Here is a 144,179-nt window from a genome sequence, read left to right on the forward strand (position 1 = left end):
GGGTTTTTTGGAACCGGGATGACCGTGGAGCGTTTGAAGCAGGAGGGAACTTCACACAGCTCCAGTGATCTGTTGAATATCTGAGTGAAGATGGGGGCCAGCTGGTCTGCACAGATTTTCAGGCACGATGGAGAGACATCGTCAGGTCCAGGAGCCTTCCTTATCTTCTGCCTTTGGAAGAGGTGGCTCACGTCCTCTTCACAGATCTTGAGTGCAGGTGAGATGTCAGAGGGGGAAGGTGACTGTTTGAAGATGGTGTTGGAGTGGGGGAGAGGTGTGACTCTGGGCTTTTCAAACCTACAGTAGAAACCATTCAGCTCGTCTGCCAGTTGTTGAGTACCAGCAGTGTTGGGGGATGATCTCTTGTAGTTTGTGAGTGTCCGCAAGCCACTCCACACTGACACGTTGGCTGCAAAGCTGTTATTTAGATTTTCAGCATAGCACCTCTTTGCAGCTTTGATCTCTTTAGTCATTGTGTTCCTGGCCTGGTTGTACAAGACTCTGTCCCCACTTCGGAAGGCCTCCTCTTTGGTTTGACGAAGCTGCCTGAGAACCAGGGTTTTTGGTTATTGTATGTGCGGAAGGTTTTAGTCGGTTTTCTTCAACACTGTGACGTCTGTTCACCAACCTTCGTTTATATAGAAACAGAGTCCACCTCCCCGTGTTTTTCCCGTTAGCTCCCTTTCGCAATCCGCGCGGTTGAGATTAAATCCCGGTAGGTGAAGTGCGCTGTCCGTAATGCACTCAGTGAACCAGGATTCGGTGAAACAGAGGGCAGCAGATCTGCAGAAGTCCGAGTTAGTTCTGTTGAGGAGCAGCAGTTCGTCCATTTTGTTTGCCAGAGAGCGGACATTCGCCAGGTGGAATGAAGGGAGCGCAGTGCGAAATCCCCGCTGTCTTAGTTTAACCAGCGCACCTGCACGTTTTCCCCTGTGACGTTTCCGGAGGATCCCAAACAGAGCTGCTGCTTCTTCAACTAATATCTCCGGGAAAGTTCCAGGGTCAATAAAGAGCGGTGGAATAGTATGAGCAGTTGAAAGTCCAATGTTTAAGAGCTCTTCTCTGGTAAAGGTTACCAGAGATGGACGGCAGAAAACAGCGTTAATTAACAAAAACACAAAAAGCACTACGGAGCGTAATCCCGAGGCGGCTGTCTGCGGCGCCATCTTGGTTATCAATAGTGCACCAACAGCATCAGATCTTTGTGAAGTCACATTGTGTGAATTAGTCACATATAATGCTGAAGCAACCACTTCAGAACGCTGCTGGACAGGAAATAGTATTTAACACATTAGCATGCTAATGACAACACGCTAACTGTGACATACTGATATTTACTACATAGTAAAAAATTCTCAATACCTCCGATTCAGAATTACAACCAGGAGGCTTGTACAGTTTGTAAGCTGTTTACAATGGTCTGGATCCCCTAAACATGGCCTACTTTATAACATGTGTGTGGAAATATGTCACTAGACAAAGTGTTGGACTAGGGGTAGCCAAACAATGGAGAACAAACAGTCAGCTTGTTTTCACTCCAACCTGCAGACTGTTGGCTCTAATCATACATGGTTGCCACCCCATGGTTGGAGCAACGGACTACGATAAAAATTATATTGAAATTACACCCGGAGAACGGAAACTTTGGCTTGAGCTTTTATATGAAACATATTCTCATCTTGACCGCAAACACGAGTAATAATATAAGTTCTGATCCATTGCTTGTAGTTTCTTTCCAACGCTGTTTTTTCTGTGTGCATAGCTGCCTTGGGTGCTGAGGTGGAGGAGCGGCTGGTGAGTCACCTGTTGTCAGCAGAGCGCTACAACAAGCTGATCAGACCAGCTGTCAACAACAGCCAGCAGGTCACCATTTACATCCAGGTGTCTCTAGCCCAGTTGATCAACGTGGTGAGGAAACACACAAACAAATCCAAATTCACATATGCTGCTATCACAGAGGCATATCCTACTAATTTAAGATCATTCAAGAGCACAGATGGTGGAGATTGTACCTATTAGGAGTGAGTTCAGTCACAAAAACAGCAGCCATACTTTCAGTCATCCACAAACCTTCTGCCTGTCTGTGTTTCAGAATGAGCGGGAGCAGATCATGACAACCAACTGTTGGCTCAGTCAGGTTTGTGTCCCCAATCGTCCTTTTGTTCTCCTTTGTCTGTAAGTGTGTGCATGGGGCTCATGCTATGCCCAAACTCTAGCTCTTAGCGGCACAAAAAATGTCTGACTCATATTAGTCATTAACACACACACACACACACACACACACACACACACACACACACACAGAGAGATAGGGGCTGACTGAACCAATGTGTGTCATGAACTGATATGTTTCTGGTTGCATGGCTTTTGAATTAATGTATTTCCTTGTCTGTGTGTGCGTGTGCACTTCTTCATCAGGTATGGAATGACTACAGATTAATGTGGGACCCTGAAGAGTACGAGGGAATCAAGAAAATCCGGCTCCCGTCACAACACATCTGGCTCCCAGACATCGTACTCTACAACAAGTACGTCTGATTTGTGAAAGACAGCGTGTGTGTGTGTGTGTGTGTATGTGTGTGTGTGTCTGTAAAACTAAGTGATTAAAAGAGAAACAAACAATGAGCAACTTTATTCAAAAGCATAATTTTCCTAAAATGATTTCTCATATCCTCTTATTCCTGATATCTCTCCTTTTTTATCCCACTTTCCACCTTTTTTAGAATAATGAATCCAACCAAAATGTTTTGTTTAGCATTGTCTAGACTGCGTGCAGACAAGTGTGATCTTTTAAGGGATGACTGACAGGTACATATTAAAATGAATAAATCTACAGGCAAGACAGCGGTGCATTTAGTCACTCCTTTGATGGACGAGGCCCACATCAAGTGATCATGTCTTACATTCACATTTGAGCAAAACATGTAGGCTTTTCAACAGCAGTTGTCTTACACCTTGCATTTGAGAGTGTATTTCAACACAATCCAGCTGCATTTCACAATATAGATTATGAATATTGCATCAATACAATCAAATCATAGCCTTTAAAATCAAAGTGTCAATAGAAATGTACTATAACAACATCCCTGTGCATTATCGTGTGTTTTTGCATATTGAGAAGGAATGCACAAACAGTAATCTGAGAATATTTTGACTTTGTGTGCAAAATCTAAAAATCAGCTGTACAAAACAGCTGCAAGGGAAAATGGATACTGGGGGAAAAAAAGCCACCAAAGGAAACTTATGGGTGGAAATACCTTAAAAAAAAAAAAAAAAAAATAAAATAAAATAATATATATATATACACATACTGTATATATATTTTATCTTTCACATTTAGTCCATTCGTTCTTGACGATTATGCCACAGGTTCTCATCAAGATCGCATTGAATGTTTTCCCTTGCAATGCACCGAGGGAAATACCTCCTTGCATGGCATATCCAACCCTGGCAGCCCTCTGCACCTATTGCCAGGTAACCATCATTCATTGCCTCCAGGAGGGGCATCTGCTCATATGGCCGGTGATCATACACCTTCCACCTCCAAGCAGAGAAGAACTCTTCGATTGGGTTCAGAAAAGGCGAGTATGCAGGGAGGAATTGCATCATAATAGGAGGCTGTGCTGCAAACCATTCATTCACAAGGCGAGAGTGGTGGAAAGCCACATTGTCCCAAATTATGACATACGGAGTCATGCCAGGCCTCAACAGCCCTCTCTCTTCGGGTGGAATCAATATTTATTTCAATGCATCAAGAAATGTGTTGAGGTGTTCTGTATTGTATGGGCCAATAGTTGGTATGTGGCAAAGGACTCCATCATTGGAGATGGCAACACGAATGGTGATATTGGCACCCCTCTGACCTGGCACGGTGACAGTGGCCCTCTTCCCAATGAAGTTCCTGGACATTACTGTATGACAGTCACTTAAATGGGATTGATAAAACATCTGCATTACTGTAGACAGTTTGTTCTGCTAACAGGGCAATACAGTAAAACTGAAAAACACAGTGGTATATATGACAGTAACACTGTGAATTACCTGTTCTCATTCCAAAAAAGCCTGACAATACTTGCCACAGTGCTCCGACTCAGAAGGGGCTGGACCCTTTGTCCAGCCTCTCTAAAGGGACAAGCCATGATTGATGACATGGTCAATAATTGTTGCCTGAATTTCATTTGAAACTTGAGCTCGATTTCGTCCTCTTGCTGCTGCAGCTCCTCCACCACGCATACAAACTCCTCTTCATCGGACCCCTCTGCCATGGCCTCTTGCTCTCCTTCCGTGCCTATGGCCTCTTTGATCCATGCTTGCAAATAGCAACACAGAGTGGCATCTTTTATAGATGGATGAGGACTGATTGCTGATCGAAGAGTTGTGCAAATGAGTTTCACACAGGTGCATAGAGATTTATAATTATGCAAGTGCTTTCAATCAGCTGTGATTAGATGTTTTCCTTTTGTTCAACACAGTGAATGCAATAGAGTTTGGGGTGTTTCAATGAGATCTGTGGTAACTGTTTTGACAAAGGGTGTGAAAAATGTGTGAAACAAATGAAAAAGTGTTGAAACATTTGCAATAGAAGACTTTTGCTGTGCTAATGATGTGATGATGAAGATCAAGCGGATCCCAGTTTCATTTAGTGTGTCTTAGCAAATGAGAAAAACTGTAATCTGACCTCCAGAAGTCACTCAAACAACTCAAAATAGACTCGTTCAACCAAAACACTGGCAACAATTCTCATTTAGAAAGCATACAGTCTCACTCATAACACACTGACCTACAAAGCACTAACAACAGGAAGCATTATCTAAATTTGATTAACTTTATCTTCAAAATGTGACAGATCTTTCATATAAATCAGTATTTCATATACAATTGTTCTCAGACACTTTGGTACATTTCTCAGATCAGAATCAGTGTGAAGAGTTTTGACAATGTGACTTCAGTTTTGACCAGCGCAGGTTAGCAATTGAAAAAAACTGTAATTAGTCTGCATAATCATAGCAGCCCCAAAGCATTAGAGACCAAGTGTGATGGTTGGATTCTTGACCTACTTCATAATTGATAGGCCACTTATTTATAATGCATCACCTGCAGTACTGGTGAGATGAAGAAAAAAGTCAGTCTCAGCAGATTTTAGATGGGGGCGGGGGGCAGTTGTTGCCATGTTGGGATGTGTCCCAGGCTAAGCTCCTCCCCTGGGATGATAAACACATCCTTTAACCTTTAACACACATAACAGTTGCATGTGTCACCTATGCAGACACACGGTTACCATCATGAAATCATTTTCTCAACACGCCATCAGTCAGCACAGTAAATGGATTTTACAGGCGAGGAAGTAGTTCTTGATACTGTTTTTCTCTCTGTCAGTAAACCCAACAGCTGCACTGATAGCAATGCTGACTGATATTACATAGGAGCCGAGGCTAAAAGAAATGAGATGTTTGGGGTACGCCTTCATGCTTAGATATTTACAGACTGACTGTCTCCGCTTAGAATGCAATACATGTGACCTCAAATCCCAATGGGACTTAGGTAATGCATTTGAGTCTAAATATCCAGCATATTGACTTTATGCCAATTAAAGATGTCCTTATAGGGAAAGACCATACACAGTATGGGATAACAGATGGATCAAGAAGCCTTCTTCAGATTTGGTTTGGTACTACATTGTGTCTGCACTCTGTGTAAACATTGCTCTGTAAGACATCTTGAGTTTTCCTGCGATCTTCTGAAATAAGGGTTGACCTGCTGCAAGAACTTCACTAACAATTGCTTCACAGGCTCTTTCACAATTACTGGCTTGACTACCAGCTTCCTCCACCATCCCAAACTCTTCCCTGAAAGAACCTGTTGGTGTTGTTGGTTTAACTACAATTTAATATCCATCTATGTGCATGTTAAGGGAGGATTAGTTTCACTCAGTGTTGGAAGAAGTGTCAAGATTCTTTACCCAAGTTAAACTATCAATCCAACAATCTAAAAATAACGAGTTAAAGTCCTGCAAAGAATTATCAGCAATGTGTACTTAAAGTATAAAATACATCCATCCATTTTCTGACCTTTATGTCCAGGTTTTGATTTAACTTAGACTTCCTTCACTTGCCATTTCCTCCAGTTACCTCTTGGTAACCAAAGAATTTCCCAGCGTAGATTGGATATATAATCCCTTCATGTGTTTTGGGTTTGCCTCAGGGTGTCCCTTCACGTATCAGTAAGACCACGTGTGGAGATGATAGAGCTATGTGTTTAAATGAGTGACAGATAGTCCATGAACACGATTTGCCCTGATCCTTCCAGTAATCAGTTTCTCATTGAGTGTGTTGACTTTGTTCTTTTGTTTTTGTCCTACCTTTTCCTCTTCTCAGTGCTGATGGGACGTATGAAGTCTCCTTTTACTCCAATGCCGTGGTCTCCAACAACGGCGAAGTGGCCTGGCTCCCACCAGCTATCTACAAGTCGGCCTGCAAAATCGAAGTCCGTGATTTCCCATTTGACCAGCAGAACTGCACCCTCAAGTTTCGCTCCTGGACCTACGACCACACTGAGATTGATCTCATCCTCCTTAGTGATTTTGCCTCACGTGATGACTTTAAACCCAGCGGTGAGTGGGATATAGTTTCACTGCCTGGACGCAAGAATGAAGACCCTAATGACATCAAGTACCTGGATATCACCTATGACTTTATTATCAAAAGAAAGCCTCTGTTCTATACCATTAACCTGATCATTCCCTGCATCCTGATCACGTCACTGGCTATTCTGGTTTTCTACCTCCCGTCAGACTGTGGTGAGAAGATGACTCTCTGTATCTCTGTCCTCTTGGCGCTGACTGTGTTTTTACTCCTTATCTCAAAGATTGTGCCACCTACGTCTTTAGCTGTGCCTCTGATTGGGAAGTACTTGATGTTTACGATGGTGCTCGTCACCTTCTCCATCGTCACCAGCGTTTGTGTGCTCAATGTGCACCATCGGTCCCCCAGCACGCACACCATGCCTCCTTGGGTCAAGCGCGTCTTCCTGTACCGGCTCCCCTCTTACCTCTTCATGCGGAGACCCGGTAGCTCCAACATCCGAGAGAGGTTCCGGAAAAAACACCAGCAGCGATCATACTCTGACCAGAAGCTGCGTGGAGCAGACGGAGGGACTGGAGGTGCTGCACGAATGCCAGATTCCTCCTCATCCTTCTTTGTGAACGAGGAGTCAGCCAAACACTACGGCTATAAGATCAGAGACTTGTCAGAGAACACAGACTTCAGGAAGAGGATGACGCTCAAGAGCAACATTGACGTGGAGGATGCAGTGGATGGAGTACGCTACATCGCTGAGAAGATGAAGAGTGAGGATGATGATGAAGGGGTAGGTGAATCTGTAATGTGCATGTGTGTCATGAGTCTAAATATGTGCAACATGCTTCGAAGGCTTTTCCATCGTATGCTTGCTTTTTTGTCACACAATTCATTTTTCCATTCTGACATAGGTTGCTTTTTTTTATTTCTCAAAATTTACATGATGGATTGGCTCAGCATTTGGTACAGACATTCATGCCTCCCAGATGATTTATCTAATGACCCTTGTGATCTCCTAACATTTCCCGTAGCGCCAACATGTGGTTTACATTTATATAAAATGCAACAGCAACTATTGGATGTATTGCCATAAAATGTTGTACTGGCATTCAGGTCGCCTTTGGGTGAAATGTAACAACGTTGGTGGTCCTCTGACTTTTTATCTAGCTGCATCATCAGGTGACTATTTAAATTCACCCAATACTTTTGTTTATGACCAAACACTTGCAACTAATGACATCTCTGTCAGCTTCAGCTGTACTTTGTGTTTAGTGCAAATTACCAAATGTTAGCATGCTAACATGATAAACTAAGATGGTAAACATGGTAAACATTATACCTGCTAAACATCAACATGTTAGTATTGTCATTGTTAGGATGTTAGCATGTTGACATTAGCATTTAGCTCAAAGCACCACCTGTTAGCCTTTAGGTCTTGTAGAAGTTAAATAATCATTTGTTTTGCAGATTAATAGTGACAGAGCGATTCATTTGGTAAAATAAATACTGTACATTCTTAACTATTTTATAACTGCAAGGACACAATCTGAACAATCTTTCGGGTCTGAAAATGTTGATTTTCTTGGCTGTACCATGTATGATATGTGATAAATTACTTTATATTGTCCATTATATGTGTTTTACACATAATTCCATTTGGAGTGAGTGCCATAAGCTCAATTAAGGACCTAGTTATTGTGTATTTCTATAGGAATTACACCAAAGTGTTGTCAGTGGTGATTCATTTGAAGTTTGGCATTAGGAAATTAACCATGACATTTGCAACGTCCTTAGAAGCTATGACATAAAGTGCCTACCCTCAAAGTAAATCCATCAATAGCTTTAATTCAATGATTTGTGAATTTGCACCACTTAATATTATGTCACAGCAATCACTAGTGTTTTAGCCAATAAATAATTGGCTCTAGAGACAGAAATGTATGCAAAATGATTTAATCCAATTTCATTTCATTTAGTTCCGGACAGGCAATATTTAATATCCAACCTCTCTCTGCAGATCATTGAGGACTGGAAGTACGTGGCCATGGTGATCGACCGTCTCTTCCTGTGGATCTTTGTGCTGGTGTGTGTGGTCGGGACTTTGGGCCTCTTCATGCAGCCTCTGTTCCAGAGTTACAACACGCCCATTCTTGATGACATGGATCATAAATGAAAACTGAAACCAGAACTTTGATCTCAACATGACCCAGACATGAACTCTGAGTCCCCCCAGAAACAGAGCTCTGACAACATTTTAATACATTTACTCACACTTGTGCCCTGCACCACATTATCACTGGGAAATGATAATTATGAACTTTAGCCCTCTTCCACATCCTGCTCCTTCCTTACTTCCACCCCTTGCCCTCTTCATTCTCTATCCTCTGATCCACTCATCTGTCATTCACAGAGGAACTTGGCTTTATTTATTTCAGTTAACTTAATGGATTTAATGATGGTCTGTAACAACTTGTGTTTTGGCCATCATTAAACAGGCAGATGAAGAATCATAGAGATCATTATGTTAAACGAGGAGACCTAGATACGTGGCAACATTGCTGGTCAACTGAATAGGGGATGCTACACGCTATGTGCCCCAGCCACTCGGTTACCAGGACACCCCCAGATTAGCCAAACTTTGGAAGATAAAACAAAGCCATTTATTCCAAAAATGTCTGATGTAAAATGTAGACTTTGGTGTGTTCAATGATATCATAATCAAAATAATTAATGGCCAAAACTACAAAAACAAGAGCCAAGTTATAATAAACCAGAATTACCTTTCAGTTCAAAATGTGAAGTGGAACCACTTGTCAGCCATGATGCTCTTTCTTGATGATCCATATAGATCTGCAGTTCTCCAAGGATTGCAATGTAGTTTTATTTTAACAAGAAATCCCATATGCAAAATGGTCATGTTTAAAGTATGTTGACCCCCCATCACTGTTCACAAAGGTTTACCTGGCCAACAGCATCTCAGGACTAGAACAGACTTGGTTTTGCTCTTTTCTACAGTACTTTCTGTATGTATGTAAATCAAATTCTAATGGCCCTAACATGACATTATGGGGGCTAGCATGTACACAACAAGGCACTATTATTTGATATTAAATATTTTTATTTTTGTTAACTCAAAGAGAGAAAGAGCCCAAAGATGTACAAAGCCACAGAAACTCACATTTTGCAGAAATGGGCTTCACATTGACAACACATCCCCTGAAGAGATGAAGATGAATCCCTTCTGTGTAGAAACATAGAAGAAGATCACCTCTCTGTGTCCTTTTGCCAATAGCACACATACGACATTAATTTATAATATTTGCCTTGAAAAAGAGAGCGAGAAGGGACACAAATCAGCTAACTGTTGGACTGCTCAAATAGTAATTGATGGGTGTGTAAGGGGGTGCCCAGCCTGTTTTTACCCTCACACACACACCTTACTGTGTGGACCTGAAAAAATCGTTGATCAAATCTATGACAAGCTGCTGCTGTGATGTTCAAAAGCAGCTGTTTTTAAATAAAGGAGGGGTGTTACAATAGTGCTAAAAAATATCAATTCAACACCATGCTTCTTTTAAAGGTACAGTACCCTGGTTTCATCAAAGCAGTGCTCATCAGCATCCATCACCAAGGAAACCAGCAGCAATAAATATTGTACTGTATTTTATACACACTGACCTGAAGGAAAATTAGCCAAACTGTCTGGCTCTTCAATTGCGAGACGTTACTTGAATCTGTGTCCAGCAATTATTTCTAAGAGATATTATAACTCGTCACTGTCATAACTCACTCATCTGTCACTGCTACCAATGTTAGCCAAGGAAAAGGTGTGCTGTACTAATTCAGCTGTATTGATTTCTTTCATCTTTGTTTTTTCAGTGGATGGCATGAAACATAATTTTTCTTTTTCTGAGTTCTGTCTGTCTAGACGATAAATGCTGCGAATTACAGGTTGAGATGGGAGCTGATGTCTTGCTAACCGGATCAATAAAGGAAAATGACAACAAGCTGACCTGATGAATCACATGAACAACATTTTAAACCTGTCTCAGTTTCTATATACAGCTAACTAACTCTTCTCCAGTTCATCTATTACTTGGTGTGTGCATCACCTTGTTAAGGATGTGACAAGCATCCTCCGGGCTCTTGTCTCTCCCCTCACACATTTTCACGTTGAGATGATTAAAACTAAGCACAGTCTCCAGGCAGTTTGTATTTTGGACAGAAGTTTCTGGAGTGCATGTGTATGTGCTCTTTGTGTATGTGTGTGAACTGTCCAGGGCTAAATGTTAGTCAGCTGACTAAAGCCTCGTTAGACAGTCTAATGTCCCCGGGGGATCATAAGTTCGCCTTCTGTTAGCTTAAGATGGCAGTGAGGCGGTATGACTGCTAAAGGGACACAGCATGTGAATGAATACACAGATGTAAATAATCAAAAATCTGGAAAGTCTTATGTGTTATGAAGGTTTTCCCTCTTTATCAGATAGCAGCTGCTTCCTGAACAGTGGATCTGGACGTAAAAAGGAGCCAGAGGCGTTGTTGATTACATGCCACTGATAATCACATTTCACACATTCTAACTTTAACGTTAAAGTTGCAGCTACTAAGTTGATGTAGTCGTAGTTTCCATTAGTGTCTGCATGGATCTTTACGGCCCTTGATTATTTGTTTTTCCAGAGCACAAACGTACATGAGCTGCTGTTTTCCAGCAACTGCTGATACTTCCAGCAAAGATACTACTGCATCATAATTTTCCAGCTGACATCATATCAGTCACACACACACGCGCGCACACACACACACACACACACACACACACACACACACACACACACACACACACATGCTCAGAATCAGTGACTACAGTGACATAATCCTACAGATGTAGTGACAGCCACTGAATTGGAGTTTGGTTCAGCAATTAAAGCTCATAGTTGTACCCCCATCCTCCCCTCCTATGACTCATAAATTAGATGCTTGACATCTGCATCAATTTCCATTAAGAAAGGGGCCACATGAGGGTGGAGAGGGTTAGAGGGGCAGATGGGTGAGGTGATGTTGTTGTGGAGGGTTTCTAAACATAATGCAATTTTTATTTCCATTACTTTCTATTGCATTATTTTCTCTTTTCTGTTAATTACAAGTCAGAATCAGAGTTTACACCACTTTTTTTCTGAATCTCCTAGAAGCTAATAAGTCATTAAAAGCTTATATAGAATATTTATTTTCTGCCATTATCCATTCTTTTGTTATGGCTGTTTCTGCTAACTCTGTGTCTGGAAGCAAGGAACTTCACCAGGATGACATGTGCTCACAAGAGAATTTGCACCCGCAGTAGGAGTGAGCTTTGAAGAGAAAGCAAGAGTGGTAATTCTTACCTACCTCTGTCCTCAAAAAACTGTAGGTTTAAAGAATCTTGATTTTAGCTGTGGACACACACTGTAGATTTACATCTATTTAACAGTGCACCAGTTCCTTTGAAGATGACCACCAGGCCCATTCTTAAAGAATAAAATATTGAGGAAAGAAATTGAAAAGTCAGCCAGAGAGAGTTGGTGTTATGGTCTCCAGGTCTGATCATGAAGCGTGACGGAGGAGATGAAACTGGTGGGAGAAGGTTTCAAGCAGGGTGAGAGGGAAAGCGAGAGAGAGAGGTATGAAAGAGGGAGACAGGGATGATAAAGGTCGGCCATAAACAAGAGACACAAGACGTTTGCAGTCTGTTAGGCCGGCAGAGGAGCCGACGTTAAAGACGGGTGGACACTGTGGTCAGAGATCAATAAGCATTTATTCTTTTCTGCAAGATAAACCCAAATACATGAAGACATATATAATATGCAGACATGCAAACATATACACACATGAAGGCACAGGAGGCAGTCAAGCAGTCATATTCAATTGAAATATGTATTTAATGTATGTTTAAATTTTTTTAATAGGATTTTATGGAAAGCAAATTTGTAAGGTTTTGTAACTCCCAGCCACAAAAGTTAAACTCTTATGTTGCTGTTTTGATTGGGTTTATGACCTCAAACTGGGATGGAATTATGGAATTATTTTTATTATATTATTTTTAGATTATGGATGGAAATGTTTGAGAAGTTTAATTGCATGTAATGTATTCCAAACAGTAGCTATTTAAAAAGAGGTAGAAATTAGGGAGCAATCAGTAGGTCAAATGCCATTCACACACACATGCACTAACACACACAAGCTACAACTCTCTGTCTGCACTGACATGTTTCTATTAGTCTATTCTCTCTGTTAACCTGCTGTAATCAAACCTGCGAAGCTGCATGGTGAATGTCAGCAGTATGATCTGTTTCCTCTACTCATCCGTTGCACTCCATCTCTCCCATTATCATCCACAGGACATTCCTTTAGGATTTATAACTGCCATTTCAGCTCTGTGATCAATACTTATGAACTACATTACTGCATTACAGAATGTGTATCTGCAGTGCAGTTGAATCAGGGCCATTGATTCTGCCCTCTGAGCCACTGAGTTTAGGAGATAGTCACGGAGCTTTGGTCCAAACATTTCGTAGGGTTTGGGCTAAGAGTTCATTCTGTAATGTCCCAGTCAGAGTAATACATATCTCCTCAAGTCTGCTACCTGCCCACATATCATGATGTCTGCTGCTGCTCACTAGTGGTCAAAAGAGACACTGCAGACTTCTATGTTTTTGAAAGCAGGGAATGATCAGTTATTGTGTAAAAGTTACAGATTATTTGTCACATATATATGAATTATGTACATCAAGGTATTATGAGATTTGAATGCTGTCAGATGTTTGTTAAATAAGAATTTAACAAACATGTTAGAATTTTAAGAACAACTGAATACCTAACTTTAAATTTAACCACTACTGATTAATTAACACTGAAGTTTAAATACCACTGAATTTTAAAACTATCAATTTGAATTTACATGGTTTGAATTTCCCTCTGAAACTGCAAATTCAGAAACTTTTTGGGAGTCACAATTCAGGGTTGAGAATTTCCAGTCACTCATCTGAACTTCTATGTCTGGGATCGAATGACAAAACATAGCCTGTTTGGACAAATGTTTGATCAGTCTGATCAATTCCATTCAAGCTGAATTGATTATCCTCTCTAGGTCTTATGTTCAGAGTTTGTATCGAGTTTCAACAATCCAATTTTAGCAACCTGATCTTTTGACTTAACTTGAATTTGAGCAAATTATATATTTATTATTTAAATATTGAACATTTTTAATTTTGGACAATTCAACACTTGAAATTTGTTTCTGGAACTGTAAAAGGTTTTTTAAATTGCACCACTTGAAATGACTTCACAGATGGTAATTCAAACCACATAAAATCAGACAAATTCAGGTTTTCAAAGTAAAATATTTCAATGCTGTAAATACACTGGTATTTCATTTCAACATTAAATATTTAGGTACTCAGGTGCTTGCAAGATTCAAATTAGTTTGGCTTTACTTTGCTTCCATATTGTGCATAGCCACATGGCCACAGAAAAGTATGTAGAAAATGACAGCCACAAAAACACATCTACAGCTTGTCCACTATCAACAATATCAGTGTGATTCTAATGCATGTCAGTTTGTGGCAGAAAAAATTAACCAGATATCTTGCAATATGACAAGAGTCATAATATGAAAAGGATGAAATATTCCAGTTTGACAGTTGCCCCAAGGCCACCAAAGAGGATTGCAAGGGCTGTTAATGAAATGATACTAACACATTTGTCCACACAAACACACAAACGAATTAAAAATAACTTGAAAGTATGATGAACAGATCGTATGTGATGGGAAAAAGAGGCTCAGACAATCATTCTGATTTCATCTGAGCGCAAACATGAGTGGACCACATGATGAGTAAGCTTTGTGTGACTCACTGCTGGTCAATCAGAGAACAACACAGACTGAGAGAATAAAAACATAAAGCAAAATGGAGTTGTAAGCATGATGGTAAAGAAATTGTCGCAAATGATTGTATGCAAGTTGTTGCTCTGCATTTGTATGTGCGTGTATGTGAGAGAACGGGAGAGGGAGTGTTGACTGTATATAAAGATGGATGACATGACAACTCCCAAAAAGTGAAGCCAAAACACAAGATAGGACGCTGGTGGCTGGCAAACACCGCCCCGTCCTTGTTAGCGGATGGGAACAAGATGGTGGAGCCCATATCCGGGACATTTGGGCTTTATTATGGTACTGTAGGAGGAAGTGGAGATGTGTCGTCCATCTTTATATGCGGCCTATGAGAGGGAGAGTGATGGAGGGTTTGTGGGAAAAACACAGCGCAGAGAAATGGCAGTTTAATTAGCAGCAAAGGGCTTTAATTAGATACTAATACGAGCAGTGAAGGGACTTTAATTAGTTGCTGGTGGCTGCAATAGACCGAGCAGATTGCACATAGTGGACACTAGACTAATGGAGAATAGGAAGTGAACTGGTGTTAATGGGTCTAGAGTGAGAGAGGGGAAGGAGATGAAGCAGGGGTGGAGGGGAAATGGGTAGGGTTGGAGGATGTGAATGCCAGAGGGTTGAGCAGGGTCACAGAGTGTAGCGTGACAGGACGAGCTGTGAGAGGAAAGGGGATGTTGAGAGCTTTTAAAAAGGGGTTGACAGAGGTTGGAGACGGAGTTGCGTTGGGATTAGTCGGAGCAGAAGGAAGGCGGGGATCATGGAAAAAAGGGTAAACCGTTAAGATGGGGTTAAAGAAAGGAAGATGGCGAGAGGTCAGAAGCGCACATCCCCACAGTTATGAAATTTAAGTTTTACATTTTGGTTATTGGACCAAAAATTAAATGCCAGTAAATTGTTTTTAATTGTTCTTTTTCTAATTACAAATGGATCAATTGTAACCGAAATAGATTTAGGTTAAATAAAATAAAAAATTCAAGTTAAAGCAGAATTTTTCTGTGTTGAACCCAACCATGAGCTTTCCCTAACCTTACCAAGTGCTATGAGTGCCTAGAATTTGAACAATCCAATTTCAGCAACCTGATCTTTTGACTTGAATTTGAGCAAATTGAATATATAAATTTATTGTATATTTATAATTTATATATTACATATTTTTAATGTTGGACAGTTCAACACTAGAATTTTGTATCTGGAACTGTAAAAGGTTTTTAAAATTGCACCTTTTGAAATGACCTTCTGGAAATTTCACAGATGGGAATTCTAACCACATAAATTCATACAAATTCACGTTTTCAATATAAAATATTTCAATGCTGTAAATACACTGGTTTTTAATTTCAACATTAAGTATTTAGGTTCTCAGTTGCCCGCAAGATTCAAATTATTTTGGCTTTACATTGCTTCCATAGTGTAAATATGGCCTGGTTCAACACAGGCCATGAGCTTTCCCCAACCTTACCAAGTGCTGTGACTGTCTGTAGTCACTCTGATATTGTTAAGATTAGATATTTTGGTGGGAAACACATTAACTACATTGTCAGTCAACACTTTTTGTATTTTTGTGACTTCACTTTCCAGATATTTTAATTAGCAGCATTTCCTCATGTTAAGAGAGAAAGTAATCTGCTCAGGATTGTTGCATGCATTTGCTGTTGCAAATTAGTTGTATAAACACAATTTATAGAAGACAGGAATGTGCCAGCTAATTGCTAACTTTGTCTGTTTATTTTACCGCATATTGATTGTGGCAGCTTAAATTTTTACTTCTGGAGCGTTAAGCTTATGCTAAATTTCCACCAGACACAACCTGTTCAATAATACAAGTTACTTATCAGACTTGCTGCAACATCACACCACATCACTACAGGTCATTTAAAAGGCAGACATCTGATCAGTGTGAGTGACAAGTAATGAGGTGAGACTGTCACCAGTTGAGAGGAAGAAGAAAAGAACTTAAAAATGCACTTAATTAGCTAAGGAATGATCAAACCTACTTACTCTTCACTTCATACTCTCATTCTTGTGGTTTCAGTCATGTTCTCCCATTATAGACCTTTTTTCACTGCAGACATTTTGATTAATGCAGCAATCTGTGATGCCATTAGTAACACCTGTATTTGACAAGTTGAATCGCCTGCTGTGATGAAGATCCATTATAGAAAGCAAGACATTGCATTTGAATGACAACCGAGGTGGGATGTTCCCAAACTTTTAGCCAGAGGGGGAATGTGGGGGAAATAAACGTTGGCCAGGAAAATGAGTGAATTAGAGAGAAAGGCATTAACATGAAAGTGATAGAGGAAGGTGGAAAGAAATAAAATACCCAAATAGATTCAGCTAAGGAGAGAGAAACAGTGTACAAGGTTGATGTGGATGAGCCGGGACAGTCCTGTCTGACACACGCTGCTGCAACTACACGTGCCCTTTTCCTTTTCCTTTTCCTTCGCCGTCTCCATCAGGCCCTCCAGGTCCTTCTGCTTTGTCTGAGCTGTCTGACCAGATGCCTGCTGTTTGTTTAACAGTGCGTCTGGCTGTGTGGTTGTACAGGGAGATAGAGACTGGACAAAAAGACAAGAAAGAGAGAGACAAGTAGCAGAGCGCTAGAGAAAAAGGGTGGTATTGAGTAGGAGGGTAAGAGAGTGTTTTCCTCTTTTCGCTTACCCTGTTGGAGAGCAAGCAGTGCTGGGATGTCACCTCGGCTGGAGACGGTTCAGAAACACCAGCCGACTGATTGTGACACTGTGGGGAAATGGTCTCCTCCTGTGAACCTGAGTTATTCCTGCATCACTGCAGATGCTTCTTTCATAAGCCTTTAACTTCACAAAGTAGAAATTGTAGAATTATGTGACTTTATACAATAATGTGGCATTTTATTAGCATTTTATTTATATGTACTTTATTATCTCACAACATATTTGATGTGATCAATTAATCTTTTTTCAATGTGCTCTATGTATCATATCTGATTTAAATTATATGACTTAAATACTCAAGAGAGAAACTTTGGTGAAATCTACTGTTTTACAGACACATGTTTGCCTTTTGTCTGCTGCATTAAAGCTGCTGTGACCAAAATTATTATTTGTTTAAAATATAATTGTTACAATGCATACAGTGGCACAATCACATGCTCACTCATAGTGACTGAAAAGTTTACTGATGACTGTATTTAACATGAGCGTACAAAATATTAGTGACACTTGCTTTTTACCTTGATGAGGTTTGTGATTCCAGGTGAAGCTATTTTCCCTACTTCCCTAATTAAATTGAAACTAATCTCAAAGAAAGACAAGTATTGGGACTCCGTTCAAACATACAGGTAGGTAATTACAGGGGGAAATATTCAATAAACAACAAAGGTCAGAGGTTTTTGTTGTTGTTTTTGAATGTGAAAAAAGGCTAGATAAATCTCCACCATGGATTTACTATTGTTAAGGTTGATGGTAAAAAAGGAGGATGGTACAACAGGAAAAGATACAGAAAACACTTGTTAAAAAAGATCATTGTAAGATTGGTGGTGGAAAAATAATAAGTGTGAAAGAAAGAGTAAAAAAATTGAAGAAATCTCCTGTTCTTCCCCAGTCCAGGCCGTTGGGTGGAGACTCCTCCTCAGCTTTTCTCTGCATCTCGCTGAATCAAAAAATACATTTAAATAGATTCACTGGCTCTGTCACACTGAAGCACATCAAGCAGCCAAATTACATCCGTGTTTCTCTTCTCTTCTCTTCTCTTGTCCTTTCTCCTCTTCTCTTCTCTTCTGGTGACACTCCCTCATATCATGTCTGAAGCTTTTAAACATTTCATGCTGAGCTGTCTCTCTCTCTCTCTCTCTCTCTCTCTCTCTCTTAGTGGTCCATATCTCTTTAATTTCACCCATCACACACTCTCTACATTGTTCTCTCCTATAAAACCTACATTTATACTCTACATACCCTACATTTATATACTATACATTATTTCTTCTTTCTTTTCTCTCTTTTTTGTGCTTTTGGAGGCTCCTACTGGCCCGTGAAAGGCATTTTATCACCACAGTCAACCTCGGCAGACTTCACTTACCCAATGACAAAACTAAACAAAACCTCTTGGCTCCTGACCTGCTAGCTGCTATCATACAAGGCACTTTTCTACATTTATAATCAGCAGCAGTGTTGCAGCACACATTACATCAGACACACTGACACATTTGTCCACTCTGACATCACATTTCCAAAATAGGCTGAAACTAAAGCTCTAATACACAACAACAACATTTAAAACATCACACAACACAACTTGTGGTCAAATTAATATATTCTTCAACCATTACACAGTAGACCACAAAATACAACTATCAATATGAACCAGTTCAACCTTCCAGTAACAAAACAACAAAGCATTTGGTGCTCACTCTAAGGTGAACTAGACAGCCTACCAGGTTGTTTTCTATAAAAGGAAATAAGAAAACTGTCTTTGTTTCTTTCTGTTTTGTCTCCCACCATCTTCCTTGGTGTGCATGTATGCCAATGCATATCCACACAGCTATAAGTGTGTACGTGTGTGTGTATAAACATGTTAGAAGCAGATATAATAGTAGTTTATAATATAAGATATATAGTAGTAGGCAGGTAAGTGGGTAAGAGGAGTGGATATGTTGCAGAGTAGATACAAATACATATTATGCTGCTGAATACTAAAACATGTATGCGGTCACATTCACTCATGTAGGTGAATGCGTTCCATGCATGCATGCATGCACTCATTTCTGCCCATCCTGTCATTTGTTACATTATAAAATGTCACTATGTTTCATATCTGACAGGGTTTTACAAAAGGTGAATTTAAGGAATTTGGACAAACAAAAAGAAGATCCTTCGGATGCATATCTGTATGTTGTTTTCAGTGATCGGGTAAAAACAAAATTAGGCCTACCTAGGAATTGAAGGTTATGAGATGTTCCCCCCCTAAACTAAAATAACATTAAAAATCAGATTAAAGATGTTTCAGTAAAGGTAAATGCATTGCCATGTTTACTTCAGTGTATGATATCTAAAATCCACTACCACTGCAATTTTTCTTTCAAAGATGATGTAGTAGTCACTCTGGACTTGCATGCTCAACAGTGCCATTCCATGAAGTGCTGCTGTGCATTAATCGCTTTCCATTATTTGAATTGGGCAGACTCTGCAGCCTTCAAGACTCTATTATAGAGCGGCTAATGCTTTAAGCTGCCTGCACATTGTTATGCGTACAAAATCAATTAAGTGACTAAATAGGTCATTTATAGCTCAGTGAAAATTTGTGATCTTATTGTGTGTGCATGTGTATATGTATAGGTGCGTGTGCTGCATCTTTTCCCCTAGACCTTGAGCAGATAATATGGATATAACTCTTTGAGTTAGAGATATTGAGTGTTTCGTTCCTTTTTTTCTCCAGCAAAATGTTGCCACATTTTCACAAATCCACATTATTACACAACTGTGTTTACACAGACAAATACAGTGGATAGATAGATAGATAGATAGATAGATAGATAGATAGATAGATAGATAGATAGATAGATAGATAGGTTTCTAGGAATGTTTAAAACTTCAGACAATTAAAAGTACAGTTGCAACTTGGACTTATACAATTGCAAGACTGAATATGAGAATACACGTTAAAATAGACAGACTAGAGCCATAGAGCCAAACTTATCACCGGTGACTCACTGTGAGTCAGGTCGCCAGGTTTGGCCCTTGGGTGAGCTGGGGGTGAGTGGGTGGGTGTGCAAGACGCGGGGACGGAGGGAGGGGAAAGGCGGGACATGCAGAAGTTGTTCATGCCGGGAGAGCGCACCGCGAGTCCAACCTCTCCACGCACGGGAGCGCAAGGGAAAATGTCGCTCTAATCTTAAGGCTTCACAGACGTCTGTTGTAGGCTACTGTCAAGACTTAACTGACAAGACGATCTTTTATCCGCAGAAAGCGTCTTCAAGCGCCGATGTATCGATGAATTTCTCCGGGAAACTGACAAGCGCCGTCCTGCTGGTGCTCCTCGCAGCGCAAGGTAAGACACCGCGCGCCGTGGGTCGGTGCTGGGCTCGCGAAAAGTAGCATTATACTCGTTACTTACAGAATACCATCACCACCATTGAGGACTCAAGTGAGTGTTGACGAGTTACCTTGCTCGGTACATTACTTTTAAGTTATCTTTAGCCACCTCCACCTCAAGTTACCTCCCATGTGCGCTTCAGGGTGAAAGATCAGTAAAAAAACAAACATCAAAAGCCTTATGAGAGCAGTAAGAATAATTCCATCCGGACAAAGAAGGCAAACTTTACTTCTGTCATTAACCAAGAAGGATGACAGCGACACTTAATGGCAATCACGTTGTTTGTTTCATTGCTGCAACTATTGTTATAGTTTTGCTAAATTGTTTATTGTCTGCTTTCTAGCAGAAGGGACCTACAAACTGCATTTCATTTTACAACCCATGTGGTAATATCACGATTAAATTTACCTTATTAGTGCAAATATTCAACATTCAACAAAGTAAGCTGTGCTTCCTTTTTTGCACCCTACTTGCTGGTCCATCAATAAACTATGCTCTTTATCTTAGAATGAAGGAGACAACATTGTTTTTTTTAGTTACATTGAAGGGATAGGTATTATGGGGCCTGGGTGCAGGGTTCAAACAAGGTATTTTAAAATGCACACATGGTTTAGTTTTCTTTACACATTATAATCTGCAATCGCGAGGTGACATACTATATGGCTGATACCTCAGCCCCTGGAGCTACTGTGAAGCAGCCATCCATGTACAAAACGAGCAAACGTTTAGGCATACGTTTCTCCAATGACTGTGAATGTTGATTTCATCCCTGGATGCTCCAGATGTGGAAAGGCTGTGGGCTCTCTCCAACAACAGAGGTCAGAGGTCAGGGTAGGCTACTTGAATGACATTCTAGATCCTGATATTAGCAGAAAGAATAAGTGCAAATTAAAAGGGAAACTCTCATTTTCCCCTGTGGTTTGATTTAATGTTTGTGACATTAAATCACAACTCCAGCACTCTGTCTGGTTGTCTGTATTTTGTTTTGCTCTCTGTGTGATCCATTTCTTTCTTTTCTCTTGTTGCCAAAATCACCTTTATCCATATTTTCTATTTAATTCTGTCTCCTAGTGTGCTTTAAAGTGGCGTATTTTGAAGTGGGGTCCTTGAGTGGCTCCCAGGGGACCCGAAGCAGAACAAAGAATAGATAAATGGTTTAAAGCAAAACTTTGCGCTGCATTCACATATAACTGAATGGTTATTTTAATCCTGATTTTCATCTCATTCACAAAGAGTAAACAGATGCAGGTTTCTCGGGAGAGCGTCTTTGTGGAGGATAAAATAACTTACTTTAAAGTGATAATATAACTCATGGTAGCAAGTGATCACTGATGTTTTTTTCAAGACCTGTCAGTCCAACAGAGTGATATGTAGGCCTACCGTAAAGTCTTTTTATGATGATTTTCTGCTTCTGAAATTTGAGTTTCTAAACTGCCAGAGCAGATTTAGTTAGAAATTATTTAAACTCCCCACAAAAAATCATTGCCATAGAATCAACATAATAAATCCCAGATACGGGAACTGCATCTAAGCTACTAACAATTTTAGCTTTCTTGAACCTTTTAACTAGTTTCAGAAAATAACCTTTATTTTAATTAATTAAAATTCATTGTTCATGGGAATTAAATGTAGCATATCTCTGTTTCGCAACAGCTACCTGCCTGTCCTTCTGTAAATAAATCAATTTATAATTTAACTCATTTTAATATGTTATCTAAAGAAAACCAAGCCTCACCAAATGAATTTCACCAGAGTCAACAGCTGGGATGGCAGATAGGCTACTTCTGCTAAGTTAGTTACCATTAGCATACGTTTAGCTGGGGTTTTGTTCTTCAATATTACTGCCTCATTTAACTAGCTGTTATGTGGGATAACAAACTGAATAACCAAGGTGTCTGTTCATTGAATTCATAATTCTCAATTACAGATGGCAAGAAAGCAAAAAATCAGGATACTTTAGTTTATTTTGGCTAAGGCTAGCCGCGGCTATCTCACCAGCTAACTTTCACTTGCTTTAGCTGCCCATTGGCTGTTTCTCTGGACATTTTTAAAGCTGTTTGCACAAGTTTATAATGTGATATATAGTAAAACAGTTGTCATAAAGTCGGACTCGGATCTTAACATAATTTTGACCAAATCTGTAGTTACTGCATTTTTCAGAGCGGTATTGGTGACACTCTTGATTTAATTCTTCTTTAGTTTATCTCATAGAAAGCAGACATTTTTCCTGTGAATGACACCGTGTGCTTTGAACAGGAGGAGTAATTATTCTGGCTGTAGGTTGAATCACTGCCATGCTATATGGAAGGTTTGTGATTTTGTTTTACTTTAAAGCCCAGAGTGCAGCACTGAGTTTGTCTCAGATGTAGTACCTGGAGGCCCCCCTTCGGGAGCAGCACTAAGTGCCTTCATACGGTCACGCTCCAGTCGTCATGTAAAAGACACTGGCTTCACACATCCTGTAGCCTGACACTGACTCAGAGTCAAGGGAAAGGGATGCGTCTCCGTAGGATGGACTTTCTCACGCTCTCTTTCATTCTCTTCAGCTGGAGAGATTTGGTCCAGCTGACTGCTTTTTTTCGCTTTGCCCTTGAACTGGGCAAATTTCAAAAGGAACAAGAAAGCGGTGCTGTGAAGGGATGACAGTGTCAGTGCTCTCCACAGCAGAACAGATTTTGCTCAAGTGAGAGGAAATCTACTTCTGTGTCCTTGCTAGTTAAAGGTGGTTAACTTGGCTATTAGGGGGATAAAAAACCCTGAAAAAGCCCTCACACTTTTCATACTGTCCTCCACCTCTCCTCTCCACCCTCATTTGGCTTGCATGATTCTATGCAGGTGCTTATATTCAGATAACTGCCTGAAAAATACACACACACACACACACACACACACACACACACACACTCCCAGTGGGGGTCCGATTAGTGGGCTACAGAAGGTATTGTCTCTTGCCATCCAGGATCGGGTGATTTGTCCCCATAACAGAGGGATTGCTGATTCTGCTATTCCATGGGATTGGAGTATTTTAGACAAAAATAGAATCTGGTCGGAGTAGCTTGGAGGTGAGGAGTGAGAGATCGGTATAAGTCACAAGTCGGTAAAAGTCTCAGCCTGTGTGATAGATTGTAGTGCACATCAACATATTTCAGGACGGGATAGATTGAGTGATTAAAATAAGTGAACTTGCGTGAAGCATTTTCCCAGTGGCATCTTCCCTGCGAGAGATGTTTAGCTGCTCCTGCATTATACTGATCTGATCCCCATTGTGTTTCAGGCTTGACCCTTTATCTCACTAGCTGCAGCCGCGTATTGACAGTACAAAGAGAATCTTCATTTTCAAACAAGTTCTGCTCAAGAGAGCAGCAAGTGCAACCTGCTAATTATTTAAAAAAAAAATAAAACAACTGACTGTGAAAGTCTTCACAAGTGAATGTCTTAAAACAGTGGAGGCTGCTGTGTGGCCAACTAAAGGAAACAATCAAACATTCTTTATTCCACCAGCATTGGAAAATGGTTTATATTAAGCCCCTGTAGCTTTTATCTAAGTCTGCTTGTATGGCGCTGTCTGCTTGCATTGCAGCACTATTTGCTCCTCTGCCAGACTTAAATGCTCTTCTGAGCTGAGGGACTACAAAGCAGCTCTCTGGTTTCTCTTCCAGAAGCAATATTGTTGCATAAAAGTCTGACAGGCAGTCAGTGTGTATGTGTGTGTTACCGTGCGTGTGGCTTAAGGACTGTGTGGTGGCTTGAAGATCCTCTTAACACGATTGTCATGTGATTATTGCAACCGAACCCCTCCGCTTCTTCCCTCGCACACACATGGTGTATCCACCACAGGCAGATGCAGAGGCCTTATTCAACCCCCCCCTCCCTATGGATTGGCTTAAACCATAACACTCACATCCAAGCACGACACCACAGACACACACACACACACACACACACACACACATGCAGACATCGTCTTCCAGACAGCTCTGCTGCCTGATTCCTCTGGGACATCCTGGTCTTCCGTGCTGGCGATGAACTGAGTCATGCTTCAGGATGGAGGGAGAGAGGATGAGAAGTAGAAAGCTAGAGATGATGGAGGACGGATATTTGAAAATTTTGCATCTACTTTTATTCCCTATACTTCCTCCTTACTGTCCACCTTTTTTATTGATTGACCTCAGTTTGTCATTTGATGGTTTTTTTACACCACGTGTTTGCTCATGTGACCTAAGCTCTTCGAGACCCCAAGTTGTAATTGTATCATTCAGGCCTTCAAAATATGTCATAGCTTCCTTAAAGTCATGTTTGGCAGAACCTTAGTGTATTTGGTGTCTTGGTACTGGAACAGCAGCCCTATCTCCTAGAAATTATGTTTTCTATTATCGTAATAAGGAAATGTTGTTAATTAACATACCTGGCATCTTGCAAGGACATTTATGCTGAACTTATCAGTAAAATGTTCACTGACAACATACATTTGCAATACACTATCCCCTTGTAGTGACTACATCATTACTTAGCTTATTATGGTTATTTTTAGGCATTGGCAATGAAACAGAAAAAAATTACCAGTTCAGAATCCATCAGTAACAGTGTGGCGCGTAAGTAAGCCCTCCATTGATCCATCCAGCCATTCATCTGTTTTCCACTCACCTACCCAAGACATGGAAAAACAGTGCAGCCCACCATCCTTTCTTTAAGAATATGCTTCCTCTTGATGGATCCTGAGGAATTTTCAGTTCAGTGGGGGAAATGTAATCTCCCCAGCATGTCCTCGGTCTGCCCCAGAGTCTTCCCCACTTAGTGGCACAACTCCAGAGGGAGCAAGCTGCTGGGCATCTTTATTGCCATCTTGAGTGACTCCTGTCAGTATCGAAGAGAAGGATCTCAACATTGAGAGGCGCCTGTTGCCTCAGTTCCTTACTCCGCCTGGACGAATAACTATATATCAAGTCCTACTAATACTTAGGGCTTGAAGCTGTTGGGCCAGACTGAAGATAAAATGGTTAATTGGTCAGAAAGTTACTTTTCTAATTATTTATGGTTCTGTGACCTGGAATGGAAACACAGTTTTATAGCAGCGACCCTTGCGCACTCGGGAGAATATTGTCATATTGTTAAATTTTAGAAATACACGTAGTTCATCTCATGACACCTCAGTTATCTAGGAGAACATAGAAAGGTAGTCTGCTGCTGACAATTAAGCCTACATGTAAGTAGATAGAAAGTATATCCACAAATAGGCCTTTTTCATGGAAAACACCATAGTAATAACACAGTTGTTAATAATAAAATTAATGATGGCTGAATCTCATTTAGCTGCTTCAGTTTCAGTGTCCTGGTGTTGCGCATGCTGTCACACTGTCATGGCTTCATGAGAGGCTTAAATATAACAGAGCCATAGTTAATCGTTATTAGCAACACCTGTGTTTTTTCCATGACAATGGTTTCTTTGACAAATTCCTATTGTGTTGAGTGTAAGAATTATATTGTAGGAAAAAAAATTTTTACCCAATGGCTTGGAACAAGAGGAAAGGATACAATTAATTTCAAAATCTTAACTCAATACTGATTCAGTCAGTGCTGCTGACGCGCATGATCAACAGCCTTCTGCTGCCTCACTGCAGGAGATACAGATAGACATTAGTACTCAGTTACCTGCTGCTGCAGCTGCAGCGTTGTGAAAACCAACACAACCTCCCACTCCAGACAAACACAGTTCCCTAACTGTGTTTCTGAGTGTGCAGCAGTATGCTGTTAAAGTTGTAGCCCTGCTGCAGTAAGCACCCCTATAAATCTGTAGCTACATTTTTTTTGGTTTTATACAAATGGCCCAGCTGTCAGTGGTCAGAATCAGTCTCATGAAAACACATTGTTGAATCTTTAATTCAACTCTTAAGTAGAATGGCAAATCCAATAGTATTGAGTTTTATCTCTTTCAGCAGCACTCAACGGGAGTGCTCTCACTTCTCTTTTACTCCCATCTACCTGTTTGCTCTGTGGGCTGCCTGGCTGTCTATCTGGTCGCCTCAGTCATCACTGCTGTTGAGGCATTCCCTGAATTAGTTTGAATGACATAAACAGTATCTGCATTTTTTGTTGTGCTTGTTTTATCTCATTAATTTTTCAGGGACATTTCTATGTGACACACACAGCGTCAGAGTGAATGTGAGAGAAGTGTTGTGCTAGAATGAAACAAAACAACATATTTCCGTGAAGTATACCGAGAGATATGTGGACCCACATAAATCAATACTGTAGCTTGCCATCTTTCTGCTTTAGATGCAAAGGTGATGGGAGAGGAGGTGTTAAAGGCCGATTTCACTGTTCACCTGACAGCACCACCAACATGATTCCTTTTTACTCTGCAGTGTTCACAGCTGTGGGAGGAAATGTTCTATGCGCCCCTATTGACAGGTTGTGAATTATACAGTGATTATCCTGCTCTGTACTGGGTTTTCTTTTTTCCCCAGGTCAAAAAGAAAACCCAGTACAGAGCAGGAGCAGGCTTCAGTAAACTAAAATCTTACAATACTTACAATATCCTTGCTTATTTAACTAATGTGTGTCTGTAGATGATGATAAATCAAATTCATTACACCAGTTCATGGGTGCCCCATACCACAACTTTTGTGGTCAGAGGTCACTATTCTACAGGAAAACTGCCAGTCAGACACACAACAGCAGACCATCATGACCGCTCAAAACAGACCCATACAACGTTGAACCAGAACCAAAGACACTATTTCATTTCAAGTTTTAAGTTTCAGCTTTTTTTAGGAAATATCCCCAATCCTGCTCATGTTGACTGTGAGGGAAATATAATCTGCAATGTTGGGGAATTGGGAATTTGTAGGTCTCTGTAAATAAGATTAAACAGAGCAACACCAGAGTGTGTTAAATAAGCTAGATAGCTAACCACTGACATTAAGTGACATTAAGTTCTCCACCAGCGTGTGATGCGCTGAACTGGAGCAGCTGAGTGTAGTTCGAACCATGCCTATTGGTCAACATCAACTCTGTAGGGATGTTGGGAAGCGTCCCAGATGCTGTGTCGGTTGCTTTCCACTATGACACATTACACAAGATAGAACTAGTAATTGTTGAAGCACATTTTTACCACTGATCTGTTATGCAGGGCCATTATTGGGACAATGTACAGCCTGATACTGGCATTAAAGGCTCCACCTGCTTGTTTATAGAAATTATGTCATTGAATTTAGCTACTTAATTGCTGTTGCTCCAATAGAAGATCTTCATATTTAGATATTTATATCTATATATCTTAACATATGCAACATATAAAACTCCCACATCTTCTAAGATGAAACCATGGAGACAAGGATCTCTTGAATTTCATGCTTCAGTCATATGCTGATCAGAGTGAGTCAAATCGAAAGGTAAGTGGACATACTATACATAAATAGGAACATGTCTGTACACACAGAAACAAGCTTGTTACATGTATATGCAGTATATAAGCGAGCTCTCACACGTGAAGACACACACGTTACGTCAAAGCATGCACCATATGCTTAATGGGCTGTTCACAGCACATCCAGTAATCACCATGGATCCTCTTGTGTGTCATTCAGCATGTCACAGTCAGGCCATCAAAAACCCTGGAGAGCAAAGACACGCTATCTAGCTTTTCTCTGCTTGTTCTTGCTGTCACTTTTCTCTTCCTATCTCTTCGCTCCGCTGTGTTTTTCTTTCTCTTTTTTTCCCTTTCCGTTCACCCACACACTCTTTCAGTTGTGTATTATGGGAGGGTAATTAGTTCCTTCAGTGTCCACCACTCGCTCCCAGGCTCATCCTGTTAAGCACATGCCTGATCAAAGAGCTTCCCACAGGCCACGGGGTCTATCTGCTGGCTTTAGGCTCCGGTAGCCACGAGAGATGGAGACAGACTCACTGTTTGGCTTGCTAATTCTAAATCAATGTGGCTATTTAAGGGTGAAATGCATGACTGCTTGACTTGGCTTCATCTCCGTCAGAAGAAAGCCTCATCACTTTGTTACAAAGACAGGGGAAGGAAAGAGCACATGTCTGGTTAAGTGAAACATTACTGTCAAGCTGATTTCATGTGATTTTCATCATCAAAGGCATAGACAGTTCTATCTACAGTGATTAATAACTTTCTTCTAACTTGAGACAGCTTGAGACAAGTGAAGTGATACAAGACACGACACATTTGGTTGGTAATGACTTCCGGAGCAATTTTTGACAATCCTAATGGTACATTTTTAGCCACGCTAGCAGCTCTCAGGATTTCAGGGTTGGTCGGTTCACCACTTGGCCAGACTGAAATACACTTGCAAGATCGATTGATGTGGAACTTTGTACAGACATTCATGGTCCCCCGATGATGTATCCTAATGACTTTTTCTCTATAGCCCCACCATGAGATTTCGTGGTTTGGAGCGAGATGTCTCCCCAACATTTGTATGTTTTGTCATGTCATTTGATGCAAACATTCATCTAAACCTTGAGATGAATTGCACCATCATCAGATCCAAATGTTCACTTGTCCAATACTTTGGTTCATGAATGCAAAACAAATTACATTCCTATTAGCCTCAACTGCTTAGTGCCACTTAGCAAATGTTAGCATGCTAACCCACAAAACTAAGATGGTGAACATGATTAACCTGCTAAATTTCAAGCATGTTAGCAATGTCATTGAGGCATGTTTGCATTCCTATTTAGCGTTTAGTTCACAAGCACCGCTGGGTCTTATAGAGCCTCACAGAGCTGCTAGCATGGCTGTCTTGTATGAAAATGCAATTTTGCTTGACTTGTTAGCCTTGCTATAAAGTTTTATCACTCGTTGCCTGTTACTTTCATGCACAAACTCATGATTGCTCTCTGTGCCATACAAATTAAATCCCTGTGTTCAGCACAAGGGAGTGGTGTGTATCAACTGAGGTGAAAGGGCAAAGGTTATAATTAACTTCCTTAAAATTAGACTACTTAAGATCTTCAGTTCCAGTGGCAGTGGGGAATCAGGCAAATGACTGTACAAAAGAGAAAAAAAATAGCTTAATTTTTTTGTCACAGTGAACAAAAGGTTCAATTAATTGACTGATTATAATTGCCCTGGTTTCCCTCACCCAATTAGAGGTTCTGGGAGTGCAGCAAATCAGGGAGCAGTGGGCAGTTTTCAAGGCAGGTACCAAAAGCTGAAATTAAACAAGCGTCTCAGGAGAGAGGCCTTTTCATTAAGCTTTAAGACTCAACTCGCCTCTGCCAGTGACCTCAAAAAACTTCTTAAGAGTTTTAAACCCACTATAATATAAAGCAGCTTTTTACCCATAGAGTACTGGATGTAGATCCGACAGGTTTTTATTTATTTTTAGTTAGTTAACTTGTTAGGATAATTCTGCCTGTTCAAATGAGACTAACAACATGACTAAAGTTAAATAAAAGCAGCGGGAAATGTTCGGCGGAATAAACATGAAGGGGAAAAAGCTGGGCGACCTGATTTTTTATTTTCCTCAGTGGAATTGAAAAGCTTATGCCCCCACTGGTCTGCACCCGGCTGTATGTGCTCTATCTGAACTTGAATTTTAGTAAGACTTCAACCTGACCATAAATTCAAGCCATGAATTTTGACCTTTATATGGGACTAAATTTTGTCAGGAGTCTTGTTTGTGTTTTGTCATTCTTGTATGTGCATCAGATTTTGTGATTATATACCTGTAAAGTTTTTAAAGCTTAGGAAGTGTGTTCTCTGTGTTTCTGAATTATCATTGTTAGAGTCTAAGACACGTCTCTTGACACGCTTCAGATTCAGGTAGCCCCTAAAATAAACAAGTAATACATTCAACTATTTTATTATTTCCCTAGCCCTGACAAATCTGATTTTGTGAACATGAACAAATGAACAAGTCTCCCACATGGAGAAACCAGGCAGACTGTAATCTGAGACGTCTGCATGATATTCATTTATGTGTACTCCCAATGGCAATAAATGGACACACACTTTATGACTTTACAGTATAGGCAGTGAATATGAAATATTTGTTTCAGCATATAGGTTCGAAAAAAATATGTTGTGAATGTGTTGGGTGTAGTGTCTTATGGCAGTGGATGACATGTATATTACTACTAAAGAAGTGTACATATCAGAAATCAGAATGAAGTTAACACCCTTGGGTAAGGGAGGAGATCACGCTGACAAAAAAAACATTCACTAAGGTTAATTCTGCTGCTGGTATCTGGTCTCTTATTTTTCAAGTTCCCCCCAAAAAGCAACATCCACCTAATTGACTGATCTTACACTCTAGTCATGCTAGGTTAGGTCAACTAGTTTAGTATTCTGCAATAAATCATTGCAGTTTATATTTCTATCATATTTTTTCTATTATATTTATCTTTTTTTCTTCTTTTTTTTTTACAAGTTTATGCTTAAAAAAAGCCAGCTTTTTTTCTATGAAAACACTCTGTAAGGCAAATTTGTGTGTACAAATCTATGTAACAAGTACATACATTACCTACACAGTATTTTAGTTGTTGTTCCTCAAAGGTATGAGGGTCAGTATTAACACAGGGCATTAAGATACAATATCTTTGAAGGGGATGACAAGTAAATTGACAAATTGTGTCGATTTAAAGGTTGTGAATCAATTTTACATGCTGCTGGTTTGTAGAGAGTTGATTTGCTTGCACAGAAAGAACGTGTCCCATTAAAGAACCATGTTTTATTTAGTTGTTGTCAAGGAAACCTTTTCAGTGAATGTGGCTATTTGTGTGTATATGGGTTGTGCCCCATTTGCCCTTTTGGTGAAGCACATTCTCGTCCATCTCTAAAGTGGTTCACGCACTTCGGTAAGTGCAAGTTTGAAGTGCAGGTTTGGGAATGTGCTGAATAATGTGTGCGTCACTTCTTGTATTGAAAGCTGTGATGGGAGAGGTTTTTTTTTCACTTTTTTTTTTGTTTGTCTTGCTACAGTGATTGTGCCTGAACAAAAATAATCCATCAGTTCAGAATCCAAGGACATACAGTGAGAATGACTTCAAATGGTGTCATGTGATTGGTTACCCAGAGGAAAAAGGTAACAGGGAAAGCAGGCCGTTCGTGAAATTAAAAACAAAGAAAGAGCAACATGACAAAGGAAAGATGAGATGAACATACAGAGAATATTAAAGAGACATTATTCCATATTATTCTATGTTTATGTACAAACAGGATTTGGAGCTCTTTGAAGCCACTGGCACAGTGTTTCTGAGGTTGTACTGGTGGTGTGAGTGTGTGCTGTCCCAAGTGAGGCAGCATTTTCTGCATGGACAGGCGTGGGCATATGTGCCATACCAGGCACCAGTGTTACTGGTGGCAGTTTTCCACAATACGTCCAGCCTTACAAAGTCTGCACACACTTATACAGACACCCTTTGGCCAACGACACACCATTCTGTTTTGCTTAAAGCGTCTTTTATGTGGAATTTTCCTATAAGCTTGCAGGCTTTCCTTCCCTCTGTAAACAAACAGCTGAAATTCCTCTCGAAACACACTTCGATCTTTCACAACTTTCACTCCATCCAGAGCAAAGTGATATTGATTATACAGTTCACCTAAGTCAAACTAAAACATGTTTTCCATTTTGCCACTTACCCCTAGTGGAATCTAGGCACGCAGATGCCGTAGGTTAGGCTTTATTTGCCCAGGATATCTGCTGCCACATCTCGAGTACAATGGGATTTCGTTTGTGGTGATCAAAGTAAACACACCACCACGAACAAATTCTGTTCATCATCATTGTGTCACAGAGGTGGAAGAAGTCTCAGAAGCAAATGTCTCTAACTTTCAGGAAAAAAAAAAAATATCTGCACGGATAAATACTTCTAGGGGTGAATGGGAAAATATGCTTTTTGTGATTTTGGTGAACCAATCCTTTAAAAAAGACATTGATTGTGTCGCTTATCTGTAAGTGAGAAGAGTAACAATTTCTTGAAGCTGTTCTGTAGACAACCAACCAATCAATCAATCAATCAGTTTATTATTTGTCCCAAATGAGAATGTGACATAGACATACAATATAATACAGAAACACACAACACTGTATACACCAGGTTCCTTACACCAATGCAACAACCGTGATCGTCCTAGCTTATGTGAAGCAGGCCATAAATGACCCCTATTGCTACCCAGGCCTATAAATAATAAAACAAATACATTGACCCTTGTAGATTCAGTGTGACTGTGATTTTAACAATGATACCCAATCAACAAACGTAACAAGCATCTCCGTATCTTTGGAAGATTTTCTTTAGCAGACACAAATGTCACAAAATTTTTAGCAGCTGACCTTTCAGTCATAATGAAGCTAAGTCAAATTTACTTGCGCTTTTTGTCTTAAAGGGCTTGATGACACGCCTACTTTGTAACACAGTAAATATAAAATGAACTCCCAACTTACAGCTCTTACTGAGAACCACAGACAAACAGAAAAACATAAATCTAAAGCCTGGTTTGGGGTCGCTATACAGAGGCATTAGGAGCTCTGAATAAATAAAAATCCGTTTGGCAGCGTCATCCTTGCTTCCAGTTTTTCACAGTGTCTAACCATGGTATGGCAATTAAATAAAAAATCTGCTGCGGTCCAGAGAGCAACGTCCCTGTTGATCTTCAAAAATGTTGACAGGACATTTAGAATGGCACACAAGGTTATTTATTACTGTTTAGATTATGAATAATTTAACTGTGAAGTGTATGGATTATTCTGCATTATATAAGGCACAGTGGCTAAAGATGGAAGTGTGTAGGAATGTTTGCAATAACACCGAACTCTTCTTCCATTTCTTCTTCTTTGTTTCATTAGGCTGTTATTCATCTAAGGGGGAGGACAGATTATTTCGGAGGTTGTTCAGGAGGTACAACCAGTTCATCCGACCAGTGGAGAATGTATCTGATCCAGTCACAGTGGAGTTTGAGGTCTCCATATCTCAACTGGTCAAAGTGGTAAGAGTTGATAGTGAACCAATTGTCTTTAAACAAAAAAAACATATGTTTTATAAAAACATAAGGCTCCTTGATTCATCATCCTTGATTTTCATTCTCACAGGATGAGGTCAATCAGATTATGGAAACCAATCTGTGGCTGAGGCATGTGAGTGACATTTATCCTGTATGTGATGTAATTAGTGATTATATGTACTCGGTGAATTGTACTCAGTCTTGTCTGTCTTTTAGGTCTGGAACGACTACAAACTGAAATGGGCCCCTGTTGAGTATGATGGGATTGAATTCATACGAGTTCCATCCAATAAAATTTGGAGGCCAGACATTGTTTTGTACAACAAGTAAGTTTAAGTGAACAAAGCTCCATGTTCAGCTTGCATTATGTGCTAAGAGACATGACTATTTTCAAGCTTTCTTCAGTAATCATTTAGTTCCATTGTCTGTGAAAAGCTAGACAATGTGTGACCGATCTGTTATAGTGTAAGCTTGCATATTTCCAAAAGATAATTTATGCTATACTCATCAGATGGCTTTATTATGTCATTTAGAAACAGTAGCATGATGTGGTTTTTGTTTGTCTGAATGGGTTAGCCTTTAAGCTGCTATATGCTTATGTTATTTATTTATGCTCTCCATCTCCTGACCTTTTGATTCAAATGTTGTAATGGCCTTTAAGTGAAATTACATTTACATCTCTGTGAATGTGCTCTCTCACAGCGCTGTAGGTGACTTTCTTGTGGAGGACAAGACCAAGGCTCTGCTGAAGTATGATGGCACCATCACCTGGGTTCCTCCAGCCATTTTCAAATCCTCCTGTCCTATGGACATCACCTACTTCCCCTTTGACTACCAGAACTGCTCCATGAAGTTTGGCTCCTGGACCTACGACAAGGCAAAGATCGACCTGGTGCTGATTGGCTCAAAGGTCAGAGGGAGTCTGTGGGTCACAGGGGAGAGATTGTGTTTGTGTAGCAGTTGTTCATATTAGAAGGAACATTTTGGTACTGAGCCTAAAGTACATTTTCATGTGCTCATATCCTCTATTCAGACAAAAAGGCAGTAACTTCTATTAAATCCAATTAAAACATTCAGTGAGGTCACAATTTACCAGTGGAGACTTTTGAACATTTGAACAATTGATTAAAATGTTTCATCAGGTGAACCTGAAAGACTTCTGGGAGAGTGGAGAGTGGGAGATCATCGATGCACCAGGATACAAGCATGACATCAAATACAACTGCTGCGAGGAGATCTACCCAGACATCACCTACTCCTTCTACATCCGCCGCCTGCCTCTCTTCTACACCATCAACCTCATCATCCCCTGCCTCCTCATCTCCTTCCTCACAGTGCTGGTCTTCTACCTCCCATCGGACTGCGGCGAGAAGGTCACCTTGTGTATCTCTGTGCTCCTCTCCCTCACTGTGTTCCTGCTGGTGATCACTGAGACCATTCCTTCCACGTCACTCGTCATCCCACTGATCGGCGAGTACCTCCTCTTCACCATGATTTTTGTCACGCTCAGCATCGTCATCACTGTCTTCGTGCTGAATGTCCACTACCGCACCCCGATGACTCACACTATGCCGGAGTGGGTAAGGTCCGTGTTCCTCGGGTTGCTGCCCAGGGTGATGTTGATGAGGCGGCCGATCGACCAGGGCTGCTCCTCCCCTGCCAGTATTACAGGGGGGACAGGAGGAGGAGGAAGCGGTGGAGGAAACAAGAATAGAAAAAACAGCATAGGAGGAGGAAGTGGCTCAGGAAGTGTAAGTGTTGGGGGTATAACTGGGGGTGTAGCGATGGATAGTGGTGCAGGAGGAGGCGGGGCCACCTCAGCTGGCGGCTCCATGAACTGTGTGGAGTTTGGTGACATGAACCGGGATATAAACAGGAGGTGCCCCTACAGAGGCAAGGAGGTACCGACTCCTGTCCCTCCTCCAATGGCGCCACCCCCCCCTCCCCAAGCTCCCCAGGCTCAGGGCCCCCAGGAGTCAGAGCTGCCAAAGCTGCAAAGGTCCCTGAATGCCCCTTCACCGGTCAGTGCTGTTGTTGCCTTCTCCGTGGTGTCGCCAGAGATCAAGCAGGCCATAGAGAGTGTGAAGTACATCGCAGAGAACATGAGGACACGCAACAAAGCCAAAGAGGTACAAAATCAAACTTGAGTTGTCTGTGTTGTAAAGCTGAAACGATTCCTTGATTAGTCAGTTGACAGAAAATTTATCTGCAGTTATATTGATGATCAATCAATCAATCAATCAATCAATCAATCAATCACTCAATTCTTTTCAAGCAAAAATGCCACAACATTCTTCTTGTTGTCACCTTAATTGTAAATATGTACAGATTGTTATTGTCATATGTGATAGTAAATATTTTGACTCGGACTGTTTTTCCAAAGAACCCGCCCGCAAAAACAGCAATTTGAGGACCTCATCTTGGTCTTATGGAAAAACAGAATTTTTTTTGCTACTTTCTGACATTTCATAGCACCAACAATTAATCGCGACAACAATTAGCAGATTAATCAGTAATGGAAATAATAGTTAGTTGCAGTTCCCCTACTGTTTTGCCATTTGCAATAAAGATGGGAAAGCTTTTGTGTATGTTTGCACTTGGCAGTGTGTGGAAGTGGATAGTGTTTAGCAGGTGGCTGTGGTTCCGGAGGAAGAGCGGGTTGACTGTTAATCGAAAGGTTGGCGGTTCAATCCCGGCTACCCCAGGCTGCATGTCGAAGTGTCCTTCGCCAGTGTATGAATGTTAGTTTCTTTTTGAGCACTCACGCTCAGTGTGTGGATGTAGTGTAAAAGCGCTTTGAGTGGTTGAAAAGACTAGAAAGGCGCTATACAAGTACGGAGCATTTACATTTGTTTTCTCCCGTGAGTTTTGGTATCTCGAAGCAGAGGGTCTAATTACCCTGTAAACCCATGACTTAGTTTCACACTTGTCAAATCCCCAAGTGTGCAGTAAGTTGAGGCCCCTTCTTCCTCCCATTGAAGTCTGCATAATGAAACAAGAGAATTACTCTTGCTTTAAACCAAAATATTTTTTTATATAATCACTGAAAATTGCCAGTATGTGTAGAAAATTGCTTTGCCTTGTACCAGGTGGCATTGTTTGCATGTTCACTCAGCACTGTTGGAAGATTTTATTACTTGTTCGTAGAACAAAGTTCACTGAAAACCGCATTACTCTTCCTGGAAATGTAGGGTTATTCACATCCTTTTCATTTGTGAGAATAATAACATTTAAACATGACATTTTGTGTCAAAGCCAAATTCCATAATGTTTCTTATCTTAAAGATAATGCAAACAGAACAAAACAAAAGGAAGGTGTGAACTGTTTGTGTGTGTGTGTGTGTTATATCTGCAGTGTGTATATTTACCTAGCTTAGCAAATGGTGTAAAAACCATTTTCACGGAGCTATATAGGGAGTGTAAAGCTGCTTGTTTGTTGCAGATGGAGGGCTTTGTGTACGCCTCCTGCACACTCTGGATGGCCCTGATACGTTTATTGCTTCAGCTCCATCTTTTCTTAGCAAATCTGGAATCTGTCTTTGAGGCATGCAGAACAGCCCCCTGAACTGCCTCCTCTATAGGCAATGGTATTTCGGTCAGTGCAGCCATGATCCTATTGTCTGCACCTGACTGAATACTCATACTATATGCACACATACAGTACAAACTACTCCAACAATAGCCAGATGCATGGTGATTCGCTCTGCCTCTCCTAGACAGAAATACACAAACTAATAAGCATAAACACACAAACACACACACACACACCCCTTGCAGCCACAGAGCTCTTGTGTTGACACAATGATGTCGAGTGAAAGTGAAAGTTTGTGCCGCTGTTGGAAATTTCACAATTACCATTAAGCAAAGGTCGCTGGGAGTATTTTAGAGAGGAGAGAGAGCCTGGTGCGCTGAAATATGAATTTGTGTACCATAGATATTTCTAATTTTTCTACTTATACACGCAACTAAATTCTATTCTTTTCCTCAGGTGGAGGATGACTGGAAGTACGTCGCCATGGTCATCGACAGGATCTTCCTGTGGGTTTTTGTGACAGTGTGTGTGCTGGGAACAGTGGGACTGTTCCTCCAGCCACTCATCAGCTTCTTAAAATGAGACGCTTGTCTTTGTCCCGTCTCTTTCTCTATCTTTTTGTCTACTTCTGTCTGCCTCTGGATCCCACTTGAATTTCTTTGGGAATTATCCTTCCTGCAGCTCTTTCACATCAAAAACCGGGATGTCGTCTTTCTCCCTTTCTGGCTTTTTGTTTCTCCTCTATCTGTCTCATGTTCTTCTCTGGGACTCCAACATCAGCCATCACTTTTAGCCCTCAGTCGTCTGTTTCTTCACGTGACTTACCCTCATTTCCCCATTTCTCCCTTACCTCGCAGTGTCAATGTGCACGCAGTGCTGTTATCCAGTCTCCTCCTCCCCATCGCTGTGTATTTTCTGACGTGATTATCACATCTGCTCTCCTTTCCTTTCCTGTCTTGTCCCTTGTGTTGACCTGCCACTGCCTACAGCTTATCTCTTCAAGATTGTCTTGTCTCCAATTGTGTCTATTCTTTTCTGCATTTTCAAACTGTCTATTTTACTGAAAATGTCTTCTCAATCAGTGTTACTGTACAGTCTTATACAATGTTTAACAAAGTCAGGTAATAATTTAAGTAATTCTTATTATAATTACTATGGAAGAACCTTTTAAGATACAAATCAAATCAAATCATTTTGCAGTAGCACTCCAGGGGTGTATTCATTGTAAGCCAGTGCAATAAATACAATACACTTGTCCATCTATAATTTCTGGTGAAAGACAAATACTTAAAGTTTGTGATGACGTCTGATGTTGTGATGTCAAAATTATTTGATGGCTGCCACTTTTTCTTCAGGATGATTTTTTTTTCTTTTGTCAATCTTCTGTGTTTCCCTGTACATATGTTTGTAAAATACAATGAGTTACGCATGGCTTCTTAGAATGAGTGCAGGCTATGGCTGCACACACATGATGTGCTTTCCACATGTGGTCACACTAACTATAATTATGCATCGCACATGAATTCACAACTCCACTGCATAGAACTTACATTGCATAGAAAAACTTTGAATTGCACTATGTAGATTCAACTTGTAAAAAAAAGTCTTAAAAAGGCCAAAACGGTCTCAAGTCATTTGTAACAATAAAGATGTTCCTGGGCTCAAACTCTGTGTGGAGTGTCACTTATCCCTGTATCTGTGAGAGGTTTCCTCTGATGCTCCAGTTTCCTGCTATAGATAATTGTTTTATTTTTAACATTTCAGTAACTGCTAAGCCATTGTGCCATGACAATAATAAATCAAAAATGTTGCAACAATTAAGGTTTTACATGAGCTGTCTGTTCAGTACACAATAGAATAGCAGTTGTACTGTAAATTTGCGTTTCCTGTTGTTTAGTAACAAGCAGTTCTGGTCAAATGAATAACTATTGAGACAATATTACCAGCCAATGTTTTTCTAAGAAATTTTACTTCACTCTGACCGTTTTTTTAGCCATTGTTCTTGAGCTTCTATAGGATTAAATGCAAATCTTAATCAAAAAGCATAATTTTGCGTAGCTGGAAAGACTTCTACTGTGGACTTCTTTCACTTCTGTAAGTGTTAGTGTTAGACCCAGAGATCTGTCAGTGACAGATGGATGATTCTGGTGTCTGTTTTTTAAAAAAAATTATATAACAGCCTTGATGATTGTTTGAAAATCTCTGTGAAAGGCCTGTGAGTTATGAAGTGAAGGTTTCATTAACAGCGGCACCAGCAAGAGACTCCTCTGAGAAAATGTGTGTGAGAAACTGAACGAATATTGCTCAGTCACTCACACACAAAACAATACAATACACACATCTTTGAGCGAGACATTTCACCTTCTGCGGCTGGGTCTCACAATTACAAGACTGCACTTGTAGCAGGCAGGTGGTCACAGTTTTGTGTTACGTGTAACTCAATTAGTCTGTAGCCACTGGTCAATGACTGCCCACTGAGGAGGGCACATAACTGGGGGATGGGAGAGATGAACACAGGGAGGGAGGAGTGATGACAGAAAGGGGTGAGGTGACTGGGGAGGAACTACCAGAAGTGTTGGCTCAGTTTGTTTGGGTCCTAATATGAGTCAGCCTATAAAACTCCCAAGTGCCCAAGACTGGAGACTGCAAAGAAATGAAGACGAACTGTGAGTTAGAGTCCATGTGTCATACATAAATACTTTCCAGGCCAATGTGAACGGTCTTTATCAATTTATTTCAGACATAGAGCAAACGTACATCACCCTCAAGTAAAGGTAACAGGTTCTACTCTTTTTAATTGAATTTACTGATTATTACATTTATTATATACATATTATTTTTGTATCATTACTGTGTTACTTTACTGGTCGTTTGCTTTTATCTCTCTTAATTGTGAGGCACTTTTTGGAAAATTGACAAATAAATTAGTTAGACACATTTTTTGCTTGTAGTTGCCCAGCTCTCTCTCACCTCATTTCCTGTCATCACTGTCACCTATCAAATAAAGGCATGACTACCCCCCCCAGCCACCTATTGTGAGATGCTCAATAACTTTTTTTATATATATTAGAGAACATATTTATGAAACACATTTTTATAATCAGTCCAGCAGCTTAAGGATCACTTCAGGATAGTGTTCACATAGTGTGATGGGCTTCTTGAGGAAACAGTTAGGACACACGGTCACACATATTGATGCGTGTTGGATGAATCAAAAACCCCATGCAAGAGCAGAGCAAAGCATTTTTCTTTGAAGCTCCCCTCTTTTTCTGACTTATCCCTGTTTCCCTCCCTCTATCAAAGGTCACGGGTGAGTCTGAATGTGCATGTCAGCACTGAAACACACACACACACACACACACACACACACACACACACAGAAAGTTCAGGGTAGTGAAAGCACATCCCTTTCCGCCTCCAGTCACAGTGGAGTCTGACTCTGGTTTTGAATTGGCGCACCCTGTGGCTCCCAACTACCACTCACATTTAATCCTTACTTGCGAGTACTGAATGAGCGTGTACACGTTTCTGTGTGTGTGTGTTCAAGAGGGGAAGAGGAAAATTACGTATGTCACCTGAGGAAGTGAGAGTGAGAGAGAAAGAGATGGTGTCAGCATGTGTGCATGTATATGGGAGTCCATATGTGCACTGGGATCTCGCTACATGAGGATTATGGGTTGGATGGATGGAGCCTACTTATAAATATGGTGATGCAGCAACAGCCGCCGTACAACAGCCACACATAGTATCCCATCAGTCTCAGTCTGCTGCCTGTCAGGGTCACATCTTTGCCTGGCTGCCACAGAATGAAGAGATCAGCCAGAGAGCCTGCTTCTCCAGCTATATTTGGACAGTATTTTTGTGATGCGTGCAATTTTCCTAACCCCCACCCTCTCGCTCCCAAGCTTGCTGAGTTGCCCTTCAAACTTTAAACCGGGAATGAAATAGTAAACAAGCCTGACAATGTTGTTATTTTTTCAACACAGCATTCTTTAAAAATCTCAATATATGGTAAAGCTCACAGTCCTCTTAAACAAAAACATTTGTCTTTGAGGTATTTCACTGCCATTTATGCAACATTTTGAGAAAGACACACAAAGTGGCTGCTTCCAGAAGGCTGCAGCCACTTTAATCTGAATTTGTAATGGTGTAAGTTTGATATTCTAAAGCTGAGGATGTTTCTTAAATGATTGAACTTCAAGTACTTGGTGGCAGTGGTACAAAGCAGAGCACAGCAAAGCTCTGGGTGCTAAATTGAGGGATAATACATTATTAAGCCAGCCACACAGATGAATATTTTACATGATTCTTCACTGTTGTTGCTGACTGTTAGTATCCAGCTCCTGGATAGCAAGAATCCAGGATGATTGCATGTGTGTCTGCAGAATCTCATTTCAGGCTTTGTGGTTGGTTTTTGTGGTCAAAAATTTTGAAAAAAAATTCTGTTCCATGCTTTGTCTTTTTTTGCAATTTTAAAAACACATTGTGTATAAAATAAAATAGCTCATTCTTGCCCCTCTCTTCATACTCGTCCTTCCGCTTTCACTGTCTCTTTCTGTCTTTCCCTCTCAGTCTTTCTACTGTAGTTTGGGGACTCACTCTATCAAGAAGCATGGCTACGGTGAGAGGACATCTGCAGTGGACCACCAGAGCATGCTGGGAAATGAGTGGGATTTGAGGGTGAGATGGGGGCATACTGCAGAAGGGTGGATGGTGAATTAGGGTAGTCTCTTGTGACGTCGGGAGCAGAACGGTACGTGCCTGCGGCCAGTCAACCGTGGATAAGTAGAAGAGACTCTCCTCTAAATAATTCATTCCAAAGGGAGCCTTCTGAACACACTCACATGTAGGGTCCTTTCATACACCCAAATGGGTCTTGAAGTAGAATACTGCACACACAGACACCCACATGCTCACAAAGAGCATGCTTCTAATTTTACTCTCTGATGAATATTTATTGATGGATGAAGAAACATTGCCTTAGAATTAAGAGAGCAACAAAAAGTGCTTCTGACACTTATTTGTGTTATGAGAGCAAACATCACAAACATTTTCTGTTAACTTAAACAGAAATATATACTGTACTTTGATAAATAAAGGAGCAACATGTGTTTCTCTGTTGCATTTTATTATATATTTTACTTAAGTAAAAATATTTCTTGCCATCTTCACATGAACTGTACTGTTTGAACAGGAGGTGGGGGCAGTAGGGCACATGAAATTGTAATTTTTCCCTTTTTAATCTGTAAAAAAACCCCAGAAGTATTGTTGCTCTTTATCACCCTGAAATAGCTGCATGGCACTTATTCTTGATGGTGTATAATGATTTATTGTTGTTCAGTGCTGTTTGTGCAATGTGTGAGATCAGGACTGTGTAATATATTGCTAAGAAGAAATTAAACTAATATGTAACCAGCCTTTCATTTTTGAAGTAACCTTTTCCATAATCTAAGCTAATTTAAATGTGTGACACTATTTAGAAGGACACAGACATGCAGGACGTGGAGTCCATGGTGCTCTATAAGCAGAGGATCAGCACCTTGGACAGCAACAGAAGAAATCAGCCCTGCCAGTGTCATTTCAGCACCTCGAACAGCACCTAGATCACAGAACAGACCAGAACCCTGAAATCTCACATCACCTGTGAGCTCAGCTGCTGCACATCAGCAGCTGTAGAGCACCTTTGTATTATAAAAAAAAGCAGGGAAGCAGCCTAAGAGGCACTGCTACACAACAGGAAAGTCTCTATCCTCTATCCTGCTGATTCACTAGAGAGACATTTGTTAATACAACAACCCTGTGGGGGCTTTGGCACAGCTGAGTCCTTCTTTGTGTGTGTGTGTGTGTGTGTGTGTGTGTGTGTGTGTGTGTGTGTGTGTTGCCCTTTTGGTACTAAACCACCTTAAAAAATACTTTTATAATATCACGTCTGCTCAAACATGCTTCCTGAATGATACAGAACTGAAATGATCCACCCAAAATTGCTAAAATTTCAGGTGATGCTCCACCCAAAATATATCAAATGTTTGTTCCTTCTTGAAGAAGGCAGCTCTGGGCAGCATGAAATTAAGTCAGTCTAATGACACTTCTCAGGGCCAGAATAACTTTATTTTGCATTTGCAATTAATGTAGACAAATTACAAATTGGTGTCATTCAACTATCCATTTGCTCATTGTATGTTAGGAACCAGGATGTAAATACAATGTGAAATCTTCTGCCAAGAGCTCACTGGAGTCAAGACTTTTCTGATGCCATTGCTGAGCCTTATTATTCGTCTGTCTTGTCCAGGGGCATTTGAAGGTTACACAACATTTCTGTGACTCTAGATGAGAAATGAAGACGGATTTCCCCTGGGACAGCAAGCACTGTGAACTGACACACAGAGACAGACAATGAGGGACGAAACCCACACCCAGCCGTCCTTTCTGTTGACACCCCAGGGTGCAAAGCCCGGAGGATTAACACTGGAGCACATGCACACATGACTGTATAAAGCTACACATAACTGTGCACACACAGACCGGTAGACACACTCACAAATACACAGCATGTGCAGTTTGCATACACAGACATAAATATGCAAATGCATACTTACATACATTCATATTTGCACCTCGACCAGCACAGGTGGACAGTAACAATTTTACGCATGTGCACCTCACACATGCACCAACACATACACACATACAAAAAGACACTCATGCGTATATGCGCATATACAGATGAGACAAACACACAAAGCACAGCTGATTCACATCTGATGACACCATCTTTGGTGTGCCAGAGTTCAGTCAGTCTTTCTCAATTGGCTCTGGACTGAAGTGTTCTGCCAGACACACGCACACGCACACGCACATGCACACACACACACACACACACACACACACACACACACACACACACACTGGGAGTTCACAATATGTATCACGATACAAGCGGAGAATAGATGACATAATGAAGACAAGATTATCAATCATGCCTCCCAGAGGGTTAATTCAAAGTAAATACATACATTAAATTCCAGAGAGCATAATGACATTACATACATCAACACTGAGCTCTCTGTGGTCTTGATTGCTGCCTGAAAAAAATGGCATGTTGATTTGAAAAAAGTCTTTGTAAACCAATCATGTAAGTTAAGCTGACATTGTCTTTTTAACCTAACAGGGATATTCTAATCATTTTTTTTCTTTTTAATTCTTCATTTTTCATTTCATTGAAGAGATTTTGTTACTAGAATGTTAGAACTGAAGTGTCCTGCCAGACTCACAAAACACACACCATTATTATTTTCCTACAGTACGTTATCTGAAGGAGACAGTATTGTAACACTGTCCTGCAGGCTTGAGTTTCAAACAATCAGTGACCTTTTCTTCTCATCAATTCAGCCAGACGAAAACAAAAGGAAAACCAGAGTGAGCCGTCTAGATTCAAGTATCATTTTAGAAGTCAATAAATATTTTGTGCGTGTCTGGTGAGTGAGAAAGCTCAGTTTGCTGCTAACTTTCCACAGCAGTGGTTGACATTGAACTCTGTTACAATTTGACCCTGAAAGTCATCATCATACTGAGTCGCCACTTCCTCTTACGCCCTCACTTTCCTTTACTTGTTTTGACAAAACTTCCTGTGACTTTTTTTTCTTCCATATTTTTTGCTCTGCAGTTCTTTGGTACTTTATCATGTTTAAAATATCTAATAACTGAACTCTTGCATTTTTGACGAGTTGGGATTATTGCATCCGATTACTTAAAAGTTTGACTGATTTTGAAAAAGTTTGCATCCTCCAAAAAGCTAATTTAGCTACCATCTATACACCACAGCTTACAAGGTTATCAGGTTTTCACTTAAAAGTGCTGCTGGTATGATTAGTGGGTAGTAGTATTAGCATGTCTGAGACCACTGACTTTGTGTTATCCTTTGAAGTTTGTGTGAGATATGATTCCCTCTCCTGCCTTTATCACCATTTTTTTTTAAATCCTCAAAATAACAAACAGGTTGAGATTAAACCAGTGGGCCTTAGGAGACAGGGCTGTTTCCTCTCTTTTATTGAATATTTGTGCAGCAAGCCAAATTATGCAGACTTTAATTATGAGCTCAACAATGGCTGAGAAAACAAAAACAACACTCACACACACACACACACACACACACACACACACACACAACACACACACACACACACACACACACACGCGCACACACACATACACACACATAAACACACACAAACGAGCTCTAACTATTGGTAAACACACAGGCACAGATGCAGAAAATGTATTCTCCCTTCATTTTCTGTCTTCTCTCTCTGACACACACAACTTTAACTAACACAAACAGGCACACACACTGTGCAGCTGCCCACAGTCGTCTGGGAAGGGACCGGCAGGTTTCCAGCCCGCGAGAATTTATGTTTCCAAATGATTAGAGGCGAGGCGGACGGGACGATCTCGGAGGCAGCAGCTGCCCGCCCCACGGCTCCAAGTGGAGCAGAAAATCAGGATAATTTCATTGTGATAATCAGCCTCCCGTTATCCCCATCACTTTAACTCATGAAGGAGGAGAGAGGGGAGCACAAGTGGGAGGGAGTGTGTGACGGAGAAGGAGAGAGAGAAAGAGGGGAGGGAGAAGGAATAAAAATACAAAAGAGAAAATGTGTGCTTCATGCCTGGTTAACTGCAGAATATGTGCATGTGTGTGTTGGAGTCTGAGTTTCTATTTTGCGTGTTCCATGTTTATCTTACAATTTTGCTTTTATTCCTCCAGAGTTTAAGACGCATGGATTTTTTTTTTGTTGTGCTTGAAACTGTAATTTGAAAACTCACCAATCCCAATGAAATACAGTCCCCTCCAAAAGTATTGGAATGGTAAGGCAAATTCCTTTGTTTTTGTTGTTCACTGAGGACATTTGGGTTTGAGATCAAAAGATGAGTATGAGACAAGAGTTCAGAATTTCACCTCTCATTACACATCACATCTAGATGTGTTAAACAACTCAGGACATACCACCCTCTGTTTGAACCCACCCATTTTTCAAGTGAGCAAAACTATTGGAACATGTGACTGACAGATGTATCTTGTTGTCCAGGTGTTGCCTTTTAGGTTGATTGTCCAAACATTAAATAGCTCTGCGTGACCAGTCTAAGTTTTCATCCTGCATTTCCTGTTAATGAGGATAAACCAACATGAAGACCAGACAGCTGTCTATGGGAGAAAAGCAAGCCATTGTCAAGCTGAGAAAAGAAGGAAAATCGACCAGAGCCAGTGGACAAACATTGGGCATAGCAAGCACAACAATTTGGACTGTCCTGAAAAAGAAATAAACTACTGGTGTACTGAGCAACAGACGTCAGGTCGGTCAAGGAAAACAACAGTAATTGATGAAAGAAATATCGTGAGAGCTGTGAAGAAAACCCCCAAATCATCAGTAAGTGATCACCAACGACCTCCACAGTGCAGGGGTGAAAGTATCACAATCCACTGTTGGAAGAAGACTCAGAGAGCAGAAATATAGAGGCCACACCACAAGATGCAAACCACTCATCAGCAGGAAGAATCTGAAGGCCAGATTGAAATTTGCAAGAAGTACAGAGACGAGCCTCAAAAGTTCTGGAACACAATCTTATGGACTGATGAGACCAAAATTAATCTCTAGCAAAGTGATGGAAAGGCCAAAGTGTGGAGAAAGAAAGGAACTGCTTATGATCCGAAGCATACAAGCTCATCTGTGAAGCATGGTGGAGGTCATGTCATGGCTTAGGCGTGCATGGCTGCTTCTGGAACAGGCTCATTAATATTTATTGATGATGTAACTGATGATGGTAGCAGCAGAATGAATTCAGAAGTGTACAGAAACATTTTGTCTGCCAATTTATGGAGAAATGCATTGAAACTAATGGGGAGGAAGTTTATCATGCGGCAGGACAATGACCCAAAGCACACTGCCAACAAAACAAAGGACTTCATCAGGGGGGAAAAGTGAGAGGTTTTAGACTGGCCAAGTCAATCACCTGACCTGAACCCAATAGCGCATGCATTTCACCTCCTTAAGAGGAGACTGAATTGAGAAACACCCCAAAACAAACAAGAACTGAAAGAAGCTGTGTTACCAGCTGCCTGGAATAGCATCACAAATGAAGAATGCAATAGTTTGGTGATGTTGATGGGTCGCATACTTGAGGCAGTTATTGCAAGCAAGGGTTATGCCACCAAATATTGAATGTTATTTACTTTTAGATTATTTGTTCCAATACTTTTGCTCACTTGAACATGTTGTTTAACACATCTGGATGAGTAATACCAGGAAATAAAAAGCTGAAATTCTGAACTCTTGTCTCATACTCATCTTTTGATCTTAAACCCAAATGTCTTCATTGAACAACAAAAACAAAGGAATTTGCCTTACAGTTGCATTACTTTTGGAGGGGACTTTATATTCACAGTGAACTTTGCTTCTGGAGAACCCGCAAAATTCTTAAAAATTCTGCTCACCTTCACTGTATTGGTGTGAGGCACAACTGTCAGAGGTGGATTGTAGACACCAAACAGGAACTCATCTATTTCTATCAGCAGCTTATTTCTCACCTCATCTGAACATTTTCCACGTCCTCTTAGAAGTCAGTTGATAGCACAGATTTCTCAGCATCAAAAAGTGTTGTTGTTCTCAGCTGTGTTTGTGTGGGGGATGTTAATGAGTTTATGTTGCTATCTCTCGTTTCCTCGCTCTGTTCTTCTTTGTGTTTGAATCAGATCTTCTATTCTCTTTCTCTTCCTTGTCCTTTATGTCCCTTAATGCTAGCTGCAGTGCCACACATGTTTAGTCTGTTTGGTTTTTGTATTTCTCTCTTTGCTTTCCTTTCCTTTTACATCTTTCTTGTGAGAGCTCTGCTAAAATTCCCAATAGCTTCAGTGAAAAAAAAACATGATTAAAGTGTTACATAATTGATTATTTATAATGCTTTCTATCTTTCCTCTGTTTGTGTCTATCTCTCTCTCTGCACCAGCGATGCAGCATTTGGTCCTTCATCAACCTGCTGCACTGACACAACACCACCTCACAAATAGAAAACACTCTGGTCTTTGTTTGTGTTCCCATGAGTCTGTGCAACCTGCTGGTCACTACTCTCACATTCGCTCTGTCTGTAAAGGTGGGTGCAACACATGAAGGCAGCCAAATAACATATCCTGAGATAAACAATGTCCTTATGGAGTGTCTGACACTCCACGGAGTATGTGCTGTACAAGTGAGTGGTGTTTTATCTTTATGTTAATGGTTGAGTTCTGGACTTGTAACCCAGCTGCCACCTATCAGTGAAAACTCAAACTTTATGATTTTACTAAATAAAATAAAAAAGTCAGTTCTGACATTGATATTTTTATACCAAAGTAACCGATTACTGATATTTACTTACTCAATATCCATTAAGCCACTTTATTGAAATATTCATAAATATTTATATGGCTGACTGGGAGCACCTGGGCCCAATGCTCCTAGTCACTTAGAAAGCTTCCACCATTAGCCTCTAGGAGAGACCTCTCTCCTTATGCTTGTTTGGATCCTTTATTGGGTTCCCCACCAACACCTGCACACTGACTTTTCACACATCCACTCACTTAACTGCTGACTTTACTACCATCCACATCTCATCTCTTTTGCAGTTTAATTTATGCTTTTGGGTCTCTCCCTTTGTTTTCCGTGGACCTGCGAGCCACGACACTGTTGTCAGGCAGAGGACAATATCTCATACCACGATCAGTAACAGCAAATATGATTCTAGCCAAAGAAGTAATTCTAATAAATGACTATTGTGATTGACAACATGGCAAATGAATACCATTAACCTGATACGATAAAACATTGGAAAATGTTCAAATTGGATTATGACATTTTCCATTACATGTCTGCTCTGTAATCTCTAATTTCAGTGTAGCTTTGCGTTGTTTGACTGTCCACTTCCTGTTTAAAGTCCTACTCCACTCAAAAAATATGTTTTACTTACTTTAGTTGGATGTTTGAGCTTCTATGCAGAATTTGCCACTAAAGGAGGAAAGTTTCTCTGTTCTCCCTTTAAGTTTAACACATTCATACAAACATGATTTTGTGACATCACACTGGAAACCTAGTTAAACTTTTGAAATTAAAAATACTAGCACGTTAATAGGTTTTGTATTTTTCACTGTGGGAATAGACTAGTTTTTTGTTTTGAATGTCAGACACAAATGATCATTTAAAGGAAGGTATTTGTATCTGCCTTAAAACATGTATGGAGGGGATCTTTAAATATCAGAAATGGGCTTTCCTGTCACATAATCCCTGCCAACATGATGTCCTGGGTTAGTGTTCCTATTAGCGCTCTCCAGTGGAGGAGCAGCGACAGTGACGTGCAGCCATCGTTTTGATTGAGATGCACAGCTGATCTCACAACATCTGCCAATCAGACTGCATCCTATTAATCTGTTACTGAGGGGCATACGTGTAGCATAACACAACTCTGTAATCACAACACGTTCAAATTATATAGGCCTATTCCTAAAAAGGAATACAAATGATTATATTATCATGTCATGGTCCCGATCAGTATTATGAGTGCTTTTAAACACGTTACACTGTGTAGGCCTAATAAAACCCACACCTGAGCAGCTCAGCAACACAACAGAGTTAAAAAAACCTAAAACTTGCTTTTAAACTCCACGCCTCAGCCCCACCCCCTCCTCTTCCTCCTCCTCCTCCTCTAGAAAGCCGCTCTGCTGACAGCGGCTCCCGGAGTCACAGTATGCGGGACAGCGGCCACATGCGCCCTCACTCTGGGTACCTGCTCTTGTGAAACTGCAGCACAGGGATGCTTTCCGCATGACACTGAGTATCACTGATCGGTGCCTTTGCCGTATCGCTGGTTGTTCAGTAGTCCTCTCCAGCTAAACTAACGGTAGTAGCACAAGGGTTGCAGGAGCGCTCAGTCGGACCAGGAGGACAAAATCATGAAGTTGGAGGTCCTCCTCCTCTTCCTCCTCTTGTCGATGTCCTGCCCGCTGTCCCTCGCCGTCAACACCGGTAAGAAAACTATATTTTTAAGTATACATGCACTATAGTATCGTTTCTGTTTAGAGCTCAAGACGACTGGAGCATCACAGAGAGACAATGTGGTGCAATATTAATGCCTGATAAAGATTTAAATCAGCTCCGCATGACCTCTCATGACCTGATCATCCCCAAATGTCCTTTCATGCATGTTATTCTTATTTTCATCCATAAAATCAAAAGGAGTAAGTTATTCTATTTTTTCTCTGTAGTGGAAACTAATGATACTGGGTTTTAAAGTTTTCAGTGTGCTGCTCAACTTTAGTCCCACATTTAGAGGGAGTGCCATCAAAAGAAAGAACAATGTTATCATATTATTTCAACGGGCTGCACTGCACTCCTGCGTCAACCGAATGAGATTATGAGCAGCACATAGGTTCATCAATAACGTGTTAGGGCCCAGCTCTGTTTGTGCTGATGTCCAGGGGTCAGAAACACAAACAGGAACAGGGGTATTGGATGTCAGTGTCCAGCTCTCAGCATCTCTCACTGAGGGTGCTTGAAAGCACAGGCAGAGGTGATGGAAAGGAATTAAATTGCCCAGTAAGTGATTACAGTGGGTGGTTCTATGTTTATCATGTGTAACATTTATTCACCCATGAGACCAGACAGGTGTGAAGCCAGAAGTGAAGGCAGCTGCAGGTCAAAGGTTCTCACTCTCCCTTACCACATTAGCCCTTGCACTTGACATCCCCTGCGTCTGACATAGCAGCTGTCTCCTGTGAATATTATACTGTCTCTGTCCCTACAGAGACATCATATATCCTCAGGCTGATGGATGTGCTGACAGCTTGTGGACACAGTATCATTGACTCCTCACCCTCTCCTGTAACTGAAGTTACGACTGCTGTGTAGGCATATGGCTTCTTACAGATGAATATTAGCTGGCTTGGGAGGGAAACCACTTGTTTTATGCACTTTTGTTTGCTCCTTTTGTTCTCATTGCATTGTGTCACATAACAGAACAAAGAACAAGTGAGGGTTTACGAATGAGCTAAATTAGCTAAACTTCTAGGTAAACACTACAAGTTAGACCATAAATCCATGCTTTGCTAAACTGCAAATTAAGTTTTACCCAGTTTATACAATTATGTATTTACATATGGTCCCTATGAAAGGGACAATGTAGCACCCTGTGTGAAAACATTTCACTATAATGGCAGGTTTACTGTCCATGGTGCTGAAACACATTTTCAAAGTTTTAACCATCTTTTCTGTGCATGAAAGCTCTCTCTAAGGTCCTTTTGAGGAAGACAAAATTCTGTATTCAAGGTTAACTTCATTTCAAGATGCTGCTGCCAACTCAATTGTAGTTCACTCTCAGACTGTACCTTTCCAAGGGAAGCCAAAAACTTGAAAGTAGCACCGTGCTTTAAAATAAATACATGGAAAAGTTTGTCAACAACAGTAATGAATAAGAAGGTAATTAGGTTTTAGGTATTAATTTTTCCCACCCCTGTCAACTGAAATGGCAGATGTAGATTTTTTAGCATGTTTGTTTTCTGTATTGACAGCTGTCTGTAAGCAAACTGCCCCCTTGGAACACTACTCTACTTTACTACTTTATTCATCAGTTAACACAAAGCATTGGGATAATTGTTAATCCAGATTCTTCTTCTTTGCTCCAGCTCCAAGTGAGTTTGTGTCCTTGGCGGAGATGGAGGATGCGCTGCTGAAGAACCTTTTCCAGGGCTACCAGCGCTGGGTCAGGCCCATCCAGCACGCCAATGACACTATTAAAGTACGCTTCGGACTCAAGATCTCCCAGCTGGTTGATGTGGTGAGAACCCAATCATAAACACTTCTGTCGTCATGCAATTTATTGTCTTAATTTATTCCGAACCCCTTAGTCTAATAGTACCTACACAACTCAGCCTTTACCTTAATCTAAACCAAATCCTAACAATGTCTCCTAAACCACTGGCCCCACAAGTGGAACCACTGCTACAAGCACACATTGAGTTTTCCACAAAACCCTCAGACTTTACAAAAAGGTTCTGGTCAAGATCCTGTGGTACAGTAGGTTTCTAGACTTACTATAGAGTTAAATTACATAGAAATGTGTATTTAATCATTTAAAAAACTAGCGTCATATCACACTTAGCATCATGTTTTAAATAAGTGGTTGAATATAAGCTTGTTAAGCTTCAGTGACCAAATGTTATATATATATGAATGTGACATACAGCTTGGAAAAGTTTTTTTTTTTCTTCAAGTTTTAAAGCTAGGCTACTTAAGGAGAAATAGTATAATTATAGTTAGATGTTAAAGACTTATGGTGCGTTCCATTTGACATGGGAAGTCAGATTTTCCGAGTTCAGAGTCGGGAAATTTCAAAGGGAACATCCCCTTGGAAACTTGGAAAGTCGGGCGAACTGCACTACTCCGACTTCGTGATCCAAGATGGCTGGTCTGAGTGTCAACAGTTAGCGAAAGCTGTAGTTTATACGGTTTATTAGCACTTCTGTGCAGCCTACTTGTGTCTTATATGAATTTTCGTACACAAAGTGCTGTCCAGCTGCTGTCTGTGGACGTGTTGCAACAGTGTTTAGTATTAGTAAATACCACACAATGCGGTTTTTTAAATCAATCAAAAGCTAACCTGAACCTAGTTACCTCCATAGTTCGAACTAGGGATTTGGGAAACAGTTGCGTCGCAACTGCATAGTTTCAACTAAGGAAGCTGCTACCATAGTTACCATGATGCTTTTGGGAAACGTACCTGGCTAATTGGAAACAATAGCTGGCCGAGCGAGGTTTTCCGACTTGTTGACTGGAACGCCCTCAACTCGGGTGTGACTGAATTCCCAGCTCCGACTTCCGAGGTAATTAAACCATTAAACCTGAAACCTTTATCCTAAATATTTTAACATTTAAATATCATCATGACTCAGATCTTAAAAGATAAGTCTGGGGATATTCTATATTATAAAAAAAAACAAAGAAAAGAAAGAAAGAACTTGCCTGTGCAGCAAATCTGCAAATAGTCCCCAACAAATGAACAATTTTCTCCTGTTTGGCTTAAGTTTGCTCAGAACTACTGGGCTCAGCTGTTTTAGGAAAACATTTAGCCTTTAAAATACTTTTATTTTGAAAATGAATATATTGTGTATGTAAGTCTATATGTTTGTAATCCGTTTTTGAAGATGCTTTCATTAGGATTCGTTGGCCTTGGGACTGAGAGCCACAGAGGTAGCGGTGAAGTCCATTTATGGATGGACTAACACTGTTGGTTTTGGAGTTTTTATGGGATTTCTTGATGAAAGCAAACATATTGCCGGTTGTATCCTTTAATTGCCAAAGCAGCTTGTAAGACTAAACTAACCCCGTGAAGAGTCAAGGACTGAATAAAAATCACGCTCAAAAGAAGAGCATGAGTTAACACAGCAAAGTTAGATGTAGTTGGTACTTGCTTTATTCTTTTGTTTCAGCAGAGCGGTGTCACCAAACATGCCACGGGCAGCGCCACAGTGTGGAGCTTTCCGTGGTCCTGAAATAGAACAAGAACACTCATCGTCTCTACAATCGCACGGCCTCTCTCTGGAGTGTTCCTTTTAATATTTCAAAGGCTGGCTGTGATAGGTTGAGATGGTTTAGGTGTTCAAGAGGAGAAAATGGAGGATGCTAATGGAGGGGCCAGTCCTCTCGGCTTGAAATATTCATCTCAACCGGTTTAGATTTAACTCTTTGTCCTTCCATGTGTGTTAGGTGAAGACAATCAGTGATGAATTAAACAAAGCCCAATCATGGCTCTGCTGAGAAGATTTAGGTTGATGATCCTGTTGGATTTTGGAGATAAAAAAGCGTGAAAGAGAGCTTACCAGAGACACAGCAGCTTGGCTACACTATGTATGTCCCCCGAATCTCTCTGGGCTGCTGCATGGCTCTGTATTAGATTATGGTTCACCTCTGCTCTATGTGTTCACCAAAACATCCAATTCAGTTTGACAGCTGAGGCCTGGTCTGGATACACTGAACAGCTTTGTTTATCTCTCGGCTAGATTTACTTCTCTCAAGTCTTTTGCTCTCAGTCTTCCCCTCATTTTTCAAACTTCACCTCCAGAGATGTAGAAACAAACCCGTGTTAACCGCTCTCCATCTCTCTATTTCTGTCTTCCTCAATTTACCTCTTGCCACATTCATATTGCTTCAGCTTGGTCCACTGCACCCAACTCTGATTTCATGTTTCTTTTTCTTGTTTGCTAAGGAAGTGGCAGAGACAGGTAAATGAGATTCTGTCTGATTTCATGGGAAAGGAAAGGACAGTTTAGTTTCCTTTCAGCCAAGCTTCTCATCTAGTCCACTAATCAAATCTAAACAAGTTACATCACATACAACCCAAAAGGTGCAGTAGGTTTTCATGCTTTTTGTTAGTAGGGATAAAATCTATTTATGTGAACATAACTGATATTGTTTAGATGATTTAATTTTGGTGATGTGAATAACCTTTTGTTACCTACGCCAAGGAGGTGATGTTTTCTGTGCTATTTGTTTGTTTGCCTGTCAGCAGGAGAAAAATTACTGGCCCGATGTTGGAAGGTGGAAGGGCCATGAAAGAACCCATTATGTGTCAAATCCCGGACAGATCTACATATTTTTCACTTTTGTTAACATTGTGAGATAGGTCTATTGTGAGCTGAGGTGACGAGGCTTCAGCTAGGCACAACCATATTGTTTACATTTTGTAAGAGTTTTGGGAAAATATCCAGCCATATGTAGTGGTTGCACTTGCAGAGCTGCAAATCATAGACTGGACTGTTTGCCTTGGCGGATGTCTGCGCTCTCCGAATGCCCTTCTAGTTTGAATTTTGATCATGAAATGTGCCTGTAACATAAACAACTGTCATCTTGCTTCTAGGTTCCTCTCTGTCCTTTGTAATATTACTCTGTCGTCTTTGTCTGTTTCAGGATGAGAAGAACCAGCTGATGACAACTAACGTTTGGCTGTGTCAGGTAAGCAAGACACAAAAACGAATGGAGGCCATATGGTTACAATTAATCTTACTATTTGTATTCACAGCTCAATGATAATCCACAAGCTAATATTTAGACTTACTGCTATAGTCTAATTGATAAGGAACATGATATTGTTACTTTCTAAATACTGTAGTTCAGCACTAGTTCTTGTGTTACTCTAACAGAATTTGACTAAAAGGCACTGATTTTAGTTCTGTAGACTTTTTAAAAATGAGTGTGTGATGTGATCCAATTCTAGTCCCAGATAACTTATTTAAAGATGTTTAAAATATTTTGATACCCAGTACTCAGTAGGTCCATCATATGTTTCTGTTGACCAGGAGTGGATCGACTACAAGCTGCGATGGAATCCAGAGAAATACGGAGGAATCACTTCCATCAGAGTTCCCTCTGAAAATATCTGGCTCCCAGACATCGTCCTCTATGAAAAGTAAGACTGCTGTGATGTTCCAGGAACCAACTGACAAACGTCATGTGCAACTTAAATAACTAAGACACTCTGCCAGTATGAAAAGTGCAGCAACAATATTTATTAATATATTTTTTGTATACATTTCAATTTTCAAGATGAAACCAATTTTTTACACTCTAATTTCAGCTCTAATCCACCACACTGAAACAAATGTTATGCAATACTGAGCTGTGATCAAAAGGGCTGCTCTCTAGATTATACTATTATTGATAGCAATAAGAATATAATCTTCCTTAATAGTGCTATAAAGTGCTTTATAATAAAATAAAATGAAATCATTAAAGAACTAAAAATCCCCAAATAAATACAATCACCAAACAACAGATATTCTGTAAATGTGACTGAGACTTTCTTCCTGATTTTGCTCCATGTTTCATCAGTGCTGATGGGCGGTTTGAGGGCTCCCTGATGACCAAAGCCATTGTCAGGTTCAACGGTGCCATCACCTGGACGCCACCAGCTAGTTACAAATCCGCCTGCACGATGGACGTCACCTTCTTCCCTTTTGACCGCCAGAACTGCACCATGAAGTTTGGCTCCTGGACATACGATGGCAACATGGTTGACCTGATTCTGATAGACAACCAGGTAGACCGGAAGGACTTCTTCGATAATGGGGAGTGGCAGATCCTTAATGCCACTGGTGCCAGAGGGAACAGGAAGGATGACTTGTATTCGTACCCCTTCATCACGTATTCGTTCATTCTGAAGAGGTTGCCGTTGTTCTACACACTCTTTCTCATCATCCCCTGTTTGGGTTTATCCTTCCTGACTGTCCTGGTGTTTTACCTTCCCTCAGATGAAGGAGAGAAGCTGTCACTCTCGACCTCTGTCCTAGTGTCGCTCACTGTGTTCCTCCTGGTCATAGAAGAAATCATTCCCTCCTCCTCCAAGGTGATCCCGCTCATTGGAGAGTACTTGCTGTTCATCATGATCTTTGTCACACTCTCAATCATAGTCACTGTCTTTGTCATCAACGTGCACCACCGCTCCTCAGCCACCTACCACCCCATGTCGCCGTGGGTTCGCAATCTCTTCCTTCAGAAGCTGCCGAGGTTGCTCTGCATGCGTGGACACACCGACCGATACCACTACCCGGAGATGGCTCCTGAGAGCCCTGAGGTGAAGGCTCGCTCTGGAGGTCGGAGAGGAGGCCAGAGGGCGAACAGTGGGGCCCACGGACAGACTACTTCCGAGGGGAAGGAGGATGAGGCCTGGGCGACCATGTTGGACAAGGCAATCTACTCAGTGCGCTACATCAGCAGACATATCCGCAAAGAACACTTCATCCGTGAGGTGGGTTTAGATTTTAGTAATCATTAGAATGGTTCTAAGGGCTTAATGTTTATATATATTGCTTTTCTTCTATTTCTCAGGTGGTACAAGACTGGAAGTTTGTGGCGCAGGTGCTAGACAGGATTTTCCTGTGGGCTTTCCTCACCGTCTTAGTACTTGGCACTATCCTCATCTTCACTCCAGCCCTGCAGAAGTTTATGAAAATCCCTCCTCCAACTGGAAGTGAGGATCCACCTTCAAACTAGTAGCAATAACACACCGCTTTCACAGGCAACTCATGATCCAACTTTAATAATCTGTAAGACATTTGTGACCACTGAGCAAGATGAAGGCACTGCAGGTGTTTTTTAAAGGAGAACTTTGACTCTTTGATTTTTTGTTAGTTAGGTTTCTTTTCTAGACCTACTATGTGAAATTGTCATTCAAGTCAGAATGTGTATAATTTGTATGCACATTAAGGCATATTGCAAAGTATTAGGATGGCATATAGTTTTGTTTTGTAGATAAATAAGACAATCTTAGCCATAAAAATTCTAATTCTACACATAGTGGCTTTAAGTAGCATGCAGTATGCAACCAGTACACTAGATTACACATGCTGGTAATTTTAGAAAGGCATTTAAGCCAAAAAACAAAAAAAAAGTTATGACTGGCTTGACCTGTGTACTTAGCTGACTTCCTCATTATCGTTCTATGTTTCTAATTGACCTGGCCTTTGATTTGACGTATGTGGTGGACTTGTTTTATTCACCTGGCTGCAAAATAATTTTCCTCTCTGGGATAGTAAAGTTTAAAAAATCAACCATCTAAAGTTTCCAAAGTCAAGCTATTACTTCAATAATGAGTTAATTGTACACATAGCTGTTCTATCACAATCACAAGAGTGAGAAAGGATTATTCTTGTTACCATATACCTGAAGCACAACATACCTCCTACTGTTTTTTTAATAAGAAAAAGAAAATGGTTTAATCTCTCAAGGTACCACCAACAACATATAAACTACCTTACACAGCTATTACAGATGCAACAACCTTTTACACGTTTGCAATGCCTTTGAAGACGTTAGCATACTTGAGGGAAATAAAGTCATTAAGTGATTGATCAGGGCTCTTAATTTGTGATCTTCTATCTGAACAGCTTGTACTGTTCATATTAGTTAAAATGCTGTGTCCTTGTCTTTCTAACCTTACTCAGTTATAAAATGTGTTCTATTTTTCTCTATTCTATTTTTGTTATTGCAGTTAATGAAACTATTGCAAGCAGTGAAACTATGTAAAGCAGCATAACTGCATTAATGGATAAGTGAAGACTTAATGGACATTTCTTCTTTAAATTACACAGTCCTCAAACATACAGTATTTGTATTGTTCAGATGTACTTTATCACACTAATAAAGTTGTTTTAAATACATGATGCTTTTTATTTCTCCATAATATCACACACATTGTTCTATTAAAAAATAAACAGTTCAGCAACACTTAATAAAGAACACAAAAGTGCTGAAGTATCTAGATGAAATGGGTGAAGTGACAGCACCACCCAGTGGTAAACCAAAGACACGTAGGAAACATCCCCTTTAATGAAACACACAAATCAAAAAACAGACAAAAACTTTTTTGCCCAAAACAACTGTTTATTGAATTCTTCTTTCTTCCTTTAACTCAAATTCCATTTCCAAAACAACCTACAAGATTTGTTAATGATGGACATGAAATGAAAGATGAAATCTTAAATTTATATGCATTTTTTATTTGAGTCCTCATTCCTGTGTTCAACATATTTTCATTAATTGCATGTAATAATTTTATTATAAGATTATAAGATTTAATTTGCTTTGAGTCTAACTTTTAATGAATAAATGTTTGATTTAAGGCATTGTTTTCATAAAATAATCCATACATATCCATTTCATATGAATAAAAAACATTATTAAGCTGCAAATGTTACACAACTGCGGCATTTAACTTAAAGAAACCAAAAACAATACACCAAAAGCCCTCACAAGTCTTATGCACCCTTTTAACTGTTGTTATTAATTTAACTCTAATGTCCACTTAATACAGATAGCCTATAGTATATAGTATTTAAAGGCAAAACAGATACATTCCTTCATAAACATAGTTCATGGTTGAGGTTCAGAATATGTTCAAATGTATTCCAGGTCGACCTGTAAATCACATAAGGGTAAATGTTTGAGCTTTAACCACTTAGCAAGCTCTGCATTGTTTTTGACGACAATGTAATTTCTCATGTCTTCGGTTTTTTTCTTTCTGTATTTATCTGTGTCCACCTGTCTGGCTGTCCAGGTGAGCTCGTGTATTGCGCAGCATCTCCATATACAGCCTGTTGTTCTCCCTGCAACATAACCAGATATAAGAAAAACACTGAAAGAGAACTGAAGTTTTAAGGAGATGTGATCACTTATATAGTTTGAATTATGTTTGGCATATTGATAGCAAGTTATAGCACTCCCCCCGCGACCCTGTACGCAGGATAAGCGGTTGACGATGGATGGATGGTTATAGCAGTCAGGGAAAGTGACACTGCTCAATTTCGGCAAATTAGCAACTTCAAATGGCAACAAGAAGTAACTGTTTTAAAAAAATGACTTAGCAAATCTATTAAATTAAAACTGAACTTGATGGATAGGGTGAATTCAGGTTGAGTGGGACACTTAAGCTTATGAGTACTATACAGGGTTAATTTTGTAAGCCAATCACAACAATTGTTATTGTGTTGTTGTTGAATGTCTATTGGATATGAAACAGAGGTTGTGATTGGTGTGACATCAAAGAAGTGGTCCTGTAGTTCTTTTTCAAATTGGTTGACTCCTGGGACCTCGTGGTAAACCACCTGGCAAGTGTAAATCTATATAAAATTATAAGGATGATAATTCAGTCACTTATGATTTAACTATAACATTTTTGCTTTTAAATGTCTTTATACTGTCTGTAGATTAGAGATTAATTACAATAAGGATGTAACTGAATCAAATATTTATGAAAATTAGATTTCAGCCCTGTCCCACTCAACCTGACAGTGTTAGATAAAGTGGGACAGGGCATTTCAGGTTGAGTGGGACAGTTTTAATGCTAATGCTAGTAAGCACAGTGCAGCAGTTTCATGAAAAAAAGATAACATTTTAACAAGTGGAGGGAAGAGAAAATGGCAGTGGACATTGAGGAATATAAAGGACAGGAACCTAAAGTAAGGTTTTTAGCCAAGGCGTGGAACACCCTGAAATTGACATTACAAAGGTGAGTGAAAGGGGTGATGAGAGGCATCAGGTAAAAGCCCCAAATAGTTTCAGAAATGCATTTAATAACTTACTTACATAGCCTAGTATTAATAAACTGAAGACATTTTGCATTTAGGCTACTTGCAAACATGATTTTTCTTTTCACACATTGTTGAATATTTTTAACTAAATTATATCTCTTTGAGTTACTGTACACTAACACATTATATATGCTGTTAAATGTTAATATAATATTAAAATGCCTATTAATGTGTTATTAAATGTTGTAAAAAGTATTTCTCATGTGTTTAATGTTTAATTTTAACTTTAAATAATATAGTGTCCCACTTTATCTAACAAAGTGTCCCACTCAACCTGATTGCTTCCAGTTTGCAGAAGAGGGTGACAGATGATGTTTAAAGATAAACAATTTAATAAAAAATCAATAAATTGGCTTAATTTCACCATAGATGTCTTCACAACAACCTATTTTTTAAAAATACATACAATTTTAATACATACATACATACTGATTTAGGCTGTTTAAAAGGCAATTTACCAAAAAGTGTCCCACTTTACCCGACTTCACCCTACTACCTCAAGTCAAGGTGGCACTGTGTAGTAGTGGGAAGGATTTGGCACTAGAAATACCTCCACATGCACAATAAAACATTATGAAGTCATGGTACTGTAAGGCACATCGGATAAAATGACGATCAAATGGCACATCCTTTGCTGCCGGTTATCTCACTCACGTAGCCACAGAGCGGTCAAACATCAGGTTACTCATGTCCATGTAGTACTGAGCATCTGTTCGTATTGCTGTCCAGTACTCGTTTGCCTGAGGGTGAAAGATGCTTTGTCATAGAAGTGCCTCTTTAACAGCTGATAAGACTTTTTGCATTCACTGGCTCATACTGGCTTGTTCTGTGTATTCACATCACACAGTGCAGCGTTACCTGTTCCTGAACGGTGTAACCCCACTGGTTCTGCGAGTGGTGTGGATCCCAGTATCCTGACTGTCTCTTGAGCCTGATGAATCGCTTTGCCTCCTCTTCCTTCACAAATGGGGCGGCAAAAACCCCTAAACATGATGTTAAAAACAGATAACTGATAACACAAGAATAACAAATTATAGGCAACAGAGTTGTCATTTCAAATAATCAAATCATTTAACATTTAACAACAATCTAGAACCTAACATGTATGCAGAAATCAGATCAAAGTTTTTACAGTTGGTTGGAAGTAAGAGAAAAAAAGGTTTTTCACATCTCCATCACATTTTAACCAGAACAAAGAAATATGACCACATTACTCCTTCATTTAGCTTCATGTCTGTTTTTGTATTATTCTCTTTTGTGTATTATTGTCTTTACACTTAGCACTTTGTGATTTGTTTTTGAAAAGTGCTCTACAAATAAAGATGATTATTATTATTATTATTATCTTGAATGGCTCATGTTAGCAGATAATGTAAATGCAGACTAAATCCAAATGTATTTAAAGTAATCAGATAACAATGATCCATCTGAGTATCCCTACATCTAGAACATTTTTAACAAAAAGATTAAAAAACATCAAGTCATTCATGAATTTGTCTGACTTACCACTCAAAAGAGCAAACAGGATCACAAACTTCATGTCCATGAAAAGTTAAACAAGTAAGTTTTAAGTCCTAATAAAAAAGCCAGCAATAATAAACAGACAACACAGAAATATACAAATATGCCTAAAATGTATTTAAAAATAGTTAGCAACTGCTTCCTTTCACCACTTGTATAAATCCTAGCTCAATAAACAAGTAATGTAGAAGCAGAAATGTTAATTACCTGCAGCAGCGAGCTGTTGATCCGATGAATGTCTTGAGTGTCTTCAAGGCTCAGAATCTCTCGTTTGAATGTGAAAGTGAACAAGAGTTCCTTTCACAGATTTTTGACTGGGATGCAGAGAGGAATGAATGGAGTCAAGCATTGGTCCAGCCGCTCAAGGTGACCACTGGGTGCCAGAACTCTGGCAGACCATCCAACAACACCCAACAAGTCCAGCTCTCAGAGTCAAAATAAAGACAACCCTGTCTGGTCTAAATAGTCTGTCGGTAAACAGATACACTGCAGAAGATTGGAGCAAACACAAATCTAAGTCATGACAGCAACATGGTGTGTCATTAAAAACTTAATGCAGTAAGGAAATTAATAGCTTCATTTCTGTACATTCTTTTAAAATGTGCTTTTAAAAAAATGCATTATTATATCAAAAATTTTCAAAACAGCAATCCCGATATACAGATATAATTGTGCTGTTCTTGTGAAACCTTCTCACATTTTATTTTTGCTTTAATTCACTGACGCCACATTTCTGAATTCTTCGTTTTTTACTGTTCAGACAGAGTAAAAATTAACATTTTAATAAATATATAATTTTGAATGTATGAAATGTTTTTGTGGTCACTGAAGGATGATGTGCATTATTAAAATACATTTACAATACAAATACTCCACATTTCCTCCACTGGGTGGGGTCCCAACCACATTCATGGCTGGCAAACAGTTCACTGTTGCCACATAAATTTGGAATAACTTTTTCCCCCCCAGATTTTATATAAAGTTGGTCAATGGATTAAAAAAATCGGTAGAATAAAGAAGACCTGTTCCAAAATAGACTTTTGCAAAATAATATGTGAGCTCAGTATGGTGGAGTAAATTGTGGACATAAAATTCAGAATAAAAGTGACAAAATTTCTAACTTGAATGATGCATTTAATCGAAGGGTAAAATATTTACAAATTATGCACAATGTAGCATTACCTAAAGGAAGGGAATTTAAAGCCTGTTTTTGAGTCTCGCTAAGACCTTAAAAATTTCAAAGCAGGTCCCAGGAGTATTAATTTGGGTTTCTACTTTTCACAGTGCTACATTAAAGCTCACATCCTTTTTATGTATGAGCAGGAGGTCTCCTGTGAATTTTCGTGTGTGATGTAATATTTACACTCTCACTTAAACACTGATGCAGCCACACGAAAATGACCAACTAAAAGCTGAGGTGAGGAGAGTTGATGCACAGAGACTATAACTAAAGGTCCAACAGAACTAAACTCATTAATAATTTATACACCTTCTATTTATGAATCCGAGCCTCTCTAAGTATATGTATATAAATGTGCGACAGGATTTCCCTGCATGTAACTGTATGAGCACCTCTTCTGAAGATGTAAACTTTTCTTTGATCAGTCATTTTTGTCCACCCACACACAATGCACAACTCTGTTTTGTTTGTGTTTTCCGGACTGTGTGACTCTGTGTCTCTCCCTCACCCCTGTGTGCGCTACTGACCTTCTCCACCGTAAACTCGTAAGTGTGCATGAGAGGTCTGACCTTTCTTTGGCATCCCATAATAAACTGAGTCGCCACTTGCGCGGTGTAACAGAGACAAACGGCTGGCTGGCAGCAGGACAAAAGGAGGAGTGCTTTCAGGAGAACCAAGATGCACTTCATCATGCAGGTACATGTGCTTAAAAACATTGTATTAAGAGTGCAGAAAAAGACTTGTTGTTTTTATAATTTTTCCAAACATAATTAGCTAAAATGTGTTTTATACATGTGCACATATTTCTGAAAAGATCTCAAATGACAAGTAGGAATGCTGAACTGCACACACACACACACACACACACACACACACACACACACCTTGGGTAGCTCTGGGACCCTTTTGCTCTCTGTCACAGCAAAAGCTTTAAGTCTTCCACACATCAAAGGTAGCGACTCAAACAAAACTAAAACTCATCTGACCCCATTCTATCACACACACACACGCCCTGGGACAGGCAAATGTTTCAATGTTTCAAATACTTTGGAAACAGGAAAGTGGGTGGTGAGGATGTTTAACAAAATATTGGATCAAAAATTTCATATAGATTTCTGTTAAAGGGGTTGATTGAGATGAGAAGCTATGCACCACTGTCATTGCTGACTTTATCTATTTTCACTTTTGTTTGTGTGGTGGTGTTCATACACATCCACATGCAAGCAGAATAATGTATCACTGTCTGTGTTGTCAGCAATGATGTGCTTGCTAGATGTATTTTAAGTAATAGAAGAAGGACAGAGACAAGAAGGAAAGAAGCAATGGTGCAACGTTTAGGTCCATTAGTAGAACACTACTCATTTATAGTAAGTCAGAAAATAAACAGCTGCTTCTGGTCTTTGCACTATTTTCTGCGCTGTAAAAAATGCCGCATTAGGGTGGACAGATTGTAGAGGTTCAAATTCTGAAAAGCCTAACAGCAGAGTGATTCAGATTCTCAGGAACAGGTCTTTGACTAAATCTACATGTATGTTTTCACTTTTATTCTTAATGTTTAAACAAATATAGTTTGGCTGTCATCGGAGAGCCAAACCTCTGTGGTGTCTAATGTGTTCTTGCTTTGTTGTTTTACCATATAATTGAGAAATATATGATAAACAGAATTTAGGGCTCAGATTTAAATCAATCTGCACTTTTGTGTTTGTGTGTGTGTGTCTGTGTGTGTGTGTGTGTGGTGGTGGTGGTGGTGGTGGTGGTGGGGTGTTGTGTGCATTCTGTTCTCTGGTGTGTAACAGTGTTTGCAACCCCTCCTCTTCAAGGCGCAAAATAATGTTGAGAGCACAGGAAGATGCAACACACGGGGAGAATATTTGAATTTTTGCTGAAAGAGATTCACAGATTCACTGCAAAAACACACACACACACACACACACACACACACACACACACACACACACACACCTTTGCATACAGTATGCATATCCAGATCTACATCCTAGGAGTTATAATGTCATGCAACAAACCTATAAAGGTGATCCATCTTCAGACACTGCCAGCAGCTCTTTATGTTGCATGCTGTCAGACTTTTGTGGTTCAAAGCCTTTGTTAAGTTTTGAAATTGATTTTGACATTGTTGTCTTGTTATACATATCATTTTGTCATACATGGCAAAACAAATCTGACACTTCTAACCGTGAGCTGCAAGATCAGATTGATCAAAGTTTACAACAGGCCCGACGTCATGGATAATAAAAAATAAGATGACTTTTTTTGTTTGATTTCCACGTCAGTTTATCACTTCTGCAAGCAGTATATTTGCATGCCCTGCAGTGGGTATGTCACGGTAAGTTCTAAAGTGGAAAGAAATGTATGATTTTGGATTTGTTCATGTTATTTTTCACTTTGTACTCGCGTATATACTGCTGATCACATGCAACAGAGCTCTTCCATAACCTCAGTAAAGTTATTGGTAGTTTTAACAAAACTTTTAGCTTCAGTTAGTTCACAGTTGGCTGCTCAATGTGGTTTTCTTGGCACAATGAGGATTAGTTTAATGTCACTGCATTCTCACTGACTAGACGCTTGCCCAGCGAGAGCACGTACAAGGATGAAGGTTGTGATCAGAGGTTTTTACTGAGCCCAGTACGGCTGTCGGCCCACCCACAGCACAGACAGATATGGAATTCTGTACCAAATCGCATCTAACAGCATAAATCTCCTCTGATGGAGCTCCAGACCTAGAAGACGTAGACACATGGGGTATGAAAAATAGCAGGAACTGGTCTAATACCACTGGCACAGGACTGCTTCTTAGATGATACGCTCCTGTTCCATTGAGAGGAAGAGAGAGAGAGAGAGAAAAAGGGAGCCAAGTGGTGGGAACATTTGCAGAAATACATAGTGTTCCTCCTCATCACCTGTCGGATCCTATTTCCAACTGGAATTATTTATGGCCTGGAATAAATAGGTCATTTCATTATGAGCCAGGCTGGCACAAAAAGGTGCCAAATACGACACATAAATGCAGTTGATGAACCTCGTTTTAACATCCAGAAGTGGGAAATTGCAGTGTGACACTAATCTCATTCAATAGCCTACAGCTGTGGGAGAAGGAGGGCTGAGAAGTGATCTACTTTATGGGCCAGAGTTTCAGGCCTGGTCGTGTCCAGCACAGAGAAACAGTGAGATGAGTTTGTAGCTATGAATCCATGGTATTTCACTTAAACCAGCATAAACTGATTTTAAGCCAGCTTGTTAAGCTGCCTCGGGGAGCAGCTCAACAAGCTGTAAACGTTGACACATTTTCAAATTATAAAGTTGATACAGCGAATGTGTTGTGTTGCTTATTCATGCAGCCGACACAGAGCAACATTAGCATTCATTTGGAGCTGTGTCTCTGTCCTCATTATGAATGGAAGTCCAATATATACTCTCCTGTTAGTCTGTTTTCCTTTAAAAGCTCCACTATGTTCACCAGCTATTCACTAACTTTGTTTGTCTGGTGATGGAGAAGTAACGTACAGTGGGTTATTGAGATTTTGAGCTGAAAACAGATGCCTGCTGTGGCTGGAAACAATGCTGATGAGAACAGTGATACTGAACCAAAATAGTAAAGTTCTGGCTGTAAAACCAAATGACCTGAAAGACAATAAAAAAGCTCCCTGGAGCTGAATGGACTGCAGTCGGATAACTTTCTGTGGGTTCATCACCATAGACTGCATTAAAAAAGTGGACGTAGCCACCGTGACGTCACCTGTTGGTTTGTGGACTACCACTTTGCAGCCTAGAGTCTGGCTTTTTAGCTGTCGGCACCTTGTTTTTTTTGGAACCAGAAGTGACCATATTCGGAAGAGAGGTGGGAGCTAGCCAACTTTGTTAGCAAGGTGCATCCATAATTCACATTAACTGTGAAAATAATGGGATGCTAATTTTGGAAAGCGAAAAAACAGGATTAAAACAAAATGTACTGAAAAAACATTTGACAGCAAATTGTCTTTTAGTACAACCAAACACTGAACAAGACATTCTCAGACAACCAAAATTTTTTAATGAACTTTTATGAACCTAAAACATACTGTGAAAACATCAAAGTTCTTACACAAAAACACCAACAGCACCCAAAAACAAGTTCATGGCTCGCTAAATGCTGTCTTTTTTATAAGATTTTTAATGTCACTGGTTAATTGTACACAATGCAGTAGATACAATTCACCTCTATCCGCTATCTGACTTGTCAATCACAAGGTAGCCATACCCTAAAGCATAGCCTGCTTAATTATATATTTTCCTCCAAATGGGTCCATAATTTACAAAATGAACATCATGCAGACTTGAAACTTGAAGTAATTGAGACCATAAACTCATTAGGAAAGTGTTTACTGAGGTAATAAAAGTGAGAAGTAGGGACATCTTGTCATTGACTACAATGTAATTGGACTTTTAGCAACCAGTGGAGTTGCTGGACCTTAGAAAGAATGCAGATTTAAGGAACTTCTGCATTGGCTTCACTTTTCAGACACGGTTGCTGCTTGTTCATCACAATCAACACCTTTCATACTAGCCTATATAGTAATTTGAGCCATTGTAATTGTTATTATAAAAATGATTAGAGTAGAAAATACTTCACAGTGATTTTAGCTTTAGATTTAAGTATTGTTAAAGTGTAAATCAACTTTGAATCACATAATCCAGAAAACTTATGCTCGTTTGGCCACACCATCATTTGTGATATCATGCCATTTGTTTTGACATCACACTGACTAGAGGCACAAGTGCTACATGCAAAAAATAAACAAAGCATCTAATAGCCTACTAAATCTAAAGATGAAATGATAAATGTACTTTCAATATAAGATATATACATACATACATGTATATATATATATATATATATATATATATATATATATATATATATATATATATATATATATATATATATGAGTGCAGTTTGTGAAACAGTGCATATAAGAGTGCAGTTTGTGAACACCAAAGCAAAGTTAAGAGGGTCTAGGCTCTTCTGCATCCAGCACACACACACAAACACGCACTCTGTTTACGTTACACGCCCCCACCCCCTGCTGCATTTACAGCTTGGAGACTGGTGAGTGCACACTAACAACGAGTTTATAAAGTTAGTAGAGCTTAATTAGACACAAGGTAAATATTTAACAAATCTTCAAAAACCGTTTTAAATAAAAACATCAACAATTTCAGGATTTAAACATCACACCAATAGTAGGCTATGCTAGGCTAAAGTGTGCAATAAGAAATTAAAAACAAGCATACGGTCTTTTTCGCAACCGAGTAGGTTAGGCTAATCTTCAACAACACTGTTGCATATAACCGAAGTGACCGTCTCTATCAGACATTACAGGAACGTCTTTGTAGTTACTGTCATGCTTGGGTAACCTGCGTGAAGTCATATGCAGCCATATTTATGGCAACTCAAGCTCGCACGCGCGTCCTCGTGCCGCGCTGTGTTCCGCGTGAGAGAGTGTGTTCCGTAAACGCACCATTCTGAACCCCACACTCTTTCTCGTCTGTCAGTCTGTTTTTTCTTTATCTCACACACTCTGTCTGCCTCCTCATCGTCTATGTCCAGCCTCATGTTCACACCACTTCCAATCCGGAGCTGATACCCTGTCTAGCCGACACTGAGAGCCGCTGCCCCGGGCGGACTTCACAGAGCTGTGCCAGGATGCGGTGCCACAAGTTTTGGGGACCTTGTTCGGTTGGATTTTATATTTGTGCGGTCATGCTTTTCAAAGGTAGGTTTAGGGATAAGTGGCTCTTGAGGTCCGCGCCTAATTAAGTTTTTTTCTTTGTTTGTTTAATGGCACTTCCTACTGTGAGTTTAGATAAATTAAGAAAATCAGAAATTGAGATGAGTCGATTTTGACAGAGGTTTTGCACGTGTCTGGGAAAATCTAGACGTAAGATTATATTTGCCGTTATCTTTTATTTCTAAAGGGACTAATGATCCTTGGTTTGGTGTTAATATGAGGCATTTCTGCATTAGAGATATTATAATTAAAGGCGAGATTTAAACCTCAATTTGATTGGAGGCAATTTATGCTTTGTTTTGCTCACATCATGTAAACAAAGGAGATGGAACTTCAGGAATATTTAATTTATCTTATGAAGCCCCCAGGAGAGCTGCGGAAGGACTGAATTAGGCCTACTGTAATTAGTTTTATAGTCACCAAATATTCTACTGAATAACACTGGCTTCTGAATATTTAAACAACAAATGTGAATTAGTAAAAAAAAACAAACCTCCCTTTCTGCTCCCTGTATGTATGTTTAACAGTCTGGTCCCCTTACAAAGGTACACTTATGTTTTAAAATAGGCGATTTATTACACTTAGAGTTTTTAAACACTTTTTAAACACTGTGCACATGTCTGTCTGCAATGAGATGTGCATGCATGCCTCTAATACTCTCCTAAGCTCCATCCCATCATCATCATCTGTAACATCTGGGTTGTGTACTTACCAGTTTGACACAGCGGCTTTGCTGAAGATATGCTTTCAAACTCTCTATGTATGCATATGTGTGTGTGCATATGCGTGTGTGTGTGTGTGTGCATACAGTAGCCTATGTGTGTGTATCCACTGTGGGCAACCATAAAACCAGCCACCTTCCACTGCCCTCACATCTCCATACCGGTCCGGTTAGTGGTCATCTTGTCGGGAACTAAGGGGGGGGGGGGGGTCCTGTCTGCTGTCAAAGTTGTGATGGCCCTGCAAAAGATATACAAAGCTACACATCAAGTCATGTCATTTAGCACTGAGTCTCAAAATTGTATGGGGTTTCCTATTTTCTCTCTTAAACAATACACATCTGCCAACAGGGTTTTGGTCTTTAAGATAACTTTCTGTTAAGGAATTTCCTGCAGTAACAATGGAAATGTAAATTATAGTGCTATAGACAGATATATAGATGTTATATTCACTTAGCATTCAAATGGCTAACCAAAATATAACACAAACACCACCTACAGCTGATGTCTGTGGATCTCTTCATAATTTAGTGTCGTGGTGAGGCACGTTTGACTGATAGAGAATAGGCTTGCTTAGGACTGTCTTGGCATGGGGTTAAAGAACCAGCTAGATGCTTGTAGGCCTGGTATGTTCACATTCACTGTAGCATTGATAAGGAGCTTTAGTCTGTCAAGGGAAAACACAAGACAACAGCCAAACAAGGCGAGATAGAACAATTTAGTTACTTGAAATAGAAATATGATTTAGCTTGGGCTCCACGCAGCTGTGTAGACAGATGATGGAGCCACTTCTCATACATTCTCCTGCAGTCTTGTAAAAGTACCTTAGAATTTGTAACTGCAGATAAATTGTGACTTAGCAAGTTTACTCCTCCGGCAATTTTTTAATTATATTTTATTTTTTTATTTATTTTATTTATCCTTATTTAACCAGAAAAAAACCCATTGAGATTAAAAATCTCTTTTGCAAGGGAGACCTGGCCAAGATAGGCAGCAAAATTACATCACATCATTACATACGTACAAAGACACACAAATGAAAGCCAATTATGCACTTACAATGAAATCTCAATAAAAACATTGACATGTGAGGGAGTCCAACTCAAAGCATGTCATTCTCAACTTAAAAACACTTAAAGGAATCAATTTACTAAGTTTTAAGTTGTTCTGCAGCAAATTCCATGTAAAGGGAGCAGAATAAACAAAGGCCTTTTTACCCAGCACAGTACTGACATGTGGGACAGCTTGAGAACGGAGAGAGTAATGACCAACACTTTTTTTCATAAGAAGTGAACATATAGTTACAACTATATATAAAAGTCTTCAGGTGCACCAAAAGTATAATACTGTACACCCTCCAAGGACTTTATTTTCCTGACCCTCATTCACAAGATCAGAGACTGGAGAGAGCACTTGCCTGGCACAGATGCTGTAATAATATCTGCTTGATTTCAATGCAACGCCTCATCTCTCTCGATGTCTCTTTCATTTAGTCTCTCTCTATCTCTCTTGCAGACACTGTCTGCCTGCTACGTATTTTTTCCATGCTCAGCAATACTGACCATTTTGCCAGACTCTGTGCTCTTTTAATCATGAAGTTTATGTAAAATTGACTTTTAATGCCCTTGTTCAGCATTTCAGTCATGTGTTAAGCTGGTGTAAGTGGCGCTGTTCATTCACTGACAACGCTAAAATGGTCCACAGGTTGAAAACTGTGGAACTGTATAGGGACTCCCTGAACTAAAATGTTCCTGATGAGTTGTGGAGCTTTATTTAGTTTTTGTTCTAGAAAGATAAGCATGGTAGACTGTGTTCAGCATGGCGCTGAAGTATGGCTGTGGTAGCCAAGCACTCAGTGTTGCAACACGGCAGAGGTCTTAGCTCTTGGATTAGGATTAAAAATCCAGTGGTTTTAGGGCTCTGAGCCCTCAACCATAGATGATAAATCTCCCCTATATGAACCCATCCATCCAAACCCCCATTAACACACAACTCCATATGATCTGATCTCCACTCGCGGCTGAAGCTTGTTACACGATTCTGGAAATGACATGTTAATGGATGGGTCCATGGTTCGTCAGTTGCTTTAAGCATCACACTGTGGTAATGAGCAAGTGTACATGCACATAGAAACCCATTTACTTCCAGAGAATTCGCACAAGGAAGAAAAGAGTAAAAACATTACTAGTCAGCTACAGGAAGTGTATTGGCTTGAAATTGCTTTATGTTAAATTGATCTTTTCAGGATTACCTTTATCTCTGTGGTGTCCTTTACTGTCCCTCACCAGTCTCACTCCTTTCTCCCTTACACCCCCTTTCCATCACATCATCACTGATTTTATAATGTACATTACTTCTTGTAAATTACATGCTGCCCTTTTCTTGCCTTTTTGTCTGTTTTACTGGCTGCAGGATTCGGAGGGCCTGATTTAAGCCCTTTTTACAACATTCTTATTGCCAGCTAGAATTTGACACAGCACAGCATGAGCATAGCAGATGCAAATTCGACTCTTTAATGAAAGGGCACAGAATAATTAAAAAACATGTTTGAAATATTAAAACTGTATTAATATAATTGTCAACATGCATGTGTACCAAACTAACCAACCAAGGTAGTTGGTGCAAGAATTGAAGAGCAAGAATTTAAATAAACAAACTGACACTAGAGCCAGTCTGGTTTAACAGTGCTTAATGAATGGAAATATACATGTTTTAGCTCTTGTGTTATTACTTTAAACCCTGTCTTGATGAAGTCTCTAGAGCCAGTCTGGTTTAACAGTGCTTAATGAATGGAAATATACATGTTTTAGCTCTTGTGTTATTACTCTAAACCCTGTCTTGATGAAATGTTGCTGTTCAAAACTAAGCATTTGTGCTTTAAGGAATCAAGGAGGACCTTTACCTTCACTTTATTTTCACCTCACTGTAACCCATATTCTCTTTCTCCTCCCTGCCCCCTTTTACATTTACATTCTTACATTAATTTGTTCATTTTTATGCCTCTTCTTACAAACTCTTATTATTTCTCTGACTCTCTCTCTTCCTTTCTACCTCTCCCCGTCTCTGTCTGTTTTTGAACAGGTTAGGCAATAAGCCAGCCTGGGTTAAGATTTAGGTTTAATACTGCTGAACATCTGGATACTTCACTTCTGGCCTTCCCTGACTCATTCCCCTACCAAATGATTGATGGTGAAATGATGATTTGCTAGACCATTGCTAATGGTGAAGTCACCTTAATTTAAATCAGTGCAGACTTGGTTAGTTTTAGAGGCAGACCTGTGTGTAAGTTAAACATGTGAACGCATGCACATACAAATTTATACACAACAGTGGATCCAATACAAGGTTTCATGTATTTTGAAGGACACTTGTTTCTCAAAAGCATGATACAAGACAGCATGTTTTACACAAACATGCATGCACACGTGTAAAGGCACACAATGTTGTTGCAGCCCATAAGACACTGTACTATCTGATTCCCATTATTTCTTCACCTTGGGATGCTTTTCTTACAGACATTTCAGCAACAGTTTTCAAGGTCTGGGCCATAATTTAAAGGAGAGATTGATGGCATCTGTTAGGGTGGACAACCATTTACAGGTTTACTCTAGAGCGACTGCTGCACGACTACCATCTGTATCAAACGTGCTTGATTTCTGGAATTTCTGTACTGCTGTCAGTGTGTGATGTACCTGAGCATTTCTAAATTTTATATGCTACTATTTTTTTATTTGGTAAAAAATCTCAGTGGAATGAGGATCAAGTTATGTCTTTTTGAACACAGTTCACAAATGTGTAAATTTTTACGTGAATCATGATTGCAAATGACCAGCATGATGACATGCTCTACCTTGAGTTCATTACTTTTGTAATAGTGTCATTCCAGTTTACAGTATATGCGGTAACAATTACAGCTTCAGACAGACAAAATTTATGGTGGGAGTTCATATCATATCACTCCTTCCACATCGTCATTGTATTATGTATATTGAATGGTATTTATTTTTCCCTTTTAGTTTCTCCAATACACACTCAGATACACTAATACAATATATTTGCATCAGAATGGCTGTAGGTTGTGTAGCATTTGTCAGTGTGGACTGTCTAGGTCCTCAGGGAGTGACGGTCTGTCAGCAGTTTCTTTGTGCAACACTATCCCCCCTCCAGGTTCGTGGTTCTCTGTTCCAGAGAATTCTCGGATCAGAGCCCTGTTATATTCTAGACCGGATAATAGACTTGGCTCTTCACACCAATTTTTGAAATTTAGCAAGCATGTTTACCACTATACGAAATAAGATTAGGCTACTCTAAATGATGATAGGGTTGCTTTCAGAATTTATGTACTTTCTTTTAGCCTTTTTAACTCGCTGTCAGCATGTAAATTAGTGTTGAGCTAAACTGAAGTGAAATTAAGTGAATGGCATGTATTTTTTTAAAGCCTTTTACTTCTTATCTTTTGTCACCACAGCTCTGTGGTTTTCTCACTGTTTATTCATCAGGATTCATGTTACATCACTGGGAATACCTCAGGAACGTCAGCTACACTAGAGGCCCCGTGATATGTTTTATATATTTTCCTGGACACCGTTTCCTTACAAAGTGGCAGTGGAGGGATCATAACACAGGGATGAAGGAAACAAGAAAGGACGTTTTTACTAAAACGTCTTGGGAACATATCCACTTGATTTGTCTAACCACAACTAATGAAGCTTCATATTAACTTTAATTGAATTTAAAAATGAATTTGGCATAGATTGAGGGTGGATTTTGCCCTCTATTTCTTACATTGGACTTGCATTATAAAGGAAATCTTCGTGTCTAGTATGGACTATTTCAGCCTACAAACAGATAACGAGTGTTTTATTAAGATGTGAACATATCCTTTAAAGCACCTTCTCTTTAGCCTAAACGTTCAGACATTGTGTTTGCTTTCCAGTAATGTTTTCTATATGTGCGCACCAAGCATGTGTTATCAAAACTGCCATTGATTAATTTCTATTAACTGTTGTTTCAGTAACTTCCAATCAGTTAATTTACAGCCTGAATGACTATTAGAAGTTTGGTGACATCATTTCTGGATTTCCCAAAAGCATGATAGTGATAAAGTCTCGTCTTACATGATAATAGATTACCCGATCTATATAAGTATGGTAGATTTTCTTGGCAGGAAGAGACCAAGGAACAAAGCCGTGATCATTCCTCTGCAAGCCTTCGTCCTACCAGCTGAATTTGTATGTGTGTGTGGGGGACAGCGGCTCAGCCTGGATGGGTTTAGCTGGGCTCATCAGGGGCACTAAAACACCCTGATGTAAGAGGTGGGTCATTTAGTGCTCTGCCTAAAATAGCATTACTGTTTTTTGTTTGGGTGTGTGTCTGTGAGGTGTGTGCCAGAAAGAGAGAGGGAGAATGGGTCCCCCAGGCCATCTGTGTCCGGATAGCCTGTGAACGCATTGACCCAGTAAAAAATATTCAGATGGGACAGAATCGCCTAGCTGAATTTCTCGGTATATGCTAATGTGTGTGTGAGTATGTGATAGAGAGGGAGCGAGTTGGAGAGAGATGATGATAATAATAATGTCCATGAGTGTATTTGCACAGTATTTTCCACCCTGAACAAAAATCTATATTTTTGTTCACACTTGCCCTCAATATGAAGGGACTTTCTATTAAACACCCACCATTTGTATGCAGATGATGCTAACTAACTGCTGACTGCACTGTTTTATCATGACCATGTTTTTCCAGCTTTTTGTTTATTTCCTCACGGCTCTAGAATGCACTCATTCATTGTAAATAAGGACAAAAACGCTCAAAGCAGAAAGTAAATTCAGGACAAGGCAGAGAGATGGAAAAGGAGGAATAGAATTAACAAGAGAAATGCATGCATAGAGAGAGGGATCAAAAGAGGGGATATCACTAGAAAGGCTTGTAAAGTGATAAAGCCACTGATAGAGGGAGAGAGGTGCAGTCAAAATAGAGAAGAATGAAAAATGTACCGGAGAATAGCAAACGAAAAATTGGAGTGGCTTTTACATGAGAAGGAAAGAATGTGTGAAGAATGGAGATTAGAGGTGGGAAGCTTGAGAGGGAGAGAGGATGGAAAGAATGTGCTTTTGATTTTACCAAGTGCAGTTATTTATGTTTGCATACGATATTTAAAACTGTGTTGAATCCCATGTCACTACACAGTGTATGTGTGAATATACACACACAACACATCTCCATCCATCCATCCATCCATCTATAATCTACCAGTTACACCATTTCAATTCTTTACTTTCTTTAAAGGTTAGACTTTCAATTCTATGACAATGAAAGCAAACTAGATGATCTATGAATTATTAGATTATATAGAATTGTAATTTATATAGTAGAATTTTAGACTTTAGTACACAAAGTTTACACTTTAAGTTTATTGCTTGTAAACTCAGTTTTGCACGTTGAACATGCAAAGCAGGCTCTCTTTTTGTGCCATATTATATGAACGTTCATGGTTTCAACTAAATTAATACATTTTTAAAATGTACTTGCTAGCACAGTCCTGAGTTAAACAATTCCAAATTAGATTTACAAGTATGAACCTAAAAGAAGAAGTCATTTACAGTACATTTACATTTATTCATTTAGCTGACGCTTTTATCCAAAGCGACCTACAATTGCTATTTATGTCAGAGGTTGTGGACGTGTCACAGTGGGGACTCTCAACTCAAGGTTGATCAAAAACTTTAGGAGCTTTCAAATGTACCTCACTGTCTTCCTTACTGTGTTGAGTTTGCTCTGATGACAACTGAAGCATCAAAGTTCATTCTGGACCTTGTAAATCTGTGTCCCTCAAAACTTTTTCCTGTCAACTAACACAAATGAGACCACAGACCCTTGTCCCAGGGGTCACCCATCTGATGGAATTTTTGCTTTTGATGTTTTATTACTGAAAGTGTATGAAACCCATGACCAAAATAGTCATATATTATGTTGCTGTGTTACTTATGGATGGAATTATAGTGAAAATAAAATATTCCCCTTTTTGCTGGGGACCCCCTGGAGTGCCCTCTAGAATTGGACCCCCTGGACTCCCTGGACCCCACTTTGAGAACCACTGTTGTAAAGAGTAGTTAATTCAATGTAGCTTTTTCCGTACCTTTCAGTCTTTGATAAAGACCATGAAGGCTGAAATACAGTAGAAAGCTCTGGAAATGCTAGAAAGTTGACCTTGAGTTGATTGAAAATGAATGGAATTAACTTTCACACTTACTGAACTTAAGACCTTCAACAGTTTTGAACACAGGAGCAGTCTTCTTTTCTTCTTCCTATCTTCCACATTTGTACACAGCTGCCATGTGTCTGAAACGTGATTCTTTGCCTCACCTTCACTATGTTAATGTTTCCTCATAGGAATTGCTAAGTAAAATTATCAGATTCATGGCTATAGCTGTCCCATCCTGACTCAGTAGTAGCCATTGTTGTCAATACGAATTTACGACCATCCCTCTGTCTTGTAATTCTTAATATGTCCCTTCCAATCCCATCCAAAATAGTGGGTCCCATTCTAAAAACAACCACAACACTTTTTATGTCCTTAGTATTTGAATGGCTTGAAAACTTTATATCAGGGGCTGGAGCCTCTCCAAGTATAGACTGATTGAAAGGAAGGCGGACACATTCTTGGACAGGTTGTCTCACTACCACAGGGTATAAAGCATAATGCATAAAGATGTACAGACCAAATTTACATATCCTCGTTTCTCACATTTTTCATTTCCTCTTGATTCTCTTCTCACAATAATCTACCAGATAGCTCTCACGTCCAATATTTTTCTAATAAATGTTGATGTTGAGGAAACACGCAAAGAGAAAATTGGCTTGGTCTCAAAGGAGACTTTGTGAATGTGTGAAATGTATTAATATTTTGTAGGGTTCTGCTGTGCTGAAATAAAAAGTCCCCTCGGGTGTTGATGCCCCTTGAGGTGCATAGAAGCAGTCTGGCTCTGCTTATTAAACTAGAACTAATTCTATATTCAGACATCATAGACCTCAGGGGCAACCTAGCATTGTGTTTGATCAGAGTTTAGGTTATTAACCTGCACACATGAGTGTTTACGCAAACACGCGCAGAACAATGTCTGCGTCTGTGGGATGTTTATCTGAAGTTAAAATGAGCACAGAGGTGATGAAGAAAGGCAACAGTGAATTCTAAATGTGTGTGTGTTTGTCTAAATCATGTGTCTTACTGTGACCTTGAAATTTTAAGGCTCTTTTTGCTTGCTTTCTAGATAGCTTTAAATTATGCAGTTCACTCTTGTAAGACATGACAAAAGGCAATTATTTTGAAAGAAATCCATCAAAAGTTAGTATTTCTTTACTACTTTTGTAAATATATAGTATTTGCAGACCCATTTCAGACATTCAGTGCTAATAAAGTTTAAGGGAAGAATGTTGAAAAAAGAAAGTTGCTGTTAACTATATACAGTACATATATACTGGAGAAATGCTTTGATCAGCTATCAGTGGAGTCCAGGCATCAGCTGTTTCATTCATGCTTCACATCACTGACTCATTCACAGCTGTGTGACTCAGCTGACTAGTAACGTCCAGTCATATTCATGCAGGCGAACAGCTCGGCCATTAAAACCTGACTCTTCTCACTGTTACTCTGATGCCAGGCCTGCTTGCTGCTGCAGCTCCTTCCACCATATGTGCTATATCTTTGCATTAACTAAAATGTAATGTTCTTGTATGTGTTTGTCAAGGTGGGATTCATTCTCTCAGCAGAATCCTCAATGCTGCTCGCACTGATTGAGAGCTCCCTCAAAGAGCTGCAGCCCTTTTTAGCAAATCTAACTCTATTAACATTTGCGAAAAATGACCAGCTCTTTTACTTAAGTAATATTTCAGCAAATACTGACCATTTCTTTCAAAACTGTTTTTTACTTATACTGTACTGACTATGAAAAAAAAAGTCATATTACAGGGTTGTAAAATGAAATGTAGTTTGCAAACTCCCTTCTGCTACATAGGTGACAATTTACAGTTTAACAATCATAAAATGGTAAACAGAAATAAACAAAATTTTTCATGGTGCAGCGCTGGGGATGAATTTGAATTAGAATTTAGTCTCATAGCCTGGGGGAAAAAGCTGCTCTGCTGTCTGGTGATTTGACGGCAGATACTTCCTTCTCATACACCTGAACACGAGATGTGTTGGTGTTATACATGCTAATGATAAGCAACTAAAGTAGATCAATACTCCATCAGTCTTAGTTTAACACACACACACACACACACACACACACACACACACACACACACACAATTGACATACTTATTAGGACACATAAAATTTGTTTAATTTGTCAAGGAATATAGGTTAAATAGTAAAGTTTGTGTGTGTTTGTGAGTGTGTATGACAGACACTAAAAGGTCAAACCAACTACAGTGACATCTAATGAAGTTCAGTTTAGTGTCAAAAAGGTCACTGGGTCCAAGGTTAAATGCATCTTTAAAATGCTTTTTCTAAAGTTACCCCTTGTTAGTCCTTATTAAGTGTAACAACACAAGACATAGTAAGCCAGCTAATAAGTTATTACCTACTAGTCCTACAGAAAGAAGGCCAGCTCAGCATCCTTTCAGCTCTTTTAGTGCACGCCAACAAGTAAAAGACAGTCCGATATTTACTCTTGTCTCGGTCACTATCTCTTTTTCTCTTCCTCTCTTTTTCCCACTACGTCTTCTTCAATATCTTTACAGCCTCTGCCGTGATAATACTTGCCAAGACATTGCTCCCGTTTTGGGTTAAAGACCGAGCAAGAGTGACCGTACAAGAGTCAATATGGGACCGGCTCAACTCAAAGTTGTCAGCATGTTTTTTTATTTTTGATTGTAAGGTAATCCTAAAAAATGTATGTGCTGTCCTTATTTACAACAGCAGTGAATTACACTCCAAAACCAAAAAAACACCCACTATATCTTACATTAGGTTGCTTTAATTGTTCACTCAAGATCTTACTCACATTTTTTTGTATCACATTGTATATGTTATTAAATATTATGTATTCAAATAAAAGAACATTTATAAGAATTATGACACTTTGCTGTGTTATTGGCCTAAATCCACCTGGAGAAAAACATTTTGATTTAAACATTATAATAAATTGCCTTTCTTTCATCCCTGCCCTGAGGAACACCTCTCCAGAGAGTTTTCTGTCATACTCTTTAAGTTAAAGGACAAAGGCAGGCAAACGACAAATCCTCCACTTCCCTCCTCTCCCTCCACCCCCCATCTGATTCCCATCCCGCTGCCGGAGTTTGTTTGAAGAGTCCTCTCGCTGTGGAAAATTATTTCTCCTTGCCATATTTTCATATCTGCTTCATTAGTGAGATGGTAAAAAAATCCAACAACTAATGGATGTATCCCTTCATCCCTGGCGCATGCTGTACACATTTTTTTGCGAAGTTGGCACCGTGATTTATTTTATTTGATTATTTAATTCCTTCCAAACGTGGTTTTATGAGACAAGCAGCAACGGAGACTGAGCTTTCAATTCTTCTCCGCTGACTTTATTAGTTTAGTTATGTTTGTTTGGAGCTCAGTTCACACTTCACAGTAATAAAAACACAGGAGAGGCACAGGAGGCGTTTGGCAGGATAGCAGCCCTGTGGTTTGATTGATTCAGATTACATTTTTGTCTTTTTCAGAAGCCATGAGCGGAACAGCCATTAGAGCACTTGCACATTCAAACATGTTCAACAGTATGGTCCAAAATGTGTCTGTGCCCATGTCTGTGGTTGTGTCTTCAGGAAAGCCGTCAATCCAACTTCCAACACAGATGCATGGATAGAGAGGATAAGGTTTGATGCAGCAATCAGTCTGCACGGCTCTTTAGGAGCAGTGAAAGAAATTCTGCTTTGCTGAGCAGCTTCTTGTAGCTCTTCTGTCTCTGACCCCAGGCTCAGTCCCGCCATAACTTTCCTCGTTACAGCCGTAATGGGCCAATCAACACCGTGCTGGGCCAAAGGCACACTCTTCTAGTCCTCACAGCTTTACACCTCTGTAGAGCTCACTCCCCTCTTTATCTGTAATCACCGCTCCTTATTTCTTACCCACACTTCATGTCTGTCTCTAATATTCTTTTCTCTCTCCCTCTTTTTCACTTGTTCCTTTCCTTCCACCATTTCCCATTAGATTGTCACTGCATGTTTATATGAGGGAGTCAATATATATGTCTGTGCATGGAGGTGACCTCTTGAGCACATTTAAAATTAATGACAGATTGTGTATGTACTGTATCATAGAGAGTCAATTATTGTTTGATGTTTGTATGTGTATGCCTGTTAGGAACTACATTGTATGTCTATGTGTCACAGAACATGTGCATGGAAGGTGTTTTGTGACAATATGAGCTATACAAATCAGTATGCTGTGTGAACCAACTCTTCACTTGCTGAAGCCTATGTACTCTTGGTTCATGTATGTATCCATATCGCTGACTAATTTATGTGGTTTTTATGATTTCAGATCTGTCATTTAAGAAGATTATTCAACCTCTTGGCCCAATGAAACTCTTTAATGTTGTAAAAAGATAGATTGTGATTGACCTCAAAAGAAGGCTGTTTTTCTTAATTTCTGACTCAATTCTGAAATAATTCTTCTGAACTAACATTTATCTGAACACAAGCAATACTTGAGATATACCACCTGCTTGAATCAAGTCATTGTGTATGGTGTCATTACACAGATTCACTCACTCATAGACATTTTTAAGCTATTTGCTTTGACGCTGCAGTTCAAACAGCTCTATGTCACACATAAAGGAAAAAAGACTGATTAGGGCCTCTTCTAGCTGCAGTGTGAACACATTACCAAGAGCACAAACCACTGAGCTAACAAGCTCACATTCGAGATTTCAATATGAAGTTACCGCAAATGTCTTGTTAAAGCTAGAGTGTGGAAGTTTTACATATAAGCAAACATCCGTTACATTAAAGCCATGCCAAATGAGTTCACACAATCTTAGGAAACCTGTCACCACAAGGTAAATCTCTGTATTCACAAAATACCAGATAAAAAAAAAAATCTGGTGTCTGTGGTGACATTCCCATGCTGGCATACCGGTAGTGATGTGTTTAATGCCAACAGCAATGATTGGTTTGCCAGAGCTGAAGGGGAGAGCGAGTGTAGCAGAGGCAGAGTTGGTCCTAAGCACATGCGATAATCATTCTCACTGTCAGAAGGGGGAGACAAAAGTTCCGTAGTGAAGGCTTACTATGAAAGATTTTTTTAATATTAAGTTTTTACCCTGTTGCATTTATGTTTTGTTTGCAAAAATGCACTATAGTTAGATCAGTTATTAATAATGTGATCTGATCGAGTATGTGTGTGTGCGTATAGGTGTTTGTGTGTCTCTGGCTCCCTTTTTTTGGGACAAATGGGTTGCACTAAATGTGTATGGAAGGTGAGGTAGAGAGGATCAATAATGGTGATGAGAGTCGTGCCAACAAACACATCGTTTTAATCACCCTGGACCATAAAACCACACCAACTCACAGTCCTGCCACTCTGTGTGTGTGTGTGTGTGTGTTAGTCTGCGGATGGATATGCAGATGTCAGCACTTGTGTTTATTTATACATTATTCATGAAAACTTTCAACCCAACAACACACCTTCCTCTTATGTATTGTTCATACGAAAGGCGAGTTTGCAGGATGTAATGTGGGAATCAGAGACATCTTTCTTGGCAGTTCAGACAGTACAGATTCTATCGAGACAGAATATGGCAGTGTGTTTGAAACTCCACCAGGTAAATTATAATCTGGCTGCAGGCTGGTGCCAGCAAAGGAAGGGCAAAAGGTTAGGAAGACCATTAAAGCTACTTTCTGGATTAGAATTCAGCATCAGTACACAAGAATATGTTCCAAAGGACAATTTGCAGGAAAGGGATAGCTCAAGCCAAAACACTGAACATCATTAATTCAGCACTAGATTTATGGTTTAAAATGCAAAAAAGACTGCACACCCTGCGTCTATAAATCAAGGAGTGACCTTCAGAAATTGTCTGTAGTGACTTGAGGGGTGTACCTTCTCAAATATGTGGTAACTGCTTGTGGTGATAAAATAATCTTGAACATCCACTTCCTAGCTATATCGGAGTAAAAACCTTTGAGTTGAGATTATTTTGTCACACAAACGTTTATCCAAGGTCAAAAATAAACATCTATGAATGAATTTACTTTTTTGAACAACTTTTGATGCAGATGAATGCTTTGTATTCAAAATAATCAGCCCACAAATCTTGTTTCATCTTGTTCCATTTGTTTCCTCCAGGATCCCTGCAGGGAGAACACCAGCGGAGGCTGTACAAGGAGCTGCTGGCTAACTACAACCGACTGGAGAGGCCTGTGGTCAATGACTCAGCTGCCATCCTGGTGGAGCTGGGCCTCACACTGCTGCAGATCATAGATGTGGTGAGCATTCACTTGGATTCTTTATATCTTTATATGTGTTTGTGACATGGTGTTCAGTTTGGGCAGTGCAGAAGTGCATTGTTCAATGGAAACCTCAAGTATAATTGTGCCACTGTACTGGTGACTTGCATAATTTACACTGTACATTGAGTATCACATTCAGGGACAGATTACGTGACTTGACTGTAAAAGTAGCTACACTATCATCGCACCACTAACTAGGAGTGTTGGAGTCAGAATTACAGTTTTTTTTAAACGTCTTGTCTGAATGTGGATGGGAACTTTTTTATTTAATTGTCCAAACAGTAGATGATGAGAGCTATTATACCGGTTTAGTGTTTTAGGCTGATGTGTGTGTGTTTGAAGCTGTGGTTATCCCTGGAATAAGTAACAGCAGCAGGTTTTTGCTTGTTGAACAGTGTTAAATGTTGGTGGATGTAATGGACATCTGCTGTGTGACTTCTGGACTGGGACACATAATTATTCCAGCTGAGGACTTTCATACATCGTTAGTGTTCCCTTGATGACTTTCTACTTGAGAATCTACTGGCTGAAATCTTACCTGAAAGAGGTGGTATTATGCTTTTTGGTTTTTCCCCTCTCCTTCATTGAGTTATATATATAGCCTATCTTTTTTGTGTATGTAAAAGGTTTGCAAAGTGAAAAAGCCCAAAGTCCAGCCCAAAGAGAGTTCCCATCTCCCACAGAAACCACTGCTCTGAAGGCTTGAAAACAGCTTGTTTGTAGTCCAGCCCTTCACTTCCTTTACTTGTGACATCATAATGAAAATGCCTCATAAAGCTTGCGAAGCGGCTAGTGGGGTCAGGCACGACCCTAAACCAAGCTAGTCTTGGAGTGTTGGAATCCTTATCCTGGTGTTGGAATCCTAATCCTTAAATTGAGGACTCCTTAGAGTCTAACCAGTTCTGGGAGAAATGGAACAACCTAAACAAAACCCAGCAGGATGAATTGGCGATCCAAGATGGAAATACTTGGATTAATCACTTTAGTGAATTATACAGTAATATTACAAAAATTTATGATAAGTACAAGATATTCACAAAATGGAAAACTCTGGAGCCGGTGATAAAAAACAACCAAAATCATCTAGATTACCCTGTAACAGAACAAGAATTAACAGCCATCCAGTCCCTGAAAGGAAAGAAGGCTTGTGGTATTGATGGAATCCTCAACGAAATGATCAATACTCATACCATAAAATCAGATTGGCTATACAAAAACTATTCAATACTATTCTAACAACTGGAACTTTTCCAAACATCTGGAACAAAAGTTTAATAACCCCAATTCATAAATCCGGAGATAAATATGACCCAAATAACTACAGAGGAATATGTGTATCCAGTAACCTGGGAAAAATATTCTGCAACATCATTAATAAACGACTTGTCAACTTTCTTGATGACCACAATATTCTGCATAAATGCCAAATTGCCGCACAACGGACCATATATTTACCCTCCAGACTCTAATTGATCAAGAATTAAACATTAAGAAAATAAAGGTATATGCCTGTTTTGTTGACTTCCAAAAAGCCTTTGATTCCATCTGGCACGAGGGCCTTTTCTATAGGCTACTTGAAAGTGGCATTGGAGGAAAAACATATGATTTGATTAAGAACATGTATACAAAAAGTGAATGTGCCATAAAGATTGGAAACAAACAAACAGCGTTCTTCTCCCAGGGCCGGGGAGTGAGGCAGGGATGCAATCTCAGTCCAATTCTCTTCAATCTATATATCAATGAATTAGCAAACCAATTAGAGAGTTCCACGGCACCTGGCCTTCTCCTGAACGACACAGAGATCAGAGGTCTGCTGTATGCAGATGACTTAGTGTTGCTCTCACCTACTAAACAAGGTTTGCAGCAGCACCTTAACCTCCTGCAGAGATTCTGTCAGACCTGGGCCCTGACAGTAAACACAGCAAAGACTAAGATAATGATCTTTCAGAAACAATACAGAAATCAGGTTACACACAATTTCTATTTAGACACCACTAAATTACAACACACAAAAAACTACACTTACCTTGGCCTCAACATTACATACACAGGGAACTTCAACATGGCTGTGAAAGATCTGAGGGACAAATCAAGGAGAGCTTTCTATGCAATAAAAAGAAACATTAAAATATATAGTCCAATTGAAATCTGGCTTAAAATTTTCCAATTTGTACTAGAACCAATAATTCTATATGGTAGCAAAATGTGGGGGCCAAAACTTAATAATGAATTTGACAAATGGGACAAAACAATCATAGAATCTTTCCATACCGAGTTCTGTAAGAGCATCCTGCAGGTGCAGAGAAAAACACCAAATAACCTGTGCAGAGCAGAGCTCGGCCAATACCCCCTCTTACTAAAAATACAGAAAAGATCACTTAAATTTTACAATCACTTAAAATCAGTTAACCCCCAGAGATATCATCAGAAAGCCCTAACATACCAGGAGCTAAAACCAGAGAAGAGTCCCCTCAGCCAGCTGGTCCTGAGGCTCTCTGCAGTAACAAGGTCCCAACAGCCTCAGGACAGCAACGCCAACTCAAGCAGACCAAACCAAATTATCAGCAAGCAGAAAGAAAAATATATTGAATACTGGAAAGAAACAACCAAAACACAAAGTAAATTACAATGTTAACTGACCCTAAAAAGAGAATTCACACTGGCAAATTACCTGAGTACAATAAAATGTGCTAAACTAAGAAAAATGTTGACAACATACAGACTGAGTGAACACAGCCTGGCCATAGAAAAGGGTCGCCACAGACAGAGGTGGCTACCACAAGAGGAGAGACTCTGCTCCCAGTGTGACAGGGGACAGGTAGAGACAGAGCTGCACTTTCTAACCTCGTGCCCCAAATATAAAACACTAAGACAAAAACACTTTGAAAACATTTCCCAAATATACCCCGAATTCGAACTGATATCAGACACACAGAAACTGCCCTATTTACTGGGAGAAATGCCCAAATGTGAAATAATTGCTGCAAAATATGTCTCCTCATGCCATGAAGTGAGGACAAGCAATGGAACCTAAGACTGATAAAAAGTTTTTCAAATTATTATTATTTTGATTGTTTGATATTTTAGTAATTGTTTTGTTTTTACATTTGAAACAGATTTTTTAAAATTTATTTATTATTATTATTATTTTTTTATCAATTAATTATTTTTTTAATTTTTTGTCTATTAATATAGACACACACACACAAACACACACACGTTATTGTTTCATTTATTTATTTTATTTAAATTTTTTTATATATTTAAAAAATTTATAATTAAAAAAAATATTAATCTAAAAATATATTACATTTTTTTTTTTTTTTAATATATATATACAAATGGAACGCACCATAAAACCATAATGTAATGTGAAAACATGACAGACTGCTGATTGGTCAGAGAGAATATACACTATTCACTGCATCATCATTGTGTTCACAAGACAGAGGCCAGCAACAGTAAGTTTTATATTTTACAGTTTCATATGGAATTTCATCACTAAATCCACTTCTGAGAAGATTTGAGGTGGGAAATCGTGAGGCCGGCCAGCCGCCTGCTCACAGAGCCCTCTGCTCCCGCTGTCACGCAGACAGACCGCTGCAGCAACAACGGCAGAGGAAAACACAGCTGGAAGGTTTTCATACCGCTTATCTGTCTTTACATTCTGAGCAATGAGAAACGTTTTAACTTAAAAAAGAGACAGCTGTGTGGATCGCTGGTGTGTGTGTCGCATTGAACATTACGTCACGGCAGTTGTGTGAATAGACTGTATATAGGTTGTGTGTGGCGTCGCTATGACGACAAGCTACGTACTATCTCTGGGTACTATTTGCAATGGAAAATGGAGCAGGGCTGAGTAGAGTCAAGTCTATCAATTTGCGCTATGGTAGCATTTTTCGGCAAGGCAGCATAACGTTAGATCGTCAGAACACCTGCAACAGTTAAACGTTTAGTCCTAAAAGACGATTCAACTCCGACTCTGTTTCGGCCTGGAAATTCACAATCACAACCTGTAAGTATGCTTTATTGGTTGTGAATTATATTGATATTGAATTATATTGATTTGATTACTTGTTTGGTGAAAAGCCCAAGATACCGTCCTCAAATGTCTTGCATTGTCCACATCTCAAATATATTCAGTTTACTGTCATAGAGGAGTTAAGAAACCAGAAAATATTCACATTTAGGAAGCTGAAATCAGAGATTTTCTTTTCTAAAAAATCACAATAGTTACCAAATCATTTAATATTCGATAACTAATCAATTAATCAGTGCACCTCTACTGTTGCTGCAACGCAACATCATCCAGTAAGGGCCTGTCTTGGCCAATCATTGATAATGTTGTAGAGTGGTGTATAGTGAACAACCTTCTGTTGAACGTCAGCAAAACTAAGGAGCTGATAGTTGATTTCAGGAAAAAGGAGATAAAGACAGACACTCCTGTCTACATCAGAGGAGCTGACGTGGAACAAGTGAACAGTTTCAGGTTCCTGGGAATCAATATCACAGAGAACCTGACATGGTCATTTCACATCTCCACGCTGCTGAAGAAAGCTAAAAAACGCCTGTATTTCTTGAGGAAGCTTAAGAAGCCAAATTCCAGCACCAAGTTCTTGTCAGCTTTTACAGAGGAGCAATACGAAGCATCCTGACTAAAAACCATCTCTGACTTGTATAGGATGTGCACAACCAAGAGGGCTCTGCAGCAGGTGATTAAAACTGCTCAGAAGGTTGCTGGTGCCCATCTCCCGAGCATCAGTGATATCGGTGAGGTGAAGTGCCTACGCAGAGCCCAAAGGATACTAAAGGAGAGTACCCACCCCAGCCACAGCCTGTTCAGCCTGCTGCCTTCTGGAAAAAGAGTAGAGTAGAAAAGAATATAGAAGTTTCAGCTTCCGCACCATAAGACTGCAGAGCAGTTTTTCCCCCAAGCTATCACACTTTTAAGCTCAAATTCATTGTCAGTGCTGCTCCATTGAGTAGAGTTTATTTCTTTTTACCACTTTTATAATTTTATAAGCCAACTAGGCTGTGCAGTGAATAAATCTTACTCCCCAACGCCTTAAGAGACGTGCTAGTGCCCATGGATTTTAGTCTGCTCATTAGCGCGTTTGATTTCTCTAACCAAGGTTACCGGTTCGAGTCTGGACCACGTAGGACAACTCGGGTGATTAGCCCACATTACCATTAGATAACTTTGTTGTGTGAACGTTGTATTTCTAGTTTACCTTGCAATTGTCGTGATGAAAGATAAAATAGCTCCTGCCGTGATAACTTTCCAGAGTTGTAAATCCTCGTCTGTGAGTGTTATAAACCATTGTGCTGTGTTTGACATCTGAAAAGCCTTTAAACATTATATGTTACTCTAACAGGACTTCCTGGATTGTATTTCATGTCTTACCGATACATTTGTCAGCCAGCCTGTCCACAGAGAGAAGACAGTTTAGGGAAGTGTTAGTGTGTTAAATGGGTTCATACCAGCCAGATGCTCTCATTTGTCAAAACAGACAGACCAGTTTTTTGTGTGCTAGTGTGTTCTTCCCACAGGGCCTTGTGCTTTTCACAGTGGGGCTATATTAAGGTTATTGTAAGGTTGTCCTTGTTTCTGGTAGTTGTAGTCTCATCTCTCTGAGAAGAGGAGACAACATGTAGTGTTTTTACAAGAGTAGCTAACACTGAGAAATTTTAAAACCATTTACCGTTTGGACAAGCATCCTAATTTACAAATTGTGCTTATGTGGTCATTATACTGTAAGAGGAGGATGGGCAGAGGCTGTCTGCTTCTCCACTGAATGATTGGGAAAACGTGGTAACGCTGCTGTCACTGACACTTGAACAAGGAACTAAATCTTAGTCCAGCCTGCAATTTACATGCTTATCTAGCTTATCTATCTAAAACTAGATTTCTGGTGTTGGAACATCTGTTTCTGGAACACAGCAAGGATCCTCATTCAGCCTTGCCAGAGGGATTAATTTTGATAAAAATGGATGTAGTTATAACATCTTTCAGCCTACCTTATAGCAAATTGCTTTTACTCTTCCCTGAAGCCTCCAGACAAGCTGTTAAATTGCTTCTCAAAATTAACGTGATTATTTAACAATATAGATATTTATCTAAAAACCGAGAGTACCTTGTGGCAGAATGTGGCAGATGTAGCCGTCATTGACGTGCCTCAAGACTCGACTGTCAGTGGGATCGCTGCACTTTTTTATGTTATGCAGGAGCAGCAGCATGGCTGGCTGCACACTTTACAAAGTGTCTCAAAATGCATTTTTCAGTTTCACTTTCCCTTTGTTCCTCTTCACTCTCTGGACCTCTGGTTACCCTTTGCAGTTTGGGTAATTTTATGCTAGTTTTACTTTAGTATATGACCAGGCTTTTCATTCCCAGTGGATAACAGTCAAACAATTTTTACTAGAAACACAAACACAGAGATGAATAGTAACGCCAAACCAAAAGGAAAACTTAATACGCATTAATATGCAAGATTTACCTGGGAGAATGACTGAAAATAAAAATGTTACTTCAAGTAGATTAAGATACAGTACAGTATCAGTGTGAGTGTGTGTATATTGAATGTACGCTCACTATTAACAAAATGCTGAGGACATTCTGGTTTTCTGACTTTGAATCAATGACTGAAGTTTATTTTTTGAGGATATACATTTTATACAACACGCGATTCTTCTTTCATAATTTTAACAAATTGTAAATACACAACCACACACACTTAAACACACAAACCACTTGGGGATTCAAAATCTAAGAAGAGACACACATTTCCACTTCTTACTTTCAGCTGTGAATTTGCTGGATCATCTAGGTCAGTGGTTCTCAACCTTTTTTGGGCCAGCGCCCCCCTATCCATTATCCAGGTCCTTTACTGCCCCCCATCAAAAAAGATGTTTGCTATTTGCCCTGAATTGTTGATTTTTTTTTATTGTTACTAATGTTATTAAAAACATGGAAAATGTAACAAAAAACCCATGTGAAAAGTAATTATATTTAACTAATAAGTGGATTTTCCTCCCAGAAACTGTGTGTGAAACGAGATACTGTTTTCTTGGATGGTGCACTTAATAAGTGGGGAGTATGGGGGTCGTCCCCCAGAAAATTTTGAGCATTAAACACTTAATTTCCTGCATTCTGGTGAAAATTTCTCCTCCAATCTGCCTTTTCTGCACCAATTTATGGTGACAATGTCTAAAAATTCAGGTGGCAGGTGACAATTCAAAATATATTATTATAATAGATTATAATCTAGTGAGGTTCTCGGACATTCTTATTGCTTTTAAATATTTTTCTCCTGTAGATCAACTTATTTAATATCATCCCTGCTGAGTCAACACACATGATTAAGTCTTACCTCCTGTTTTGTGGGGAAGTAACCTATTTAAATGTGTTTGTGGCCCCTTTTCATCTCAGTAATAAATTAATCCGTTTTAATTCAGTTATTGACTGGACTTTATTAGCTCATCTGTTAATAACTTATATCATAACTCAGTGTTTCATACAGAATGACTTTGTAACTGTGGCGCAGATACAGCGTGCCTTGAAAACCCAGCTGTTTGTCTAACATTAACTTAGCTCTCCTAACATGCTTGCTAATAACTTACTAGCTGGGTCTCCAACATTGACAGCATTGTGTTGGACAGATTTGTGCAGCTGTGTTAAGGAGGGAGAGAGAGCGAGAGATCAAGGGACAGATGAGAGAGACGAGCGAGAGCATGTGCTGCGCGAATACGCGCTGCCTGCAGCTCAAATACGATTTTAAATAGGCCTAGTAAAAAAAATCGAAAATCAATATGTGGCGGGCCACCACAAATAAATGAACGTATGGGTAACACTGTAGCTTATGTGCTCAAGTTCAAAACCTTCTGCACATTCAGAATCTCTCCCACATATCTGAGTTCTCTGACATGTAAAGAAAAAAAAGTCGTAATGGGAGACTAACGTCATTAGCCTATTTAAGGAGAATTCATAATATTTTACTACATGCCCTTTATGCCATTATGTTACTGATTCTCTGGAAGTATCCCCTCGTCATCTAACAGGCAAAACTGAATGAGACGAGGAGGTGCTCATGCCGGGGGAAAAAGAAACTAACCGACAACACCTGTGATCAGACAGAAAGCTCACGAATAATTCCACATACATTAACTTCAGCAGCTCTGATAAAGTGCCGCTTACAATCCCTAACAGAGCAAGTCAGGTCTTCAGTTTTTAATGTTACATTTTTATAGCCTACTGAAACTACAGTATATGTCCGCTTTGGCACAAACTGTCTGCGACTCACAGCGTGAGGTGGGTCCTCATCACTCGCTGGTGTCGCAGCGAAGTTGCTTTCAGAATGAGTCCGATGGCGGAATATCCCTCTTGTAAATGTGTAACCACTGTGACAACAAGATGTTCACGGTGTATTCCTCAGAGAAATAAACACTTTTCCACCAAGAAACAGAGCGTCAATTTTCCAGAGTTTACCCAGTAATTGTGGATAATATTTTACAGATGATACTCTGACTTCCCGTTCCCCTGAAGACAGCACGAAGCTGCACCACAAGTAGCTGACGGAGAAAAAATACACAGTCTCCTCCAGTCGCAGTGGACTAAACTGGCAGGTTTTAATGTGACAGACCACAGTTTTTTGCAAGTAGTAGAAGTTTAAACGCTTATTGTTGTGAATCTTATGTGTAAACTCGCCTTAGAATTTCCAACGAACAAACGCCCCCCAAAAGCAGCTCAGCGCCCCCCCCTCCAAAATATTGCCTCCAGCGCCCCCCATCGTCCTCGGAACGCCCCCGTTGAGAAACACTAATCTAGATCATATGCTTACAGAAAAGACATTATAGGGTCTATTAAGGGTTTGCCATATGTTCAACTCCAAGGTAAGAAAAAGGACAAAAATGAGAGAGACATACTGATAAATGGATAAACAGATGCAGTGCGTTGAAAAAGGCAAACTTCTTTGAACCCATTCAGCTTCAATCTGCTGTTATCACTTATTATTTTTTTTAGCTTTATTATCCATATTTTGGATAATTAGAAACACTCAGAGCATTTTTTGTGTCATTTATTTCCTGTTAATATGATTGGATTTGTCTCATTGTTTTTTTTTTTAATTGGACCCAGCATGACATTTTGCAGTTCATTGACATTGTTTAAATCCGGCAGGAACCACAGTATTTTAGTTTAAAAGAGTTGCGTAATTTGTTCCTTAATGACTCCACTGTGAAATTGTTTCAACAGAACTTCACTTGGTTACATAAAACCAGCTTTTACACAGTTTTATATTGCCCATTGCCTGGTTTGTTCTTGTTTGGATTTGCAAAACAACTGCACTCACTTGCTGAAGACAAAGCCCTTTTCCATTATATTAAATATGAATTTGCCTGGATGCCTTATCTTACACCAAAAGAAAATTTATTTTTTTCTGTTTCTGTCCTTAGGATGAAAAGAACCAAGTGCTGATGACCAACGCCTGGCTGCAGCTGGTGAGTCAAAGTTTGAGAAGGACACATTATTATCAACTTAATGTGTTTTAATTACATTTATTATTTTATTACACAAGTGTCTTCTCAAGACTGTGACTGTGTTTCTCAAATTACTAGCACCACTACATTAAGTTCTTGTTGATGATATTGAATTTTAAACAAACACCTTCAGAGAGACGATTTATTTCCTGGATTCATTCTTTGTACTTGCCCACAGTTTAAAAGCAATATGTCTGTACTGTGTATCCTATCCAGCTCATATTAGTACGTGTTTGCTCATCCATCCAAGTATTTCTAAGCTATCTGCAATTATTTTTAGAGCTCACAGTTTCATCCAGTTATATACGTCATCCTCAATACTGGAACTCCAGTTGTTTGCTGGGAGTGAGAAATAGAGAGAGAGTGAGAGAGTGCTTTTGTATGCATCTACAATACTCAAGAAAAGTATCACTTCAGGCAGATTGTCAAGCAGAAAATGAGACAAGGGGAGGAAGAAGAAGAGTGAAGAAGAGTGCTGCAGATATAAGTGGCAGTCAACTTGAATGTTAATGGACATAATGGCAACAGGCAAAAAATTCCACAGACATATTCATGACCAATTCGAGCCCAATTAGTCTTTGCAACAGTTATAGACTTTTCAAGTATGACAAAGTTTTCTTGGCGCACAGCAGAAATCTTGACTTGATGATTTGGGAAGATGGGGTGGCACGAAATGAATAGACATGTTGTCAAGAAGCAGAGAGTAAAAACATCTCTCGCTCATTATCCAATAGTGGTGCCATTTTAAGGTGTTCCTGTCCAGGCTATTCTTAAAGCCATCAGTAATGTTGCAGGGTTAGAAACATGTTAATAGGAGTAACCTTTTCTTTCCTTTCCCTTTCATGATAACGTACGAATTGCCGTTTTATTTTGAAAGTAATAATACTGCAAGAATCCTTTTAGCCCTCGTTTTTATTTCCTTCCAGGCAAGATACAGCCCATCTTATTTCTAGGAAATGTGCCATTTTCTTGTAGAAGTTCAATTAGATAAGTCAAGTAGCCATTGCATATTATGGATTTTGCCGAGCATGAGTTATTGCACTCATTTAAAAAAAAAAAGTGACTTCATCCCAAAGTCTTTAGTGAAAATCTCTCTCCCTCTCCCTCTCTGTCTCTCTCTCTCTCTCTCTCTCCCTCTCCCTCTCTCTCTCTCTGTCTCTGTCTCTCAGTACTGGACAGACATTTACCTGAGCTGGAATCCAGAAAAATACCCTGGTGTCCAGAACCTGCGATTCCCTTCTGACCAGATCTGGACCCCTGACATACTCCTTTACAACAGGTCAGAGCTGCTTTCATCTTCTCATCAACACCTTCCTTAAAATGGCTATATGTTCCAATAACAATGTATCAAGTGAGAATGTGAAAACAATGTCACAATGTTAAGGAGGTCGCTGGTAGTGAGGAAACTGAATCTGCACCTCCCCTTGGCTTTACTGAGCTTTATAACGAGTTTCAGCTGTTCGGCTCACAACTTTACTGTTTTGGTCCATTCTCACCACTGTCATAACATCGTTTTCAGCCACAAGAGGCAGCTGTTTTACCCCCGTACACTACCTGCTCAGCACCAAACGGCAGACAGACACAGTTAGCGACTAGCTAGTGAACTGGAGCAGTTAGCAGCTAAAGAGCCAGATAATTCTCTCACGAGTTTTGTAGAGACCAAAAACAGAGCTGAAAGAGAGTGAATTTTGTGTTCACAACTGTTTCTGCTGTCCCCAAGTGGCAAATAAATCAGTTATTGCAAGTTTAAACATACAAATCTGTTACTGTTCATCAAATTAACGTTCGCCAGATGGCCAAAACACAACTCCAAATGAATGCTTTTAAAGGGAATCATATGTCAATGCTGTGTTCATCATCATCATCAACGTTTTTGCTGCTGCCCCCAGATGGCCAAAATTCATCATTTACTATTGCAATGTGCATTCAGACCAAATGCGAATTTAATCCTCGCAACGCTTTCCTCGCGGGGGTTTTACCGCTGGACAGCTGCTAAGTGTTCACACACAACGCGATAACGCAAATAAACACAACTCGCGATTACAACAGCTGTATGAACCAAAAGTAATTATTTGGCTGTGATTTAATAGCAATAAACGGATCAAAGTGATGCCGAAAAAACTACAATATGATGCAGTTTTGTTAAACATATGAATTCATGCTTTGTCAGGTCTGTCAGCAAGTCAGCAGGACAACAACTTTTAAAATGTTTGTTTTCTGAATGGAGATTGGATTGATCAGGGCTATGCTATGCTAACTTGTTCACAGTAAAGTACAACAATAGCTGGAATAAAGTAACAGACATATTTTCTGAACTCACCAGGTAGTTCAACTTCCTCGCTTTCTTTTCTCCTAGTAATGTAAAGTTTTGTCCGTTTTTTTATATAAATATGAAGTAGTATTCCAACAGAGCTCTGAGTGCCCACCGACGCTAACAACAACATTAGAACCGGATGTGCACGGAAGCTAGCTCGCAAGAAGCTCCAGTAAAGATAAATCACTGTTTTAATCCCAAAAACTGAAGTAAAAAGCTATTTTAATAAAATCAGTTTACTCCAAGCTCCACCTGTGAATAAACGGTGTAGTTGTCAGAGCATAATCCAGTCAGACTAAGGGTGTTTATTTGTCCAAAAGCTGCAGCGCTGCTCTGTCCCCGGCTTTTTCCTGACGTTTCGTAGCTCTCCGTCAGCCAGTAGAGTTTTACTTCTCCGCTCTGCCCGGTTCTCTTAACACAATGTTCTGAAGCCGTCAGTGAAGTCTGGATAATCACAACGCTGGGCTATCGTGACTCAGCGTCATGCGACTTTCTCGCCCAAGTTGAACATTTTCAAATTACGCGAAGACCTCCGTGTCGCTGGCAGCGTCCCCTCTGAACCACCCGACAGGAAATCGCGGCTCTCTGTGTTTTTGGTCTGAAAGCACTATATGTTTGAAAGCTTGTGACCTTTTAGTTTTCTTTTTAAATGTTGTCCTCTCTTTTGAGTTTAGTATAATTATTTTTTCCCCCTTGCTGTCAGACATGATAAAATAGGTGTTATAATCCACCATTTTCAGTTCTCTGCAGCAAATAAATACACCTGGGAGAGAGATGTTTTCTTACTATTTCTATTTTTGGTTTAACTGTGTTGGAGTGATTGAAATATCAGTATAATCCTTTTGATATGCCACTATATTATTACATTCTGCCTTTAATCTCTACAAACCAAAGTAGTATCAGTAGTATGTATTAAAAGAAAAATGGCTGTTTTTGTAAGAATAAAGGAGATAACTGCTGAGGTCAAAGTCCTTATTTTGATAAATGAGGTTGAACGTGGTCATTGCAATTTTTGATTCAGGTCAGGCTGCCGTTTGTTTATCCACTGTTCTTCACGCTTCTCTGCAAGGCTTCCTCAAGTCAATTAGAAATGTAGGCCAGTTGTTTTTCCCCAAAACAACTAATTGCATTGCGTTTGCATGCTTGAATAAGAGACGGATGATCGTGTCTGAGATTGAGGGCAAAGAATGACGAAGAGATACATAGATTCAATCACAAAGAGGAAGACGATGACACAGATACAATGTGTGGGCAATATTGTAAAACAAAAGATTTTGCTACAAAGTGAGGTTTAGATAGACAGACAGCTTTGCAATTGGTCCTCACTGATGTTATTGAGTAGATGTAGAGGTGCCTCAGATGTTTCTCTTCATGTCCATATTTCTCCCCAGTACACACAGACACACTCATGCACATCACAGGAAACACAAGGACAAAACAAAGGTTTGGGGGTATTAACCCAAATTTTAAAAGCTCAGCTTTTAGACCTGGAAGGATTACCCAACGTAATCTCCCTGTTCTCACCCTCTCTTTCCCCATCCCTGCCTTTTACCCTCTGCCTCCACTCCTCCCTAACTCCCTTCATCATCCATCCTGCCTTACCATCTCTCTTCTCATCTCATGCTATTTGTGTCTCCCTCCGTCTCTCTTTCATAACTCACTGTCTCACTATACAGTAATTCACTCTATTCAATCAAGTCTTTCTCTCCATATTTTATCGTTCCCAGCCTCCACCGACTCCTCTTTATAAATCATCCCATCTACCTGTCTCTGTCTGTCAAGGTGTCAGCATGTTACTCTCCCCCTCTTCTCACATTCTGCCTGTTTATCTCTAGTTCTAGTTTCTTGACTGCCTTCTCTTGTGTGTTACTCTGCTAACGGCTCAAATCTGTTCACACATGAAAACAACTTCTTATTTTCTAAATAATACGCATTGCCAAATATGTATTGAAGAAACAATAATTGCTGCCTGTGTTATGTTACACTTGCAATGTTTTAGGAAATGTATACTGCAAAGAAGTCATAGGGAGGAGTTCATAGTGGAAGGTTGGGTGTATAAAGCAGACATTTTGATACTAGACAGCATGGTTTGCATCCCACATGCCGCTAGGTTTAGACTTCAAAAGCACTTGGTAAAGTTGGTCGTTGTGGTTAAATACTAAACAAGACTAAGTGTTTATAGCCTTGCTAGCAGCTCTGTAGGGCTATAGTTAGCTAAATGCTAATGTCAGCATGTTTACATGCTCACAATATGTTGATTTTTATTAGGTGCAACGTTTACCATGTTTACCATCTTACTTGTTGTGTTTTAGCATGCTAACATTTGCTATTTAGCACTGAACATAGAGTACATGTATGGCTGATGGAAATATCATTCATTTGGCAGGAATTTGGTCATAAACCAAAGTATTGGACAAATATATTTTTTGTCTAACTAACTATGAAAGTAGCTGAATGATTACAGTTCATCCTGAGTAGAGCCATTACTATCTGTACAACGTGTTAGGCTAATCCATTTGGCAGATAATGAGATATTCCGCTGCTTGTGGTGCGAGGGGAAAAATCACCCTTCATTCATTAGGATTCTTTATCTGGAGAGCGTGAATGTCTGACTCAATTTCTTTTAGAAGACAGGGTTGTAAACAAACATGTTAAAAAACAGCAATGCATGTCTCCCTCAGTTTGGGTAATTGAAACACGTTGCTGGTTTTCAGCCTAAGTCTATTGCTTACCTCGTTGATGTTGGAGAAGATGAACAGTAAAGTTAAGCTGAAGGGGAAGATTCAGTTTACAGCTGAGCTAGAAGGTTTACATGCCTCACGAGGAAAGATGGAAATTTACAGTTTTCAGCAATAATATGGATCACTGCTGGAAACACACATAATTATGCCACATACAGTACCTCTAAGCTCTCATGACTACACAGTAAATATCTGTACTCACACAATCACACAGGTTGCAAACAGATACATAAAAATAACTAGTAAATAATAGTATACAGGCAACACCTCTTCACCAGCCCACCACATGCACATACATATAATCTGTCAGACAATTATATACAGTAATTGTACAGCACACTCCGTTAAACAGTGGGCCATCAGTGCACAGCCAATAATACGCTTGTCTTACTGAGTTGAATAGCAGATGCAGGCTTATTAGTATGCTGCTCAGATGAGAGCTTGCCATAAATCCATTCATTCATTTCTATTGTTTTAATATGAAGTTAATGATGTTTAGTGCTGAGGTCAGATGCCATCTCAATATGCAATATGTTTAAAGAGAAGAAGAGTGAGATAAAAAAGATACTGTCTGTGATGAGTCTTTCAGTGTCATATTATCCCAATGTGAAAACTCTTACATCGCTCTCACATTTTCAGATCATTGCACTCATGCTGTCTGATGACACATGGATAATCTATACTGTGAGTTGTGGATTTACCATCCATTCCACATCCATGAATATTGCCTGGGGAAAATATTTTATTATTCATCATATATGCAAAGGTTTTGTACTGTGCACAAATTGGTGTGAGTGTATGATTGTGTTTGCATAAAGAATATCCAGATCTCAAACAGCTGTGGAAGCCACTGACCTTCTCTCTCGTTAGAGGGAAAAGTCAATGGTCTCACTTGACTGGGAATCGATGAGGCACATGAAGGACATCCAACTCAGGTAAACCACAGAGAGAATCCTAATTCTGCCAGCGGGGAAGGTAGATGTACGGCACAGAACAAGTTTTATAACAAGCCATATAGATGAAGGGGGAATTAATCGAATAAATGGATAGTTGGAGGGATCTAAAATTTTTTTTAGATCACTTGATGGTGGAATAAAGGGACAAATAGGCGGATTTTATGACTTTTCTGTGATTACCTTAATGAATAATCACTCTGGAAATAAAACAAAATATGCATATGTCATTATGTGCGGGTGTGGAACATGGTTTGTAAAGACCCCATGAAGAAGGTGCGACAGTAAAAACATTTTTTCTCTGAATTTGTGAATGAAGTGAAACCCCAAATTTTCTATAAAACCAGCAAGGCCAGCCTGAAATGGAAAGACACATTAGTGTAAATTGGAAATATACTGTACTTCTTGCCTGCTGCTTGCTTGAACACTGAGTTAACCACTGAGCCTTAAGGCTGTCAAACAGAATGCTGAATCTCAGGACTCCCTGAGGCTGTTTGGTTGAAAGCTATATTCCTCAGATATGACATAATGCACATGGATAGATCTTTGCATAATGCAGTCCAAGTAGGTGCTGCCCGTTTGTAGCTCCCAACTGTGCATGGCTATATCTTCAGGGAAGATGCTAGCATTCTACTCGGAGAAATACACATTCTTTAGCTCTCTTTTATTCTTTTCTGTCTGGTTTGACAAATTTGGGAAAAATGTCAAAGCTAAAACGAAAAAAGTCTTCTGTAGTACTCATTGTTGCTCTTTCGGCCTGTGCTACCTGATGGCAGGCATCAACAAAAAGTATACAGGCCAGATTAATACTTTAAAGGTACGTTTCATATTGTTTCTTAGTCTGGCATAGGCAATCTCATTAAAAGATCAGTGCATTCTGCATGCTTTTAACAGAAATAGATAACTGATTCCACCCTGCATGGCTCTCTTTCTGCTTCAGGAACACACTTTACTTTGTGGCTTCCTTCTTTTTGTTATTGGTGTGTGTTTTGTGTTCCTGTGTGGGGACAGCAGCAGGAGTTGAGTGAGTGAGAGGAAAACTTGGTGACTCATGTCCCATGGTGCAAGAACCTGTCACTGCCACCATTGTCGTTATCGGTCAGTCTTTGTTTCCACCTTGCCCTCGCATGTCCAAAGTACTCTTTCTCCAGTGTGTACGTGTGCATGTGTGTGTACGTGTGTGTGTGTGTGTGTGTGGTACAAACACAACCACTTCCCATTCTCCCAGGGCTATCACTTGTCCATTTGTATATATATTTAATATTTAAATGTATACATTGCAAAAACTCAATTATTTCGAACTAATTCGTTTCAAATTTCTATTTTTTATAACAGTAATAAAAGAATATTTAACAAATCTTGAAGCAAGCACCAGAAGACATATTTGAAACAGTAACTGAAACAAGCTTGTTTACTATGGAAAACAATTTGTCTCACTCATCTTTTTACATTTCAAAACAGAATTTGTGGCACTGTCTTTGGATGCTTTATCAAGTTTATCTTTTTTGAAGTATCTTGTATTGTTCTGGGCATCTCTCATTTTCTGCACTTACATAATTTGTACAGTATGTACTCTCCAACACACACATACACACACACACACAGTCCTGAACATTCTCCTCTGTGATGGCTGTAAGCGCTGATTGCAGGAAAGCACACACCTTCAAATAAAGTAAGGCCAAAGCTTAAATAATTCATTGCATAGCGTCGCCGTGGCCAACCCACACATCTTTGTGCTGGCACCTGGAGCCACAGCTGATAGCAACACACACAGAACAGAAATAAATTACAACACTTAACCCCTGGAAAAAGATAAATCACTCAATCTGAGCAAAGGCAGTGACAAATAAAATGGTCCGTCCACAAATTCTGTTGAGATGCACGCCACGTTCTTTTGTCCGGGCTGAATGAGGCTTCAGGATGTTTCAGACACAATGATGTTATCTCTCTCGCTGGAGATTACATTGTGTGTCTGTGTGTGCACTTTTAGGTGTATTGTGTTTGCCTTTATGCTGTATGTGTACAATAGAGTTCAGTGTGTGGGTTTAAGTTCTACATTGGTGTGGACTGTAAAGGACTGTCAGCTCTTCAGTGGGCTTTTGTATGGCCAAACGCATGACTTGGCTGATAGAAGCGTGTCTATGTGTGTGTCTGTTAGGGGTTTTTGAAGTCATGAATACACATTACGTTATACTAATATTTGTTATTTTTTGCGACTACTGAAAACTGACAGCAGGCCTTACAGAAGGGTGGACTTTTGTCCCCACCCAGTTGTTTCTCCTGCTTTAATACTGAGTTTTCTACATTCCTTTTTTTCCTTCCATTTGTCTTTATGCAGTGTTTGTATGGGGCTGATTCTATGTACGCTTTTGTTCCCTAAATGTTGCATGATTTCTTATATGACTCTCCCATGGAGGTTGTTATTCAGTTATCTCCATACAAACTGTCAACAAGTGAGAAAAAAAAATCCATTATCACTAAACCGTCTTCTGATTAAAACAACTGAGAGCAAATATAAAACCCACTGTCTGGCTGATTAAAATAAATAAAGAGAAACTGGTTATGTAAATAGAGGCATATAAATCCAGATACATTTTATCTAAGACACTCTATTAAATAGCATTAGTTTCTCTATTAGAGGAAAAGGGATAATCCAAAACAAATATAGCGCAACGACAAATTATATTTTCTATATTTTGCTTTCATAGTTTTTCAAGTTTCATGAAATGCACTGGTCGAAGCTGCAAATGTTTTATTCTCTTCAGCTGCCCGCATGTTTTAATAAAAAGCACAAATGGGTGGAGAAGCAATTTGTATGAGAGCAGAATTTTGGCCTTTTACTGTACAAAGGAAACAAAACAGAAGAAACTGCCTAAATTCTCTAAAAGTTCAGACGTCGCCTCTGGCACTTTATTCAAGAGTTCACACTCTCACAGACGCCAGAGGAGCTACTCTTTAATACTTAATTAGAGTTCAGCTGGAGTGCCAGAGCTGAAGTGGATCTAAGGTTATGTGGTTTAGCATTTTCTTTACTGTAAGTGTCTGTCCCAAGAGATAGTGTTTGACTTAGTTTAGAATACAGTTTCTGCTTTGTTTAATGGTTTCATTGACTTCTGGTGCTGGCTGAGAGTCTGGCAAGTGAAGCCAAATCCATCTCAAACTTTAAATATTTGAAACTTAACTTTAACAAAACCTGTTGATGGCTGCCCTTATATCAACCCAGCAGGTTGGGAGTTGCAGAGCCTTGAAGGAGGCATCTGTGGTGTTTTCTCAAGTCACTGATTTGGTTCCTGTTACTGCATATTTGGCATAGCATTGGAAGTGAATATTTAATTTTGCTGCACCCTGGATTTTACCTAGGTTTTAAATGTGTATGTGGGGGGAAGAGCTGAAGCAGCAGGATGGGTGCTCTACAGATGGCTGGGTAGATACGTATCTTAACTGCTAGACTGTCACACTTAAACAGGTATCCAATAAAAACAAATTATTTTAAAGCGGCTATAATATATTTATAATTACACTGTGTGAAACCCAATGTGAAAATGATGTGACAATATGTTAGGAGTTGCCTGTAATGATAAACCTGCAGATAATTATCACCTGAATATGCAGCACCCTTGGCTTTACAGAACTTTCAGCTCATCGTTTAGCTGTCTGGCCCACAACTTTATTGTTTTGGTTCACTCTCCCCGCTCTCATGTCTTGTGTGAATGTTTTTTCCGTTCTGATGAGCAGTTGACAACTTAGCCTCTGCCATCAGTCCATGAATGGGTGAATGTGACATAGTGGTAAAGCGCTTTGCGTGGTCAGAACACTAGAAAGGCGCTACACAAATACAGACCATTTACCATGAGCATTTAGAGGCAGATATTTCCCTCAGGTGCTGTTAGAGACCAAAAGCAGAGCTAAAAGAGAGTGCATGTTGTGTTCACAACTGTTGCCCCCAAGTGGCTGAAAAAATTTGTTATTGCAGGTTTCAACATACAAATCTGTTAGTCTTCTTCAAATTAATGTCCTATCCTTCAAATTAATGTCCTATCCCCATAACTCAATACTTTTCTTATTCCTTAATTATAAATAAACGAACTTCGTCTGCTTGCAAACAAATATAAGGTGGGAGTGATCACTTCACTGAAACTTGGTTTGATAGCTCCATTAAAGACACTGAGATTGAAATAGAAAATTATGTGGTGATCAGACATGACCGGAATCATAACGGTGGAGGAGTGTGTGTTTATGTCAGATCAGACATCGGTTTTAATCATAGGACTGATCTTTGTCATGACAATATTGAATCAGTGTGGCTGGAAATTTTATTACCAAAGACTAAACCTATTTTAATTGGAACATGGTATAGGCTGATCAGAACAACTTTTATGATATTTTAGAGGAAATATGTTCTAAGTGCACAGATTTTATTAAATCAGAGGTAATTGTGATTGGTGACTTTAATACAGATATACAAAAAAAGAATACGCCTATTTTTAAATTTCTGTAATCTCTTTGATTTGTATCAGTTGATAAAGGACCACACCAGAGTCTGTTCTTCCACCCAAACCACTATCGACCTCATTCTGGTATCATATAAGTCAAATATATCCAATAGTGGGGTTTTAAATTATGGACTTAGTGATCATTCAATTATTTTTTGTACCAGGAAAGCTCAGAAAATAGTTTTTAATTTACACAATTCTATGAAAGTCAGGTTTCTAAAAAATTATAATATTAATCATTTTACCCAAATCCAAAGTAGACTGATCTATGGTATTGAATCTTAGGGATGTGGATAAAGCATGGCAGACAAACATTGTTTGTGGAGGTTGTTAACAAGCTTGCTCCAGAAAAGATGGTGCAAATTAAGATTAGAACTGAACCATGGATGAACAACAATATTTTAAAGGCTAGGACAAGAAATCATCTTTTTTCAGAGTACAGGAAAACTAGAGATGAATCTTTATTAGTATCTTTATGAGTACAAGAAACTCAGAAATGACATAAACAGAAATATAGAGGAGGCCAAAAAAGCATACAACAATGACAAAATATTAGAGAATAGGAATAATCGATAACACACTTCCCTGGGGGACCCCACATTCTAGGAACAAAGGTTTAGATAGAATCCCACCGACATCCACCATTTGTTTTCTACCTCCAAGATATGAACCAATCCATTTTATAGCTAAACTGTCAAATCCCAAGGCTTTTAATTTTCTAAACAGAATGGCATGGTCAATGGTATCAAATGCCTTTTGGAGGTCTAACATGACCTATCACTATACCCTATAGTGATAGGCTCAAGACCAAAACATGCAATCTAAACCTGGATATTGGAGGAAAGGTTACGTCAGATAAGGCCACGATAGCCGACAGTTTAAATATGTATTTTACAACCGTTGCGAAAACCTTGGTCAATAAGTTGTCAGGTCTCTCAGGATACATTGGAAACAGCCAAGTCCAGATTTTCTATATGAAACAAGGGGTCCAGGCTGATGCTTTCTCTTTTACAATAGTGTCTGAGGAAGCTGTGTTAAAGAAACTTAAAGAACTTAACCCATCCAAAGCAACTGGCTTGGATAAGATTCCTGCCAGATTCCTTAGAGATGCTGCGGATTCTATCACCCCCTGTGTAACACATATAGTAAACCTTTCAATTACGCTGGGAATGTTTCCCAATGAATTTAAACAGGCAAGAGTTATCCCCTTCTATAAAAAAGCAAGTAAGCTAGATCCAGGGAATTATCGGCCTAGATCCATCCTGTGTGCGCTATCTAAGGTAATAGAGAAGATAATTTATGAACAGATAGATACATATATTTCCTCAAATGATTTATACTATACATTTCAATTAGGCTTCAGGACATCCCACTTCACTGACACTTGCCTACTCTACCTCACCGATTACATCAGGAGAGAGATAGATGGGGGAAAGTATTGTGGTATGGTCATGTTAGACCTCAAAAAAGGCATTTGATACCATTGACCATGCCATTCTGTTAAGAAAATTAAAAGCCTTGGGATTTGACAGTTTAGCTATAAAATGGATTGGTTCATATCTTGGAGGTAGAAAACAAATGGTGGATGTCGGTGGGATTCTATCTAAACCTTTGTTCCTAGAATGTGGGGTCCCCCAGGGAAGTGTGTTAGTTCCACTGTTTTTTCTATTGTATATTAATGATATGAAATCTGCTTGCTCATGTGAACTTTTTTATATGCTGATGACTCTGCATTAATGGTATCGCAAAAGGATAAATCTGAGGTCGAAAAAGTCCTGAGCTGGGAATTATTTCATATTAGTCAATGGTTGTCTAACAACAGGTTGTCACTCCATCTTGGTAAAACAGAGGCCATACTCTTTGGATCAAAGTCTAAGCTATAGAAGACCACAGACTTTAAGATGATGGTTGGAGACACTGAGATCCAAGCCGAGGAATCAATGTTAATTACTTGCTGTGTCTTAGACAACCATTTATCAGGAGAGTGCATGGCTCAGATGGTGCTCACTAAAATCAACCAAAGAATCAGATTTCTGGCTAGAATCTCAAATTTTTTGAATAGAACAGCATTAGAGACCTTGGCAAGGGCTCTAATCCAGTGTCATTTTGATTATGCATACCTCTCGTGGTATATAAGTGCACCTATGATCCTTAAAAAGAAGCTGCAGACATCGCAAAATAAATTGGTGCGACTGATCTTTAAACTCCCATCTAGGACACATTTTCTTCCTGCTCATTTCATCAGCCTTAAATGGCTGAAGGTAGAAGAGCGAGTTTCTCAAATTAAAATGTGTCTAACTTACAGGATTGTACACAATGAAGTTCCAAAGTACCTGTACAACTACTTTACCAAAATTAGGGAATACTATAATTATACCACAAGAGGGAGTACAACTGATCTGGTACCCATTAGGTTTAAGAGTTGTATGGGGAAGGATACTTTCTTGTATTCAGCTGCCAATATGTGGAATAGGCTACTGATGAGCATTAAGTCCTCACTTAAAAAGTGGCTGAGTGGCCGTTTTCCCTCACAATAACAATTATAATATAAATATTATTAAATGTTGTCAATATGGTTTTGTTTGAATCTCATTGCTAAGTTTGTATTGTACTGGCCCATTCAATACTTGAATTTCCTTATATGGTGTATTCTGATGTTGAAAAGATTGGTATTATTGTATAATGTATTGTTACCGATTGCATTTTATTTATTATTATTTTATATATATATATATATATATATTTTTTTTTTAAGACAACCAGTGTCTACTTGGAAGCTGCTAATAACTAACTGGTTGCCTTTTCATGATGCTCCTACCTATTTGCCTTCCAAAAAAGGACCACAATGGAAATAAGCTGTGTGCTTTATTGTGTTTTTTATCCTTTTGATGGTATCTGTAGCTGGGGCATCTCCTGTTGGAGGCGCCACTTTTATATTTATAATCAATAAAGAAGCTCAATCAATCAATCAATTTGTCTTGTTCATTGGAGCAAACAAGCAAAAATGACAAAAGTACCATTCTGAGAGGCATCACAGTTTACATTAATCCACAAGACTACAAGAGTCTCTGTCTCTCTGCTATAGTACAAGTTGACAAAACACATTTTCAAGTAATTTCCAGCTTACCCGAGCGTGGTGTGAAAAACAATTAAGAAGACAATAAAGATATATCAGCAAGATGGAGCTCTAGCTCACAGCAAGATGATAACATTTTTTAATGGTGCATACACACATCACTGTCTGTTATTCTTTCCCCAGTGCGGACGAGCGGTTTGACGCCACTTTCCACACCAACGTACTGGTGAATGCTTCGGGTTACTGCCAGTACATCCCCCCTGGCATCTTGAAGAGCACCTGCTACATTGACGTGCGTTGGTTCCCCTTCGACGTGCAAAAGTGTGACTTGAAGTTTGGCTCCTGGACGCACAACGGCTGGCTGCTTGACCTCCAGATGCTGGATGTGGACACATCCACCTACATACCCAACGGGGAGTGGGACCTAGTGGGTAAGAGAGATGCTGCATTCACTGCAGGTGAAAAAACAATAACGCTGTTAATCTGGTACACACAGATCCGGACCGTCCTATACACTCTGTACGCATGCCCCGCAAATGAAGCAGGGCCCCAACTAGCTCTCATGTCAAAGCGAGTGTCAGTGTTTACAATTTGATGAAATGATGAAGAGGGACTATCCTTCTGGCCAGAGAGAAAAAACTTAAGAGTGACTTTCGGGAATCAGGTAAACTTGTGCTCTCTCCTCCTCCTCTTTCCTTTCCTCCCAAAATCTGATGTCAGCAAATAACAGTAATGTTTAGTTTGTGCTAGCTTGCTGTGAGTCTCTCTCTTGCCAGACTTTGAATCTGACCAACATGTGAAATACAACTATTTATTACTTTTGATAACCACGGACGGGCAACAGTAAACTGCAGCTCGGAAAAGATTACCGTGTCATGTGTAAACACGTGTGCATGCACGAAATGAAACCTGCGCAATCCAGCAGTGACCTCTGTGCAGTCCAGCTATTGAATATTACAATGTTGATTGTAGTCTGGGCCATGTGCACATCTCAGTAAATAATAATAAGCATCACAAATTCAGTCAAGACATATAAATAGTATTTTACATTTGAAAATGTATTAAAAGTATAATTTACCGGGGCTATGCTGAAGTTTGTCAGTAGAGTAGATCCTGGATCATCAGTCAGTAGACAGACGTCTTTAGCAAGTCACACAGACCCAGGTGAAATACAGGCAACCTCAGCCAGTACAAGCACAGCCAGATATGTACAGCCAGCATTAGATACAAGCAGCTCAGACCCTAATGGAATAATTGCTGCTCCACCAAATGACCCAGAAGATTGGTTCCCAGTCTGAGGACTGAGTTAGTGTGCAGAGGTTTATTCAAACCAGCATTTGATTTTTCTAGAAGAGATTTTCATTTAGGCTTATTACAGAGGCAGACTGTTTTAAAGGAGGGAGGATTGTACTGAGAGCACTGCAATGTCAGGTGTGACTGTGCAGCAATAACAAATAGTTTACATGGCTCACAAGTCAGGTAGAAGGTCATTTTCCTTAGGGCCCCAGGGAGGTCAGGACCGGCTCTGGGTACACAAGTACAGCTATCCTCATCCTAATGGATCCATTGTGAGTTTCAATTGTATAATTCAACATATTACCATCATTTCGCAATGGGAAATCATTTGGATGGTTGACGCTGGATGAACTGGAAAGGGGAGAAACTTTGGAAGACCTCCCAAGCAGGGTGTTTCCAGCTGAGAGAGAGTAGCAGCAGATCCCAGTGCCTGTGCCCGTGGGGTGATGGTTAGCTGGAAAGGGGTGTCAGGAAGCACCAGATGGCATGCAGTAGGAATGTCTGTCATGTAGCCAGGCCATATGTGAGAGCAGCACAGTGCATTCCCAGAGTTGGAGTTCAAGATGAGATGGTTCAGTTATCAAAAATAAAACATTATTCAGCCTTTCCCCCTTATTTCTTTGGCTTGCTGAACTTCCCCCAATACTATGTAAATAAAGTTCCGAGCCTGGTCAGACTCAGATCCACTCCAATGGTTTGGAGTTTTGGAAATACAATTCTGTTTGTGTGACTTCTGGTGTGGTGCATTCCATGAAATATTTAGACCCATGTTTTCTTTTTCTTCTTTAATCTATCCATCCATCCATATGTACAGAGATTACAGAATCATTACAGTTGGTAATTACAGTAATCGGTCTGATGATTTTCTAGTTAGCACACACATTTTAAAAGGTATTTAAATCTTCAACTTGAATCATTTCATTAGTCCACAAAAAAATGACCTGACCTTTATGTGTGGTCCTCTCTTTAGGTGTGCCAGCCAAGCGCAATGAGCTGTACTATGAGTGCTGTAAGGAACCCTACCCTGATGTGACATTCACAGTTACAATGCGCCGCAGGACGCTATATTACGGCCTCAATTTGCTCATCCCCTGTGTGCTGATCTCTGGCTTGGCCCTGCTGGTCTTCTTGCTACCTGCAGACTCTGGAGAAAAGATTTCTCTGGGTGAGGGATTCTTAAACACACATAAACACACATATTCCTGATAATGTGATAAAACTACTGAAATGATCTATGGTAGAAAGATAGAAAGAATTTTGTGTAGCTTTTAAGGAGAGGTCATTTTGGTAATGAGTAATGACACCACATTAATATACAAAATATTATACAAATAGAGTCACAACTGTACACCAATACATAAACACATTAAAGTACATATATGTATAAAAGCACACAGATCTGTCTACAAACATGCCCTTATGAATCATATAGCAAGCCATGAATACATGCATGTGAAATCAACTTGGAATAATTGAATTTTAAAACAAGAGGCTGACCATTAAATCCAATTTGGAATTCTATCAGTGCCAGTGAGTTTTGATGAATAGCTGTCTGTGGACATGTGTTTGAGGCATTTCTGGAGCTGGACATGTCAGAGGAGCTGCTAGCTGATAAATGGTTGCAGTCATGAGAACATAACTGATTACATACATAGGTAATTATAGGACTGATTTCACACAACAATGACCCTGATCACATCATTGTATATTATGCTCATGCTCTCTCTCTCTTTCTCTCCCTCTCCCTCTCGGTCTCTATCTCAAGGCATCACTGTGCTCCTTTCGCTAACTGTCTTCATGCTTCTGGTAGCAGAGATCATGCCTGCCACGTCCGACTCTGTTCCTCTCATCGGTGGGTTCTATTTATGTGTGTGTGTGTGTGTGTGTGTGTGTGTGTGTGTACATGTAATGTTTTTAAGTGTGCATGAATGTAGAGTCCCCAGGAGGAAGTGACATTAAGATGGGAAGTCATCGTTGCAGATTCCACAGATAGACATTCATTTTTGAACAGCAGCAATTTACAGCTGTACCTGATACTGCATTAGTGCTTGTGTGTATTTACCTCTTGTGAAAAGCTTCACTAAACAGAGGAAAAAAGGTTCCCTAGAAAACAGTCAATCTAAAGTGGCTGTAATATCGATTCAGTACATCAATACAGACATCACTGACCAATCCACAGTAACAATTTAATTGTCCCTCTGAGTATTTCTTGCGGTTCCTGTAAAAACCAGTAATATAAACATGCATTACTTATTAAGTTTTATCAATGTTGGCAGTTTCCTGACCCCTCTTTATACTGTATATGGCCTCTTGAAAAAAATGATAAATAAAACCCATCTTGGCGTGTGGCCGGTAGCCCGAGGGCGCCTATATATCATTCAGAGAGCCACTGGATGGTGTGTGGCGTTAACTGGGTGTCCAGAACTAAACCTGTCAGCCCCATTAATAGGCTATGAAATAATTCTCCACTGAGGAGGCAAGAAAGGAAAGGAGGATAGAAGCAGAAATAATAGATGAAAGAAGGAAGAGGCCAAGAGAAAGGGGAAGATGAGTAACCTTTGGGGCTACGGTTCTCAGAGAGAAAGACTTCAAAGGCCTTTGTGGAGCAAGTGAAGAGGCAGACATGTTAGTGGGGTTAACGCTTCTTATTCAGCTGTCGTCACTGAGTGTTCACCAGGCTAAGAAGAAGAAGAGTTTCTTTTTGTTTGTATGGGTGTGAGAGCGTGTGTGTGTACATGCTTTGACTTAAAACTGCAGTCCTGTGTGTAATGTATCATATCTGTTTCTCTTGGTCAAAGTGAAATATATTGTTCATATAAATTGTACATTATGAGAGTAAGTAGTGTTTGGTCAGTGCTGACCATGGTTACCGCTACATCAATGCAATGATATCTGTCCTCGTTGAGAAAAGCTTGATAAATGCTTCAACTATAGCATGATTAATCTGTTTTTATTTTATTACTCCATGACCTCAACACAAGGCCAACTGGGACACTTTTAGTAGCCTTGTTAAAATGACTCATGCCCCTTTACAACAGAGTGGCCGAATGTAGAGTGAGTTATTGTAGCTGATTGAACCCGACAGTAAATATATCAAGCAAGTGTTCGACACTGCTGCCAGAATCAGGCCATATGTCTTTTACCATTAGCCCTTAATCACCAGATAAGCATAGTGTGCTCATTTCATTTGAGTTCATTTAGTTAGACCAATCTTATCTGGTTCAAGACCCTTTGGCTCAGTTCATTTCAATTCTGTTCAGTTTCAATTCATTTTAAATAAGTTAGTTCAGCCATGATCAACAATGTGGTTCACGACTGAAGATCCCAGAAGTGTTTTAAGCTATTATACGTTTATTATCTGTATTTCTTTCTTCACCACTGTCCTCACAACATTTTCTGCTTTACCTCTTTTTTTTTATCCCCTCTTTACTTTTTCCCTTCAGTCTTTCTTTCCATGATCCTAACATGTAAGGTCATAACCTTCATGAGGTTACATGAAGTTTGACCTTGCTGGCACTGCAGTAGCTGTAGTCGTGTTTAGCTGTTAGCCCTTCGTCGTTCACACTCAGTCACTAGCAAATGAGAAAGGAGGGCAGGCCCGCAGATATACTCTGTGTGTCTGTGTGTGTGTGTGTGTGTGTGTGTGTGTGTGTGTGTGTGTGTGTGTGTGTACATGCTGAGAAAGAGCACAGTGTTCAGTTAACGCTCCCCTCCTCTCTTACTGTTCCCTGATGTGTGTGAAAACATCCCTCCAGAACCAGCACTAATCTCTCTCTCTCTCTCTCTCTCTCTCTCTCTTTTCCTCTGCTCATTTTGGTTGTTTACTCTCTGTTTTGTCACGATTTCTTCACAGTTTTAAAGAGAGGAAAGTGTGCATCTAACTTATTGCACAGATTGATCAGATTTTCTTTCCTTTCATGTTCGAGTGCGAAATCAGTCTATTTTTGGAGTTAATTAAAGCTTAATGTTTTACCTGTCAGTACATGTTTATTAAATGAGGGGTAGTTCAATTTCAACAAGTAATAAAATCCATGTCCATGTAAAGCATGTTAATGTTTTTTGTGTACTCTGCAGCCCAGTACTTTGCCAGCACCATGATGATTGTAGGAATGTCTGTTGTGGTGACAGTTATAGTCCTGCAGTTTCACCATCATGACCCTCAAGGAGGCAAGATGCCCAAGTGGGTGAGTGACCAAAATTGATTTAATCAGATCATCATCACTTTTGTTATTGATAAAATGTAGCACAAATGCATATGTTTGTATAAATGTGTTATCATTCATGTGTGTGCCTCTGACTCTCTCGCTCTCTGTCCTTTCAGGTTCGGGTGGTTCTCTTGAACTGGTGTGCCTGGTTTCTCCGTATGAAACAACCTGGCGAGGAACACAAGCGGACTGGTCACAAGTACCGTCACACCTCCCAGCACCACTCCAGCACCAGCTCCATAGAGATGGGCGCTGTTCCAAGCCTCAGTGTGCCCCTCTCACAGACATCCTGCCCACCTTGCCCTACAGGCACCTCTAATGGTTCCATGAGCCTCTACTTCGGCAACTACCACCCCATAGAGAGCCCACACTGTCCGACTTCTAGCGACTCCGGGGTTGCACTAGGGGGACGTGGCCACGGCTCCCTCAGTGATGAAGCTGAACCACCTGGAGGTGTTGGCAGTGGTGTCGGAGGCCTGGGGATGGGAGGTGGAGTTGGGATGGGAGTCAGCATCCCTCCGCCAGAGATCCAGCGCATTTTGGAGGAGGTGTCGTACATAGCCCAGCGTTTCCGGGACCAGGACGAGGCTGAGGCCATCTGCAGTGAGTGGAAATTTGCAGCAGCAGTGGTGGACAGGTTGTGCCTGGTGGCCTTCTCTCTCTTCTCCATCATTTGCACCTTCACCATCCTCATGTCAGCGCCCAACTTCATAGAGGCTGTTTCCAAGGACTTCACATAGCTGGTTGCAGCAGCAGAAAAGAAGGGTAGAGATTAGGGATAAAGAAGAGATTAAGAAAGTGGAGGGCGGCAGCAATGAAGGGTGTAGTATGTGGTCCCAACCTATAGTCAAGACACCCCATTGGAAAGGAGGTGGATCACGCAGAGTTTTATGAGACAAATTAGAATATCTCCAGGAAGTAAATAGAGCCTTGCAGCTCCTCCAAGCTGCTTAATCATGTAATCAAGTTAACCAGTCAATAATATATTTATGATTGATGAACAAGTAATTACAAAGACACATCATTATGTTACATTAGCACATTCCAAGTTAAACATTAATTTGTTGTTTTAATCTGTTGTGATGTCAGAGACAAATTGTCCATTATCTAGAAGAAGAAAATGGTTTGGGCAGTCAGACTGGGTAGACTACAGGCAAAAGGTTTGGAATCAGTGGGCCGGTAGAGGAGAGCACTATATAGATTTTCTTTTGTACATTAAGTAAGATATCAATAAGGGGAAGATAATATAGCAGCTAATGGTCTTTGCCCTAAAAACTGTGTAAATATCATTCTTTTATCTGCACTATTCATTTGAGAACCAGCTTCATTTCACATACAGCACCGCACTCCACCTCACTGCCTCTTCTCTAGTTCAGTTCAATCACTACAATTGTTGTTGTCCAGTACAAATCCACACACACATGGGTGGAGCTCACACACCAACTGTTCAAGTACTCAACTCTTCATATGGAAGACACAGACCTTTTCGAATGATGTACCATCCCCGTAATGATGTAAACTAAAACAGTTTAGTTTAAGTCACTAACATGAGATGTTTCACTGTGAATTTTTGTGAATTTTTTGCTTTTAATATTAGATCAGCAGAGTATTAGACACAACATGACTGATTTGACACAAGTCAGGAGGCATTTTATGTATTTATCAGAGTAAGAATGTTTATTTAGTGATCATTTTTCACTTTTTCTTGCCAGTTTAATTTAAGCCAGTAGAATATGTAATGTAATAACAATTTGGGACAGTGTAATAATGAAACATCCAGTATATTCTATGAAAAAGCATTTTGTTGACTGGTGTTTACTGGTGTTGACCAGTAACACCAAATGCACAGGTGTCTTTCCAAAGTACAGTCAAATACTCTATGTTGAACTGTACAGTACATCTTTTAACCAAGTGGTCTGACACTACACATACAAGATATTCATTTAACTGTAGGAAACGGGTCAAGAAGTTGCCACTATTTTTGAAAACTGTTGTAAAAAAAACCCACATGTGTACTTGTTGGACTTCACTGTACATAAGTTGTCACCAAAGATGAAGGGCGATGTGACTTTTGAACCTCTTACACCACAGACAAAGGCTAGAGGCTCGACAGCAAGAGGAAAACTTCACAATGCCATCCGCCACATTATCACTGGAGAATATACTGTAGATTTATAAAAGGCCCCGGTGTCAAGTTTTGTCTGTGTTTTGTAAAGGGAGCCGAGTGACAGGTTCATATTACAAAGTTGATAATGTGTTTACATCTACTTCGCAGCCACCTCTTTGTTGTAGCTACAGTCATAGGTCTCTTTATCGCTTTCTCTGTCATTCTAAGTGTAAGTTGTTCACTCTCTTAAGTCAATAAAAGTTATTTATTCTCTGTATATAAGGCTCTGGGCGGATCTGTGGAGATCTCTGTACAGTTGCAGGGTTGAACAAATCAACCACAGACGTTTGCATAACTTAATGGGTAAACCACAAGACAATAGTTAATTGTATATTTATAGTATAAGATATATAAACACATATAAAGACACAATTGTATAAGATATATATTTGATAGATAAAGTTGAGCCCATTCACAAGCACAATGTCAGCATCAGTATCCTCGCTAATTATTATGAATACTAATGACACATTAAAGTGTCTCGTGTTTGTGTCACAGAGGGCTCTAAATCTGCAGCTTATATCACTATTATATTCACTGCGCCATCATGTTAATGGGATGTGTTGATTGGAAGGCAAAAAATAAATCATAAATTCAACTAGGAGTGATTTGCTTGAGCAGTGACCTTTTTGGACAGGTCAAACAGTCAAATAGTCTGACCAGGACAAGACAAATATGGGAAAATTCTCTTGTTTTGGCTAAAGGTCTGGTTTTCTTAGATAGTGGTAGAAAATTGGTCTCAGATAAGGAAGGGGAATCAAACAATGAAGAGAGGAAATCAGAGCTTAAATATGCCAAAAGCATGCGAGACGAAGAATGTGGGGCATGTTGTTATGGTCTAGGAAATATGCTCTGATTTCTTTTTTGTGCATGGCCAACAAAGGCTTCCTCTCAACTTCCAATTGTTTGATGTTTTGTGGATGAACTCCAATCAATAATACAGAACCCACATTTCAGGCTGAATGTTTGGTGCATTTATTTCCTAAAGTTTTATTTTAGTAAGTAAGTGTACAGAATGGAGGACTATCTGAAACTCCCAATTTCTTACAGGAATACAAGAATCTTTCAATTGGCATCAACTATGTCATTGTTCAACGTCTTCTGACCTCAATGATAACCTCATCTCAAAATGTTACTTTAAACTACTAATATAATGGTATTATAGAAATAAAAACTCCATGATTTTAGGCTGGATTTAATAAAAACTTTATTCAACATCTGCTTGCTCAGGGTTTGTTTGACAAGACGGCAGTCAAATATTATAGACACAATTACAGTAAGCACGGAAGACAGTTATACGTTCCAGGGGTGGAGTTTATTAATCTTCGAAAATACTATATAAACATTTTGGTTAATGGATTAAGACTTAAAGACACCTGCCAGAACATCACAGTGCATTTGGTGCTTTTCTATGATGTGTGTGTTTGTGTGGGTGCATGTGTAACACATAGGGACATTAAAGTGCTGAGTTATGCCTTCGGTATTCTAATCATTTATTAAAGGGCCATGGGAATAAAGATGAGTGAAACAGTCCATGACGGAGGCAGATGAAAGTACTGCAGCTCATGGGCAGAAGGATACGAAGCACATTGAACAAACCTTTTAAACAGAGATTCAGCAGAAAAGTTAGAAGCTACCTGTAAATCTTCACATCCAACTGTCAGACATGTCAGACTAATCAAACATTGGTTAATAGTTAATGTCAGTTGTGATTTGGAATGATCATACTGTAAACATATGAGCAGCTGAATTAGTTATGCAACGGTATGCTGATAAGATTGCACCATCAAATTGGGATGCCACTAGAAAGCCACACTGTAGGCTCTGCAATGTCTGGTCCAGTTCTACAGTTTTAGAAGGGATATGACAAAAGTAAATTGTGTGTCATCCATTTAAATAACTTCAGTGTGGAAGAGAGTAGGAGAGGAATATACAGTTAAAAAGTGTTCGGAAGGAGGACAACGGCAACATCAAATAGCAAAGGACAAAAAACAAATATGATGTGGTGATTCCCTTACATTCATTCAGGTGAGCAGTGTAAAACAAATTATTTTGGAACATAAATTGTGTGTGGTTTCAATGACCTGTTTAAATGGAAGGAAGAGAGAGGGAAAGACTTAAGGGTAGCAAGCAACCAGTCAGTAGTACTAGTAGTAGTAGGACATTCATAAAGAATATTACATAACTGGGGATAAACAGAGAATCCCAGCTTTATGGTTATGGGTTAAGGATAGAAATGGTAAAGTCATGATAGAGAATGAGTGCTGGCAGTCCATATGCTCATGGATTTGCGTGTTTTCTTATGCGCGCGTGTGTGTATAACTGGTGCCTGAAGGCTCTTAAGGCATTTTGGCTGAAAGACAAGCAGTCTCTTTATATACAGTGTTAAAGGTTAATCCCTCACTCTGTTTCTGCAAGTCAGGCCCTCCTCTGTTTTCTTCTGATTACCTTAGCTACACCCTTGTGGTTTTGGAGCGCCTGTGTGAGCAACAAACTGTGTAAGCGTCTATGCACTGAAGAGAATATCCTGGAGCCAACAAAAGATACAAGCAGTAAGGCTGCAGAATCCTTTAAAGCTATTATTTTACCAATAGAGAAATCTTTGGAGGGTTTAGAATCTGTGTATAGATCAGGATATTCATGTACACTCACTCTAATTGGCTGAGGGTGGCAATAATTTTTTTTAGTGAATACCGATCTCCTGTCCAGGAATATTGGGGCAAATATTGGATGAACCATGCAAAATTTTAATGACCAGCGACATATGAGCATTTAAATGTATTATGTCTATGTATATATATGCAGAATGCCATCAGGATTGCACATAGTTGATTTGAACAGTTGTAAATGAGTAGATATAAATTTGGTTGAAATAGCACAATGTGTGGAAAATGGTATGGAAAAAGGTGAAGGTAAAAAAAATTGAGCTCAAAATGCTCCTATTCGGCACAGGTTATTAACTCCAACACCTTCATTAATGTTGTCATCAGTGGAACGAAAGAAAAGGGAAGGACATCAGATGCCCAAACTGCCCAACTGCAGCCACATATGAAAGCGGAAGTGAACAAATGGAGACAAACTCAGCTCCCACCAGCAAGAACCTTAACTAGTGCTGCTCCAACCTTTCTCTGACTGGACTGAATCACTGGAAGTAACTGCTCAAAGTTAAGTCTGACCATATTATGACATGTCATGTTTTATAACAAATTTATTTTAAGGATAGGGAACAAGCAGCTAAGGAAAAGCTCTGCTGCTTGCAGTTTTGCTTTTGTTTTGTGGCTTGTGACACCTTACAGGCCTAAGGTGGGTGCGAAATGTTAGCTGTTATTAACACATGAAATAATCTAATGTATATCATTACAAGCATTTGCACACTTTAAATTTACATCAGAGTTGATTTTTGAAGCAGAAGAGACAGAATGGTGAAAGTAAACAGTACATCATCCACTCAATACAATGTACATATGCAAACCACAAGAAAAGAAAAGAAAACAAGAAAGTATAATTTGAGAAATTTTGATGAGCCATTTAATTTACATTAAATAAGTAGCCCTAATCTAATTTGGAAAAGGCTGGGCTGTTTGCATGGGCAGTATTAGCACATCTTCACAGCAAGAGTAGTAGTTATTTATTCTAAATCAAACTGCATTATGTACCCTCATTTGTACCCAATAAAACATGTACTACATTGATTTCATATGACTGTAGCAAACCTGAACACAATGGTGTTTGTCATGAGGAAAAAGTCAGATATTCTAACTCAGTTTTGACCTTAATTATTCAGGAATTTGGGGAATACACTCACCGCATTACACAGTTTAATTAGAAATCTGTGCATCCTCTGGGACATATGTGAGAATTTCATCAGGGATTAGAGCACAGCAGAAGGTGTAAAACACAATATACACATTCAAATACACACCACCTGAAACAAACATCACATCAATTGCCATATTTCACACTGTATTATTTTATGATTACCATTATTATTCCACTCTATTGTTATAGGCAACAACAAAAAAATAACTTGACTAAATACATGTTTTCACTCTCAAAATCAATGATTTTTCTAACATCGAAAATAGGACACAGCTAAGAAGTTTTATAAGATTGTGAATGTATTTTTAATTTTAAAATGGTGAAAATCAATTATTTAATGGTGGTATGCATGCTATAAATGTATAATTCATTATATATAATATGAAGTATTCTTTGCCAGGTTAAGGCCCTGGAAGACTTGTGAAGGTACAAGGTAAAATGATGCAGGAAAATGTTTACTATTTTGGCATTTTATTTGTGCTGCTGTAAAAAGATGCAAATAGTTTTTCTCCTGACAGGGTTTCCCATGGTCTCTAGAATATGGAAACTTTTTGCCCTTCCCCACACTCTTCCCTATGTTTTACATGTCCTACATTATGAAAATAAGATAACAGTCCTGGGGAAAACAAACCACTAAAACATATGCATGTACCCCAATCTCATCAACATCGCCTGGTATACATAGCAAACCCCCTGTGAGCACAGCTCAGCTGCCAGACTCTGCTGCTAATCTTCAAGTGCCTGAAATATTCAGCCAGACTTCCACAGTCAGGCGCCTTCTGAGATGACAACATGTAAACAAGTGTTGTTGTTGTCACTTTTCTGTTTGTTATTGTTATTGTTTTACTTCGAGCCTGCAACTCTGATGTTGATGATATGATATGGAGCCCATAAAGCTGATGATACACAGAGCAACTTTTAGAGCAATGTTGATAGGCAATGTTGCCGTCAATGGTAATGAGTAAAGATTACTACCGTAATCCACCCCCTGCCGCCCCGCCCCACCTGCCGCTATCCGTTCAAAACATAGTCGGAATTGCCACAAGCAAGACTGCTCAGCAACATTGCTCAAAATGTTGCCCCATGTATCATCAGCTTAAGTTGTTACTTGGCAAATTGCAAGACTGGCTGTCTGGATGCCTCACATACACACATGTAAAATATTGCGGCCGCCACTATGAGCAATACACACATAAACACAAACATGCTTGTAGGCCTATACCCTCAGCATAAGGACATTCATACTCGCTGTGCACAGCAGGGACCTGAGAGAGACCAGATTGCATGATCAGGGAGTGTCAAATGGTCAGACTGCTGAGCTCAGCATGCAGCTGATGTATACTTCATGGGGAAGTAATGAACCAAAACAGAGATGCTGTCCCTTTCACACATACACATTAAAATCTAATCTGCGATGGTTAATAATGCAACTACAGAAGGTGATATACTGTAAATTATTTTGATAAACAGGTCAAGGCAAAGTGAGGAAAGGGCAGGAAAGTAATGAAATCTATGAAAAAGTTATGGGTTGAAGCTCGATCTTATTACCATCCAATATGGGAACGACCTCTGCCCGCTGAACTGCTGGCCCAGTATTATCAGTTAAACGAAAAATGAAGCTCTCGCTAAGTGTTTATGTGTGTGGCAGGTGGAATTGTGAATGTGTTTATGGTTGGATGGTGAGCTTTGGCAGCCTATTCCTTCCTCAACACACACAGAAACACGTCAGCTCCGCAACAGAGAGCAGAGATGACCTCCTCTCTTGCTCCCTCTTTACATTTTCTCATTCCAGTCCCAATCAATCCACCACTCACACAACCCCCGCAGGGGTTGGAGTTGAGAAACAACTCTGCTGGACACTGCTGCCACACCAGATGATCTTCTTTCTCCTCCTTGCTATGCAAGTTGCCCAGCCACCTGTCCGGTCCTCATGTCCAAACAGTCTCTCACCTTCACACACTATCCTGACTTCAAACAGTGCATTGGTTAGAATGGATGGATCACTTTCTGTTCTTATTCAATTCTGTTGTGTTGTTGCTTGTTTGTCTGTCAGTTGATTGGTCTGTAGGTCCACAACTATTGGATTGATTATCGACATGTTGTACCTGGACATTCATGGTGCCCAGAGGACGAAGCTTACTGACTTCCAAGACTAACAAGAAAATCAACACAATGAGTGTCCCAAACCGACATGTTTATGTTGACGTGACGAAGCGCTTGAGCATGCTGATTTAAGCACAAGGTCAACACACTGTGTCTAAGAACAGCCTCACAGAGCTGCTAGCATGGCTGTAAAGTCTTGTTATCTGTTGTCTTCTGTTAAATTTTCTTATGTGTGTTTTTGTCTATTTGTCTTGCCTTGTTCTTTTCTCTTCTCTGTTCAATTTTATGTATTGTTTCCTATTTTTCTGTTTTTTCTGTGCTGTTCTATTTCAGTAATTCATTAAGGCATTATTTAATCAATTCTGTCGTGACACTTTCATTACTGTAATAAGCTGTGATTCATTTCCGTGGGTGGGAAAAAGGGACAGCCTGAATGCTAATGTGACGCATCTCCAAATGAGAGAGCAGCAGGGTTGGCTGGACACTGAGTCCTGTCATCCATCAGTCTCTTCTCCGCTCAAATTCCTTATGGTTTTCAAGACAGAGCAGAGCCATTCCTCCTGTCTGTGGGCCAGAGGTCTGGATAACTGTTTACTTGGCTCTGTCGGCAGGCTGGAACCAAAACATGAGTTTTACATGTGAGATGTGTAAATCCCCCTGAAGAGATATGGCGGCAATTAAATGAGCCAAATGATATTCATATTCATGGCAAACACAAACAAATGAGCACAGCATTTGCAAATACGTACAATAGAGTCTGCCAAGTGATGATCTTGCCAAGTTTCAAGGACAGGCACAGAGAAAGCAGACTTCTGAAACAGTTATCAAGAGTAGCCTATTACAACCTAGATTCAAGCATAATCTGAAATCTAAACACTGTGAAAACAGAGAAAAAAACAAAGCAGATTGAAGGCTTTAATCTGGGAATGATGCTCAAACCAATCACATCACAGCGATAAAACAATCTTCCATCTAATATTCATGCCATTAGTTCCAGTGTGCTCAGGAGCTCAGAGGACATGCTGCAAGTCACGCCTTTGATGGTTACATTGACAGAAACTTAACTTCTTTTTACTGTGAAATAAAATATTATTTTTAAAAAATCAGCAGAGAACGTGATCGACATGCAATATCTAGCCATACGTGCAGATGGCAAAACATACACTACACTCCACTTGTGCCTACTAGTGAACAAGCAAGGTTATACAAAGAAACATAAACAGTACAAGCATGAATTGCACTCTTTCAGCAGCAAATATGAGATGATGCATGACCTATAATCCGCACGCATGAAGTAATCTGAGTGGATGTCCATTTGGATTATCAGTCTGGAACAGTCTAATCTAAAACACTTCTCAAACTGGTTGATTGCGAGGTCATGAAAGAGCTTCAGGCATGTGGAAATGCAGTGTATCAGTATTTGCCTCAGTGTTGTCAGGATGATTAGTAGCAGAACTAGTCCAACTAGCAGTGGCAAACCACTAGTCCTCAGCTAGATAACATCTGTTGAAGCAGTTTAAATTAGGTTGGTGGGTAACGTGGGTTCTAGTTCTGAGTTTACCACTTCTGTTTTTTACACATATAACATTTAAAGATTTTTTAATGTTTATCGCCTATTTATAATGTACTTACTGTGCTTTGTAAGCTTTACTTGCTTAGTTGATTGCTAGTATGTGATGTGTTTGTAGTATATTGTACTGTGTTTCTGTGAATGTGCACAGTACACGCACTGATGCTAACGCACAAACGAAGTTCCTATTGGATAATTAAAGTTAGTTGATTTGATTTTGTTGGCAGCTATCAAGCGTGTAAGTTACCATTCTCACTGGATGCTATTTTGAGTTCTTTTGGCAGCTGCTAAACGTGTCTCTGCAAGTCACTGTTACTATAATCATCACGATACACTGCTTCTATGGCAGGTCTACCTGATCAGATGTAGGATGTGCAAATTGCTTTTCCTGTTGTGTTTCCTCATTTTGCCTTGTCAACTACAATGATAAAAGTATACATAGAAAACAATGAAAATATCAGGGTATTCTATGTGATCAGATTTAAATCTGCAGTATTAGAAGCTCTAGCAGATTCAGGTTTAATTTAGTAACACACTTTTAGAAGAATATGTAGCACTAATGTATTAAAGTTGATGTACTTTATCAGGTCTCTGCAGGTGTGATGTTCCATTTATCATATGAGATAGCAGGAAAGTGTGTTTTTGGAGGCTGACAGTGTTGGTCTGTCGTAGGTCAGCCCACTATCGTTCAGACTGAAATATCTCAAGAACTGTGGAATACCATGTTATTTGGTGTCGATATCTGTGGTGCCCATAGGGTGGATCCTAATGACTTTTGTGAACCCCTAACATTTTATCTTGCCCCATCTATTTTTCACTTATCCAGTGCAAACAACATCTATCAAATGGATTGGCACAAAATGTAGACATTAATGGTTCCTACTGACTTTGATGTCATCAAGAGGTTGGAATTTGTGGCTTTGCGTGAAATGTCTCAATAACTGAAAGATTATGAAATTTAGTTGGCTACAAATAAGTCACCCTGAGCGTAAATTGTAATAACTTTTTATCTAGTGCTATGATCAAGTCTTGATTTTAATTTATCTAGATAATATCTTTAGATCAGGACCAAATACCATCAAAGCTACTGGCATTCTTAGCCTCATCTACACCTTTTGTTCAGTGTTAATTAGCTCCTGTTATCATGCTAACAGGCTAAACTAGGATGGTGATCATGGTAGACATTATACTTGCTAAACATCAGCATGTTGACATTGACATTATGTACATTTTAGCATGCTGAAGTTAGCATTAGCTCAAAGCACAGCTGAAATGTTTCCTTCTCCCATGCATGTTAACCAAACATCGGAGCACGGTTTACAATGCAACCTATTTTAAAGATGACTTGCCTTTTTGCCACTGTGTTACAGCTGTGACTGTGACTGCATGATGTTTCTCTGATTCGATAGGGATTTGACTCCCAGCTGCAAATGCTCACAGAACTTATCCAACAAAGACACACACACACACGCACTCAGACTGTGCTAGAGAACCAAAATGACTGGGTACGCACATTAAACACAACAGTATGTGCATATGCAGACTTGCACACATGCATGCACATCCTTAACAGGGAGGATAATGGTCTCTTCCTTGTGTCTATCCATTTGCTAATGTCCCATATGTGCTTGCTTGGTTTAAATTCAGCCCTTATGCCTGTCCGAATTTTCTTCAATGAGTCACAAAGTGCGAGTTCATCTTGTGCAAATAGCATCTCAGTTAAAGGAAAAGGCAATCCTAAAAAAGAATTCCTAATATAATCAGTTTGTAACAGCCACTACATTTTATTATTAATAATCTGTTATTTTGTAATCAAATGTGATTTAAATTCATAAAATGCTACATTGCATTCTGGTGTATTGAGGCTACCAGTCTAACAAAATGTGTCACTGTTTCTAATCTAGTCAAATATTTCTATAATCTATTATCTCTGCTTGCCTTCTTCAAATGCCTTCTGACCTGGAATTCAAACTGTGAAAATTGTTGCTTCCTTCTTATCTTGATTCCTGATAGCTCATCTCTGCTTCCATCACTTCAGCAGTTGTGCACTGTCAAAGATCTGACGTGAGGCTTTCTATTAGTTGTGAATTTGATGTTTCAGTTAGTCGGTTGAAAGACAAGTCCAGATCATAAGCACAGTTTGAGGCATTTGACCACCACAAAATAAGGACAAAAGGCTGAACAAACAATTTAGGGCAGAACATCCAGAACATTTCCCACTTTAACTGCCCACTGGAAGAGTTGTCTAACAACTCTTGAAGTGTTAAAATAAAGTAGGCAAATTTGCCTGAACACCCAGTAGAGGCATAAAAGATGAGAAGCACTTCTTCTTCAAAAAACCCCCCAAAAACCTTCTTATCCCTTCTCGTGCTATGTGGTTTTACTGTAAATGAAAGAAGTCTCTAGACTGTGTACAGATGCAAAGAGATGGCAGATTCACTTCAATAATGGTGAATTACAGGAAAGTCAACAGCTTAAGTCAACAGCTTCTCTTATCAAAGCATGAAGTGGCCTACACTAGAGTTCATAAAACAGCAGAAATAATCACTTGATCTGAATAATGAATCAAATATTTATGATGACGGAGACCCATAAACTTGATCTGAAAGTTTATTTTTGACCTTGGTAGTAGCTGACAAGACAATACCGCCACATAGCTGTTCTGGAGCTTTCAACTGTATCACACAGACTTTCCAGGCAGATGGAGTTGGAACTGTATTTCTGCACATTTTCAGTTTTCTGAGCACTTTAAAGGCTTCTCGTCTGTGTTGGCATCACATTTAAGATTGTAGGGATTTCTGGCACAACTTCACCTGCTTCCATATTGCATGGAGAAGGGGAAAAAGTCTGAAGATGTCAAAACTCCAGCAACACTTTTTTTTACTGAATCGTGTCACAGTGAGATACCACAATTTTTTTGTGTATAACCCCCTTAGAAATTGCTGTTCCTGGACAACAATCTAAGAACCACTGTGAGGGCTGCTCCAATGGAAGATGCCATAAACCTGTTGCTACTGCTCATTTAATTCACAGTAATACCCATCCCACGGGGAAGTTCTCTTTTTCTTTTTTCACTTGACCCACAGCCATCACCACTCCTCACACTTGCTCTGCCCTCTTTTTTCCCTGCTCGCTATCATCCTCCATTTGACATGTGTGTGTCATGACTTGTTTTATCCGTCTCAAGAGAATACGGTTAAGAGCCTCCATAGACTCCCCTTCCAGTCTGGACCATGAATCAAATCGTATTGATTTGTCCATCAATGTACCGACAGACTACAATAAGAAACGGGTGAAAGCCTCCACCTGAGAGCTGTTAACCTTGTTTTCATGTGATCAATCACCACAAACAGAAGATGTCAGAAACTCTCCTATTCTATTCTGTTCAGTTCTATTCTTGGCCTGAAGAGTTACAGTATGAGTGACCATAAATTAACCTTGTCTGGGGTCTGTTTTTAATACTAATAGGAGACATGGGTTTCAGGAGGGTTGGTGCTTAATGAGGAAAGTACATGCTCATGTAGTAGTACATGAGCATTTCCTGAGATATATGACACTAAATCAGGGTAATACAGGTCAGGAGAGGACAGGACAGGAGAAGAAATTACCTTTACAAATATCATTGGATTCCCTTTCACAAAATGTGTCTCAAGCTCTGTCAGAGGAATTTCATGTGAGTATGAGTCCCAGTTCACTGAATTAAATACTTTGGACGACTTTCAGGTCACTCAGCATATAAATACTGACACACATCGTAAGTGATTATTGGGACTGAAATCAGTCAGTCACAAGAGGCTTTGTTCCCAGTCAAACACATTTTCTCAAGTGTGACTATCACCTAAATATTCAAGTGAGAGAGGCAGTTTTGGAACGCACACGAGAAAAATACAAGTTGCATAGGTGCTCTCATTGCAGGCCAGTGTTTGTAACTCTTACATCACTCACACATGCATACCAAAGTGAATCTTTTGATGAGGACTGGAGCCATGTTTGACTTGAATCACTTTAGATTAAAGACAGCACAGGGACGTCAGCATTAAAAGTAGGTTGCCAGAAAATAAACTTTGGGAGAAATTGCTGCTCACATCACCTGTGAAAGAAACTACAAAATTACATCTAACATTTGCACCCATGATCATCGCTCTATTAGGTAGCATTGGTTTATGTCTCTCACATGTGCTGCTGTTATGTGGTATAAGATACTTGCAATGTGAATTTAAGATATTCCAATATGTGTATGGATGCGTCGCCATCTGGTGGTGATACACAACACTTCATCAACACTTCAAGATTTGATGATTTCTACATTATTACTGTGAACTGTGATTTATTATAAATCAATTATTCCCAACCAAAATTCTGCCTTACTTTTTTGGTGAAAGCTAAGTGGTAAAGTCAGAAAAATGATTAGCAAGTAAACTATTGTTTATTTAGAAGATAAGGGAAGGCATAGAGAAGCAATTTTAAAACTTTAGAACACAATCTTACATTGTTGTGAACAGTAAAGTAGCCTATTTGCACTCTTGGTGGTAGGGGCAGTAAAAATGCATTCAACAACACATCATAACACAGAACACTTCAGCTTGTGAACATGGAGATAAAAAAAACAACCCTGTTCATATGAGTTAAAAGACAACTATGAAACTGTGTTAATGTAATGAACAACTAGCCCCAAAAATGATTTTCAAACAGAACCACCTAAAATCCTAAAAGGCAAATAAGTAGACATAATGACAACAGATAGACACAATGGCAAATGACTTAGGTTAAAGCTGGGGTACGCAATTTATTTCAGAAGCATTTTTGTTAAATTTGTTCTTTCATTCTCTTCACAACCCGACAGCAATAAATAAATGCTCCGACACAAAAAGAAAAGAATCTGGTATCTGTGGCTGTTGCAGGACTGTAACAAGCCCGACCATTTCATTTGGTATTTCAGTATCCCATTTTCCCATCTTTTTGTGTCTATGTAATTAATTCGGACAACATTTTTTGAAATTAGTCTAGTATTGAGCAAGTGCGCTGCATCATAATCCTTGCGGTCAATTGCGCTCCGTCAAAGTGTGTCCACTAAAGTGTTTGTTTTTGCCGCTGACAGGCTCAAGTGTCTGACAACATTATGGAAAGGATCTCTACAGAGATAGACCTTTTTAGACAGTAGAAGGTAAGATCCTTATTGTTTAACCAGAAACAGTCGCTATATCGCTCTTGTTAAAGCCACCAGACTCCCGTAACAAAAATGGTAATTTTACCTCTCTGGTCTACTGCTGCCTTGATCCATGTAAAAACAAAAAACTCACACAATGACTAAAAACTAACCGACGGAGGAAGACGTAGACCAGCAACTCCTTGAAAAAAATGTTGTCCCAATTAGTCATGTATAAACAAAAAATGGTTAAAAAATACCAAAGTTACCCTTTATGTCACCAATAAAATCATGTCTGCCCCAACAGCAAACACACAGGAAGGTAGTAGGTAGGCGGAGTCATTCCCATACACTATACATCTGCACATGTAAGGATTATAAAGAAAACTCAAGGAGCTTTACAAAATCATCAATTATGCAGGCTATGTTCAAACTGGATGGCTTCAATTGCGAAGAACATCTCATTTTTAAATGCCTGTATAACTAATTCCAGTGTTAGCGTCCCAATTTGGTTGCTTTGTAGTTGCATAGCTGTAAATGTGATACTGCAACTCATGTCAACATCAATTAGAAAACATCTGATTGTTCACATTAGAGGGAGACAGAAAAGGAAAAAAGCAGAACAGAGACACTTTTAACTGTAGTGTCACATTTGGCCTTTGACCTCTGATAGTCTTGTCTGTAACACTACTCCTTTTTCACTTGCTCTCTGTCCTTGCTCTTGTCCCGCAGTACACGGCCCATATTATAAAATTCTAAATTTGGCCTCATGTCTGTGAGGTGGGCGAGACGGTTAGACATGGCAAAGAAAGCAGCAATGGCAGCGATGTCCCAGGCATCCTCACGGTCAAAGCCCACTTCCTCCAAAGACCGGAAATGCTCCTCTGTGATGGTGTCGCAGCGACACACAGACATCGCAAAGTCCAGCATGGCGCGCTCTCGGGACGACAGCTCTGCATTCTCATAGTTTACAATGACCTGGATGAAAGTAGGAGGCAGCGGGAAGTGTATGTGATTTAGTATTACATTTTTTTGAATCACAAAAAAAGGTTTTGCTGTGATTGTTTCATAGTAATTTAGAAATAAACTATAACATACAAAGTCATTAATGCATCTTCCAAAACAACATGATACAGAAAATATTTCTGAGATCTGATTTCTGACTTCTGTTGTTGTAATTGTGTATTGTAATAAGCAAAGCAGAGGTAAGTAGTGAAAATTAGCTAAAGATGATACCTGATCGGAAAGAGTGGGTTTCTTTGAGTAGATGCGGTGCAGTGCACTGTGGGAAACCACACAGTAAAGACACTTGTTGTGGATACTGGTAGCCACCACAATCAGCTCCCGGTCTGCCTTGGTTAATCTGCCTGGAAGACATTTAGATATTGAATTAATGTGAAATTGAGAAAGACATAACACACGTTCACAAAATAACAATAAAACAAACAGTACATAGCATCAGAGCTGGCTGTGGCCTAATCACACTATGCTGTTGTTTACTGCCTCTATCACTATGAATACATCAACCATATTCCACTTCCTGAGATGTGCTGTCACAGCAAGCTTGCTGTGTTTACTTAGAAGTAGAAAGTTTGACAAGCTTTCTCAAACCCAGTGTGACCAATAAGTAAGGCTGGAACAGGTTTTTCTACATCGGTCCATGTTCCAGTACGGTCAGGTTAAGGTTTTGGTCAATAGAGTTATAAAGATAAACGAGTAAACCTGCTTCTTGGAACAGGGAGTCGCCTCAATACCAAAAGCACCTGTAAAATCTCGTGCAAAGTAAGCTTATAATGTTCAGTAGAGACTGTATGAGAAAGTTTTGATTAAGTTCTTTGACACTTCTAAGGTTGTAGCGTGTGGTTTTATTGTTCAGGACAGACTTTTATTGTAAGCTCTAAGTCAAAATGCTCAGAGGTGGAATGCCTCACACTAAGATGGCTTAACACAAAATCCCAGATTGTGGTTATCCAATAACCCACACACAGACTGCACCGCTGAGACATCGTTTGGTCAGGTGAAGTCAAATATTGGTAATCTGAAACGCGTTTTTTTATTATTAATTGAAGTGTAAAACCCGATAAAAGGCACCAACAAAAAATCCTAATACCTAATGTGTTCTGCAGATCTCTTGTTACAAAGACTACTTCAGTTTCATTATGGCCCTGTCACAATGATGACCAGATCTCAGCCTATCTGCAAACATTGTTCCCAACTTGGTGTCTTTGCCGCTAAATTTGGCAACTTTATTCAAACCAAGAGCCAGTGGAAACATCAACAGTCAGCAGTTCTCCCTGCTTGTTAACGCTGTGGCTGTCTGGGTTAATATCTACTGTATGTTTAGTGAAGAGAAGACACATTCAGGCGACCGCTGTGCAGCCAGACTGAAACATGAATGTGTTGGCCAGTGAAAAACACAGCTGTGTAAAGTCACACATAGGTGCAACGCTAGAAAATAACTCTCCAACCGCAGCTAAAAATCTCATCTAAATGATGCATGCAGTGCCAAAGTTGCCTGAAAGCTACAGATCAAGTCAGAGACAAGATGTAGCGTCATTGAATCTGTTTGTCTGATCACTTTTCCACTCGAACACTGGGGTGCACACCAACACTCACAGTACCGTTAAAAGGCCAGTGTGTATCGGATGGGTGTGGCTTCCACTCCACACATTTTCAGTACAAAAAACAATGCTGCTCATGCTGGACTGAGTGACAGCTTGTCTATTTTAGTTTCCCTGATTGATGTTTACCTGTTTACACCTGACCATATTTACCACTACATCACTGTTTGATCTCCAGCTGCTCCAGCTGCTACTGAAATGCAACTACAAATAACATCTTGGCATATTCAAGTGGTGGATGATGTGTCGTCTGAGCTTGCCACTGACAAGAGGTGCAGAATGAGGCGTAAAGTGTAAATGATTTATCTGGCCCATAGTCGTATAGGGATCCTGGAATATGCCAGGAATGAGAGGTTTCAGGTGTGCAAGCGCTGTCCCCAGGATGCCTACAATTTCTAGCACTGGCCCTAAGAAAAACTTACATTTACTGCCACTACAGATACACATAACAAAAACACACCTGTCTCTTTGTTCATTAGTTCATTGTAGTAAGCGAAGAAAGCTCTGAACTCTGCTGGTCTGTGAGAGAGGACTTTGAAGACATTGGGCAAAAAGCCCCCCTGTAAGGAAACATAAAGTTTAGCAGGCAGTAAAATAAAACGAGACAACGTTTATGTGTAGCACAGTTAAATGCCTGAAATGTTAAGATAGCTTTTTTAATTTACCTTTGACTCAACTTCCTCCATAAGCTCCACTATATCATAAGGAAGGTCCTTCATGTAAGGTATGGGATAGCGGCTGATGTTATCCGGTGGCGGATCGCTGGAGAAACGTCTGGTCCACCCCGCCGCCGCCGTCGCCCTCTCCCGAAACACGCAGCCCGAGCGGAGAGACGCCTGGCCGGAGGACAGGAGAGTCACATGAGTCAGATACAGCAATAAAAATAGGACAAAGCAGAAAAGTATTCGACAACAACTTACAAGCTTCGTGAACACAGGTGGACGAAATATCTTTGAGACGAGGTTACTCGCCATGTCTGTCAGCTGGAGAGAAATAGCCTGGAAAGTGCAGGAGAGCAGCCGGGAGGGAGTGTCAGCACCAGCAATCAGCGTGGATAGTTTCCAGTCTTCTCAGAATAATTAAGGAAGTCGGGCAAATGGCTTGTGTGGCGGCGACTTTACTTACTCCTGCTGATTTCGTCCAATTAAAACACGTTATTTATAAGTATTTCCATCTTTCAGTCACCCGTCCTTCTTGTTCAGTTACTGTTAACCTAGATGTGTGGTGGGCTATATTAGAATCCTATGTAGGCTATCATTGTATATTGTTATAATCGTGGCAGCGTATGTCAGATGTCAACAGTCCAGACAGACGACCCAATCAGAATGCGGTATTGAGTCACGCCTACTGTCTGTCCCCGCCCTCCTGCACTGCCCCTCCTCACCGCCAGGGGTCAGGCTTGTGTGTGGAGTGGTTTCCTTTGGGGCGTTTCTTATGCCTGTATTTTATGTAGCCAATACGCCCTACTGATAAATTGTTTGATATACGTACAGATATATAGGATTAAGGATATGGTTTGGGCTAGTGTTTCCCAATATTAACTAAAGACTGTATTTATTCCGTCGTCAGTGGACCGTGCGCTCCCTGACAGACACTAACGTTACCCAGGTCAACAAAAGTCTTAACGTTACCAGGGAGTCCGTGCCCCGGAAAGGATTCAGCAACAGGCTTTCATTCATGCGAAAGACGTTTTGGATAATTTATCAAAACTATAACATTAATCGAGTACAGATTGAACATTAAAACAGAAATGTTTTATCATGTAAGTACGTGTATTATTTTCCGTGTTTGAGCCGGTTAACAGCTGTGTGTGGATGTTTTGTTTATCAATGTGTGCCTAGCATGACTGTAGCGTCGTTAGCATAGCTATCATAGATATACAAAACTTTTACAAGTCCTCACCCCTAAACCAAATACGTCCAAATCCTCACCGCACTGATTAGTGTCGTTGTTCTATACCAATAATGAAATGACCAGATGCACTAAGGCAGCACCAGTTGTCTTATAATGCAACCATTCTGTGTGTTTTCAGATTTCGTTGGAGCATGAGATCTTACTACACCCGAGGTATTTTGGTCCTAACCTCTCAACACTGTGAAGCAGAAGCTTTTCACAGAAGTGGAGGGCACCTGCACTGGCAAGTGAGTGGCTGCAACACTCAATTATATGCACATACATCAGCGAAGTTGTTGTTTTTGCTCTTAGCGTTGCTACCATACAGTCTGTGAATGTTACTGAGGCTGATTTGACTGGAAAGTTAAGTTAACCTGCTATTTCTGTGACATGTTAGATGTGTTCGGTTGGATCAGAACCTTAAGCTAACAGACGCGCATGGACACAGTTTTGGGGGAAGAGGCAGAAATAAACAAATGGGCACCTCGCTCTCCTTCATAGGGGATAAACTCAATGAGTCAAATGTCTGCTATGATTTGCCTAAGGATTGTCTGTGCTATTTTAGAACTTGTTTTGTATGTTTAATGATTTGGAAAATGTAAGTTTAACATTTGAAGTTTGAATCGTTTAGACACGTGCCTCTGAAAAATGGTTCTTACAACTGTGAGCTTTGACTTAGCAATATCAAAAACTTATGGCAACAGGGCCAGTATTTGTTTTGCCCTTTAAGTCATCATGACCCTATGAACGTGCATAACAAAGTTATTCATTTGGCATTCATATCCCTGCAGGGAAAAGCTTGACATATACATGTTATTTATTTATTCATGTCTCTCCTTCAGGTACGGGTTTGTCATTGCAGTCACCACCATTGACAACATCGGGGCAGGTGTAATCCAGCCAGGGAGAGGGTTCGTCCTCTATCCAGTCAAGTACAAGGCCATTGTGTTCCGCCCATTTAAAGGGGAAGTGGTGGATGCCGTGGTCACGCAGGTTAACAAGGTGAGAGACAATACGGTGCAGGTTTACTGGCCACTGTGCAGACTTTGCTGGAACATCATTCATAAATGATGAGGACATATGAAGTCTGATGTATTAAGTATCTGTGTGGTCTATCTCCAAAGCTCGCCACTGGTGTTGTTCTCTGGATGAAACTGTAATACATCATCTTGACACTGCACTGCTTGCTAACATTTAAAAAAATATATACCTGTATTTTTAATTGGCTCATGCCAGAGGCTAATAAAAATTCTGTCCTGTAGAAGTGCTTAACTTTCCACTCTTCCAGCAAGGTGTTTATGCCTCTGTAGTGGCTGATGTGTAAAATATGATGTGATGGATAACTGATCATTGAAAGCTTTCTTTTTGTGCCTTATCTAAATTATATTTTTCTCTGTTTCTTGCAGGTTGGATTGTTCACAGAAATTGGTCCCATGTCTTGCTTCATTTCTCGCCATGTGAGTCAGCTTAACATCTATAGTTGACTGAATTGATAGGCTTTAATATGCTTTTCGATTTCATGTTATTTTTATCTCTTGCAGTCCATCCCCTCAGAAATGGAGTTTGACCCCAACTCTAATCCTCCTTGTTACAAGACAGTTGATGAGGTGAGAATATTAATTGTTATTATTTATTATCACCATGCAGGTAAAAAAACAAAAACACACAACACTATTACACGAAAGTCATCTCTTGCATTTCCTTTGACTACGCAACTATAGTTACACTTGTGTATTAAAAAGCTATTTTTCAGTAAAATTTAAGAAAGGAAAAGTGGAACATTAAGTATAATGTCATAAATGCTGTATGCAAAATAGTTGTAATGCTGTCATTATATTGTTACTATTGAATTTAAGGATGTTTTCTTCTCATATTTTCAAGGACATTGTAATCCAGCAAGATGATGAGATTCGGCTGAAGATTGTGGGAACAAGAGTGGACAAGAATGACATTGTAAGTGTTTTCTTTTCCTTTCTTTTTTTAAAAATAAGGACCATATATTTCACCTAACCATAGGCAAAAATAACACAATAGTTTATGGAAGTGACTGTTTCCCCTTGTTTTTCAGTTCGCCATTGGATCTCTCATGGATGATTATCTGGGTGAGTATATAACACACGTCATTGTCATAAAGGTTGTAGATCTGTTTGTTAGAGGGGCATGAACATCATGAAATGCCTTACATAGATTCATTTAATGTTAATGTGGTTTAGTGTTTGACACAACAGTTTTTTTTTTATTGCTTCAATTTGGTTGCTGTCCAATGGAACAATTTTAGTTGAACTGTCTGCGTATGACCTGAGAATTTGTTTTTTCTGTGTTGGGATTGATCGTTGAACTTTCATTTCCAGGTCTTGTGAGCTGATACGCCCCAGTTGGAGCACATTTCTTATGGGACATTTTATGTTGTAGCTTAGTTATTCCTTTTGTTAAAATCTAATATTTTACTACACTTATTGACAAGGCATAGTTACAGGTGGTGAAGCCCCATAGCTACATCGTTTCATTATCATGCTGTACAGCCTACATTTGTAGGTTTTATTGGAGCAGGTGTAAGATTGAAATGTTGTAGCCAGGAGAATGTTTGCTAAATTGATAGCAAGATGGCATACAATGCAAAAGTTGCCCATATTATGAATTTACAGTTTATTTTGTGTACAATTTATCATTCCCATTTTAACAATGTTTTTTTTGTACGTGGCCTGTAATAAAGTTTTTTTAAAATGATTATTTGTTATTATATCTTTGTATCCCTCTCTGTGTTTAAAATGTTAATATCTTGTCAGAGCATTGATTTTTCTTAATGCGCAAAGAGACTTGTTGCGCAGCTGTAAATGTGGCAAGGCTTTTGCAGTGGCAAACAAAAGCTGGGGCGACACGTGAACGCGGACTTTAAAAGTACGCGCACGTTTCGTGGACGTAAATACGTCAGTGGAGCGCGCCCTCGTTCTTTCTTTCTCTCGTCCTGAAGATGGCGGCAGGGGTGAGTAAGATGGAGAGGTGACCGGTTATAGTGCTTTCTTTAAACTTTTCTGACACAATCCGCCGAAAATCAAGCCCATCGGCACTTTTACTGAGCATCTTTGCTCATAAACAATGCCGTAGATGTGTTAGGTAGCTGTTGCAGCGTTTATTTACAAAGAATTTCATTCAGTCTTCATTCTAACTGAGGTTAGCTGCTGCTATCCTGACGTAGCATCTACCCCAAATGACGCCCCTTTCCTGGCCCAGGCTTGTGCCACGTTACATTTGCTGTTTTGAAGCTTTGAAAACTTGCTGTTGATTTTATAACGTTAGACGTGTTCACGTTGGCACGTATGTCCAGTTTGCGTATTCCTAATGCCAACCCGTATTTGACTTAATTGAAGGTATGCAAACGAAGACTATCGGGTTAACTTATATTGCTGGTAATGAGCGCTAGCATTGGTTAGCATTTAAAGCAAGCTAAAAGCCACGTGAATATTAAAAAAAAAATAATAAAAATTAAAAAAAATTGGTTGTAGTTGTTAACAAGGTACATTTGGCCTTGGAAAGTTAGCTGGCAGTTTTTATGTCAACAGCGTCACCCTGGTCCTTGTGCTTCCCTGACCATTTGAAATGGTTGAGCATCCTGATTTGGATGGCATCATTAATTTGTGTCAAAAACACAAGACCTACCAACTTGCTTCACTTTATCAGTATTTGTGGGTTTTTTTGTCTTAAACTGTCTTTTTATAGACGTTTCTTACTGGATTTTAAAGTTAAAAGCAATGCAGTTAAAGATTTTACCTCTAAATGGCCACAAGACCAGCTTTATGTTCACTCACCTTTTATGCTAACCTAACACAAATGTAATGCTTGTTCTTTCAAATTAGATTGAAGATGTTTGTCCAATAATTAGTGTCACCTTTCTTTCCAGACTCTGTACACGTACCCAGAGAACTGGCGGGCCTTCAAGGCCCAGATTGCAGCCCAGTATAGTGGGGCTCACCTCAAAGTTGCCAGCAACTCCCCTGCCTTCACCTTCGGGCAGACGAACCGTACTCCTGCCTTCCTCAACAACTTCCCCCTGGGCAAGGTAGTGTGCAAGTGGTTGAGTTAGTTGAATGGGATTGCTCCAGTTGGTGTATTCATACTCAGCATGGAGGGCCTGTCTATTTTCAGAGTAGCTCTTGTTTCAATTTCAACAATGACTGTGGTAAATCAATTACTGCAAGGATTCATTAAATCCGTTAACCAGATAATAAATGTAATAAAGTCAAGGGCTTCAACTGATCTGACTAGACCACTGTTGTGTATTAATGGCAGTATGCATGCAACATAATAAATTATTCTTGAATTTTGCCATTGTTTGTAGGTACCCGCCTACCAGGGAGATGACGGCTTCTGTCTGTTTGAGAGTAATGCCATTGCTCACTACTGTAAGTCTCACATTTACTAACTTGATGCTTAACTTAGGTGTCTTATGCACTATCAATGTGGCTATTAATCTAAACGATCTATAGGTTACCTAAAGTCTTAAAGGGATTAGTTTATGCCACTAGGTTTAGTGGGCAGTTTCTCCATGATCACTTGATGTTTCCCATGGGTCTAGAATTTGTGGCGGAACTAGAAACTTATTAAATAAAAAACAATTAAGAGGTTTCCGATCTGTGGTGTCTGACTCTCCATGGCCCATTTAGGGCGTTCAGTGGCACTTTGAACATTGGATCGCTCATAGTGCAGTCTTTGGGTATAGTCGCCATGAAATACTTTGTCTGCTGCTCAATATTAAACAAGAGACGATGTTTTATTGGACAAGTCTCATCATTTGTGTATGGTCCCCTGTCATTGGGCAAGGCAGTGTCCAGTCATGGCACCCAGTCTTAATCTGACAGGGGAAGAGGAACTTGAGACCATATTCATCCCAGTCATCTCTGTTTTAGTGAGTAAAAGGCTGGTTCATGCTATGGGCACAAAACAGATTGAACCTCCAAGATAGGTTGCCAATCTCTATACAGAAACATAACTTCTTGAATACTTTTATTAAATATTACATTCACAGGTCACTTTTTTTTTGATATAGTAGATCACATGGCAGAAAGCTTGATTTGTTGAGAAAACATGACACGTTTTACATTGTGTGCTGGTAGGCCAAACCTGTGCTAAAGTGTATGCCGTACATGGATCCCTGCACATCTAAATGCAACAGAATTACTATGGTTATACCTGATGAACCAGTTTAATGTTCAAAATGTCTGTTGCAGTGTTAAGCAGCATTGTCAGACTTTTTAACTGTTGTGCACTTGTAACAGCTGTTCATGCATGCTTTTTGCCGTCCTTGTTACAGTCCTGCAATGCCACAGATGTCAGTTTTTTTTTGTGTCAGCATTTGATATATTGATTACTGTTAGGATGTAAAGAGAATTTGAACAAATACAATTATGTTTCTGAAATGAGTTTCCTACCCCAGCTTGAATGCCATGAAACACTTTTCCACCTTTCAACTACAGTGAGCAATGATGCCCTGCGTGGTGCCACTCCCCAGGCCGCAGCCCAGGTGCTGCAGTGGGTGAGCTTCTCTGACTCAGAGATCGTCCCTCCAGCCAGCGCATGGGTCTTCCCCACTCTGGGAATCATGCAGTTCAACAAACAGGTTTGCAGCTCAGCAGTTTCTGCCGAAGCTTGAGATTAGCTTGAGAAGTATTATTTAGAAGCTGTGGTAGAGGCCCGTGGGAGATTTAATTTGGCCAGAGTGTAACACCCTGTAGTTGAGACTTGTGTAATCCTACATTGTCGTTCTTCTTTCTGGTTCTGTGCAGGCCACAGAGCAGGCCAAGGAGGACGTGAAGAGGGTCCTCGCAGTGCTGAACCAACACCTGAACACTCGTACCTTCCTGGTGGGAGAGAGGGTCAGCCTCGCAGACATTACTGTGGCCTGCTCCATGCTCTGGCTCTACAAACAGGTATGACATACACCCAGCAGATTACAGTTAAACAAAGATGCACATTTCCATTGATAAATTACCTTTTACATTCTGTTAATTCATTTTGACACTTGCTTGTACCAACACTTGCTCTGTAATATTTGCTCTGATGCCTCTGCCCCCTGTAGGTCCTTGAGCCGTCTTTCCGTCAGCCTTACACCAACGTCACTCGCTGGTTTGTCACCTGTGTCAACCAGCCAGAGTTCAAGGCTGTCCTTGGAGAGGTCAAGCTGTGTGAAAAGATGGCCCAGTTTGATGGTGAGTCACCAGCAATCAGATCAGAAGGCGCACACATTGAGCATGACGATGGCTGCCCGAGCATACCATGTAATTTAAAGGATGAAATTAGATTAAATTCCTAATTGTTCATTCTGAAGTGACTAAAACATGTAATAAAATAGCTGTGCAACATTTTACCCTAAAGGTCAAACTTTGTATTCTGTGTGCCCTAAATTGTTTAAACAAAGGCTTATGCTGCTGCTGCTTTCTCTGGCTGGCTTGGACATAAGTCCAGAAAGGGTGTTAGGGGTATGAGCTGCCAGAGTGAATGAATGATGCAGATTGTCCCCTGTCATTGGGCAAGGCAGTGTCCAGTCATGGCACCAAGTCTTAATCTGACTGGGGAAGAGAAACTTGAGACCACATTCATCCCAGTCATCTCTGTTTCAGTGAGTTAAAGGCTGGTTCATGCTGTGGTCACATTATAAAGACTGACTTTCGGGTACATGTAGAGTAGATGTGTCCTTGATGGGACTCTACAAGTGTTTCAGTTTTAGGCCTTTTTTTCCCTTTTGGCCACATCCAGCACGAAGTGCATCATCCAGATAAACTTCTTGGACTTCAGTGAAGTCCATTTAAAACAAACATTGACAAACCTATACCAGCATTGATTTGTCATCTACGATTGATACTTTTTGTCCCAGATTAATAAAATACATGCTGTCTCATACCTCTTATACACATTAAGCACAGGGATGGCTGGTGGAGCATACCATCTAATTTAAAGGATAAAATTAGACCAAATTTGTAACTAAGCTGAAGTGACTGAAATGATTTATCAAATAGCTGCAACTCTTTGCATGTAACAAGTCGACCCTTGTCTTCATGCCATAAATTGTTTAAACAATGGCTAATGCTGCTGCTCTATCTGGCTTTTGAAAAGCCTGTGTTCTATTTAAATGTCTTCTAAAAAATAACATTTGCAGAGTTTTATTCTTAAATGTGCAGAAGATTTATGGTTGTAGCTGAAGGATTGCATCAAAAGAATTGGATGTCATTTGACAAACACAGCTATTATTTGTTAGTGTTCGAATACTTTAATTGATATTTTGAGTAACTTTCAGGGACAGAAAATTCCACCGTCAAACTTCTTGTAATATTTTACAATTCATCTCAAAAGTCCTAGCCAGTGTGTGGATCCAGAGTGGAAAACCAAAGTCAGATAATGGAACACTTAACAGAAAACATGTGTTTAATTTTTTGCTCTGTCCCTCCAGCCAAGAAGTTTGCTGAGCTGCAGCCCAAGAAAGAAACTCCTCCTAAGAAAGAGAAGGGAGGAAAAGAGGCAGCCAAGCCCCAGGAAAAGAAGAAAAAGGAAGACAAAAAGGAGGAGAAAAAGCCCGCTCCAGAAGAGGAGATGGATGATTGTGATGCGGTTTTGGCTGCTGAGCCCAAAGCCAAGGACCCCTTTGCACACCTGCCAAAGAGGTAGGAGCTTTTGCTTTCCTTGTCTAAAGTGTTTTGGTATGAATTTTATTTAAAAATTTTAGATAACAACTTATAGGTTTCTCAGTTAGCAATGGCAAACAATGTGCCATGGAGAGAGACTGCAGGTTTTTATTCCAGCTGATCACCATAGCAGACTATTCACCGAGTACTTCCCCTCTACTTGAAAGGAGTGCTAATCAGTGGGTGGAGGCGGTTGACTCACTGTGGTGCATTTGGAGCAGTCAATTGTATTATGAACATTCAATCGCTGGCGCGTGAGAGAAGGTTTTGGGTAGTCATTCATGTGTATAGCTGCCATAAAATACTTGGACTGCAGCGTAATTGACATTAAACAAGTTACCCAAGAGATGATGTTTTATTGGATGATAGTGTCATCTCAGGAGTTGGTAGATGGTCCCCTGTCATTGGGCAAGGCAGTGTCCAGTCATGGCACCCAGTCTTAATCTGACAGGGGAAGAGGATCTTGAGACCATATTCATCCCAGTCATCTCTGTTTCAGTGAGTAAAAGGCTGGTTCATGCTGTGGGCACAAACTTTATTCAAAATCTAAAACTTACTTGAAGTCCCTACCATTTTTCAAATTAGAAAAAAAGGCAGGCATAAGACTATTGTGCCAGGCTAATAAAGAGTCTAGAGAGAATTACACCAAACAAGTAACTAATCAAGTCCTTTGTGACATTTACCTCATTTCCAAACTTTTTCTCCACCCCGCATTTACAGACAGATGACCTGATTTTCTTTTTCTTTTCAAGCCCATTTGTCATGGATGAGTTCAAGAGAAAGTATTCCAACGAGGACACCATGAAAGTAGCCCTTCCCCACTTCTGGGAGCACTTCGACCGAGAGGGTTACTCAATCTGGTACTGCCAGTACAAATACCCTGAGGAGCTTACACTTACCTTCAAGAGCTGCAACCTTATCACAGGTGAGACTCGACAGCTGCCACATGACCCAGCAACTTGAACTAAAGTGAATGACTTCAGGGATTGTATAGTGAAGGCACATTTATGAACTTTCAGTTCTATTTACCTGAAGCAATGTGGTAGCTTGGACATAAGTCCAGAAAAGGGGTTAGGGGTATGAGCTGCCAGAGTGAATGAATGATGCAGATGGTCCCCTGTCATTGGGCAAGGCAGTGTCCAGTCATGGCACCAAGTCTTAATCTGACTGGGGAAGAGAAACTTGAGACCACATTCATCCCAGTCATCTCTGTTTTAGTGAGTTAAAGGCTGGTTCATGCTGTGGTCACATTATAAAGACTGACTTTTTTTTTTTTTTTTTTAACTTCTTGAAGTCCAGTGTTAAGTAATGTCCATTTATAACACACTGATGACAAACCTGTGACGGCATTGGTTTTATTCTTAGGTTTTGTCTCTGATGGATGAAATATACGTGGTGTCAAACCTCCATGTTCTTCACAGGTATGTTCCAGCGCCTGGACAAACTCAGAAAGAATGCCTTCGCCAGTGTCATCTTGTTTGGCACCAACAATGACAGCAGCATCTCTGGCATCTGGGTCTTCAGAGGCCAGGACCTGGCCTTCACTGTAAGTATTTAAATGGGTAGATACTTTACACAATATCCTGGTTTGATAGCATCCCCACCCCCAACCTGACTAATTTATTTGAGCAGTCATTCATTTGTATAGTCACTGTGAAATAATGGAGTGTAGCTTAACATTGAACAAGTTTACCGAGCGACAAATTGGACGATGGTCTCATCTCTGGGTTAGTGGACGGTAGTCCCCTGTCATTGGGCAAGGCAGTGTCCCGTCATGGCACCCAGTCTTAATCTGACAGGGGAAGAGAACTTGAGACCACATTCATCCCAGTCATCTCTGTTTCAGTGAGTAAAAGGCTGGTTCATGCTGTGGGCACAAACAACATGTTAACCCTAGGCTGTTTAATTTTCCTTTGACATTTCACCGGGGTGTACAATATGACCTGTATTTGAAGGATGGGAGAAAAGTCACAAAAGCATGTGTCTTTTTTTTTTTTTTTTTTTCTTCTTTTTCTTAACATGCACAGCTTTTCTACCCTTTGGGCTATACATTGTGACTAGTGAGATGTATGCACACGGACCACCACGGGAGATAAAAGTTTGGTACTGCTTAAGCCTAGCTCAAGATCTAAGATACTTAAAATATTTGTTGGGTTATAGGTATCTGCATTGCTATGGTTTGGGTTTTTTGTCACTGGCTAAATTACACTGCAGTTAAAAATTAAACAAGTTGTGTGAATGTGAGTAAATGAGTCATGAGTAAATGTCTTAAATTTGACTGTCTTTAGATTGTTGCATACACTGCACAGCTTTCATGATCCACATTTCAATGCGCTCTATGTGATGGTCCAAGTATTCCCTACTGGATTAGCTGGCACATAATTTGTCATCTGATGGTCTCTTGTGGTGGCACATTTCATCAAAACCCCAAGGACCTTGCACTCATTCAAATAACTTTTATTCCCATCCTAGCTGTCTCCAGACTGGCAGATCGACTATGAATCATATGACTGGCGCAAGCTGGATGTTGACAGCGAGGAGTGCAAGACCATGGTAAAGGAGTACTTTGCCTGGGAGGGAGACTTCAAGCATGTGGGTAAAGCCTTCAACCAGGGCAAGATCTTCAAGTGAGAGGACACTGGAACAGTCTGGATGAAAGCACTGCGCTTCTGCTCTCCAGCACTTAAAACCTATGGACTTTCAGCCACAACGTGCTTACTTTCCTGCAAGAATGAGTGTTTTGAAGACAAGTGAATTTTGTCTGTGGCCCCAAACTGGTTTTTTGTTTTGACCTGCGAAATAAAGCATTTTCCACGATGCCATCTATGGGATTTGATGTCTGTGGTGACTTCAGTCTGGTTTGTGTTCATTTAGTTTAGTTCAAGTTGTTTTGAGAGTACAACCCATGTAGAAATGTATTTAACTTCCTACATAAACATAACACTCATTTGGTGTACACAATGATCAATAAACAGATCAGCGGAGCAATGTAACTGCAGTTGAAACTCGACGTCCAGTCAAAAGTAGAAGTGAAAACCTTGCTGCAGTTGTGTACAAGTTTACGTTTGACCACACCCAATGGTGATGCTGGGTGCGGTTGGAGACGATCAGGAGATGAAATTTTCGACCCGAAGAGGTCAGGGAAGCCATGCTTTTTAGCGTGGTATCAAGTTACATTGCCACGATAAGGAGATACTTTGTGCTCTGTGTACAATGATGTTAAGACATTTAACGGGTTTCCCCACTGGGAAACACTTTGGTCTAATATTGGTCCCCAGAGGAGAAGCTGTTTATCATTGTTGCACCTGTTGAGCTGATGCTGCAGTGGTCGCTTTCCCCTGCAGAGGGCAGGCAAAGGCCTGTTATAGTCAATCTGTTGAATAGAGAGCATCCAACAAAAAGAAAATGACTGGCCTGAGCTCTGGTTTGTTCAAACTAAGCAAATGTCTGCTTTTAACTATGGGTTCTTGTTTTGATGTAGCTTGTGCTTCCCCAAGGAGAGGAAGCCTGAAAGATCTTTGTAAAGAACATCCTTTTGGATGCCTGTTAAAATGTTATCTACAATTCCAAGCTGTCATTAATATAAAATGTACTTTTTACTTTAAAGTTTTGTGGACTTTAGACACAATGTTTACTTTAGTACCTTTAAGTTAAATCCACTTACATGTTATAAATACATGAACATTGGAAATTGACATTAATGAAATGAACACATGGACACTGACACCAAACTACAAAATAATGTAAGTAGACAATGTTGGGAAAACAGTGCGGTCATCTTTAAATAAAACCACTTAAATTTTAATCTCATAGATACATGTACCTAGAGTATATTGTTAATGCGTAGTACTTGACAAAAATAAAGACAGACGGATACAAAAATGTCGTGTATGGTTTGACCACACCCTACTAAAATGCAGAAATGGCATGTTTTGGATGCTACTTCTGCAAGTTGGTATCATTACAGAAGGAAACATTTCCGTTAGGGATAGACTGTATAGTCTGCGTATCATAGATTCAGTCATTGTTTTCACATCAGAATGAATGCCTAAATAGGAATCTTAAAATGCCTCGTTTCTTTTCTAATGATTGAGGAAAATATTTCTTGAGCTTTATTGAATTATATGAATTTCTGCCTCGTTTGACTGTAACAACAAAACATTTGTTTAATTCAGACACACCCAAACATATAAAAGTTTGTATAGCACTTCTGATAGTTTTGTTGACAGTTACCACACCTGCAGTCTGGCTTATCCTTAAACTTCCGCTATAACTGAGTTCTTTGTTTGGTGCTTCATTGTGTGTTTCATCGCTGCAGGTAAAATAGAACACCTGGACCAGACTATAGCCTATAATGAATTCAGTTTATATTTATACTGTGAATTCACATCACCTTTGAATGTAATTTTTGATATGTTTAGTGACGCATTTAGAACAATCAACCCTCGTTTAAAACCCTGCTACATATTTAAGTTAAGGCCTTGGGTGGATCTCTTTTTCTCTCTTACACACGCTCATGCACAGACACGAGAGATGCACAAGAAGGGACTCTCATCCCAGAGTGAGTCAGATGTTTCATTTTTTCCATCTGACTAAGCGTGATTCAGGATCATTTTGGCGCAACAATCTTCCACCATGGTGTTAAATCAAGGAGGCCATTTTAGTTTGTTCTGTGGTCTCATGGAAATCAGAAAATGGAAATGTTCCCACAACAGCGAAGCGCCCAAGTCCTTGAACGCATGACTCACCCATCCTGTGGATCGTGGTGGAAGAGCGCTGTAACCTGAGCAAATAACTTCAACTTCACCCACAGCATCAGCAGTTACAACACTGTGGATGGCTAACCCTTTGATTGCTGAAGGAGGGGTGTTAAGAAGGCCTTTTCATAATGCAATCAAATATGAAATGAATGTGAGGAGAACACAGTTTTAAGGCTCTTGAGAAAAGCTTACTATGCCGTGGCTGCAGTATGAAGTCTATACAATATCCTAGTCCTTATTTGTGTTTAGTAACTTCAGAGTTAAAAAGCTAAACAAGAACAATACACAGTCTTATGCCAACAGCAACATTTTCACTTCCAGCCCTGCCAACCTTCCTCCCCACTGGTCTTTATTTCTTTCTCGGCCACACACTCACTACTTCTTTTTCCCTTCCTCTCCTCACTCTCTGGACATTTTTCTGTCCGTGCACGAGGGGGTGGCGGCAGCGGTGGGGGTGGGGGTTATTCTTAAAAGCAGTGAGGAGTGCTGTTGAGGGAGGAACACAGAGAGAGGCTGTATTGTTTCACCACACAAGGTCCCAGTGTGGCTGTCAGACCCTCCTGTAGGAGCTTTAGGCATGGTATGCATGTGCTGAGCATCTGGTGGTGCAAGACGCGCATCTGGAAAAGAGTTAGGCGGTCGGTGGGGGTCTTGGAACAGCGAGGTGAAGAACTAACGCTAGGGTGTCCGAGGCTGAAAGCCAACCGTTTTCTCTAAAAGATCATACAGAAGTTCCTCTTCTAGGGGTAGATAGTTTAAATTAGACAGTAGAATATACACTTTTGTTATGTTGTAGTTTTCTTGAAGTTGTATTTTTTTTTCCCCCTTTAGAGAATGTAAGACCATAGGAGTGTCTCTAGGCGGACAGAAACAACAGACACCACACGTATACAGTCCCACCC

General features: G+C 39.8%; 7 protein-coding genes across 8 annotated transcripts in view; 6 read left to right on the plus strand and 1 right to left on the minus strand.

The window, feature by feature from the left end:
• LOC119889431 (neuronal acetylcholine receptor subunit beta-2-like) overlaps positions 1–10,574 on the plus strand; it is a 21,797-nt gene extending 11,223 nt beyond the window's left edge. Inside the window, exons 2-6 of the mRNA XM_038700373.1 lie at positions 1,763–1,908; positions 2,093–2,137; positions 2,419–2,528; positions 6,375–7,365; positions 8,593–10,574. Coding sequence (XP_038556301.1) covers positions 1,763–1,908; positions 2,093–2,137; positions 2,419–2,528; positions 6,375–7,365; positions 8,593–8,748 — 1,448 coding nt within the window. The 3' untranslated portion in view covers positions 8,749–10,574. The remainder of the gene's footprint in view (positions 1–1,762; positions 1,909–2,092; positions 2,138–2,418; positions 2,529–6,374; positions 7,366–8,592) is intronic.
• Positions 10,575–20,304: 9,730 nt separating this feature from the next.
• Positions 20,305–38,730, plus strand: LOC119889442 (neuronal acetylcholine receptor subunit alpha-3-like). The gene is made up of 7 exons (XM_038700381.1): positions 20,305–20,520; positions 33,378–33,517; positions 33,621–33,665; positions 33,749–33,858; positions 34,235–34,442; positions 34,675–35,661; positions 37,521–38,730. The coding sequence occupies exons 1-7, from the start codon at positions 20,463–20,465 to the stop codon at positions 37,644–37,646; spliced, it is 1,674 nt and encodes a 557-aa protein (XP_038556309.1). The 5' UTR covers positions 20,305–20,462; the 3' UTR covers positions 37,647–38,730.
• Positions 38,731–49,839: 11,109 nt separating this feature from the next.
• LOC119888175 (neuronal acetylcholine receptor subunit non-alpha-2-like) lies at positions 49,840–57,860 on the plus strand. The gene is made up of 6 exons (XM_038698652.1): positions 49,840–50,113; positions 51,769–51,920; positions 55,049–55,093; positions 55,438–55,547; positions 55,970–56,885; positions 56,966–57,860. Exons 1-6 carry the CDS (start codon positions 50,041–50,043, stop codon positions 57,128–57,130), a joined length of 1,461 nt encoding a protein of 486 aa, XP_038554580.1. The 5' UTR covers positions 49,840–50,040; the 3' UTR covers positions 57,131–57,860.
• Positions 57,861–67,872: 10,012 nt separating this feature from the next.
• Positions 67,873–113,909, plus strand: LOC119888130 (neuronal acetylcholine receptor subunit alpha-7-like). Its single transcript, XM_038698583.1, has 9 exons — positions 67,873–68,697; positions 82,750–82,889; positions 92,364–92,408; positions 93,617–93,726; positions 106,208–106,455; positions 108,291–108,485; positions 109,086–109,172; positions 111,395–111,504; positions 111,642–113,909. Exons 1-9 carry the CDS (start codon positions 68,628–68,630, stop codon positions 112,263–112,265), a joined length of 1,629 nt encoding a protein of 542 aa, XP_038554511.1. The 5' UTR covers positions 67,873–68,627; the 3' UTR covers positions 112,266–113,909.
• An 11,682-nt stretch (positions 113,910–125,591) lies between these two features.
• On the minus strand, positions 125,592–130,252 carry si:ch211-175m2.5 (uncharacterized protein LOC568697 homolog). Of its 2 annotated transcripts, XM_038698708.1 has the most exons (6): positions 130,077–130,252; positions 129,872–129,949; positions 129,617–129,787; positions 129,412–129,511; positions 127,567–127,697; positions 125,592–127,308 (listed from the first exon to the last, which is right to left on the minus strand). In XM_038698708.1, the coding sequence occupies exons 2-6, from the start codon at positions 129,923–129,925 to the stop codon at positions 127,018–127,020; spliced, it is 747 nt and encodes a 248-aa protein (XP_038554636.1). In that variant the 5' UTR covers positions 129,926–129,949; positions 130,077–130,252; the 3' UTR covers positions 125,592–127,017. The 2 variants fall into 2 exon arrangements, with proteins under 2 accessions (XP_038554636.1, XP_038554635.1); XM_038698707.1 differs by having other exon boundaries at positions 129,872–130,252.
• A 154-nt stretch (positions 130,253–130,406) lies between these two features.
• polr2g (RNA polymerase II subunit G) lies at positions 130,407–133,571 on the plus strand. The gene is given in 9 exon segments (XM_038698709.1): positions 130,407–130,713; positions 130,984–131,032; positions 131,035–131,092; positions 131,687–131,846; positions 132,251–132,301; positions 132,386–132,451; positions 132,726–132,797; positions 132,913–132,946; positions 133,196–133,571. Coding segments are annotated over 9 exon segments (516 nt in total). The 5' UTR covers positions 130,407–130,701; the 3' UTR covers positions 133,210–133,571.
• Positions 133,572–133,708: 137 nt separating this feature from the next.
• Positions 133,709–141,353, plus strand: eef1g (eukaryotic translation elongation factor 1 gamma). The gene is made up of 10 exons (XM_038698705.1): positions 133,709–133,827; positions 134,743–134,901; positions 135,181–135,244; positions 136,316–136,458; positions 136,625–136,768; positions 136,918–137,047; positions 138,286–138,496; positions 139,270–139,442; positions 139,939–140,063; positions 140,990–141,353. The coding sequence occupies exons 1-10, from the start codon at positions 133,816–133,818 to the stop codon at positions 141,146–141,148; spliced, it is 1,320 nt and encodes a 439-aa protein (XP_038554633.1). The 5' UTR covers positions 133,709–133,815; the 3' UTR covers positions 141,149–141,353.
• Positions 141,354–144,179: the final 2,826 nt, after the last annotated feature.

Source organism: Micropterus salmoides, unplaced genomic scaffold (assembly GCF_014851395.1).
Source record: "Micropterus salmoides isolate LMB-PRFRI ecotype aquatic unplaced genomic scaffold, ASM1485139v1 Ms_hic_scaffold_5, whole genome shotgun sequence".
Classification (NCBI taxonomy): domain Eukaryota; kingdom Metazoa; phylum Chordata; class Actinopteri; order Centrarchiformes; family Centrarchidae; genus Micropterus; species Micropterus salmoides.

Coding starts and splice junctions, on each gene's coding strand:
- LOC119889442 (XM_038700381.1), top strand. CDS start 20,463: ATGAATTTCTCCGGGAAACTGACAAGCGCCGTCCTGCTGGTGCTCCTC. Junction 20,521..33,377: donor GGTGCTCCTCGCAGCGCAAG/GTAAGACACCGC, acceptor TTGTTTCATTAG/GCTGTTATTCATCTAAGGGG. Junction 33,666..33,748: donor CCAATCTGTGGCTGAGGCAT/GTGAGTGACATT, acceptor TCTGTCTTTTAG/GTCTGGAACGACTACAAACT.
- LOC119888175 (XM_038698652.1), top strand. CDS start 50,041: ATGAAGTTGGAGGTCCTCCTCCTCTTCCTCCTCTTGTCGATGTCCTGC. Junction 55,094..55,437: donor CTAACGTTTGGCTGTGTCAG/GTAAGCAAGACA, acceptor TCTGTTGACCAG/GAGTGGATCGACTACAAGCT. Junction 56,886..56,965: donor AAGAACACTTCATCCGTGAG/GTGGGTTTAGAT, acceptor TCTATTTCTCAG/GTGGTACAAGACTGGAAGTT.
- LOC119888130 (XM_038698583.1), top strand. CDS start 68,628: ATGCGGTGCCACAAGTTTTGGGGACCTTGTTCGGTTGGATTTTATATT. Junction 68,698..82,749: donor TGCGGTCATGCTTTTCAAAG/GTAGGTTTAGGG, acceptor TGTTTCCTCCAG/GATCCCTGCAGGGAGAACAC. Junction 111,505..111,641: donor GAGGCAAGATGCCCAAGTGG/GTGAGTGACCAA, acceptor CTGTCCTTTCAG/GTTCGGGTGGTTCTCTTGAA.
- si:ch211-175m2.5 (XM_038698708.1), bottom strand. CDS start 129,925: ATGGCGAGTAACCTCGTCTCAAAGATATTTCGTCCACCTGTGTTCACG. Junction 127,698..129,411: donor ACTAATGAACAAAGAGACAG/GTGTGTTTTTGT, acceptor AATGTCTTCCAG/GCAGATTAACCAAGGCAGAC. Junction 127,309..127,566: donor AACCCACTCTTTCCGATCAG/GTATCATCTTTA, acceptor ACTTTCATCCAG/GTCATTGTAAACTATGAGAA.
- eef1g (XM_038698705.1), top strand. Junction 134,902..135,180: donor ACAACTTCCCCCTGGGCAAG/GTAGTGTGCAAG, acceptor CATTGTTTGTAG/GTACCCGCCTACCAGGGAGA. Junction 139,443..139,938: donor GAGCTGCAACCTTATCACAG/GTGAGACTCGAC, acceptor TGTTCTTCACAG/GTATGTTCCAGCGCCTGGAC.